General features: G+C 41.4%; 2 protein-coding genes and 1 pseudogene across 2 annotated transcripts; 1 reads left to right on the top strand and 2 right to left on the bottom strand.

The window, feature by feature from the left end:
- Positions 1-4,408: 4,408 nt before the first annotated feature.
- NUDT9 (nudix hydrolase 9) lies at positions 4,409-40,625 on the bottom strand. Its single transcript, XM_059067515.2, has 8 exons — positions 37,388-40,625; positions 26,929-27,168; positions 23,626-23,721; positions 20,119-20,205; positions 13,295-13,406; positions 11,520-11,666; positions 9,540-9,624; positions 4,409-4,922 (listed from the first exon to the last, which is right to left on the bottom strand). The coding sequence occupies exons 1-8, from the start codon at positions 37,492-37,494 to the stop codon at positions 4,744-4,746; spliced, it is 1,053 nt and encodes a 350-aa protein (XP_058923498.1). The 5' UTR covers positions 37,495-40,625; the 3' UTR covers positions 4,409-4,743.
- An 8,737-nt stretch (positions 40,626-49,362) lies between these two features.
- LOC131758902 (tripartite motif-containing protein 75-like) lies at positions 49,363-81,102 on the top strand (annotated as a pseudogene).
- On the bottom strand, positions 77,477-83,228 carry APELA (apelin receptor early endogenous ligand). Its single transcript, XM_059067521.2, has 3 exons — positions 83,093-83,228; positions 81,825-81,914; positions 77,477-77,567 (listed from the first exon to the last, which is right to left on the bottom strand). The coding sequence occupies exons 1-2, from the start codon at positions 83,166-83,168 to the stop codon at positions 81,826-81,828; spliced, it is 165 nt and encodes a 54-aa protein (XP_058923504.1). The 5' UTR covers positions 83,169-83,228; the 3' UTR covers positions 77,477-77,567; position 81,825.
- Positions 83,229-125,413: the final 42,185 nt, after the last annotated feature.

The following is a 125,413-nucleotide window of genomic DNA, read 5'->3' as shown; positions in this document are numbered from 1 at the left end:
CCTTGGTCAGGGCAATTGTTCTTGCCTAAGAACAAGCAGGACAGTGTTTAGCTTACATATTCTTGCATACATGCTGGGATGGACAGCTCTACAAATACAGGGATTCACCTTTTTGACATAGTGGTCAATTCCCTGAGCAAGTTGCCAGTCTCTTAAAACAGGACCACATGAAAGCTATAAAACACTACTTAACCAGTGAAACTGCTTGTGTAAGCAAACCCTCGAAGCGAAGTCATAGCTGTCCTAAAATTTGGGTTCAAGTATCATTCACAGAGGGAATTCACATAATTTAAGAAATATAGCACTTGTATGGAAGTGTTTACAGTGAGTTTCTCAACCATTCACATCAATTTTCTATATATCAGATATAGTGAATACCATTACAAGGCAGTTACAAGAAAATATTTCTGTGAATTAAGGGAATTTAAATTAAATATTGCATATTCATTTAAAAATCTTACCTCATGTAAATAAAACACAAAGCAGTAAAAATGGAATTAATTTTTCAATAAAAACAAAGATTTTCATATAGAAAGTATTTTAGCTTATATATGTGCTAAGTTAAAAATAAGCTAAAAGGTAAACCCATTGATATCACTGATCATTGATTTTTCTTCTTTCACAGTTAATCATTTCTGTTTTGAACCAACTTGGGGTAAGTCCACAATTTTTAAGCTATTATAAACTACAAATCTACCTAATGGACTGAAGATAGTATCTTATTAATTTTTTTAATATTTAGGGCTTCTTTGGGGTAAAACTTTTTTGCTATGGTTATATTGATAAAAGCAAGTGATACTTAATCTCAGAAAAGGTAAGAATAATTCTTCTGAACCATAAAACCATATGGCAGAATGGAACCCAAGTGATTTACCCAAATTAAAGCTCATGAGTTATAAACTCGATTTCCTCCAAAATCTTTTTTTTTTTTTTCTGGCTTCGCTGTGCAGCATGTGGGATCTTAGTTCCCTGACCAGGGATCAAAACTGCGCCCCCTGCATTAAAAGCATGGAGTCTTAACCACTGGACCACCAGGGAAGTCCCTCCTCCAAAATCTATAGATCAGAATTTCTGCAGGTCTAAAAATGTATTCTTTTCATAATGCCCGTAGCATTTGACAAAATTCCAGTTTACAGAAATTAGGTTAAGAAATTTCAAACAGTAAATTTTACCTCAAGCTTATTTTTGTCTTACGGACAATTCATAGCAAACAGTGAGAAAAGCCTGCTGTGAAAGTACCAAATCTAGAAATGCTCTAATCTCAAGGCAAGGCAACAAGTCTCCTTAACACAAAAGCATCAGCTCTCTTGATGGAAAGGCTACAAACCTTGAGACTTCTGCTTTGATTCTCACCCAAGTTTGCTTTCATCTAAAATATATACAAAAGAGAGAGAGAGAAAACAAAAAGGTATATTCCTTTTTAAAATATCTGAATTAATGTCAATTAAAATTATATACAGTATGTATTTATTTTAACCTACCTTGAGAGAAGCTGATGAATCAAAATATTTTCAATCTTAATTTTGAGAAAGAAATTGGATTTCATGCAAGTTTTCTTTCTGAAAAGTTTCGTTGACATAAAGTGCTTATTCTGTGTTTCTTACCAGTTCAAATGCTATTACCAGCCCATCAAGGGTGAAGTGGGAGAAATTAAGCTCTATGTTGCAGAAAAGACAGTTAATGGTTCAATTTCTCAGCATTTAGGTGTAACAGAACCACATTATTTGCTAACTCCCAACATTACATGATTGTACCCATACTAATCCATCAATATTAAATAAACATAATATGGGAGACATGGGTGGAGGCAAAGAAAAAATATGGCAAAGATACCTTCATATAGTAACTATAATCTGTATTGTTTATTTTGGCAGAAATAATTCTCTTACTACTATGTCAGAAGTTATATACGGTTAGTAAAATCTCCAAGTATCTTTTGAGCATTATTATACATTTAAAAATACTTCTACCCTAAGAGTTTAACAGCTTCAGATTGTGCCCATATTGGTAAGTTAATAATATGATTAAAGAGGTGTAAATAAGACCAAATTAATTACAAGTGCTTTCTTCAAATTATATGTTTTGAAATCAATTTATTTATCAAAACTTCACAAATATTTTAGAAAATAACAGCAACCATCCTAAGTCCTTATACTGTAAGACAGAGCAGCATTTAGCCTCTAAAAGTGGTTAGAAATTTTAGGTGCCCTCTTTAGCATGTTTAGTATCTTGCTTCTATTTGAGTCTGAAATGCTTTCCTATCTCAAGAACACCTGCAGGCAAGACACACTGATTGCAGCTGCTCATCCTTAGGTTAAGATATTATCAATAAATTGTCTCTGGGCCAAAATTATGTGAACAAGTTTCACAAGGCTAGCCAAATCAGATGTGGCCTTAAATTTCAAGTCACAAACCATAAACATATTACTATGGATAACATGAGTATTGCCTAAGTAATATAGACTCTTCCAAACTACAAACTTAAAGTAAGAAATCATAAAAGCTTCATAAACTTAGTAGGGAATACAACAGACGGAGAATTGGCTCTGGAACCCTGCAGACCAGGATTCAAACTCCAGCTCTGTTGCTTACTGAATAAACCCTGGGGCAACCTTTCTAAATATCATTTTCATCTGTGAAATAGGAATAATACCACCTAACTTCACAGGATTGTTGTGAGGATTAAGTGATACAATGCAGATAGTCAATAAATGGTATCTATCACTGTTTTAACTGTCTCTAAAAAAAACACAAAAATATTCCTTATATCTGAAATATAAGAAAAGTAAATATGAAGGCAATATCACCTAGTGATACAGGAGCAGATATTCCTCCAGAAATGTCTTAAACTGAAATTTTAATCTGTTTTTTTTCTATTATAGATGGTGCTCGATACTTACAGTTAGAAGATTATCTACTTCTACCCTATCTATAGGGTATAGTAGTTTTATCATTTTGCATACTTTGTAAATGTTCCAATGAAAACTACAAAATGCCACAAAAAAATGGATTATCTGTGGATCACGTGCTTTAGTCATTCTTTAAATAAAATTTTCATATAACCTAATATCTTTACTAATGTCAGGTTAGATGTGTCAAAACTATTAAAACATAAGTAAATGTCATTCTTCAGGCAATTGCTCAAACTTTCTCAAGGGCTTTTGTAAGTAGTTTCAATTTTAGAGAATTCTATTCCATCCATGCCAGGAAGAAGCAATTTCTTCCTACCAAACAGTAAACATAGAACCAGACTCTTTCATGCTGGGAACAAGTTTATCCTACCCTTCACCCAATGAGCAGATCATTCTTGTCAAGTACAAGTCCCTTGTTATGTACCCAAGGACCAGGGTTTTATGGATTTTAGAAAATTAATACTGCCCATAAACCTTATAACTCTTCCAGAGAGGTCTGAGGCAGCATCCTGAAATCAAATATTCTAATGTTTCTCGGCAAAACTTATAGTCACACTAAGGGGAAAAAAGCCTCCTGTCTGTTCAGTTCAAATTTACCCCAAAGGAGTTTTGACACTAACTCGGGGTTGGGGAGAGAGAAAAAAAAAAAAAAAAAAAAAACACCTTTTCGATTGCTTTACCTTAGCCCCAGTTCTGTCCTCTAGCTACGGTATCTGAAGGAGACAGCCATGTCTCTATCCCCTAACCCTCCTTTTCTTCAGATGCCCCACCTGTAGTCCAACTGGAATGAAGATGGAATTATGACCGTCCCTGCCTCAGGCCGACAGGAATTAGTATCACGAGACTTTCCCAATGGATATCTTGGATATCCATTGGATATCAGAATGTGATACACATGCAACAAAGCAGTGTTATTTTGCTTCCAAAACCACGTGGAACACCAACTCTTTCCTTTCCTCTGGGAATTACAATGTTAATAGTGAGTCTCTCAAAAACCTATGTCAGTCTTTAACAATCTCTTCCTAACAAAAAACACCAAAACTCCCAAAGACCTCCTCTGTCTCTGATTTCAGTTCCTTTCTGAACACCTATTTTTAATTCATTTATGACACATACAGTTACAGTAGAGTGAAATGCATATAGCAATTTAAATTACTAATTTCCTGCACACATTTTTTAAATTCAGAGTTCTTGGAAATGAGAACATGAGCTCTTGTTCGCCGATCTTGACATTTACCAACTAAGGGTGACTGAAATTTCCTCATAAAACTTACAACTCTAAAGGCAAGAATACAACAGGCTTCCACTTTTGAAAGCAGCTTCAACAAGATCATGTAAAGCAAAATGCAAAGCAAATAATTTAAAGATAAATCAGATTAAACAATGGTGATCGGTGCTCTTCTGAAAGAAGCTTGATGTGACAGGAACATCCTTCAGACCTCAGAAGATCGATGGGGGAAAAAAATGACAAACAAGAACTACATGGAAAGCAGAAGTTATGGCTGAACAGAAATTTACCTTTATTTAGATTCTGATTCTTCAAAGAGCATCACTTGTTAAATTTGGTTTAAGCCATGCTTAAATAAAATGCATACAAAATATGATTATTTATGGCTCTTTTGACTGGAAAGCAGAACATTCTGTGTTCTGTTTCACCATATTTGCTAATTTTATTCTGATGCAAAACCTTCTAAATGCAAATCATTTTGAAAGTGAATAAAATAATTTCCAAGTGATCTACCCTGCCCTTTTTATATATGAATTCTGTGATGCCGCCTTCTTTTCGCTATGTGTTCCTTTGTTGCCATCTGGCTTACGTGCAGGTCGCGAGCTATAACCCATGGCAGTCAGTTTCAGAGTCCTCACCCCAGTGGGCATCTCGTTTCTCTGCCACAAGTTTGATGAACTGAGAGTGACTAGCATAAAGCTTGAGTTTATCACTGATGTCCACCCATTTCACTTTTCCAGCATCATCTCCAGCTTCTAAGGTAAGGTTATCCATTATCTCACCTGGTTACCAAAGAAAAAACATCATCAAGAAAAAGTAATTTATTCATTTCATTTTCAGCATAATTCTGTATCTTCAAGTATTGTTACTATAATAATCTTAAATCATCATTATATTAAGTGGCCAAGTGAATTAAAAACTAGAATATTCCAAATTTCCCAAATGCCCAAATTTTAACTAAGTTCCTAAATTTTAAGTGACGGTACCAGTAAGAAAGCTTTTCTCTTTAAAAAGTAAAAATATTACCCTTAAAAAAAAAAAAAAAAGAGTTCACATTAAATAAACATGAACACTCACATCAAAATTCCAGAAGGATTACAGATTTAAATGTTAAAAAAATGAAAGAAAACAATTACTGATGACTCACTTTAGATTCTTAAGGTAAGTGGACTCTTCCAAGTATAACACCAAACCAGAAACCATAAAATAAAATATTTAGTGGGGGTGGGTGGGGTGGGATGAACTGGGAGATTGGGATTGACATGTATACACTAATATGGATAAAATAGATAACTAATAAGAACCTGCTGTATAAAAAAAATAAATAAAATAAAATTCAAAATAATATTTAGAGTTATATTTATAAATACATATAAATATATTTATTAAAATATTTATGATTATGAAAAATTAAAAATAAATGCTTTCAATCACTGTTGGCAATCTAAACGGTACATTTCTGTAGGACAATTCGGCAATGTTTATCGAGCTTTTAAAAAGCAGGTGCTCTTTGATGCGCATTCATTCAAAAAACATCAGGTGCCTCTTACACACCAGACTCTGTACTAGGCACTGGGGATACAATAAACAACCCAGCGATTCCACTTCAAAGGATTTATCCCAAGGAAATAAAAAGACAAGGCTACTGAAGTATTCAAGGCAACATTATTTATAACCAAAAAGAGAAAAAGGGACATAACCGAACTTTCCATCTAGAGGGCACAGATTATTAAATAAATGATAAGACAGCTACACAATGCACTCCCATTGAAAGTGAAGCCATTCTATAAATACTGATATGGAAATATGTCCATAATATATTTTTAAGTGAAAATTCAAGTAACAAAACAGAATGTACAGTGTAAGCCCATTTTTATTTTAAAAGCAGCTATATAAAATCTGGAAAAAGATAAATCAAAATGCTAACAGTGGTATCTTTGGGAAATGAAATAACTGGTGCTTTAAAATTTTTTTCCGCTTTATGTCACCTATTTTCTAAATAACTCATTATAAACACTATATCCTTTATCTTTACAATGATTACCTTTAAATTAATAAAATAATAAAGCTGCTTCTTAAAAGAATCAGTTGAATATTTCAGCATAACAGCTTTCTAAATCCCAGTGCTAAAATGACAGCTCTCTGTGTATCTCACAGCAACTACAACATCCAATATTCAATGGAGAACCAGAATTAAGAAGTAAACCTGAATCTAAAAGTTAAATTAAAATATCTGATTATCTTAATAACAATGTCCTCTAACATGCTCTTTATCAGATCTAATAATGTCTGAAAAGCATCCTCCCCTTCTGGTCACTTAATAAATTATACAAAACAGAATTCTAAAAAGTTTAAAGTTTATAGTCTGACATGTGAAGAGCTTGGAAGTCATCACTCCTATCTTCACACACAAAAAAAATCTGAACAAACTGAAAATCAACAACTCTTTTTGGATCCATCAGAGAATTGAGGTCACAGAGCACAATGCCACCCTGAAAACTGGAGAGACAGGCAAATACAGAGAATCACAACTTACAGGAACAGAATCCCACCTCTGGAGCTAGCAAGTGGTAGAAACACTTAAAAGGTAACTGACAGGCCTGGGCTTCCCTGGTGGCGCAGTGGTTGAGAGTCCGCCTGCCGATGCAGGGGACGCGGGTTCGTGTCCCGGTCCGGGAGGATCCCACGTGCCGCGGAGCGGCTGGGCCCGTGAGCCGTGGCCGCTGGGCCTGCGCGTCCGGAGCCTGTGCTCCGCAACGGGAGAGGCCACAGCGGTGAGAGGCCCGCGTACCAAAAAAAAAAAAATTCTTGGGCTTCCCTCATGGCGCAGTGGTTGAGAATCCGCCTGCCAATGCAGGGGACACGGGTTCGTGCCCCGGTCCGGGAAGATCATCCCACGTGCCGCAGAGCGGCGGGGACCGTGGGCCACGGCCGCTGAGCCTGCGCGTCCGGAGCCTGTGCCCCGCAACGGGAGAGGCCACAACAGTGAGAGGCCCGCGTACTGGGGGAAAAAAAAAAAAAAAAAAAAAAAAAAAAGGTAACTAATTTTTGGAAACTAATCTGTGAACTGGAGGCACAGTCTTGGGGTGGGAGGGTCACATTTTCATGAGTTTTTACCTCCAGGAACGCCACCAGGTTCTCAGGGTAAAGACAAGAAAAATCCCCACTTGCTTGCAGCAGGGAGAGGGGAAAAGTAACCATTCTGAAACAAGACAGAGCATTCTGCCCTTAAGGAAAACTATTTCACCAGTCCTGACCAACCTGGGGGAAGGGAAATACCCAACTCTAGCCTTCCTATGTCGCCTAAGTAGTGTTGAGGGTGGAAGGAAGAAGCTGAGAAGCCGCAGTGAAGGTCACAGCCCAGGGGCCCAGGCTCACTGAAAAACTAAGACCTAATCATTGGGGTCTCCTATGATTCTCCTCCAAAACCTCACAACCCCCCTCCAAATCCCACAGCAATAGGGATTCCATAAAATAACAGGGAGTGTAACTAAAGAATTGCGTGGCTCAGACCTTATTTAAGTAGTCTCTAGAGAAACCCAAAGACAACAGAAGAGACAAAAACAAAAACACCCCTACAATTACAGCAAATAGTAAGTACAACAGCCTAACTCCTAGTCAACTAAACATAAGACCTCACACTAAAGATCTATTTACCTCAAGTCTCTTTTACTGGATACATCATGTTCACCTTTCAAAAAAACTAGAAGGCATGCTACAAGGCAAAAATCACAGTCTGAAGAGACAAAACATCAGAATCAGACTTAGATATAGCAGAGATTTGTAACCATCAGACCACAAATTTTTTTTTAAGTTCAGAGAGAAAACAGTGATTTGAACAATTCAAAACACTATAAAATCAACCTTTAGAGGGTCAGTCATTGTTTTTTAACTCCAAAAATAAATAGCTAACAAATTTATCAGTACTTAAGTTGTAGAGACCTGCTTGTAAATTATATTTGCATACTTCTCCTTCTGAAATATTTCTTGTACGTTCTCAATACCAGGATGAATTATCCTAATACTTTGGTTAGAGTTGTTGTTTGGAAGTAATGAAATTGGTGCTGGGAGTTTTCCGAAGTTCAACAAGAATGTAAAAGTGACAGATGTAAAAGTTCCAGCCCATTTTGTAAGGAAAAAACTGAGTCCAAGAGAACATGTGATTTGCACAAGGTTACGCTGAGACAGGAAGGGGGCAGGGCAAAACCTTTAAAGAATGGCAAAGCCACTGCAGACAGTACATAAACTGGTTAGAACCAACCAGGTCCAAGATGGCGGATGATTCCACTTCCACTAGACCTTGACCCTCAGCATACGCTCACTGTAATACATCAGCACGCTAAATGACACACCCTCAGGTGCCGTAACGGTTCCGAGGCCGACAATAAAAGGAAAAGAGTGCCTGTTGACCCAATTCCTGGAAATCCCCACCCTTTCCCCAAAATAGCTGGAATAATTCCCCCACTCATTAGCCTATGAAATTACCCAGCCCATAAAAACTAAAATGTCCCACATTTTGAGGCCTCTTGCCTTCTGAGATGGCCCACACTCTGTCTATGGAGTGTGTATCTCCCTGAATAAATCGGCTTGCACCTGGCTTGCTCTTGTATTCCTTCCCGCAGGAAGCCAGGGACCCTCACTTGGGAGCCCGTCCCAGGGACTCGCCTGAGGCCTGGGATATGATCACCCACTCGGGCCCTATTTTTCCTGCAACAATACAACTTAGAAAGGAGCCATGAGTGGAACATTCAGTTCTCTGACATGGTACCCTCATTTCATTATGCTACAGACGAAAACAAAATATTTAAAATGTCATCCAATTCAGCAATAAAATGTTTCAAAAGAAGCCAGCCATTCAATATATGTTAAAATCATAATTAATTTTTAAGATAGCAGATTCCCACCCACCCTCTAAAATTTTTAAATACATTGACCAGAAAAATACATTCATTTACAATTTTTTCAGTACTTGGAATTTTTTTGGTATTTCTTGTATTTTAATAATGTATGCTCTTATAAAATTATTTCAAACACTAAGACAGATATAAATCCCAGTTCCTTTACCACAGCCACACTTCCTACCCAAATCTCCAGTTGCTTTTGTTTTTATTTTACACAAATGCAGTCATATAAACAACTTTAAGGCACACAATTTTAGTCTATAAATTTAACCTTAATTTTATATGCTACCAATGGATTAAAGGATATTAGTTACTGGTAACACTTTTAAAGCTTTCTTCTATATATTCTTTTAATATAAACAATCTGCTTTCATACAAATATAATCCTATCTGACTTAGAATGCTAAAATAGTCCAGATTTAACTGTGCCCCAGCAGTCAGCTTCACTTAAATTGGATCCTCTAATTCAGTTAGCTTAATAAACATAAGTAAAATTACCTGTTTCATCATGGTAATTCACAGCTTCTGTCTCCATCCATGCATTGTCCGTGTTTCGAGGATCATCAACATAACCTTTATATATCTATTTTTAAAAGGAGACAGACGGAAAAAAAAGTGTAGGGTGAACAGGAATGGGTAGAGAAGAGCATGCTACCTCCATTAGAATCAGAAATATCCTGTTGCAAACAATGCACATTTAATTAACATGAGTGAACTGCACACTTAAAAATGGTTAAGATGGCAAATTATATGTTATGTGCTTTTTATCACAAAAAAAAAGAAATGTAAATATTACAGGACCTTTAATGTAGCATTCCATATGCTTGTTTTACATTTCCCAGGGAGGGAATTCCCTGATGGTCCAGTGGTTAGGACTCAATGCTTTCACTGCCAGAGCTCAGGTTCAATCCCTGGTCGGGGAACTAAGATCCCACAAGCCACACAGCTCGGCCAAAAATAAGTCGATGTGAAAATGAAATTAAGAAAACAGGGACTTCCCTGGTGGCGCAGTGGTTAAGACTCCACACTTCCAATGCAGGGGGCCCGGGTTCAATCCCTGGTCAGGGAACTAGATCCCACATGCATGCTGCAACTAAGAGTTCACATGCCACAACTAAGGAGCCTGTGAGCCACAACTAAGACCCAGCGCAAACAAATAAATAAATATTTTTTTAAAAAAAGAAATTAAGAATTCCATTTACAATAGCATCAAAAGAATAAAATATTTTTAAATAAATAAATAAATTTCCCAGGGAACAATATTCTCAAGAACATTTTGAGGCAGCTTTAAAATTCATAAAACCCTCAACACCTCAGACTCTAATTTCAGAATTTGAGAATAGTCATATTTGGGCCATATGATTTTTTTTAAGACCCTATAAGTATTTTTCTGTTTTAATAACTTCTGTGATTATAGTTTTAGACATAAAAAGATAGATTCTTCTAGTTAGAAATCTATAAATAAGGTTAGTAAAGACTAATATTTAAGCTATTAATACATGAAAAGATTTGGATCTAGCCATCTAACACAAATGTGACCTGAAACCCAAACAGCATATTGATAGATAAATAATTAAGAAATCCTAATTCTAGAAAGAAAACAAAGCAATTCAAAGAAAAACCAATAAAAAAGAAAAGAAAATCTACCCTTTTCCTTATTAGTGCACATATACCTTATAAAGTGATTTTTTTAAATCACAAAGGGTATGTAGACAAAACAGCCATGAGACTTAAATGGTTATGAACAAGAAAAACTCTGAATAACATAATTTAAAATGTAAATGTCCTTTCAAAAAAGCTGAATTCATGCAATTTTTTTTAAAAGAAGATATTGGGGGTAGGAGTTTATTAATTTTATTTATCATTTATTTTTGCTGTGTTGGGTCTTCGTTTCTGTGCGAGGGCTTTCTCTAGTTGCGGCAAGTGGGGACCACTCTTCATCGCGGTACGCGGGCCTCTCTCTATCGCGGCCTCTCTTGTTGCGGAGCACAGGCCCCGGACGCGCAGGCTCAGTAGTTGTGGCTCACGGGCCTAGTTACTCCATGGCATGTGGGATCCTCCCAGACCAGGGCTCGAACCCATGTCCCCTGCATCGGCAGGCGGATTTTCAACCACTGCGCCACCAGGGAAGCCCCCATGCAAATTTTTTTTAAAAGAAAAGATTTTCTGTTAGATGGGTGAACTCAGTGTCACATTAGCTCACACCTAAAGAAAAATTAAGAGGAAAAAAAAATTAAGAGGGGAAAAAATGTATTATAGTAAATGATGTAACTGGCCTAAAGTTGGACTATAAAAATTTAAGTAGAAATCTATTTACAGTGAAGAGCTATAATTTAATTTGCTTTTATGAACGTGTATTTCAAATATACAAGTATTTCACTTTATTCAGAAAATGATCTACCAAATTTCCAGGTGAACTTTAAGTAATTTTCATTAATCCCCAGGACTAAATCCTTCCTGGAAATCTTCATGTCTTACCACTAGATGTTCCTGGCTGAAGAGCTTGTGCAATTTTTCCTCTAATTCTCTCTTTTCAGCACCAGATTTCTGTAAGGAGTTGAGAGCTTCCTCACCAAATTCTCTTTTCAGTGTGGCACTAATCTTCTCTCCTGGATCCACCATCCCCTAAGAGTCACATTTTTGTTTAAAAAAAGTAATAAGCTTTAATTCAATCAATAGATATTTACTGTGATGCAGTGGACATATATTGCCCTATCTGCCCATAATCTTCTGTGATATGCTCTTCTCTAAATCATTTGTTTCTAGGAGAAGCAGCTTAGCAGCGTATCCCATACTCAACCATAGTAATGAGTACAAGGTTAGCCTACGGTCAACTTAGCCAGTCAGATTCCTTTCCTGGTATCTTCCAAACTCAAGCTATGGAAGGAAGGGTTGGAGGCAAGAAAGAATACAGCAAATTAATACTTTCCCCATTGGTTATTCCATTCCAGCCAAACTGACCTCCTCAATATTCCTACGATGTGCCAGACATATCCCAACCTTAAGGCCTTTGCACCTGCTATGACTTCTGCCCAAGATGCTTTCCCCAGATATCCACATGGTTCACTCGTTCACCTCCTTCAGATCTTCACTCAAAGGTCACCTTCTCAGGAGACCTTCTCTAACCACCCTATCGAAAATTGCAAACTCTCAAACACTTCCTAATCCCCTTCCTTGCTTTAGTTTTTTTCTTAATATTGATATTTATCACCTTCTAACATTACAGTAACTTGTTTATGTTATATTATCTGTCTCCCTCACTGGAGTGTGAGCACCAAGAAGACAGGATGTTTGTTTATGCCGCTCTGCTGTGTCCTCAATGTCTAAAATATTAGCTGACAAAGGGCAGATGCTCAAAATATACTGCGTAGATCAACAACCCTCAAAAGTATATTAACGACAACAGTTCCCTGACTGATCAGAATTTCAAGTTGACAATAAAAACATAAGATCCTGTGATGATATCATTGTACTTTGCATTCAGCACTGAGTGAAGTTTGACTATTTGGCTCTTATAATTAGGCTAAGCTTTTGTCACAGTCAGCTACAACCTTCATTTTCATTCCATTTTACCCTACAAAGAAAAAAAAGCCATTCCTGCAGATAGCAGAATGTGTATATAAAGAGGCATCCTCTCATCAAACTATCTCCATTTCATAATACGGCATCAACTATAAAACCCACTACTGAACACATACACATGTTAAAAGCCCCTTGCAATACACTACCGACATGAACCCGACAGAAGCATACTCTTCCTGATGATATTATGAAAACTAAAAAGCTACAAGGAACAGTAATAGTGTTATCTTTTTAAAAATACTAAAAATCTTACCTTGGGCTTGGAGCAGGTGATGAGTTCTGAGATGAAACCCAACATTAGTGAGTATCTACTATACCAGGTGCTTTATATGCTATCTCTAATAATCCTGTGAAATATATATGATTATTTTTAAAACAAAGGTCTGAACTCCATATCACTCAGCTCAAAGTGGAAAGGTCAAAACACAAGCCCAGGTCTAACTCCAAAGTCCATGTTCTTTCCCAAGGGTTTTAGAATTAGACTCAGATTCTAACAGCTTTGTTGTATTATCCTACATTTATCATTGACAATGATACTTCATTGCAAAAGAATTACTGGGGAGGAATGGAGAATAAATGAAGTGGAAGAGATCCATACACAATAACCTTGTAGTAAATAAAGCAACTAAAAAGAACTTAAAACACTGATTTGACTTAATTTTAATGCTTACCCCTGGGATTGCCCATTCTCCACAGTCTTTCCTTTTTATTGCAACAAACTGTAAGATGTTTCTCCCAGAAATGGGATGGGTAATTTTATTTCCACTTCTGTCCCTTTTCCACCTATAACAGTAATGTAAGGTCATAACTGATTCAGAACAAAGACCAAGGTTCTATTTCAAGCTTAAGACAAAGCTATAAAGATATATTTTTCTTTATAACAGAGCATATATAAATTCACCTCAAATCAGCTAGTTTTGTAAAGAAATATTGTTTTGTATTAAACATATTCTTTATTTAGCACTGTTACAAACCAAGACAAATATCTACTTTCCATAAAGGATATTATAGTCTCCATAATAAAAATTCAAGATATAAATAGTTTTTACTACTTAAAGTAAAATTTATCAAAAAAATTAAAAGCAGAACAGAATTTAAAAGAAGGGTCATAAAAGTTTTTTTTTTTTTTTTAATTATTAGTGGTATACTTTATTTATTTTTTGGCTGTGTTGGGTCTTCGTTTCTGTGCGAGGACTTTCTCTAGTTGTGGCAAGCGGGGGCCACTCTTCATTGCAGTGCGCGGGCCTCTCACTATAGCGGCCTCTCTTGTTGCGGACCACAGGCTCCAGACACGCAGGCTCGGTAGTTGTGGCTCACGGTCCTAGTTGCTCCGTGGCATGTGGGATCTTCCCAGACCAGGGCTCGAACCCGTGTCCCCTGCATTGGCAGGCAGATTCTCAAGCACTGCGCCACCAGGAAAGCCCAAAGTTTTTTTTTTCTTAATCCCAGGATCCTTTTTAAGAATTTTAAGTACTGAAAAAGATCTGTAATATTTGCTTTTAACAGTTCGGCCTATGTTTTCAGAAAAGCAGATTATATGATACATGTTCAGCTGGTCTCAAAAAAAGTGCTTCTCAATCTTTATCCCCGCTTTTGATAAAAGAAGTCTCACACTATCCTTTAATTTAATTTTATATTTCAAACTGAATTGCATTTTTTAAAACATTGAGGCAACGTTAATTTCAGAATGTGCTTTTTCTAACCACAGCCTCCTTCACAAAGATGTTGATAAATCTCCCCTTCTCCTTCCCTACACCCACCACATCTACCTCCTCCTGCCGAATTTTAAGAATAGTTTTAATAGTCCCTTAGGCAAAGATAAGGATTTTGAACTTCCAGTGCTAAGCCAAAAAAGAAAGCCTATGATCTAATCATCACTCCGCATGAGACTTAATAAAATATACTAGTTTAGAGGACCTAAATAGACATTTCTTCAAAGAAGATATACAGATTGCCAACAAACACATGAAAGGACGTTCAACATCACTAATCATTAGAGAAATGCAAATCAAAACTACAATGAGGTATCACCTCACACTGGTCAGAATGTCCATCATCAAAAAATCTAGGGCTTCCCTGGTGGCGCAGTGGTTGAGAATCCGCCTGCCGATGCAGGAGACACGGGTTCGTGCCCTGGTCCGGGAAGATCCCACATGCCGTGGAGCAACTAAGCCCGTGAGCCATGGCCACTAGGCCTGCGCGTCCGGAGCCTGTGCTCCGCAATGGGAGAGGCCACAGCAGTGAGAGGCCCGCATACCGCAAAAAAAAAAAAAAAAAAAAAAAAAAAAAAATCTACAAACAGTAAATGCTGGAGAGGGTGTGGAGAAAAGGGAACCCTCTTGCACTGTTGGTGGGAATGTAAATTGATACAGCCACTATGGAGAACAGTATGGAGGGTCCTTAAAAAACTACAAATAGAACTACCATATGACCCAGCAATCCCACTACCGGGCATATACCCTGAGAAAACCATAATTCACAAAGAGTCATGTAGCACAATGTTCATTGCAGCTCTATTTACAATAGCCAGGACATGGAAGCAACCTGTGTCCATCAACAGATGAATGGATAAAGAAGATGTGGCACGTATATACAATGGAATATTACTTAGCCATAAAAAGAATGAAATCGAGTTATTTGTAGTGAGGTCGATGGACCTAGAGACTGTCATACAGAGTGAAGTAAGTCAGAAAGAGAAAAACAAATACCGTATGCTAACACATATGTATGGAATCTAAAAAAAAAAATGGTTCTGACAAACCTAGGGGCAGGACAGGAATAAAGACGCAGATGTAGAGAATGGACTTGAGGACACGGGGAGGGGGAAGGGTCAGTTAGCTGGGACGAAGTGAGAGAGTGGCATGGACATATATACACTACCAAATGTAAAATAGACAGCTAGTGGGAAGCAGCCGCATAGCACAGGGAGATCAGCTCGGTGCTTTGTGACCACCTAGAGGGGTGGGGTAGGGAGGGTGGGAGGGAGAGGCAAGAGGGAGGGGATATGGGGATATATGTATATGTATAGCTGACTCACTTTGTTGTACAGCGGAAACTAACACACCATTGTAAAGCAATGATACTCCAATAAAGATGTTAAAAAAATTTTTAAAATATAGTAGTTTAGGTATGAGTGCCCAAATTTCTTTGTATTGTGGCTGAATACCATATCTAACCCATAATTCCCCCCCCCGAAGAGTTCACAGTCTAGCAGTGGAGCTTGACATGTATGAGAATAAACTACAAGAGAGACAGCTTGATGAGTACAGTAAATAGAAATGAAAGAATAATTGGTATAAGAAGACAACGTCTGTTTTAAGGATGACAGAGAGAGGAAACACAGTTATGAAATAAAATAATGTATTCAAGAAACGGCAAGTATATGCGGCAACATAAGCATCAGTGAGGGAAAGATAGACGGTGAGGCTGGAGAAGTATGCAGAGAATTCATCAGATTCGTCTGCTTAGAGAGCCAGAGAACATTTTTTAAGCAGGGAAAAAGCCATTAGCAATTTGTATTTTAGAAAGCTCACTCACGTCGACAGAAGTTTGTGAGTTGGTTTGGAGGGAAGCGAGACTGGAGGCAAGCAAACCAGCCGGACGACCGTTACCGTGGTCCGGGTACAAGACAGTGAGGACAGGACGGAAGGCAGAGGCAGTGAACGTGGAGAAAAGACAGACTTCACCTTTACTCTTTTCTTCTTTAGCCTTTACTTTTTAAAAGTCATTTATGCAGCACTTATTATGGACCTGATACTGTTGTGCTTTAATGTATTTGCCCACTGAAGCCTCAAAACCAGCCTGTAAAGTAGCTGTATTATTGTTTCTATTTTACAGATGTGGAAAATGAGGCGCAGAGAAGTAGATAACTTGCCTGAGGTTGCAGGGGAAAAAAGTTGTGTAAACCAAGATTTGAACCCAGGCAATCTGGTTCCAGAATCTGCACTCTTAATCACTATATTATTTTACTTAAATTAAACAAACAGAATTTACGCTAATTAGGTAAGAGGAGGGATAAGGGGGCAAATGATGGTTCTGTCCGCTCACAAACGTTTACTAGCACCTAATAACACCTCACATGCAAGGAGCTGGGAAAACAAAGACTAACACAGAGCCTACGCTGCTCAGCCAGCCAGCCAGCTGGCCAGTCACGGCCCGGCCACTGGGAAGAGAAGCTGAATAGAGAGAGGTGCTGCCGGGCAAAAAGGCAGGACCACACAGGTGATGAAAAGCTTGCGTATCACATCTACATTCTCAGGTTTTATCCTCAATGGACTCATTGAAGGACTTTTTAAACAGAGTAGTTTCTTGTTATGTTTTTGTGAGTATCAAATACACTGTCACTAAATTTAAAAAAAACTTCTTGATACAACAGAAATAATATATCATTTCAACTAGTGAACCTCATTAACATTTATTAAATGCTAATGATATTCCTATGTACGACTGACATTCCCTCCCTACTTCTGAAGGTCCACACCTTCCTGTTTCTAACCAAACAGGAAAGAAAATCATACCGCCATTAACTTTTGACCCGAGTTTATTCACAATAATATATTAACACTTCCCCTCTCATTTCGACTTTAAAAGATATACAGGAACTTCTGATAACTTCCCATTATATGTGGGAAATCTCTGGGAGAGGTATCTGGGAATCTAAAAATTTAACACTTTCCCCGGGGATTCTGAACAAGAAAGTTTGTGAAATTTTGCACAATTCAATGCTATTTTGCATCGTGAAGTACTTGGAAGAAAAGGGGATAGAATCTTTGCTTTAAAAGTGCCTGTGTGGGGCTTCCCTGGTGGCGCAGCGGTTGAGAGTCCGCCTGCCGATGCAGGGGACACGGGTTCGTGCCCCGGTCCGGGAAGATCCCACGTGCCGCGGAGCGGCTGGGCCCGTGAGCCGTGGCCGCTGCGCCTGCGCGTCCGGAGCCTGTGCTCCGCAACCGGAGAGGCCACAACGGTGAGAGGCCCACGTACCGCAAAATAAATAAATAAAAGTGCCTGTGTGATTCTTATGATCACTCATTAGTGAAATACTGGCATAAAAGAGAAAGCACAATATTTAGAGCCAAATACCCCCGTTTCAAATTTCAGATCTAAATGATTTAGGCAAGTCACTTAACCTCAGTAAGTCTCCACTCTCAGAACTATAAAATAGGTATGTTAATACCTACCTTGAGGAGTTCCTGTGAGAAACAAATGTAAAAACTAATAATAGCACCTAGCAGAGTGCCTGGAGTAAAGCAATATTTTTAACAGTTCATTTAACCTTGTTGATTCTTTCCTCAACATCCTTCATTCTTCTCTCCCTTCCATTTCTACTGGAGGGACTCATCAGTTAATAATATATGTATTACTGAGATAGCAAAGAAATCAACTTAAGATTACTGTTGAAAGCTCGTTTCTGCCATTTGTGGGCTCTTTTATAGCCTTGGACCATCTCTAAGCCTTCAGCTTTCTCATCTGTATAACAATAAAGTTCAAAAAGTCTACCATTTCAAAACGATTTGACACACAATCACCATGTTTACTGTCGGTTGCCGTTTGGTTCACCACAGATAAAGATAAGCTAATTAGAGACGAACTTAACTTTCAAGACCCTGGCTCCCCTTTTCTGCTTCTTGCCCCGTTGCTAGCATTCTTGCTTCAAATATGTCACACCTTCCTGTCTTTAGACAGCTTCACCAAAATCAAAACAAACTGATACTACCATTAATATTTACTTATATTAACTACATTCATTTACGAGAATATATTAACTCTTCTCATCTCACTTAAACCATAAAGTTTCTGAAGGAATTCTAGACGGACAGAAGTAGGTCAGTACATAGGTAGATAGGCAGGCAGGTAGGTGGGTAGATGGATGAATGAATAGATGGAAAATAAAACTGCAGTTGGGTGTGGGGTAAAGATACCTTTTGTTAGAGGAAATTGGACGGGCAAGTACGAGAATAAGATGGGGAGAGAATTGGTGCCTCCCCCAGAAACTTGAAAATAAGCTTCCTTAAACTGTGAAATCATTATTATATCCCAGATCACAGAGAACAAAGTCTCCTGTAAGAAAGGAAAGCCCTCAAAATATCAAAACTAAAAAAGCAAGAATACTGGGGGTATCTGCATTATTTAAAGAAGGAAAATGACAATCATGTGAGGAGAGAAGTTGTCAGTGAAGAAATCCTAAAAATAAAAAATAAATAGAAGAATGACAGAGATGATGGAACATTCCACATGTGTTGGGAAAAGGACCCCAGTGGAGATGGCTAAGTCCATCTAAACACTCCATTCCGCTCCCTCCTTTACTGTGATCCACGCTGACCAAGAAACCCTCTGACTATGATTTGTCTTACCAGATAGATCTGCCTCAGGAAGAGAATGCCTTCCCCCTGTTCTGGAACCCTCAATGGCTCCATTTCATACCCCTTAACTTTGGCATTTTATATTCTCCACAATAGAATGGCATAAAAGTAAATTTCAAGTCTAAGTTATCATCCACTATTCTCTTACAAGAATCTTCTGTTTCAACCAAACTGGTCTTTTCACTGTCCCTCAATACGCAAAGAGGTATTACTAAAAGCCTTGTTCCTAGCCGTCCTCGCGCCCCCCTATCTAAGCTTCTAGTTCAGCTCCAGTCTACCTCTTCATAATACCTTTCTTGGGTGCTCTGGTTTACCGTCATTATGTCCCACACATCTGATTCTCTACTTTTCTGACGCATCCTGCGTCACCCATACTGCTTGGACATGTTTCCCTATCTAATATTTTCTGTCTTGCAAATGAGAACATAGCTCCTCAATGAGAGGAAGCAGAAACTTAGGACTGTTATACCTTTTCATATGCACCAAAGCACTTACTCAATTCTGAGAACAAACAGATGCTCAATAAATGTGTGGTGAACTAACTTTGTTTAAATAATGCCTAACCAGTCAGCCCTCGACACAAGGGTTTGAAAAAATTTTTTTAAAAACACCAAAAATTAAAAAAATTTAAAATAAATAAATAAATAAATAAATAAATAAATAATGCCTAACCTACTCACACAACATAAAACTACAGCTTTACACTTAAATCACATCACTATAGTTTTACATAAAGTCCCTTTAAAATATAGATTTCACGTGTGTGCATATGAATGTATCTATATGTGGTGTGCGCGCACACACATATGTATACACGTATATGCAGTCAGCTCTCTGTGCACTCATGTGGAACCCATGGATAAGAAGGGCCGGCTGTACTACCCCATTTTATGTAAGGGACTTAAGCATCCGCAGATTTTGGTATCTACTTGAGGCACAGGGGGTGGTCCCGGAACCAATCCCCCAGGATACCAACGGATGACTCTATACAAAAACACATACGTATACATACATACATCCGTGTGTGTGCGTGTGTGTGTATAATGGACATGTAAAAACATGGTTACAGTCTGTAACCATGTTTATCCAATTTATCCAATTGCTCTTTGCTACTGAAATGTGTTTTTAGTTCTTACCTGGTTATGATGGGATCTGCAGCATGATTGGGGCCCCATCGCCCCAAAAGCCCCCGGCCAACCAGTCCTGTCCGTCCTGCAGGATTTCTGGAAAAAGAAAACCATAAAATCAATTGAATGTGCTCATCTTTTTTAACACAACATGAATTGGCCCCAAACAAGGTAGTAACAGAAATAAGAAGGAAATAATATCTCTACACAAATCCAGGAGCACTATTACATATCTGACACTCAAAGTAGATTTCCTTATAGTGTTATTTAACTTTTCTTTCATGCTTGTCTTAAGCTTTGGGCTTGATCCAGGAGGATCCACTGTTGTTCTACAATATAAGAATTTGTTTCAGTTTTCACCTATACTTCAAAATTCAAACTCGACCCTTACTGGACTCAAATCTAGAAGAATGAAATGCTCCACACCTAATCATCGTCTATCTCTGTGACAGCAATGCTTTATCACTGAGGATACCCACACTTCACTTTCTCAACATCCTCTTTTCCTACTCCACTCTCCTACAACCTGGCTCACTCAAATAGTTCTGGTTTCATTTTAAAGACCATATTTTCACAGTGGGTTCTAGATTTTTATTATCAGTAATAGATATTTTGTAGCATATAATGAGGTAGAAGTATTTAATATATCAAGATTTCAAATACACCAAATTCAATTTTTTAAAACAATTTTATAAAAATGCCAACTACTATTTAACCTAATGCCACACCCAATGTTAAAAAGTCTGTCAGATAAACATAGCAACACTCATGCCTGAGTAATTTTCTTCCAGTTTCTTCCAATATTCCTTAACTGTTCAACTTTCATTATGTAAAATGAAATGCCCTAACCTGCAGTCCTACCTACTTAATATCTTTGATCCTCCCAGTATGTGAAAGTAAATAAACCACCTGTCAAATTGTCCTCTCCAGCCATCTCTTTGTATTCTGGTCTTCCCTGTGACTTTTATTAAAGTTGAGTGAATCTTTATATTGTTTTATACTAGACTCAGAAATATTTCAGCAAGACTTGCAAATAAAAACAGAAAGACAAGACACCCGGCCAGGCGACGATAATTCTACTTTTCAAATTCAGGAGGAGGGGCAGGGTGGCCAGCAGCTATGTTTTATTCCATGTAACCAGACACCCCTGTATACAAATGATCAAAGCCAATATTAAGAGAGAGAATGTTAGTTTTGTTGGGTTTTTTTTAGAAGATGCTGTTGGGGCTAGGAGTTTATTTATTTATTTATTTATTTATGGCTGTGTTGGGTCTTTGTTTCTGTGCGAGGACTTTCTCAAGTTGTGGCAAGCGGGGACCACTCTTCATCGCGGTGCACGGGCCTCTCACTGTCGCGGCCTCTCTTGTTGCGGAGCACAGGCTCCAGACACGCAGGCTCAGTAGTTGTGGCGCACTGGCCTAGTTACTCCGCGGCATGTGGGATCCTCCCAGACCAGGGCTTGAACCCGTCCCCTGCATTAGCAGGCAGGTTCTCAACCACTGTGCCACCAGGGAAGCCCGAGAATGTTAGTTTTTATAGATGACCAAGTCTGTTACTTATAAATTAGAAGCTGTAGAAAAGACACATAGATTATCCTATAGCCTGAGCAGCAGAGAAACTTGTTTGCAGAAAAAGAAAACTAAAGGCAACATATAAAGAAAAGCAGACATAAAGCAGAGAGACAGTTCTAATGGATTTCCAACTCACCCCTTCCTAAAGTTAGCTGCATTTCTGCTCTGGGCTTGAGATGATCCTACCCTGTGGTAAAGTTCACTTTTTCACTCAGGCAAGCTAGAGTTGGTTTCCATTAGTCAGAGAGTCTTGACTAAAACAATAGGCTACCTTGCCTTTGCTGACTATCCTTTTATATATGTACATAGATAAGAATCTGAGGAATAAGTCAAATGCAAGGAGAGTTTGACTTGAAAAGGCTTAATAACATAGAAAGGCGAATAAGTAATGAACAAAGAAAGAATTTAGCAAAACTGAAAGACCAGGCTGGGGTGAGAGGAACTCTACTATCTCCAAGTCTTAGAAGAACTAAAAATATTTTTAGTTTTTGCAACATTTTTACGAGATAATAAGCATGATTACCAAATCTGTGATCCTTCTTTTGTTTTATATGAGGCATGCTAATTTTTACATTTCTTCCTAATTTGTATAATGTCTTCTTAAGGAAAATGGAAAATTTTGGAGTTGTGTAGAAAAATCATTTTTAGAAGTACAAAAAGACAGACTTCCCTGGAGGTCCAGTGGTTAAGACTCTGTGCTTCCACTGCAGGGGCACAGGTTCGATCCCTGGTCAGGGAACTAACATCCCACATTCCACTCACATACTGTGCAGCACGGCCAAAAAAAAATTTTAAACTAAAAGAAGTAAAGTACAAAAAGATACTTGATGCTAAATTGTTGGGTTATTTTTATTTTTACTCATATATTTGGACAAATTCTTACTTTAAGGTATTATCTTATTTTATAAATAACTACTGAAATACAGTTTTTAATCCTTTCCTTCTCTGTTAGTTTATTCAATTACAGTTGACCCTTGATCAGCGCTCCCGTATAAACTTATAGTCGGCCCTCTGTATACGCGGTTCCCCTGTATCAGTGGTTCCACATCCAGGGATTCAACCAAACTCAGATGGTGTAATTCTGTAATAGTTACCATTGAAAAAAAATCCATGTATAAGCGGGTCTGTGTAGTTCAACCCCTGTTTTGTTCAAGAGTCAACTGTACTTATTTCCACTTCAAGGTCAGGTTACAAGAAGATGCATTCAAACCCTGTCTCTACCACTTACTCACCGTGTGCAAAGAACTTACATTCTCTCTCCGTATCTGTAAATGGAACTAAAAATATCCACGCACAGGGTTACTGTGGTGATTTAATTAGATCACATACATGAATTCTTTCATACAATGTCTGGCATATACAAGCACTCAATAAACATTAGTTATATTGATAAAATAAAACGTATATTTTAAGGCAGGACAAGAACATGTAAACATAAATTTTTCTGTGTCCGTCTGGGCCTCCACCCCCCTCCCTTAACGCGCAGTGTGCACCCGCACTGCACACTCACCAGACCTCCTCACAGGTGGGAGTGCCTGCCTGACCATAAAAATCCACTTTTTTCCCCTCTCTTCTGACACTAGCAATGTAACTTCTTAAAAGCATGGCATTCCTTCCCAGCTCTGAAAGATGTCATGGTGACTTGCTGCTTGCTTTGTGTGTGCCCACCTGGACCACGTATCTTCGGTGAACTTTATGTAAAGTATCGGTGTGTCATTTTAATGTACAATCCTTCATCTCGAAAATGTAGATGGCTGCACCTTCGAACAGGTGGGACAGTTCTCAGAGCTTTCTGGGAGCCTGCCTTCCGGGTTACAATCCTCAGTTGGCCTGAATAAAATTCCCTTTATTCTTCTTACCTGGATTGTTAATTGAGTTTTCGTTGACAGTGTTTTCTACCTTTTAGAGACCCATTATTGTAAGACGCCCCGTCCCCAGTACCTACCTAGGTCTTCCATTTTCAATCTCATACAGGCCGTTCTGGCTCTTTCTCTCAACATGCCCGTCCTTTTCATTAAACTTGGGCGAAAAGCTGCTTTCACTGTAACGAGAATAGCAATGCAAAATAAGAAAGAATGACCCAATACTACCAACAGCTTAATAATGCCAGTCAGTTATTTATAAAAGCAGTATCCTTGAAACTAAATTTTTAGTTACAACTTTAATTAGTTTTCATTTACAAATTCATCAACTCCTTCAAAACAGTTTCTGGAAAAAAAAAAATTTGTTTAACCAAAACACCTTGTAAGACAAGGATACGTGTTGTAACCCCTCTGGGAAGGACTAATGACAGACAAACTGGAGCTCCTCCCACAAACTACAAGAAAGTCTATGTTACTATTAGCAAAGTGGGAATTGTCCGTGGGCACAGTACGGCAATTAATGGTTCCTATAGTTCTAAAAATAAGATTCTTTCTGATATTTTCTCGTTTCTACTGTTTCAAAGTAATTTTAATTTCTTCAAATGTACACTGATTAATACTTTTATCAAAGTAAACCCACAAAACATGAATTCACCCACAAACTTCATAATAACCATGATGTGGATTAAAATAGATACAATATGCTGGAAATGTTCCAGATTTGATCTGGATATAGCTCTGGATTACAGAGTTATACAAATATAAAATCTTACTGAGCTATACCTGCATACCTAAGAAATGTATACTTTACTGCATGTATGTCATACTCAAAAAAAAAAAGGTTTTAAAGCTATGAATAAACTACTTTCCTCCCCATTATGAAATCGCTGACATAACTGCACTGACAGTGAATATTTATATAGCACTGGACAGTTCATGGGCAGTTCTGACATAAGTTTCACTTTTTTTCTTGTTTTAATTCCAATAAGCAAGAGAATAGATATAGTTGTGCTCTGTTTTGGAAATAATTTCCAACTTGAATGATCCAGACATTTTCTCAAGACTTCTAACCATTCTTCCATTGAACACACATGTAAAAATAATTAAATGGTAAAAATCATGAAATTATAAAACCAGAGTTACAATGCTCTTGGGACTCTATAGAAATTCACCATTATATGTGGAATCTAAAAAAATGGTACAAATGAACTTATTTACAAAACAGAAATAGAGTCACAGATGTAGAAAACAAACTTACGGTTACCAGGTGGGAAAGGAGGAGGGGGGGATAAATTGGGAGATTGGGATTGACATATACACACCACTATGTATAAAATAGATAACTAATAAGGACCTACTGTATAACACAGGGAACTCTACTCAATACTCTGTAATGACCTATATGGGAAAAGAATCTAAAAACGAGTGGATATATGTATATGTATAACTCATTCACTTTCCTGTACACCTGAAATTAACACATTGTAAATAACTGTACTTCAATAAAAATTTTTTAAATAAAAGAAAGGAAACTAAATAAATATTGAATACTAGTTAATGAAATACTTGTTGAAGTATATAGGGGGAGATGTACTGATACATCAAAAAAACAAGATGGAAGGAGGAGAGATAGATGGATATATAATGTGATAAAATACGTATAATAAAATGTTGATAAAAGAATCAAAGTGGTGGATTTATGAGTGTTCCCCATAAAGTTCTTCCAATATTTCTATAAGTTAGAAATGTGTCATAATAAAATTTTAGATAAATAAAGGAAGCCATCTTCTGGGGAAAAAGAAAAAAGCATGACTCTAGTTATAACTGAAGCATTAATGTTAGTAATAAAGCTTGATTTAGATAGTGATACAAATTTAACTTTTAAAACACAAATTGAATGAAAAATAAGAAGATGTATTGTCTTCCTCTGTTTACACTGTATAGTACCCCTGGCAACATCATTAATTTTAATTGTACATAATGTATATGTATAATATATGTGTAAACATGTATATCCTCTAAAATGAGGGAAATGGAACTCATTTACAGCTAATAATTTCTCCACAAGTTAGCTTCATGATTAATTAATAAACCAAGTACTATCACAAACACACCTTTGGATTAAATAAGGAAACTGTGGGTCGAATTCAAGTCACAGCAGTAAGTGACCTGGTGAAGTTTAACAACCTAATGAACTATTACTGGATCAATCCAACTAGCAAAAATTCTAATTTAACTGACTAAACAAGGCCTTGAGAGGACTATCATTTATAATAAATGTACCCATTATATCAAACTCATAAAATGTTCCAAAACTAGGGCAGCAGTTTAGCTGAGTAGTTAAGGGCATGAAATCTGACATCAGACTGAGTTCAAGTCCAAGCTATACCATCTACTAGCTACATGACTGACCATATGCAAAGGACAAACTTTCTGTGCTTCCATTTTTTGTGTGTGTTTATTTTCTATAAGGTAGAAATAACAACCCTGTCTGCCTTCCAGAATAGTTATAAGAATAAAATCAAATAATGGTTATAAAACATTTAGTACAGTGCCTAGCTCATAGTTAGCACATTTCACAACTCTATCATTATATTTATCAAAAGAAACATAAATATAAAACGTGAATCAACACAGCACTTCTCTGAATTTAGTCAAAACATTTTTGCTTGACTTTCTTTTTTTCCTTTTTCTCTCCCCTTTTTCTTTCCCTTTTCTATCTTCTCACACTGGTCTAATTTTATCATCATCCTGTTCTTAGTAATCTGGAGAAAGTTTCTGAAAAATTTTTTCACTATTCAAATACAAGTCTAGTATGTTGGAAAATAACCACAAAAGGTGTTACCGATAACCCAAACAAAAGAAATGAAAACAGAGACCACCACTTGTCATTTCATAAAATAAAAAACTCCACAACACAAAAGATTTACCTATTTGGAAAGATCATCATAAAACCCCCAAAAGAATAAACAAAAATGAACTGAATAGCTCTGGCAAGAATTCAAGCAAATGTGAGGGACTTCCCTGGCGGTCCAGTGGGTAAGACTCCGTGCTCCCAATGAAGGCGGCCTGGGTTCAATCCCTGGTCAGGGAATTAGATCCCACATGCATGCTGCAGCTAAGAAGCCCGCCTGCCACAACTAAGAGCCCGTACGCCACAACTAAGAGCCCATGTGCCGCAACTAAGACCTGGCACAGCCAGAATAAATAAATAAATAAATACTAAAAAAAAGAGAAAAGTATTCAAGCAAATGTGGAAACTGAGTTATAATAAAGTCAAGCACTAGATAAAAACTATTTTTCAACTATCAAATGATAATTTACAAATACAACCATTACCTTCTCCAAAAGTCTTACACCCGGCTAACACCAACTAATTTACTCACCTGATCTGAGGATCTGCCCATCGAGGTCCAGCCAAGACAGAGACTGCCGTGTATTCCACAGGATTATAGTCTTGCCACTCAACAAGCCAGCCTACCTTTTCATTAGGAACCTGGCTGCGCTGAACTTTTGAACCTGGGTAAGGAGATGTCCGAGCCTTGTTGTGGGAATTTTCTTTGGTACCATTAGAACCAGACATCATGTTGGAGTTAAGATGAAATCCACAGGATGAAAATGAGTTACTGGGAGGAAAAAGAAAAATGTTTTATATAAGTACAAAATTAATTAATTAAAGAAACTAATTCACAGACCCCAAAACAGAACTTTTCAATTTCAAAGATTTAAAAATCAGAAAATTCTAATTTGATGCATATTAGTGTAAAGATCCAACATCTGTGAGAGATTATTTTCAAATATAAAAATATTGCTAGGGACTTTCCTGGTGGTCCAGTGGCCAAGACAGTACTCTCAATGCACCGGGTGCGAGTTCAATCCCTGGTCGGGGAACTAGATCCCACATGCATGCTGCAGCTAAGAAGCCTGCATGCCACAACTAAGAAGCCTGCGTGCCTCAACAAAAGATCCCGCATGCCACAACTAAGATCCCACACACGGCAACGAAGATCCCGCGTGCCACAACTAAGTCCCAGTGCAGCCACAATAAATAAATAAGTATTTTTTTAAAATATTGCTAAATCTTATTAATTGAAACCTACTCACTGAAATTATTTTCGTTGAGAAAAAGGGACAGAAGTTTACTTTTGTTAGCACAAATGTTGGGGAAGAGAAGTTTTGTTATAAAAATTCAACCACAAAAACAAACGTAAAGGAAGACCCTTAGGTCTACATGAAGGAATCAATTTTAAAAAATAGTTTATGGTCTAACATACATGTGTAAAAAATGTGTGGCAAAATAGCACAAAAGAATAACAGGAAATGGACATATACTGTTGTAGGATTCTTACATTATACACAAAGTAATGTAATATTACTTGAAGTCAGACTGTGATAAATGTACAAATTATAAACTTTAGAGTAAAATAAGAGATGTAGAACTGAAATAACTAGACAGCATATACAAAAAAAAAAAAAGGAAAACAAAAAAACTGAACCTTAACCTTTACTTCACAGCCTACACAAAAATTTTTCATTTCTCCTCCTGACTAAAAACTTAAATGCCTACACAAAAATTTTTCATTTCTCCTCCTGACTAAAAACTTAAATGCCTTCTCATTATTCTTAAAGATTAAAATTCCTAATGACCCTAAATTAGGATATTTAATATGATAAAGGGGATTCTGAGAACATGGTAAACTGATGACAGCTCCCTTCCCTTGCTCTCACAATACTGTAACAATTTGCCCTTCCTGAGACAAATGGTGGATGGGACAAACACCAACTTTACGGGGTGGTGAAGTAAGTCAAATTCATGTGCCTCTTGATATCATAGAGTGAGAAGCACAGAGCAACCATTTCTGAGGTATTCCTTACAAAAATATATGACCTGAGTTTAGACATGAGGAAATACAGGACACACCCACATCAAAGGATAACTTACAGAATGAAGGCCCAGACTCTAAATCACTAAGGTCATGAAGGATAAAGTTAGAAGAACTCTTCCAGATCGAGACATGAAAACTAAGTGCAATCAATGATTAATATACTTATATCCTTCAACTCAGTAATTTCATTCCTGGTAATCTACCCCATAAAAACGAAATAACCAGTTATATGTACAAAAGATGTTTATTTCAGCAATGTTTAATGGGAATTAAAGGAAATGCCCAATAATGTGGGGATGGCTTAATAAATATTGGAACAGCGACACCACGGAATGAATATTAAGTAGCTATTAAAACTAATGACATCAAGTTACTTGTCAATATTTTCGTAAAGTATTGTTGAAAATGAAAAGCAAGATGCAGAAAAGTGTATATGATCCCATTTTACAAAGTAAGGATGGAAAAAATAAATAAGTACATATATTCAAGAATGTGTACATAATGTATTCACTTTCTACTGCTGCCATAACAAATTTCCAGACGTTCAGCAGCTTAAAACAGTATGAACTTATTATCTTAGGAGTTCTCTAGGTCAGCAGTCACACACAGGTCTCACTGGGCTACAGTCAACATGCAGACAAGGCTGTACCCCCTTCTAGAGGCTCTAAAGAATTCATTCCCTTGCTTTTGCCGCGGCCACCCCCGTGCTGTGGTTCACGGGCCCCTCCTGCAGCTTCGAAGCCAGCGACACCTACTCTTTCTCTGCCCCTGCTTCGGTAGTTAGGTAGCCCTTTCTGACCACAGCTGGGGACATTCCTCCATGTCTAAAGGCTTGTGATTAAACTGGGCCCACACAGACAGCCCAGGCCACCTTCCTCATCTCAGAGTCCTTAACCGTAACCACACCTGTGAACTCTCTTCGGTCACGTAAGGCGGCATATGCACAGGCTTCAGGGATTAGGGTGGGTACAACGTTGGTGGCCATTACTCTGTCGACTACAGATGTTTATACTATCATCTGGCCATGACTCTGTCGACTACAGATGTTTATACTATCATCTGGCCATTACTCTGTCGACTACAGATGTTTATACTCTCTCTTACATGAGCATAGGAAAAACACAGAAGGGTCCACATCACCAGGTTCTTAAGACGGGTTAGAGAGTATGGTGTGGGCGTGGGTGGAAGGAGGAGAAGGGAAGGGAAAAGAGGAGGGAGGGAGAAGGAAAAGGAGAAGAGAGAGAAGGAAGAAGAGGGAGGAAAAAGGGAGAAAGAGGAAGACGGGAGTGGAGAAGGGGAAGCAAGAGGTGAGGGGAAAGAAAAGAGAAAGGGAGAAGGAGAGGGGGTTGGAGGAAGCCGCTACTCCCGCCACCCAGGTTACAGGGCCTTTACACATGCTGTTCTTTCTGCCTGCAACAGCTTTCCTTCCTCCTCCAAGTAGCTAAGTTGCGTTTATCCCTCAGATCAATTCAAAATTCACTTTGCTGTACAGCAGAAACTAACACAACACTGTAAGTCAACTACACTCCAATAAAAACTAATCTAAAAAGAAACCCCAAAAACGTTCACTTCCTCAGGGAACTCTTCCTCCCAACTCCCTAGGAGAATTAAGGTTCCACCTGTCGTATGCTATGCTATCAGAGCTCGACTGTACTGCGAATTACCACAATTGTGATTTTACATTCATTAGGCTGAAATCTGACAGTAGCAAATGGAGAACAGGTAACACATCTGTTTTATTTCAACACTTATATCCTGTGTCTGGCATAATGCCTGGCAAACCATATATACAGGAGATCCTTTGTCATGTCTGACAGTAACAGAAAAAGGCCACATAAATCGTGGAGACCAACATTTCACTGTAATTACTGAAAAGGAGTTTGATTGGGGCTTCATCTTTAAAATGATGAAAACAGGGGTGTGGCCAAGATGACAGAGTAGGGGGGCCCCGAGCCCCCCCCCTCGCATGGGCACCAAAATTACAGCTGCCTCCAGAGCAACTAGTGGTGCGAAAGACTGGAAGAGCAGCAGAAATCGATCCTCTACTAAAGGTGTAAAGAAGGAACCACAACGAGACGGTAAGAGGCACAGAGACACGGCATGGTGAAGACCCAGACCCCTAGGTGGGCGACCCACAAACAGGAGGAGAATGACAACTGAAGAGGTTCTCCCCAAAGATCAAGGGGCCCGAGACCCACATCGGGCTCCCCAGCTGGGGGGTGCTGCACCGAGAGGATGAGCCCCCACAATGCCTGGCTGTCGAGGCCAGCGGGGCTTACCCTCTGCAGAGCTACAGAGTGGAAAGAGACGCCACTCTCATGCTCTGGCGCCCAGGGCAGGAGCAGTCATTTGAAAGGAGCCTGGCTCAGACCCTCTTGCTCATCCCGGGGAGCCTCCCGGAGAGGCAGAAGCAACCAGGACTCCCCCTGCGGGCACAGACACTGCAGCAGTCATTTGTGGAGCTCCGTCTACCACAGGGGCTCGGGCGCCGGGAAGCACCACTCTGGAATCCTCGGTGCGGCCTATTAGACCCTGGGCCGGACCCACCCACAAGCCGGTCGGCAACGGTACTGGGACATCACAGACCAAGCAGCTAGCTAGGTGGGGACACACCGCTCCATCCACCAGCAGGTCAGCAGCCTTACGCTGCCCTGAGCACACAGCCACCTGGGGGACGGACACGGTCCACCAGAGGGCCCAAGACCTGGCCTGCACACCAGTGGGTGGGCACCAGCCCTGGGATCCCCTGGGTCCCAGCCTCGCCCACCAGGAGGCCAGCACTAGATCCGGGACCCCGGCCCCACTACCACCCAACCCAGAACCTGGCTCTGCCCACAGGTGAGCCAACAGCAGAGTCCTCCGGGGCTCTGCAGCCAGCTGCCTCCGGACGCAGCCCTGCCCTCCACTGGCAGGCAGCTTCTGCAGGAGGCGCAGCCTGGCAGCCGACGGACGTGGGCCGGCCACATGTACCAGAGTGCCCACAGCAGTGAGCCTGCCATAAAAGAAGGGCCCACACAGCCCACGTGCGGGGCACCCTCAGAGCTCCGGTGACCAGAGAGTAGTGCACTACTGGGGCTCATGGGACGTCTCCTGTAAAAGGCCACTTGTCCAAGGTCAGGAAATGTAACCAACCCGCCAAATACATAAAAATAAAAGCAGCAAGTTAGGCAAAAGGAGGCGACAGAGGATATGTTCCAAATGAAAGAACAAGATAAAACCCCAGAAGAAGAACAAAGTGACGTGGACATAGGCAATATCTAATAAAGAGTTCAAGGTAATGATCATAAAGATGATCAAAGAACTTGTTAGAAAACTGGATGAACAGAGTGAGAAGTTAGAAGTTTTTAACAAAGAGTTAGGGACTTCCCTGGTGGCACAGTAGTTATGAATTCACTTGCCAGTGCAGGAGACATGGGTTTGATCCCTGGTCTGGGAAGATCCCACATGCCACAGAGCAACTAGGCCCGCGCACTCTACTACTGAGCCTGCGCTCTAGAGCTCACGTGCCGCGACTACTGAAGCCCACATGCTCTAGGGCTCACGGGCCACAACTACTGAGCCCACGTGCCGCAACTACTGAAGCCTGCGCACCTAGAGCCCATGCTCCGCAACAAGAGAAGCTACCGCGATGAGAAGTCTGCACACCACAACGAAGAGTAGCCCCCGCTCGCCGCAACCGGAGAAGCCCACGCGCAGCAACGAAGACCCAATGATGCCAAAAAAATAATTTAAAAAAAGAGTTAGAAAATATAAAGAAGAACTAACCAGAGACAAAGAATACAATAACTGAAATGAAAAAATACACTAGAAGGAATCAGCAGTAGACTATATGATACAGAGGAATGGATAATCAAGCTAGAAGACAGAGTAGTGGAAGTCACTGGAGCAGAACAGAAAAAAAGGAAAAAGAATAAAAAGAAATGAGAACAGTTTAAGAGACATCAAGTGAACTAATATTTGCATCACAGGAGTCCTAGAAGGTGAAGAGACAGAAGGTGGCAGAGAACATACTTGAAGACATAACAGTTGAAAACTTCCCTGACCTGGGAAAGGAAACACACAACCAGGTCCAGGAAGCACAGAGAGTCCCAAACAGGATCAACCCAAGGAGGACCACACTGAGGACCAAATCAACATCATAATTAAAGTGGCAAAAATATTCAAAAGAATATTAAAAGCAGGAAGGGAAAAGCAACAAGTTACATACAAAGGAACTCTCATAAGGTTATCTGCTCATTTTTCAGCAGAAACTCTGCAGGCCAAAAGGGAGTGGCATGATATTTTTTAAATGATGAAAGGGAAAAACCTAAAACCAAGAATACTGTACCCAGAGACTTCCTGGTGGTCCAGTGGTTAAGACTGCGTACTTCCTCTGCAGGGGGCACAGGTTCAATCCCTGCTCAGGGAACTAAGATCCCACATGCCACACAGTATGGACAAAAAAATAAAAAATAAAGCTGGTGTAAATATGGGGAAATGTAAACTTATATACACTAGTAGTGTGCAAATAGATACAATTTTTTTTTTAAAAAAAGAATACTGACAAGGCTTTCATTCAGATTTGATGGAGAGATCAGAAGTTTTACAAACAAGCAAAAGCCAAGAGTTCAGCACCACCACTCCTGCTGTAAATTTACTTTTCACTTCTGTTTCATTATTTCCTAATACAGTTCATTTTCTAAACAATTTTATTTTCAATCAAATTCAGAAAAATGAAGGGACCTGCAGTTCTAAGAGGGAAGTTCATAGTGATAACAAGCCTACCTCGGGAAACAAGAAAAATCTCAAATAAATAACCTAACCTTACACCTAAAGGAACTAGAAAATTAAGGACGAACAAATCCTAAAGCTAGTAGGAGGAAAGAAATCATAAAGACCAGACAGAAATAAATAAAATAGAGACTAAAAAAACAACAGATAAATGGAACAGAAAAGAAAGCCCAGAAACGACCCCACCCCTATATGGGCAATTAATCTACAACAGCGCAGGCAACAATATACAATGGAGAATGGCACCCTCTTCGACAAATGTGAAAGAAATAAACTTGACCACTCTCTCACACCATGCACAAAAATAATTTCCAAATGAGTTAAAGACTTAAATGTGAGACCTGAAACCATAAAACTTCTAGAAGAAAACATAATCAGTACACTCTTTGACATTGGTCTTAGCAAGATTCTTTGGATGTGTCTCCTCTGGCAAGGGAAAAAAGCAAAAATAAACAAATGGGACTGCATCAAACTAAAAAGCTTTTGCAAAGGAAACTATCAACAAAACAAAAAGGCTGCTGACTGAACAGGAGAAGATATTTGCAAACAATATATCTGATAGGTTGTTAATATCCCAAATATACAAAAAACCCATACAACACAACTTCAAAAACAAACAACCCAATTTAAAAAAGGGGTGGAGGATCCAAATAGATATTTTTCCAAAGAAGACACAGAAATGGCCAACAGGCACATGAAAATATGCTCAACATTGCTAATCATCATGGAAATGCAAATCAAAACCACAATGAGATATCAGCTCATACCTGTCAGAATGGCTATTATCAAAAAGACAACAAATAACAAGTGTTGGTGAGGATGCGGAGAAAAGGGAACACTTGTACGCTGCTAATGGGAAGGTAAATTGGTGTAGCCACTACAGAAAACAATATGGAGATTCCTCAAAAAAATTAAAAATAGAACTACCATGTGATCCAGCAATTCCACTCCTGGGTATTTATCTGAAGAAACCAAAAACACTAATTAGAAAAGATACACGCACCCCCATGTTTACAGCAGCATTATTTATAATAGCCAAGATATGGAAGCAGCCTAAGTGCCCATCAAAAGATGAATGGATAAAGATCTCTCTGTCTCTCTCTCTGTCTCTCTCTCTCTGTCTCTCTCTCTCTGTCTCTCTCTCTCTCTCTGTCTCTCTCTCTCTCTCTCTCTCACACACACACACACACACACACACACACACACACACACACACACTGGAATATTACTCAGCTATAAAAAAGGAGTGAAATCTTTCCATTTGTGACAACATGGTTGGACTCAGGGAGTATTATGCTAAGTGAAGTGTCACACAGAGAAAAAAGAAAGACAAATACTGTCTTTCCACTTACATGTGGAATCTAAAACACAAAACAAACATAACAAAACAGAAACAGAGTCATAGATACATAGAGCAAACAGGTGGTAGGGGGAGGAAAGAAGTAGAAAAGGAAGAAGATAAATTGAGGTACAAACTTCCAGGTACAAAATAAATGAGTCACGAGTATGAAATGTAAGATGTGGGGAGTAACTATGTTATCTTTGTATGGTGACATAAGGTAACTAGACTTACCCTGGTTATCAAGTTAAAATGGAAATATCAAATCATTATGTTGTGTAACAGGAACTAACATAGTGTGGTAGGTCAATTATACTTCAAAAACAAACTCATAGAAAAAGCGATCAGATTTGTGGTCACGAGGCGGGGGTGGGGGCTAGAGGGGAAACTGGATGAAGGTGGTCAAAAGGTACAACACACAAACTTCCAGTCATAAGACAAATAAGTACTAGGGATATAATGTACACGATAAATATAATTAACACTGCTGTATGTTATATAAATATATGAGAGTGTTTAACAGAGTAAATCCTAAAGTTCTCACCACAAGGAAAAATTTTTTTTCTATTTCTTTAATTTTGTATCTATCCGTGATGATGGATGTTCACTAAACATGTTGTGACAATCATTTCATGATGAATTTCAAATATTTATGCTGTACACATTGATCTTATACAGTGCTGTATATCCATTTTATCTCAATAAACCTGGAGGGAAGAATTATGAAAATAAATTTTATATTATAGGTATATAAGTATATAGATTTGGTTATAACCTAAGTCTTCAAACAAGGAATTAATCAAATTTGTTTTTATTATATTACTATTACATTTTATTTATAACTACATTATTCAGCAAACTTCACTTTTATACCTTCACAGTCAAATCAGAGGGGATAATTTTAGCAAAAGTATTAGAAGCCTTCATCAAAATTTCCCCAAGATCTCCCTTACTCCTTTGATATTCAAACCATTCTTGCTTGAAACACTATCTTTTCATTGGTTTTGTCAACTTTTTTTTTTTAACAAGAGCATTATGTCTTTTATTTTCTATGTACCTGTCCCTGTGTGAATCGAGGAAAGGATACTACCTGCCTTTTTTTTTTTTTCATAGACTTTATTTTTTAAAGCAGTTTCAGGTTCACAGCAAAACTGTGCGCAGAAAACACAAAGCTCCCATATACCCCGCAGTCTCCCCGCCACACACACATAAAGTGCCCCCCATACCAACATGCCCTACGAGAGTTTCACTGGAAATAAGTGGGCCCAAATGTCCTAAGTGAGCAGTGGGTCAGTAACCATGGAAATCAGTCCTCCTCCCTCCCTACCCTACAAACAAAAAGTCGGTATTAGTTGTTTGCCCCCAGGATAAAACCAAAATTTAAAGAAAATGAAGGACTAGAACCTCTACTGTGAATTAGGTATTAGAGAACACAGCAGAAATTCAGGCTTAATATCTCTGTAATTCACACAGAGGAAATAAAATTAGGGCAGGTATGTTCAGCCGGGAAGCTGCTACACAAGTGTAAAGTCTGGAACGGGAAGGGGGAGGTTTCCAGCCTGCCCACCTACCGCCACCCTGCTCACACACCCTCAGCTGAAACGTCCGGTCTAGGTGCACTGGTACCTGGAGGCAATATTCAATCAGTGCTCCTGCTTAGAGAAAACAGTGCCTATTATCTACATTAATCAAAATATCAATAACTAGCATCCGCCAGATGTTTGAGAAAAAAAATAAGGAAAAGGGACCAAAAAGGAACAGAACCACTGACCCAGAAGGGTCAGACAATTCAGGAAACAGAAGATAATTTTTATTCTAATTATCATTTTTACAGATTCAAAAGACCTTTATAGCCATAAAATAAGCAAAGGCTATTAAAGAAGGCAATTAGGGGGAAAAAGTTCTTGTCAAAATTTACAATTCAATAGAAGAGATGACAGAATGCACAGGACAGCAGTCTGAACTAGTAATCTAGAAGATAAATTTGAGGAAAATCTCTAAGAACTTCATACAAAAAGACAAACCAATGGAAAATTAAAGAAAAAGAGAAATAGAAGCACTACCCAGAAAGTCCAGAAGCTATCACTGGAGTTAAGGGGGGCGGGGGGGGGGGATGGACAGAAGAAAAGATGAGGGAAAAAACAAATAGAAGAAAATTTCCTCGTGCCGAAAGTAAACATGACATGACAAGCAAAAAAATAAATAAACAAAAAAAACTCCTAGAGGCAGCCTCATAAAACTTGTTTATTACTCCGCGCCTAGCATGGGCATGGTACCTAGGACATCGTGTTTAGAAACCAGGGGAGAGGAATAAAAGGAGGAGGCAGTGGGAGCTACCATAAATGCCTGAATTTATCCAAGGCAAATTTTTTTTAAAAGGTAACCGATAAATATATTATCTACACTGAAATGGAGAAGTGGAGGAGAGCAATGACGATTTATATTTTTCCTTTTACAGCATTTATACCGTTCGCATCTTTAAACTAGGCGCATGTGCTCATTTTAACAATAATGTTTTAAGTATTAACCAAAAAAACACACAAAAAAAACCAAAACAAATGGCACGGAACAACACCACACCCAAACATGTGCTATTTAAACTCTCTGGTGCAAGAATGTTAGTGACTCATGGAGGATGGCAAAGTTCGAATATCATAAGAAAGGTCACTACCGCTTGTTTTTCTCAAAAGGCAGGTAAAACATTTTAGAGCCTTTTAAAAAACGTGTATATGGCCGTAAAGAGCTGGGACCCAAGCAAAGCCTACTGAAGCCGCCCGACCAGAAGCTGCTTCCCCCTCGCAACCCAAGGACTCGGGACAAGGAGCCAGCACTAGAAGAGGGAATACCTACCTGCACGCCGCGATGCTGCAACGGCCCAAGGACTTGAGAGTCACAGAGGCCAAGGCCACAGAGAGAGACACGGTGGCTAAAGTCTTCCCCAGGAAGCGTCCGGCCATCAGTGGCCCGCGGGGAGATGTGCGGAGCGGGGTCGCTGTTAGCTTGGGCCGCAGCCTCCGGCCTCCCCACACCTCTGGGCCCCGGGTATTCAGCGGACACTAGGACCGGGCGGCCCTCGGGTTCCGGAGCGGGAGCAGCCAGTTTTATCTCCTGGGCGGCCCTCGGGTTCTCGAGCGGGAGCAGCCAATTTTATCTCATCAACACACAGGCGACCAAACGCCCTCCCCACAACAGCCCAGCTCGACACGCCCCCCAGGGGACGCCCAAGCGGCCAGCGCCAGCAGTCGGAAAAAGAGCCAACTGGGCCGTGACGTCCCCGGTGCGCGACGGCACTTTACGGCAGCGCCGCAAAGAGAGGACGGCGCAGGCTTCGTAGCGCCGGCCTCGCTCAGTTTCGTGTTCTTGCTGAGCTGGGTTTGGGACCAGGTTAGGGAGGCGGCCGGGGAAGCGCCGGGGAAGCGCCGGGGAAGCGCCGAGAAAGCGGAAGAGAAAGGCGGAAAGTGAAAGGAGCCGAAGAATTGGAAAGGGAAAGAAAGAAAGGGGGTTGAGAGAAGAGTGTCGTCCTGGCTGTTCCGGCAGGAAGGGGTTACAGGCGGCTGATGTAGTGAGCCGCGCGTGTCCCAGCCATATATGAGTTATGAGTGGTTGCAGGGAAAGGAGGGAGGTGAGAGGCTTGCAATCCCCGCATCCGAGGCTTTTCTCTTCCTTTTCTACCAAGTTGTTCACAGCAATGGGTAAAAGTCCCAACCCGCGGAGGAGTAAACCAGTTGTGAGATAGACACAGAGCCTGGAAGAGAAACCGAGGGTCAAGACGCGAGATACCTGCAGAGGCAAAACTTGGCCACACGGGAAATTGGTAATCAAGATTGTTCAGAAGTTTGTAATGTGGTTTTCATGTTTGATATTCGTTGTCTTATTAATGTGTGGAAATATTTAACTTGCAAGTGCATAATCCACTGGTGGTGTGGTGTGGACACAGACCGTATAAAACTTTTGACCATCTCAAAAACCAGATTTTTCAAACCTTAACAACTGTTCTGAAGGCTGTAGAGCTCTCGGCATATGAAGGCTCCCTCTGAACCTCTGCACTGAGACTTGTGCAAACTCTTGCTGACGAAAATTCAATTAACTGTCAAGAAGAAAAAAAAGGGAATTTTATTTGAGCCAAACTGATGGTGATAACACAGGAAGCAGTCTCAGAAAGCTCTGAGGACCATTCTGACTGTTAGAAGTCGAAGGCACAGTCATATACATTTTTGAAACAAAGGACCATACATCAAAATGATCGACTAATATTTTACATAAACTTCACCAAAGATATGTAGTCCAGGTAAGCACATGCCAAGCAAGCATCTATTCGCTATCCACCCCACGCCCCCTCACCTAAAGAGCTGGGAAAGAACACTATTCTTTTAAGAAGTTACATTGCTAAGGTCAGAATAAAGGAAAAACAATGATGGTTATGGTTGAGCGGGCACTCCCATCTTTGAGAAGTTCTGGTTAACTGTAATAAAGATGCACACTGCACTTTAAGGAGGGAGGAGGCCCAAACAGAGAATTTTATGTGTAATTTTTTCTTGTCCTGCCTTAAAATATAAATTTTACTTCATCACTTTATTATGGCTTCTAGCAGCTTCAGGTCTTGCCCCTAGGGTGATCGTAGCGCCCCACCCCTTTAAAATACCTGCCTGGGAAAGCTCAACACTGCCCGAAGAATTTGTGACTTGTTCCAGGCAAAACCTGGATAGGCAGACAGACCCCAGAGCCCTCTCTTGGAGCAGCTACTTTAGAAAGCTTGCAATTTAAATTCTTTTCTCTGACCTTTGTGATATAAATTTACCACCCGGCACTGTTTCCTTAAGGACTTGTGAGCCCCTCTCTTTAAGATACAGATATTCAAGGAGATAACTGTGCTAGCTCCCAGTGCTTGTGGGAGGATAAGGACCTACCTTTCTTCAACTTGCACTACTGCTTCCTCTCGTAAAGATAGAAGCTTCTTTCTCCCCTGACAAATGCCAGTTAACAAACCCAGATGGCCTAGTCACATGGATCACCCACCCACCCCTTTACCACCCCTTAGTGACTTTCCCTAAGCACACTCCAGCCTTTGAAAAGTTTTCAGCCTTCTGATTCAGGGAAGTGGAGTTCAGTTCATACTGTAGTACTACTGAACAAAATATGTCCTTAGCACTTTCGTGTCCAGCTTTGTTTATGTCTAACAATCCATCCAGGTAGCAAAGTTCTATTATTAAAATATGCTTGCCTTTTAAAAAATAAATATTGGGACTTGGCTTCCTGTAGTCAGATGAACTTTGCTGTAGTGTTGTTGACCGCCATTAACCTCTGCTTAAGCTGGTATTAAAAAACAAAATTCAACTGAGTGAATTTGAAGACCTAATTGGCTTTATTAAATGATTCATGAATCAGGCATCATCCCAATCTAACAAATAGAAAGGAGCTCCAAGGAGCTGTACAATGGAAGGTTTTTTAAAAGCAGGAAGGAGGGGACAAGGAAGTCAAAAAGAAAAGAAAGGATTATTTCAGGCAAGGTCACCTTCTTTGGGGAGAAGGGTAGGGGTTTATCATGCAGATCACCTCACTAGTGTTGATCAGGAAATTCCAAACTGATTGGTTTAAAATTACATTTCTTTGGGTATATACTTAGTACGCATATATACAATGGAATATTACTCAACCATTAAAAGGAATGAAATTGGGTCATTTGTGGAGATGTGGATGGACCTAGAGAGTGTCATATGGGGTGAAGTAAGTCAGAAAGAGAAAAACAAATATTGTATATTAATGCATATATGTGGAACCTAGAAAAATGGTATAGATGATCTTATCTGCAAAGCAGAAATAGAGACACAGAGGTAGAGAACAAATGTATGGATACCAAGGGGGAAAGGACGGGGTGGGAGGAATTGGGAGATTGGGATTGACACGTATACACATTGATACTATGTATAAAATAGATAACTAATAATATACTGTATAGCACAGGGAACTCTACTCAATGCTCTGTGGTGACCTAAATGGGAAGGAAATCCAAAAAAGTGGGGATATATGTATATGTATAGCTGATTCATTTTGCTGTACAGTAGAAACTAACAACATTGTAAGGCAACTATACTCCAATAAAAATTAATTTAAAAAATAAAAAATAAAATTACATTTCTCAGGGACTTCCCTGGTGGTCCAGTGGTTAAGACCGTGCACTCCCAATGCAGAGGGTGCAGGTTCGATCCCTGCTCAAGGAACTAAGATCCCACATACTGTACGATGCGGCCAAAAATTAAAAAAAACCCAAAATTACATTTCTGAGCGAGGCGGAAACTGCAGTTAGGTGTTGAGTTTTAGTTTGCTTCTGCGGGGCTTAGCATAAGTGACTCCACTTTGGACCTACCGTTCCTTTTTTAACACTGGAAATGTATTAGGCAGGCTCTTAAAAAGGCTCAGCTCATCCAAATTAATTCAGCTGACGAATTACTCATTAGGGAGAAGAGGAGCAAGGCAGTGTGATTCACAAAACCTCTGATCAAAGAACGGGAGAAACAGGAGTTCTCATAGGACGTTCCTCAAGCCCTAGTCTTCTAACGCTGCATTCCTTAAGGGAAGGTTGGAGTGGACTTAGTTTAAAGAGCGACACAACAATGGAAACAAAACCACTCCCTGACACCGGGCCTGCGCCACAATTGGCTCAGACAGCCAGGTCTCCTAGGCTCCTCCCTTCAGGGACACGTACTCCCAGGTCTGCAAGAGCATAGTGTGTGTGCTGCAACCCACTCTTGGGCAGAACAGAAATGCCATCTTGAATATTTACTGTTTTATATTACTCTTTATCTACCCACATTAAGAATCAGGAGTTCGGGCTTCCCTGGTGGCGCAGTGGTTGAGAATCCGCCTGCCGATGCAGGGGACACGGGTTCGTGCCCTGGTCCGGGAAGATCCCACATGCCGCGGAGCGGTTGGGTCGCTGAGCCTGCGTGTCCAGAGCTTGCTCCGCAATGGGAGAGGCCACAACAGTGAGAGGCCCGAGTACCAGATTAAAAAAAAAAAAAAAAAAAAAAAAGAATCAGGAGTTCTCTGACATACTTCACTTAGTATCATAATCTCTGTGTCCATCATGCTGCTATAAATGCCATTATTTCATTCTTTTTTATGACTGGGTAATATTTCACTGTGTGTGTGTGTGTGTGTGTGTGTGTGTGTGTGTGTATATATGTATGTATATATACACACCACATCTTCTTTATCCATTCATCTGTTGATGGATGGTCCCATCCAGTCTTAACTGGCTCAGATCGAACTAGACACTGCTAACTCCCAAGTCCCTGGAGAATCACCGGGGCCAACATCGTACTGTTTGTGGAGGACACGCCAGTCTTAAAACGACCTGGATCAGTGAAAGCAGGTGAAATGGATTAAAGCCACGGTTTCAGAAAGACACCTCTTCTTTCCTGGCAAGGACTTGATCAGTGAGAAACACTGAACTCTTTGCTACAGCCCTCCCAATGTCCTTTCTGTCTATAAAAGAGCTCTCCTCTCCATCTGTGCTGGGGACTTGCACGTGGCTTGCCATGGTGGCAGATCCCAAATGGCAATTCTGAGAACCAACCCCTCTTTTCTGGAGAAACATCTGGCTATCTATTGCTTTCAGGTTGGCAAGAGGGAGCTTTAAAATGGCACATTGAGACTTAAAAGCCAACACCAGTAGGGGACCCACATTTTCTGTTATTCTATTCTCTGAAACAAGTTGCAAAGCCCCACTCATCTCAAGGGGGCTGTAAAGGTATATGTAACAAGAGGTAAAAAAAATAATGTTAACCACAATTCTTGAGTCCAATTAGACACTCATGAAATTTACATTAATACTGAGGGCTAGAAATACAACTTTCCAAATACAAGTAAATACATAAACGTAGAAACTGTTAATAATTTTGGCTCAATTTGATAGCAGTTGTTCAATAAGTTCATAGAAGATATTTCTTTTAAGTAAAATAAGCCTTTAAACAGTTTTCATTAGGAGAATTATAAAGCATTATTATTATGAAATTTTGGTGATTCGTCAGAAAAAAAATCACAGAGTGTGATGTCGAAACACACGGAATGAAAGAAGAAAAACCTCTTAACTGAGCAAGGATTCTGTGGATGAGGATCTAGGAGCTACATGAAGGGCTGGAGGGACGCGCTGAAGACCAGAGGTGGATGGAGGCGCGTCCCGACCAGAAACACACAGTCACGCGCGCACACAGACACGTTTTGTGCTTTGCGTGGTTCTGATACGCACAAAATTCTGCCACTCTGGTTAGTTAAAGAACACATCCCCCAGTGGATCAAATGTCGTCAATCGTTAACCAGGGTATATTAACCATATTTCCATAAAGTACAAACTATCTGGACCCAGAGGGTGGGGTCCCCAGCCAGAGAGGATTACTCCCGGGCCTTGAGAGCTCATGAACTTGGTTCTGCTGGATTTCAAATTGGCCCTAGCAGAGTGGTGCCGCCACACCCTGGTCCTCTCTCCAGCACACGTTGTCTAACAGCGACTCTCCTAATTTTAGCTATTTTCGCAATCTGGATAGGCTGAGGATCTCCAAAATCATCAAATCCTGCTTTTATTTTATTTTATTTGCTTATTTATTTTCTGGCTGGTCCCCTTAATCGATCTCCCTCCTCTCACATTTTTCTGTAAGCAGCAAGAAGGAACCAGGCCACACCCTCAACACACTGCTTGGAAATCTCAGCCAAATATCCAGGTGATTCCCTCTCAAGTGCTGCTTTCCACACAGCTGGAGGACACAACTCAGCTGTCTTTTTCTCCCACGATATACCGAGAATCACCTTCCGTCCAGTTTCAAGTCACACGTTCCTCATTTCCATCTGAGTTCTCAGCAAAGCACCTTGAAAATTCACGTCTCTGCCAACATTCTCCCTAGGACAGTACGTGTATTCTCAGAGGCTAAAATTATTTGTCATGAGCTCCCTGTTGGGCTGGTTAATGACATTGTCCTACCATATGGGTTAGAATACAGAGGACGAACAATACTAGTAGGGAGAACCAGAATCCTGATGAAATGCCTTAGAGGGACAATCGTTCCATACACTTGAATCTCCTAGGATAGGTGATTTCGAGAGTCGATGTCTGTCTCCTCTTCACACTTGGACTCAGAACAATCGGACATCAGAGCTTAGCACTCAGTGGACACTGTTTTCAGAAATTTCATAAGTGATCTGGAAGTCAAGTCACTTGACTTCAGTTCTTTTTTACTTTTCTTTGCTTATTGACTCTTCTTGGCCACGAGATTGACAAGAATCGACTGGGATTTTATACCAGTTCTCTGCCAGGAGTCACATGAACAAGAACTTTTCCCATTAGAATTCTGTGGCCTTAAAAGTGGGGGGTTACGGAGGAGGGGCCAGAGCAGGGGCCCTAGGACAGCGGTGTGGGATGCAGTGACATAGTTTCAATCTAATGCCCACAGGACTTGCAGCTGGACTGATTGGTTGGGATTAAGGAATGAGAATTCAAAGATTCTTCCAAGGATTTCTGCATTTGCACTTGGGCAAATGATAGTTCCATTACTGAGCTGCGGAGAGTAGGAAATGAGTAGTTTTCTGCATTGCAGAGAAGGTTGGTGGAAAATAAGATATATTTTACCTATTAGAGGGAAAAATCATTTCAAAGATGCTGAGACAAGACAGTTTGGGGAATTGCTGTTGTTCATTACTGTATTCTCATCTCCTATGATGGTGCCTAGTTATTAATTAATAAGCGCTCAATAAATATCTGGTACTCATTAACTAGCTAATTAATTCTAGAATATGCAAATCTTATACGTCAAAACCATGGTCCAGTGCACACCTTATTAATTGATTTTGTCTGCTTGGTGCACTTGTAAGGCCAACACTCTCTCGCCTTTCCTGTAAGGTGTGACTAAGCCCTTAGCTCTCATCACAACAAATAAAAAGTAAAATAATCATTTCTTTTCCAATCACTGCCACTTCCACTCTCCAGTGCAGACTTTATTTATGCAAAGGAGAATATTACTGATGTGCGAAAAAACATGCTGGTCTTGGACAGGGCTGTGAGCTGCCGAAAGATGGGGTAGGGCTGAGGACCGGAAAGGGCGAGGTCATTCTAATCTCTGCTGCACCGAAGCCATGGGGTACAAGCAGGAAGCAGAGTCAGCAGACGCTCAGAGGACTCTGTACTGCATGCACTGCTGCCCCCTGGCCCTGGGGTTCCTGCCTCATCCTACACCATCCTGGAAGCTCTTTTCTTCCCCAGGGGTCCTTCCCAGCAGCGCCTTCATTTCTTGGAGAAAATCAGGCTGGAAACCTGAACCATCATCAGTACACCTGCCTCCTGGGCTGGGACATTGCAGTTTTTCTTCTGTGTGTCAGGCAGGTCCAGAGCTGGTCCGTGTACACTGCCCACTCTGGGATGAGGGGCCCTCCAACCCTGGACTAGGGAGTCCCTTGATCTGTGGGTGCAGGATGGACTCAACCAGACCCCTAACCTGAGGGGTGCAGGCCCCTCCACATGCTAGGGTGCCAGAGATTGTGCCGGGGAAGAGCAGGGGAGCCCGAGGGTCTGGCATCTCACCTCCCCAGGGAAGAAGCGGACAGCCTCACAGAGCCTTTCGGATTTCAGCTCCTTATCAGTAAAGATGGGGTTGAGTGGCCTTGAGAGGATCATGAGAAGATCACAGAGGTGCCACGGAGACCTTGTTATCACCGGGGCCAACCGTGCCTGACCTAATCAGAGTAGATCCTCCCCTCCTTTCCCCTCCCCTCCCCTCTGCTCCCTTCTGGGCAGCAGGTCTGAACACCCTCTTCCCGCACAGGACCCCATTCCCCGGGGGGGGGGGAGCCACGGTCTTTAGGGTGGGACCCCAGTAGCTCCATCCTCCTCCTGGGGGCGTATACAAGCCCAGGTCACATCCTGGGCCACACCATCTGGTGGGAGAGCAGCCCGAGGAGCCGGCCCTGTGACCCAGGCAAGAACCGCAGTCCCAGATAAGTGGGGATCCAGGAGGGGGGCACCACTGGGGGCTTCCTGGTCCCCTGCGCGGGGCCCAGCCTGGGGACCCACCTCCAAGGGAATGCAGACTTGGGTTTGGCTTACGTAGGAACGTGTCCTTTATTAGGTTTTCCCAGGCCGTCAGCGGGCCCCGTCCTAGGTCACCTCAATGTTGCTGAGCGCGCAGATGTCCAGTTCCCACCCTGTCCAGGGCCCGAGGATGGAGAGACTGATATCTTTTGTGACAAAAGCAGCTCGTCTGAAGCCACTGTGGGATCCCCCTCTGTCAGAGGCAGTTTGTGGTGTCAAAGTTTCAGAAACCCAGACCTGATTGAACCAGAGCTGTTTATTTGGGGGTTGTTAGAACTGCAGCCCTGGAGACCCAGACAAGATGCACTTGAATTGTCATCCCCGGGCTACAAAATGGGGACGGCTCATGATGGCAGAACACTTTCAAGATTACGTAAACTGGCCATCGAGGATTAGGATTGGAGCTGGCAAGAAGTAAAGGTGCTTGTTAAGCGAGGAAGGGTTGGCTGGGGTCCAGAGGATTCCATAGCTGGGGGGGTGGCTGTGCTAGTGAAACCGCAAGGTTGCCACGAGAGCTGTTAGCGGACACTCTTGAAAACGGCTGGTGGGGTCCCTGAGTTTGGACCATTTCAGAAAACTCAGGTCCTCAGTGATGAGGGGAGGTATTTGAAACCACAACGACGATGGCCACCTGGGTCCACTTTGATTTTTAAATGACTTTAAATCCATCCTCAGTGTGCAGGTGGGGAGGAGAGGGAGGAGAGCTGTGGGGGCCAGTATGGCCTTGATCTTCCTCAACGTCACCACCGCCTGCTTGCAGACACAGAGAGTACAGGTAAGTGGCCCCAAGCCACTCAGCTCCTAAGGGCGAGAGACCAGAAACCTGGCCAGGGTTTTAGTCATTCGACAGCTTAGCCGGGGACCGAGGTGATATGTGGAGATGCCTTCATGGCGGGTTCACGTGGACTTGATAGTCACGTGTGGGAGGCAGATCTCCAAAACCTGTGTAAATTTACAACCGCCAGAGTGGAAAGAGTTCCTGACCCTGTCCGTACAGCTCTGGCACATTCTGTTGGGGGGGGGGGGGTGACTCCTCATGGACTCGGGAAGCTGGATCGGGAGGGAGGGACGAGTGAGCTCTGGGCTGGGCAGCACGGGAGACAAGGGAGGGCTCTGCTTGTACAAAGGTGCTGGGGCCAGAGGTGGGTGGCTGAACCTGCAGGAAGAGGACACGAGGCTGAGCGCTGCAGGGGGCTTGGTGGCGGGAGAAGCTGGAGCTGAGGGAAGGACGCAGCTCCTGTGCAGGGAACAGCAGTCCTGCAGGAGCGGGTGTGATTAGATCCTGGCGTGGGTGGGAGGAGACTGGAGGGGCCCAGCGGGGGAGGGGGGGAGCTGGGTGGTCAGAGGCGGGTGCAGGCACCCAGGGGAACAGGTAGGGGCTTGGGCCAGGTTGTCAGTGGGGACAACACAAGGTGTGCTCTTTGACCACAGCATCCTGAGCATGGCAAGTCTGGGGTTTTGTTAGTTGAGTACCATGTGCCAGGCCTGCTGCTACGCACATTTCCCTCTCCTCTGTAAACCCTTTCTGACCTGTCAGAGGTCACAGGGCCATAGATGGAAGAGCCAGGATTGCAGCCCAGGCAGCCGGGCTCAGAGTCTCTGCTCGCTCCACCCCACCAGGCTTCCTCTCCTTCTGGCTCCACTACCCTGTCTGTGGTCTTTTACAAATCTTTGCCAACCAGACAAGGCACAAAGAACAATTTCTCTTGTTTTTCACACTGATGTCTCTGGATTATTAAAAATGATCTGCTTTGACTTCATAATTGGCCATCTGTTAATCTTATTTACCCATTTTTGTATCCCGATGGTTCATTATGTTTGCTTGAATTGCTGATAAAAGCTAATTAAATGCTTGAAGCAATCATGTAGTTTTCTGATTTTCAAAAATTTGCCTCCTCGGCCAAACAGATTGAGCATATTTCTCTATAATTTATTTCTATAGTCTGTGGTTTTATGGTCACTTTTGCTTTTATTAGAGAAGCACATAGAAAACTGCTTAAGCCTGTCCTACACCACCACCCAGATGAAGAAATAGATTGTTACCAGCACCCCTAGAGCCTTCTCACCTTCCTCCGAATCACTAGCCCATCCCTCTTCCCCCAATGTGAGCACTAATGCGGAGGTCCAGCACCATGACGTCATTTTTCCCGCACACACGGTGTGTATTCTTTAGTGCCTGGCTTTTCGTCACACCGTGTTACATCTTTGAGATTCATTTCAGGTTTGGGGTGAAGAGTACCTAGTGCCCACCCAACGCTGATTAACGTCCCACTGTATGAATAGACTGTAATTCATTTAAGCATTCTAATGTTGTGGAACTTTGGGGTTATTTCCACTTTGGACTTGTGGAAAGTGTTGTATTGATCCTTCGTAAATGTAGTTTTGTGCACACAGTCTGTAGCCCTTCCAGTTTATACTCTGGATGATTACACAGCCTGAGTGACACAACTGAGTGTATGTTCTAAGATAGTTAATAATGCAAAATAGTTGTCAAAAGTGGTTACGCCCACTTACCTCTCACCAGCTGTGTATGAACGATCCAGTGACACCACGTATCTCCAAGACACTGTATCTTAACACTCGGAAATTCATCCTGGGGTCTCTGGACTCAGAGATTGTCTTAAACCTATCAGGGCTGGAGACGATCTAATCAATAGACGCCCCTCCCACCTCCGCCCATGGACGCTCACTCCCAGCTTTGGGATCACTTCGCTGATCCCAGTGGAAAGTCTGGAGTGTCCACCAGGACACATCCTCTGTGGGTGCCCTGAACTCCAAGTTCTCGTCCCTGAGAGTCGGCCTCTCAGCCTCCTGGAGAATCAGCGGCTGCTCCTAAGGGGAAGCGCCACACCTTCTCCTCAGGATCTTGACCTCACAAATCCTCACTGGTTGGCAGCTCACCACTGTGGTCAGGGAGTACGTTTGTATGTGTGTGTGTTTCCCCACTTCAACTCAAATTGAAATCCTGATCTCGATCTCATTCGGCCCTTGATGTGAAAAGTCAGTTCTGGGAGGGGGCCCAGAGCAAATTTCATCTAGCCCAAATCCCATCCGCTTACGCACACAATTTGATACATCCTGTAGTTGAGAAGCTTAAGTGAGAAGTAAATTTTGATGTATTATGAGTTCAGTGCTGTCAGAAATATCTGTGGTTTAAGCCAAGAAATACCACTCTTTTATTAGATTTTTGAGAAGATTGAAGTGATTGAAGCTGGAATTTTTATCCTTTAACCAGATTCTCTTAGAATTGGGATGTTATGCATCTCTCCCCAGGTCCCCAGATAGCAGGTGACTGAGTGGGGACTCTCACCCAGGGCCTGGCTCTTGTCGCCAAGCCCACACACTTTCCACAGTCCCAGGACCTGGTCCCATCACCCTGTGGTCGGGGTGGGTGTAGGTGGCTTCTAGTGGAGGGGAGGACCAGAGGATGCCTCACGGTGGCAGTGAGAGTCCCTCAAGACACAGGGCACTTCCTTTTCACGGGAAGGATTATTTTCTTATCCCCAGGAAGGAAAAGGAACTTTGGAGTTGTGTCTGCTTTCTGAGCCAGAGAGTTGCTGAGCTTGGCTTCACAACCTCCAGCTGCTGAGGGCAACGAGTCGCCCAGATGCTCCGCGATCAGCTGCAGGAGTGAAGGAAGCCCCTCTGGGCACCTGGCCGCACACCAAGCCCTAAAAGGCCTGTAAAATTTCAGCGTCAAGGACGGCAAGTAGGGAAACCCGAGGGTGCACCTGCTGCTCAGCACAGAGACCCTGCAGCCCGGCCTCCTAAAAAACCCACCTCAGTGCTGCCCCAATGGCTGTGGCCGCAGCCCTGGATGGAGTCCGGGAGGAAGCCAGACGCCCGGTCTGTCTGGAGGGCCTGAGAGACCCGTCACCACTGAGTGTGGTGACAACTCCTGCCGCTCCTGCATCCAGCGGTCCTGGGCTCACCTGGAGGGCAGGTTCCCCTGCCCCGTGTGCCACCACCCGTGCCAGGAGCGGCAGGTGAGGGGCAACACCCAGCTGGACCCAGGGTCCCGATCCAGGTGGGCAGACTGCTCAAGAGCGGCCAGAGCCACAGGAGGAGAGAGGAGCCGCGCTGTGCGAGCCGCACCGCCAGGTCCTGAGCCTCTTCTGCGAGGAACACCTGGAGGTGCTGCGACTGTCCTCTGTGCGCACGGACCCCTGAGCACCAGGGCCACTTGGTGAGGCCGGTGGCCGAGGCCGCGGCTGACCACCGGCAGAGGCTCGGCGCTCACGTGGAGCCTTTGGAGAGGCGGGTGGCAGATGCCCGCAGCCTGGTGGCCGCGCAGGACAGAGAGCTGCTGGAGCTGCGGGAGCTGGTGCAGCGCCAGCGGCTGGAGCTGGCCTCGGAATTCCGGCAGATGAGCCGGGCTGTGGACGGCGAGCAGGAGGCCGTCCTGGCTTGGCGGGTCCAGGAACAGCAGCACATCCGTGAGCGGCTGGGCGCCAACATCACCGCCTTCTCAGACCACATCTGCGAGCTGCGGGGCCTCCTGCACGAGGTGACGGAGAGAAGCGTGCTGCCTGGAGCCAGGCTGCTGAGCGGCATCGTGGGCGTCCTGGGCAGGGGCGAGCGTCTGGGGTGCCCCGACGTCTGCTCCTTGCAGCAGGCGGGAAAACTGCTGCCCCGCCGCACTCGGCTCTGCAGAAAATCATTCAGACGGTCCGGGAGGACGTGACACCCTGGATCCCCGAGACGACGCATCCCAACCTGCTCGTGTCCGAGGACAGAAAATCTGTGACGTTTGCAAGGAGCAGGCAGTTCTTCCCCCAAGCGCGCACATTCTGCCCGGAGCCTGCGGCGCGGGTTTCAGAGGTCCTCGCCAGAGGCCGGCGGTACTGGGAGGGGCGGGTGGGCGGTGCTGCGTGGGCCTTGGGCGTCTGCGCAGACTCCGCCCCCGGGAGCGTGGGCCGTGGGCGTCTGCGCAGACTCAGACCCCAGGTGCGTGGGCCGTGGGCGTCTGCGCAGACTCCGCCCCCGGGAGCGTGGGCCGTGGGCGTCTGCGCAGACTCCGACCCCGGGAGCGTGGGCCGTGGGCGTCTGCGCAGACTCCGCCCCCGGGAGCGTGGGCCGTGGGCGTCTGCGCAGACTCCGCCCCCGGGAGCGTGGGCCGTGGGCGTCTGCGCAGACTCCGCCCCCGGGAGCGTGGGCCGTGGGCGTCTGCGCAGACTCCGCCCCGGACCGGCGCGGGACCCGCGGAGAGGCAGAGCCGCTTCCGGAGTGCGGGGCAAAGCTGAGGGAATTGTGAGGTCCGCGGGCCGGGAGCGCCGTTTCGCTGGAGCTGAAGGAGGCTGGCGGGATTGGTGTGTATCTTGACTGTGAGTTGGGCGCTATTTCCTTCTGCAGTTGGAAGGACGGGTCCCGCACATCCACTCTTTCACCGATAAATTTTCTGAGGTACTAAAGCTCTTTTTCTGTATCAGATGCGAAGAATGATCGGTGATTTTGCTTCCTTTTCTTCCTGAAATTTATGGACACTAGGTAAAATATTTACACCTGTCCGTACATCTAGCACCACCGAGACATTATTTTTTAATGCTTATTTTCTTTAAAGCCATGAAGAAACTTTCTCATTTTGTTTTCTATTTTCGTGGTGGTGGTGTCGTTTCCATAGCAGTAGAGATGTTGTCGGAACTAACGGGGACGCGGAGATTAACTGTAAAGTGTTTCTGGAATTCTAACGTTGGAGCCTGTAAAACTATAATTTCACAGCTTCAAGAAATGTGTGAACATTTGCATATTTCCTATAACCACACATTTACCTGTTTGTAAACACATTACAAGTTCCAGGTTGGGAGAGAAGACACAGCTGTGCGGAGACAGTTCTGAGAGGGCCTCTTGCTTTTCTGCCTGTGCTGGGATCGAAAAACTGCCTGATCCAGACTGCTTCCCAGGATGTTTTTATTATGGGAAACAGCCTTGAAAGATAGAGGTGGTGTCTCCATCCAGACTTTGGGACTCGCTTTTCTCTCTTCCTTTCCCGCACACCTGGGAAAGATGATGGGAACGCCTGAGAGCGCCTCCTTTGGTGCAGGGGGCAATGTCAAAACAAGCGAGACCCCAGTAGTGCCAGAAACCTGACACCAGCCCCCCACAGTAACCACCAAAACAAACAAACAAAAATCCAAGCTCGTCTTCTTTCTCTCTCAAGTTACCTTGGATCTACTCGGGTAACCACTGTTCTCTCCCCATAAACCTTATTATATGAATAGTAAACATTTTCATATTCCTCTGCTATGTGTGGCATCGTTGGATGCCTGACACTGAACCCAATTTTGAGTGGGGATCCACCGTGGCAGTGCAACCTGGTCCTGACATTTGGCGTTCTGAGCAGGCTTTTGGGGATGTTCACCATCATCCATTTTCAGGATGCTTCTCCTCTGTTTTCTGTTTGTTTGTTGTTGGCTTCCGACTGACTCTGATGCCCCAAACAAGCGTGCACTTTGAGCATTTTTAATTGCGAATCAGCTCACCCTTAAGGGGGTCCTTTAAAAAGGCGGGGGAGACAAGAGAGAGAAAGAAAAGAAAGAAACCTGGGGACGATACAAAACTAGAACAGAGATTCCCAATTTGACCTAATTGGAAATCCACAGTTTACTGAAAGAATCGATAGAACAAAAAAGGTAAAAGGGGGAGATTCTCTTTTGTGCCCCGCTAAGCTAGATGCTGATTTGATAGGATCCCACTAAATTTAAACAGTACCTCCGATAATGTTAGTCTGTTACTGAAGATGAAATGGACATCGGAGAGGTATGTCTCATCTTAACCATTGGAACTGTGGTTTTGCCTAAATCCCCCATGGTCATAGCCCATGTCGTCATAAATGTCCAAGAGAAGGCATAGATAATCTGACCCACTGAGAAATAAATTGAAATCAAATCGAGCCATTGGCACTTACACATTGGGTTCACGAAATAGGACGTTATAGGTGTCTCCACCTCCAGTTACAATAGATAGTAAGACTAAACGTTAATTAAAACAAGGCATTCAAGATTTAAAATCCATTATGCTTGCTGTATTTAGTGGAAAGACTCATTATTCCCACAGCTTCTCTGTTTTACTTAAACTTCACCTCTTCTTTAACTTGAAACAAACAGATTGCGTCTCACAGTGAGTTATTACGGCCCAAATGCCGTGTCCCCATCCAATGTTGTCTAATTACTGATCCATCCAAGCAGCGACTGGTAAATATCTGGCCGTTACAGATTTGGCCAGTATGTCTGGTTCAGGGCGTATTTCAACAGCTTCCCCGCTAGAATTTTCCTTCACCTCCAAAGGGAAACCAGGCGATCCCAGGTACGTCAACAGCCTTGCCCTGGCAGGCAGTGTGTGAGGGCAAGATTTTTATTTCATCCAACTTACTCCAGGAGAACTATTATGGTTTACATTGATGACATCCTTTTTCAGAGATTGATGTGAACACTCAACCTTGCTTCATTTCCTGAAAGTTATTGGTTAACTGAGAGCATCTCTATCCCCAACACTGTCAAGAAATAGCTGTTTGACCCTCTCAAAACCCACAACCTGAAAACAAAGCCAACATCTTCTAGGCCTTTGGGGATTCTGGAAGCAACACATTCCTTAAATTTCACTTAAGGCCGTTTTTTTCTGTTACTTGCAAATCAGCCTACCTTTAATGATGCCCCTTCCAACAAAGCTGATTAGAAACTAAGTTGGAATTATTTGGGTACTCCTATTAGTGTCCGCAGAAATATCTTCTCTTTAGCAATTTCCTTCTGCTTCCTGGAGACTCTGGACCACCATGACCACCATAGGTTTCCCCTGGGCTCCTGTGCTGACCTGCTTAGATTTGTGTCATTGCCAGTCGCATGCTGGAATTAATTGGACATAGACGCTCTCACAGGGGCAGAGACGGTAACCCTCCCTACCCAGCTCCCCACAGTACCTTGAATTATGGGCCGAGAACCCCACCAGGTCACCACAGCTACCTAGACCTCCTTGCTACCAGATGGAAGCAAACTCTAGCCCTCTGGTCTTCACTGTTCTCAACCTTGCAGATGCCGTGGTGCAAAGGAGGTACATATAAGTGCATCATGTATTTGTTTATCTTTTTCAACTCTCACGAGATAGTTTTTGTCCGTCTTTTTATATAATCACCTATGTATTAGTCTGCTTGCGCTGCCATAGCAATATCATAAACTGGGGGGCTGAAACAATAAAATTTTATTTTATCATAGTTCTGGAAGCTAAAAGATCCCAGATCGAGGTCCAACAGTGTCAGTTTTGGGAGATAGCTCTCTTCCTGGCTTGTAGGCGGCTGCCTGTCTTCTCACTGTGTCCTCACATGCTAGAGAGGAAGAGAGAGCTACCTGGTGTCTCTTCTAAGGGCACTAATCCTATCAGTTTAGGGCACATTTTTAATATTACCTGTAATCTTAGTTACCTCCTAAAGGGTTTATCCAAATATAGTAATACTGAGGTTTAGGGCCTCAGTATATGAATTTGGGGTGGAGTGACATAATTCTGTCCCTAGCAACCTATGACATTTTCTCATTCCCCATTTCTCGTGGGTATTTATTAGAAATCTTGTGCAATTCTAGATAAAACCCTTTGTAAGAAATAAAAGAATACATTACTGGTTCTTCAAAATATACCACAAATGTAATCTGTCACATTGGCTTTATGTTGAAGAAGCAGTAAATACTTAAAAAATATAGATAATGTAATCTCTGTAGGTGAATATGAAAAAAAACATCTAGATATATTTAAGTATAAAAAGCCATGTACTGAACGCTACACATAGCATGCTCATACTATAAAAATAAAAAAACAAAAAAGAATGTCTATTCTTGCGTATGTGTACATGAAAAGAATGTTTCTGAAAAAAACCAGAAGAAACTTAATAATGGTTATGCTGGAAAGGTGCTAGGAGGCCTGGGGGTCTGAGGTGAGAGAACAATTTGCTTTTTGCTGTACCCTACTTCCACGTGAATTTTTGCTACATTTATCTATATTTTTCCCTTCAAAAATTCACAACAAATAAATCTGATATTCACTGGAAAATTGCTAGAATCCAAGTTTTGGTTTTGCCTGCTTAGAGAAAGCCCTTTATCGTATTCCTCGAACGGACGGCCCTCCCCGTGGAGGAGCTCCGCAAACCGTACAGTATCTCTGTTCTTTGGGCCGTCCGCGCGCCGGCGGAGACTCTGCGAGGAGTCTGAGCATCCAGGCTTCGGGCTCAGCGCCTCTCATCACGGTGAGATTTTATGTCAGCGCTGCTGGATGAATAATTAAATGAGACGTCTTGCTGGGATTGCTGAGCCTGGGATTGCTGAGCCATCAGCCTCAGTGTGAATAAAGTTACCAGGAGCCATGGTGGAGCATATCAGAGTTCTCAGTCCATCTCAACCGAGAGGTTCTGCCGTCGAGCACACAGGGAAACCTGGATCTGCTCCCAGCCCCGTGCTGCCCCCTTGAACGGCATGCAGTGTGACGGAGGGTGTAACTGTCGGGTGGGCCCTCTTCCTCCCGGGAAACGTGGGCTGAAGATCCAGAGATGTCAGCTGAGGAGAGAGCCAGGAGAGAGACCTGGGAATCACACACATCTGAGAGGGCCGAGAGGGAAAGGTAACCTGTTAAACAGACCGAGAAAGTGCAGTCTGAGCCCAAGGTGCAGGAAACAACATGTATACTCAAAAATCAGTTGTATTTCTATATTCTGGCAATCAACAACCCTAAAAAGTAATTACGATAGTTCCAGTTATAGTAGCCTTGAAAAGAAAAAAGTACTTAGGAATAAATTTAGCCATGGTGGTTTTAAGATTTATACATTGAAAACTATAAACCATTGCTTGAATGAAATGATAGAAGACCTGAATAAATGGAAAGATGTCTCATGTTCATGGATTGGAAGCCTTCATATGAAGGTAGTAATGCTACCCAAAGCAATATACAGATTCAGTGCAATCCTTATCAAAACGCCAGTGGTCTTTTTTTTTTTTTTCCAGAAGTGGAAAAGCTGATCTTAGAATTTGTAAGCTATTGCAAGAGATGCCTAATAGCCGAAACAGTGTGGAAAAAGAAGAACAAAATAGGAAGCAAGCACAGAGTAAAGATGTTATTGGTTAAATTTGAGTAGGCTCTGATGCTGTAACAGGTGAACACTGACATCTCAATGGCTCGGCCCACAAAATTTATGTTTTGCCCTTTCGATATCCAGTGCTGGAGCTGTGACTGCACTGAGTGAGTCTGAGATCCATATTCTCTGACCTTGTGACACCACCATCACAGAGCTGTTGCAGCAGAACTCAGGAGAGTAGCAGGTCTGGTTTCCACAGTGTACAGTGACTTGCTCTCTGTATTCCAGCATGGAAAGTAACTGCACAGTGGAGAAGCATGCAAACACTGCCTTAGTCAGGAGGTCATCAGGGAGACATCATGTTGGTAGCAGGTACCCTTGACGTGTGATAAAAACAGCACTTCACCTCTGTGGTCTTCTTCTCAAAACTCATAGCCCTAATCTTACCGTAAGAACACAGAACAAACTGAAATTGAGGGTCATTCTACAAAAACCTGACCAGTATTCCTCTAAACTGTCGGGACATCTGAGGACCTGTCACAGACCAGAGGAGCCCAAGGTTATATGATGCTCAAATGAAATGTGATATCATAGATGGGATCCTAGAACAGGAAAAAAAAGGACATTAAGGAAAAACAAATGAAATCTGCATGAAGTACGGAGTTCAGTTACTAATGTATCAATGGTTGTGAAAAATATACTACAGTAACATAGGGAAAATGGGTATATGGAGGACTCAGCCCTCTGTATCTATGGGATTTGCTTCCACAGATTCAACCAGCTGTGGATCAAAAGTATTTTTTAAAAATTCCAGATAGTTCCAAAAAGCAAAGCTTGAATTTGCCATCCCCGTAATGATTTACATAGCATTTACATTGTATGAAGTATTGTAAGTAATCTGGGGGTGATTTAAAGTATACAGGAGGATGTGTATAGGTTACAGTATGCCATTTTATATAAAGGACTTGAGATCTGTGGATTTTTGTATCCTCAAGGGTGTTGGAGCCAATCTCCCTGCAGATGCCAAGGAACGTCCGTATCTATGAGAGCTCTCTCTAGTATGCATGCAACTTTGCTGTAAATCTAAAACTATGGTAAAACAACAAAGTTATTTAAATACTATATGAAAGAGCGACACCGTGATGGTCTGCGGCTCTTACGTGCCAGGCAGGAAACAACACACGTCATGTCTACACTCATTTTATCGGCTAGTTCTGGTGACATGACACCACTTACTTGCAGTGTGGCTGGGATCATTGGGAGCCACCTTGCAGGCAGGCTACTATATCCTTGAAAGAAAAGGAGAAAGGAAGAAAAGAAGGCAGCCTGTGGGGGGTCCCAGGCCTGGAGGACCCGAGGCCTTTTGGCCATAAGTGGCGTCAGCCTGCCATGCATGTGAGTGAACCCCGCTGGAAGTGAATCCTTCGGTCCCAGGCAGCCTTCAGGGGACGGCAGCCCCAGCCAACATCTGCACTGAAACCTCAGGAGAGACCCAGAGCCAGAAACAACTAGGCAAGCCACACTCCCAACCTCCTGACCCCTCACATGGCGACTGGCTTCCTCCGCCCCCCCGAGACTAGTCAACAGGAAGCAAGAGGGAAGCTGAAGACCTGTCCTGCCAGGTTTTCCCAGAGCGCAGGCCTCACTTCTGCTCTCCGCCCCGAACTCCTTTCAGGGGGTGTTGAAAGTCAGCAGCTGCAGCAGCACAGGGTTTAATCCTTGTAGAAGGAGATGGCAAGTGCCAATGGAAAATGCCAATTTGTAGTTGACAGCTGGCCCCTGGGGGCAGCAGGGAGGTGCAGGAAGTAGACTAGGTGAAAAACGGCCTTCGTCAGGCTCAGGTGGTGGGCAGGAAACGCTGCTGTAATACCTTTCAGTCAAAAAATGAGGATCTGGGTCTTCATCAAGTGCAAAGGAAATCCTGTGAGGCATTGCAACATGATATAATAATATTTGAACTTTGAAAGCCTGACAATTCAGGAAGCAGGTCTTTTGATGTCTTCAAGACATCCAAGAAGTCGTGCGTGGTGAGCAGTTACATACAGGTGCGAGTTAGAGACTCCTCAACAGATTTTGTTAAAGTTGTGGTTTCTAAACCTTTTTTTTTTTTGGTTTTTTAACATCTTTATTGGAGTGTGATTGCTTTACAATGGTGTGTTAGTTTCTGCTATACAACAAAGTGAATCAGCTATACAGGTACATATATCCCCATATCTCCTCCCTCTTGCGTCTCCCTCCCACCCTCCCTATCTGACCCCTCCAGGTGGTCACAAAGCACCGAGCTGATCTCCCTGTGCTATGCGGCTGCTTCCCACTAGCGAACTGTTTTACATTTGGTAGTGTATATATGTCCATGCCACTCTCTCACTTTGTCCCAGCTTTGAGTCCCCTCTCCTTGTGCACCCTGAAACAGTGGTCTCTTTTCTCTTCGGCAGGTCCAGACATTTTCCCGGACTCCCTCCCCGCAACCTGTGGTGCACTAGCCCCTTCAGGCTGTGTTCACGCCGCCAACCCCAGTCCTTTCCCTGGGATCCGACCTCCGAAGCCCGAGCCTCAGCTCCCAGCCCCGCCCGCCCTGGCAGGTGAGCAGACGAGCCTCTCGGCCTGGTGAGTGCTGGGCGGCACCGATCCTCTGTGCGGGAATCTCTCTGCTTTGCTCTCTGCACCCCTGTTGCTGCGCTCTCCTCCGCGGCTCCGAAGCTTCCGCCTCTGTCACCCGCAGTGTCCGCCCGCGAAGGGGCTCCTAGTGTGTGGGAGTCTTTCCTCCTTCACGGCTCCCTCCCACTGGTGCAGGTCCCGTCCCTACTCTTTTGTCTCTGTTTTTCCTTTTTTCTTTTGCCCTCCCCAGGTACGTGGGGAGTTTCTTGCCTTTTGGGAGGTCTGAGGTCTTCTGCCAGCATTCAGTGGGTGTTCTGTAGGAGCCGTTTCACATGTAGATGTATTTCTGATGTATCTGTGGGGAGGAAGGTGATCTCCACATCTTACTCCTACACCATCTTGAAGGTCTTCTGTAAACCTTTTGAATTGCTGGTGGCATCAGCTTCCCCTTTTTGTTTGTTCTTTTACTATGGGATGAGTATTTGGTTGTAGCTTAAATACTCTAAGAATATGACTCATTCCCTATCACAGTTCATGTCACACAGATTCCTTAAGACAGGAACCCTGTCAGTAAGGTACTGAATCCTGAAAGGCGGGCCCTGCTTTGTAAGGTACAGTGTAATTCAACAGGATGGGCCCAGCCTACCTGCCAGATGCTAACTAACCTAAGGAGCTCATTGCTATGCGTTGAATCTTCCTCTGGACCCCTTGCTTTTTTACGAATTACCATCGTCTTCCCTACAAGACTACTTCAGAAGTTACCTGGCTTTTACCCTTACACCTCCTGTGCAAAAACTGAAACTGTCCTAAATTTATCAGTGATCTAGTTTCTCAGTCAAGGAATATTTTTTATGTATGTTGCTCTCTGAGACACTTTACAGTCTTGAGCTCTGGTTTCTCCAACTTGTTTTAGCAAGCTGCTCTTCCTCTCCTTCCTCTCCCCGCATATGCCTGCAAACGCACCCAACAAACTGTTAATATGTGGTGGGAAACGTATATGGAGGTGTGTATGTATGGGCACACACAGGCATGTCTATGTGCATTTATAGATATGCACACCTACATTATCTATAAATTAATCTAAAAATGCCTATATCTGTTTCCTGCAGAAGTGAGATTTAGGGGGAGCAGGTCTAAGTGTGCCGTTTTGTTTTGTAAACCATTTTTTTAAAAAAACAGAACAACGCTAAAATGTATTATCTTTGCCATTTGACAACAACTTTTGAAAGAGAAAAAGCCAGGTTATGTTTGTGGCAGGAGAACGGGCTGAGAGAGGATGGCCGTGTCCCAGGCCTCAGGCGAGTCCCCGGGACGGGCTGCCAAGTGAGGGTCCCTGGCTTCCTGCGGGACATACTTCAAGAGCAAAAGCCATGTTAAGTGAAAGCGGGTTTATTAGAGAGATACACACTCCATAGGTAGAACGCAGTCCATCTCAGAAGGCAAGAACAGCCCTGGGAGATAAACAATTCAAAGAGAGAATGCAGTCTGTCTCAGACGGTGTGAGCAGCCCCGAAATAATACACGGTGCTTAGTTTTTCTGGGCTGGATAATTTCATACCTAATGAGTAGGAAGATTATTCCAACTATTTGGGGGAAGAGGGCATTTCCAGGAACTGGGACACCATCCACTTTTTGACCTTTCATGGTTGGCCTCTGAACTGTCATGGCACCTGTGGGTGTGTCAGTTTGAAACCATGCAACTCAGGTTGGGACTTGGACCCACAGGTCAGGACTTGAGCCCCCTGTCTTTTAATTGAGATCACACACCTGGTCTCAGGACTTCATGAAGCTTAGGTTCTCGGTGTCTTGTTGCAAAAAGGATTCAGTGAGAGACCAAGCGAAGGTAAGAAGTGGATTTATTTAGAGTGATACACATTCCATAGGCAGAATGTGGTCTGTCTCAAAAGGCAGGAACAACACGAGGAGAAACACACTCCACAGACGGCGTGTGGGCCGTCTCAGAAGGTGAGAGGCCCCAGGGTGTGGGCTGGTCAGTTTTTATAAGGCTGGGTAATTTCATAGGTCAATGAGTGGGGGGAGTATGCCAGCTGTTGTGGAGAAGGGGGTGGAGGGTTCCAGGAACTGGGCCACTGCCACTCTTTGAGCTTTTATGGTCGGCCTCGGAACCGTCATGGCACCTGTGGGTGTGTCATTTAACATCCGCTAATGTATCACAGTGAGCATATAACGAGGCCCAAGGTCCACTGGAAGTTAAGTCTTCCACCATCTTGATGCCGAAAACTCAGCTTCTCTGTATATCGGTGCTGAATCCAATCTCAGGGACAGAGTTTTGGGTGAAGTAGAAAAGGAGAGCTTTATTACTTTGTGAGGCAAAGGGGGACACAGCAGGCTCCTGCCTCGAAAAACTATGTGTCCCCACTTGGAGGGGTTAGTGAGAAGTTTCGTAGTACTGGTCCAAAGAGCATGTGATCAGCTCGTGGACGTTCTTCTGATTGGTTGGTGGTGAGGTCAGTGGGAGTCAGCGTCATCCACCTTCAGGTTCCAGCTGGTCTGGGGTCTGCGTGCTTGTGGGCAGCACACCATCGTTAATTGTTAACTTTTCCCACCTGGAGGGGGTTTCAGTATCTGCTAAACAGCTCAAAGATATTGTTGTGTGTATCCATTGATGGGAAACCAGACCTTGCACCAAGGCTGCACTACTGTTTCTCTTGACTGTTTCTCCCTGGTCTGGCATCCCCTCCCTTCTTTCATTAACAATTGTTTGAATCTGCCGGTTGGAACTCAGGGAAGGTCATGGAGGCAGGTCATGGAGGCCCTGCTCAGTATCAGTCTTGGACCTAGTTGGTTCTAACCAGTTTTTGTCATGTCCTCAACAGCTGTGTCATTCTTTTAAAGGTTGTACTCTATCCCATTCACTCCTCTTTCAATTTAGCATATGCTAATGTATCACAATGAGCATATAATGAGGCTCAAAGTCTACTGGAAGTCGAATCTTCAGCCATCTTGGGCCCAGTAGGTTCTAACCAGTTTTTGTTGTATGCTCAATGGCTATGTCATTCTGGTAAAGGTTGTGCCCTGCCCCCTTCCCTCCTGTCTCATTTTGATACAGTTATTTTTAAAATAGTTAAAAATATTCTGCTTAAATATAACAGTAAACAAAAGAAAGAGTTTTATTTTATGCAGATACTTTTTTCTCTTTGAAAGATAAGTAAACTGAACAATTTTTAAAAGTCCTTGAAAGGAGAGGAAAGAAAATTGGGAGGGAATGAAGCCAAACTTTGTTGAACTAAGTATGAGTTATACAAACAGAGAAATATGCAGGTCTCTGGTTAAGTAAGCTGAAGTGGTGACCAGTACGCTGATCTGCCTCGGTGCAAAAAGTGAGGCCAGACAAAACAGAACGGAGCTTGGAGCAGAGAAAGGTTTATTGCAGGGCTAAGCAAGGAGAATGGGTGGCTTGTGCTCGAACAACACAAACTCCCTGATGGTTTTCCAGGAGAAGTTTTTATAGGCAAAATTTGGGGTGAGGGCTGCAGGGTGTGTGACTTTCTTCTGTTTGCTTGGCGGTGAGGTAACAGAGCAGTGCTTCAGGAATCTAGTGCCCAGCCTGAAGTCACCATCCTCCCCTTGGGTTGAGGCCTTAGTTCCTACAGAAGAGCTCAAAGATACAGTTATGTGTATTCCTTCAGGAGGAACCAGGACTGTGCACCCATGGCTGTATTATTGTTTGTTTGTTTGTTTTTTAAATTATTTATTTATTTATTTTTGGCTGTGTTGGGTCTTCGTTGCTGCACATGGGCTTTCTCTAGTTGCGGCGAGCGGGGGCTACTTTTCATTGCCGTGCGTGGGCTTCTCATTGCAATGGCTTCTCTTGTTGTGGAGCATGGTCTCTAGGCATGTGGGCTTCAGCAGTTGTGGCTCGTGGGCTCAGTAGTTGTGGTTCACGGGCTGTAGAGTGCGCAGGCTTCAGTAGTTGTGGCTCACGGGCTTAGTTGCTCCACGGTACATGGGATCTTCCTAGACCAGGGCTCGAACCCATGTCTCCTGCATTGTCAGGCAGATTCTTAACCACTGCACCACCAGGGAAGTCCCTGCACTACTGTTTCTTGACTGCTCCTCCTTTGTTTTAGCATTCTCTCACTTCCCTGATTAGCAGCTATTTGAATCTGCCCTTTGGTACTCAGGGAAAGTCTAGGATGCTGAAGCCTTTTTTCCTACAAACCAGAAGCAGGGGATACAGAAAGGATTTGTACCCAGGGAGATCCCACAGGGTCCTGCTTGATTTCAAAGGCATAAACCCATGAACCAGAAATTTTTCTTCATTTTTCAGTTGCAGGTCAGGAAACTATTTTAAATTTCATGTTATATAATTTGTGGCTTTAATAACTGGTTTAAAACTTTTCTTATATCCTAGTGCTTAAGAGCATATTTTGAAAGGTGCTTGGGTTTGTATTCCAACTACTACTATTAATTTACTAGCTGTATGTAGCTAATGTTACTCTTATTTTCTTAGTTCCTGTTTCCTCATCTAAAAACAGGCAAAATGATACTTAATCCCATAAGGTTTTGGGGAAATCACTTTGCAGAGGCAGAACCCCTTCTTTTCTCCCTTCTTTTGTCCCATCCTTACTAACAAGTGCACTTTAAATTAAACCTAGATAATTTTAAAAAAAAGAAAGAGAGCTCAAACACTCTAAAAACAGAACGCCAAAAATTACAGTATGAATAACAGTCATCTGAAGTCTTATCACAGGAAAGAGTGTTTAACAGAAAACAATTTTTTTTTTTTTTTTTTTTTTTTTTGCGGTATGCGGGCCTCTCACTGTTGTGGCCTCTCCCGTTGCAGAGCACAGGCTCCGGATGCGCAGGCCCAGCGGCCATGGCCCACGGGCTTAGTTGCTCCGCAGCATGTGGGATCTTCCCGGACCAGGGCACGAACCCGTGTCTCCTGCATCGGCAGGCGGATTCTCAACCACTGCACCACCAGGGAAGCCCAACAGAAAACAATTTTTAAAAATCAGATTATTATTGTTTCTTCCTTTCCAATTTAGAATCCTTTTATATCTTTTTCTTGTCTGAGTGCTGTGGCTAGGACCTCTAGTAGCAAGAGTGGGCAGCCTTGTCTTGTTCCTGATCTGGGAGGAAATACTTTCAGCTTTTCACTGTTGAGGATGATATTGGCTCTAGTTTTGTCATTATATGACCTTTATTATGTTTAAGTATGGTTTCCCCACTTTTTTGAGACTTTTTATCAAAAATAGATGTTGCATTATGTCAAAAGCTATTGAAAAGATCGTATGACTTTTATTCAATATGTTAATGTGGTTCTATCGTATTGACTGATTTGTGGATATGGAACCATCCCTGTGATAAATCCCACTTGACCATGGTGAATGATCCTTTTAATAGATTGTTGAATTCGGTTTGCTAATACTATGTTGAGAATTTTTGCATCTATATTCATCAGTGATATTGGTCTGTAATTACCTTATTTTGCATTGTCTTTTTCTGGTTTTGGTATCAGGGTGATCCTGGCTTCATAGAACGAGTCTGAGTATCCCTCTTTCTTAAATTTTTTACATTCCTTTAAGGAAAAAGGTGTTAACTCTTCTTTAACTGTTTGGTAGAATTCACCTGTGAAGCACTCTGGTCCTAGACTTTTGTTTGTTGGGAGTTTTTTGATTACTGATAAATTTTATTACTGGTAATAAGTCTGTTCATATTTTCTCTTTTTTTCTGATATAATCTTGGGAGATTGTACATTTCTAGGTATTTATCCATTTCTTCCAGGTTGTCCGTTTTATTGGAGTATAATTGTTCATAGTAGTTTCTTATGATTCTTTGTATTCCTGTGGTGTTAGTTGCAAGTTCTCCTCTTTCATTTCTAATTTTACTTATTTGGGCCCTTTTTTTTCTTGATGAGTATGGCTGAAGGCTTATCAATTTTCTTTATCTTTTCAATGAATTATCTCTTAGTTTCATTGATCTTTTTCATTTTTAATTTTTTTGTTATTATTTCATTTATTTCGGCCCCAATCTTTATTATTTCTTTCCTTCAACTAACTTCAGATTTTGTTTTTCTTTTTTCTAATTCCTTTAGGTGTAACGTTAGATTGTTTACTTCAGATTTTTCTTGGTTCCTGAGGTAGGCCTGTCTCACTATAAACTTCCCTCTTTGAACTGCTTTTTGCTGTGTTCCATAAATTTTGGATCATTGTGTTTGCATTTTTCTCTGTTGCAAGGTATTTTTTGATTTGCTCTTTGATTTCTATAGTGACCTACTGGTTGTTTAGTAGCAAATTGTTTAGCCTACATGTGTTTGTGGTTTCTTGCAGTTTTTCTTGTAGTTGATTTCTATACTCATACCATTGTGGCTGGAAAAATTACTTGATGATTTCGGTCTTCTTAAATTATTGATGTTTGTTTTGGGACTTAATATGTGATCTATCCTGGAGAATATACCATGTTCAGTTAAAAAGAATATGTATCCTGCTGCCTTTGGCTGGAATACACACACACACACACACACACACACACACACACACACACACACACACACACACATATAAAGTTTATATAGTTAGTAAATATATTTAAGTCCGTCTGGTCTAATGTGTCCTGTAAGGCCAGAGGATTTTAAAATCCCCTAATATTATTGTGTTACTGTCAATTTCTCCCTTCATGTTTATTAATATTTGCTTTATGTACTCAGGTGGATATATATATTTACAATCTTTATATCATTTGTTGGATTGATCACTTTCATCATGTAATGTCCTCTGTTTCTTTTTACAGTTTTTGTTTTGACATCTATTTTGTCTGATATAAGTATTGCTACCCCAGCTTTCTTTTTGTTTCCATTTGCAAGGAATACCTTTTTCTATCCTTTAACTTTGTCTGTGTTTTTAGATCTGATGTGACTCTTTTGTAGGCAGCACATATATATTGGTCTTATTTTTTTAATCGACTCATCCACTCTTTTTCTTGGAGAATTTAGTCAATTTACATTAAAGTTATTTATTGATATGCACTTATTGCCATTTTTTTAATTGTTTTCTGGTTGTTTTGAGGTTCTCTTTTCCTTTTTTCTTCTTTTGCTCTCTTTTCTTGTGATTTTATTGACATATCTTTAGTCAATCAAATCTTTGGACCCCTTTCCCTTTTTTTGTGCGTGTATATACTTTAGATTTTTGGTTTGTGGTTACTATGAGGTTCATATATAACAACCTATTTGTAAACGTGATTTTTTTTAAGTTGATGATCCCTTAAGTTCCAACACATTCTAACAAATCTGCACTTTTACTCCCCACTCCCGCAACATTTTTGACCTCACATTTTACATGTTTTTGTTTTGTGTATCCCTTCACTCCTTATGGGTATAGATGATCTTACTACCTTTGTCTTTTATTTAACCCTACCGCTAGCTTTTTAAGTGGTTGATCTACTTACCTTTACTGCATGTTTGCCTTTACCAATGAGACTTTTCCTTTTGTAATTTGCATATTTCTAGCTGTGGTCTTTTCCACTTAGGGAAGTTCCTTTAACATTCTTATAAAGCCAGTTTAGTAGTCAGGAATTCTTAGCTTTTGCTTTTCTATAAAACTTTTTATCTCTCCTTCAAATCTGAATGATAGTATATTCTTGGCTGTAAGTTTTCCCTCTCATCACTGTCAGCATATCATGCCACTCTCTTTTGGCTGGCAAAATTTCTGCTCCAAAGTCAGCTCATAGACTTAGGGGGTTCCCTTGTATGTAATTAGTTTATTTTATCTTGCTGCTTTTAAGGTCATGTCTTTATCTTTAATTTTTCCCATTTTATTTGCAGTGTGTCTTGGTGTGGACTTCTTTGGGTTCACCTTGTTTGGGACTCTAAGTGATTCCTGGATTTGGAAGTCTGTTTTCTCCCCCAGGTTAGGGAAGTTTTCAGCTATTATTTTTCAAATAAGTTCTCTGCCCCTTTCTCTCTTCTCTTTCTAGGACCCCTACAATGTGAATGTTAGTATGCTTGATGTTGTCTCAGACGTCTCTTAAACTATCTTCATTAAAAATGAGGTATCACCTCACACCAGTCAGAATGGCCATCATCAAAAACTCTACAAACAATAAATGCTGGAGAGGGTGTGGAGAAAAGGGAACCCTCTTGCACTGCTGGTGGGAATGTAAACTGATATAGCCACTATGGAGAACAGTATGGAGGTTCTTTAAAAAACTAAAAATAGAACTACCATATGACCCAGCAATCTCACTACTGGACATAAACCCAGAGAAAACCATTATTCAAAAGCCATAATTCATGCACCCCAATGTTCATTTGCAGCACTATTTACAATAGCCAAGACATGGAAGCAACCTAAATGACCATCAACAGAGGAAAGGATAAAGAAGATTTGGTACATATATACAATGGAATATTATTCAGCCAGAAAAAGGAATGAAACTGAGTCATTTGTAGAGATGTGGATGGACCCAGAGACTGTCATACAGAGTGAAGTAAGTCAGAAGGACAAAAACAAATAACATATATTAATGTATATATGTGGAATTTAGAAAAATGGTATAGATGATCTTATTTACAAAGCAGAAATAGAGACACAGACATAGAGATCAAACGTATGGATACCAAGGGGGAAGGGGAAGGTGGGATGAATTGGGAGATTGGGATTGACATATATACACTACTGGTACTGTGTATAAAATAGATAACTAATGAGAACCTGCTGTATAGCACAGGGAACTCTACTCAGTGCTCTGTGGTGACCTAAATGGGAAGGAAATTCGAAAAAGTGGGGATATATGTATACATATAGCTGATTCACTTTGCTGTACAATAGAAACTAACACAACATTGTAAAGCAACTATACTCCAATTTAAAAATTTTTTTAAGTTTTTTTTTTCTCTTCAGCTTGGGTGATATTCACTGCTCTCTCATCCTGTTCCTTGATCCGTTCCTCTGTATTATCTCCTCTACTCTTGATTTCTTCTTGTGTATTTTTTACTTCAGTTATTGTATATTTCAGCTCTCTTTGGTTCTTTATATTTTCCAGATCTCTGTTACACTTCTCACTGTGTTTATTTTCTCCCAAGAATGTTGAGCAACTTCATCATCATTGCTTTGAACTCTTTATTGCTTAGATTTTTTAAATCTCTACTGCACTTAATTCTTCTTCTGGATTTTTATCTTGTTCCTTTGTTTGGAACAGATTCCTCTGTTGCCTCATTTTGCCTAATTCTCTGTATTTATTTCTAGGTCTTAGGTAGGTCAGTTAATTTCCCAATCTTGGGATAAGTGGCCTTATGTAGAAGACATCCTATGGGGCCCAGCAGCACACTCCTCTCTGGTCATCAGTTATATGCGCTAGGGGTGTCCCTTGCTTGTGTGAGTCCTTCAGTTGTGGCAGGGCTGAGTCCTTTGGGCATGTTGGTAGGTGGGGCTGACCCCCTGCTCAGTTGGCTGTCACACTCTGCTTCATGTGGTGGCTGCCAGTCCACTGGTGGACAGGGCCAGGTCATGGTGATGCTGGCTGTGTGGCCCATGCATCCCAGGGCTTGTACTAGCCAGTTGGTTTGTAGGACTGGATACCAGCATGGCTGGCTGTGCATCCAGGGGATTCCTGGGGCTTGTCCTAGGCAGTTTGTTTTGACCACTTCCCAAAGACATGAAAACAGTCTCTTGCTTCATTGCTAGAAGCTTCTTTCTCCTTCACTTTCCTGATAGTCATGTTGGAGTGTCAACTGTAATTTAGCAGTAAGAATATGCAGGTATGCCTCTTCTAGGAATCATCTCTCAACTCAGACTGTCTACATTTTGAACATAAAAAAGAGATGAGTTTTTTTGCTTATGAGCAAAAACTAAAAGTATTGAGTGTTGGCGAGAGTATGGGGAATACACATTCTCGTGACTTGTTATTGGAAATGCAAAGTGGTGAAGCAATTTGCCACTAAGTACCAATGTTTAAAATATGCATAATTTGCAGAATACTTAAAGTGAAGGTATAAGGAACTCTGTGGTCCTTCTTCCCTGTGAATCAGCTATAGCTGGTGAAATTTTTTTTTTTCCAAAGTATTTAAAGTTTACAGAAATTGTCTTAAGGGAGTAGAGCAAACAGAGAAACATTTATTCAGGTGCTATAGGATGAAGTTTTCCCCCAAAACTCATATGTTGGAAGCTAACCCCAGTGGATGGTATTTGGAGGTGTGGCTTTTGGGAGGTGTTTAGGTCATGAGGGTGGAGCCCTCATGATTGGAATTAGTGCCCTTATAATGTAGAAACCAGAGAACTCCCTACCACCGTGTGAAGACACAACAAGAAGATGACCATCTATGAACCAAGAATAGGCTCACACTAGACACTGAGTCTGCTGGTGCCTTGTTCTTGGACTTCCCAGCCTCAAGAACTGTGAGAAATAAATCTCTGTTGCTTATAAACCACCCTGTCTATGGTACTTTGTTAAAACAGCTTGACAGACTAACATATCAGAAAAATCTAATGACAAGAACCAGAAATGATAAATAAGAAGGCTGATATAACAACTCGATAAATATATACTTCCTTTCCTTTCTTCCTTCAGCTTTAAAGGACCTAAAATTGTATAAAGTGAAAATTATGACAAAGTTGGATGTGTTATATATATACATGTCTGTGTGTATGCAATATGTATAACTATGATAGAATTAAAAGGGAAGAGACAATAGCACTATATATGTATTTCTGTATCTTACTAGACTTAAAATAGTATAATCTGAAGTAGATTCAGATAAGTTTAGATGTGTATTGTTTAAGCCCTAGAGCAACCACTAAGAAAATAACGTAGTGAAAAAAAGTGAAAAGAATTAAAATATTACACTAGAAAATATTCACTTAATGCAAAAAAAAAAAAAAAGTAAAGGAGGAATGGAGGAACAGAGGGGAAAAAACTACGTGAGACATAGAAAACAAAAAGTAAAATATCAGGTATGTGCCCAGCCATATCAATAATTACACTAGGGCTTCTCTGGTGGTGCAGTGGTTGAGAGTCCACCTGCCGATGCAGAGGACATGGGTTCGTGTCCCAGTCCGGGAAGATCCCACATGCTGCGGAGCGGCTAGGCCCCTGAGCCGTGGCTGCTGAGCCTGCGCGTCCAGAGCCTGTGCTCCGCAACGGGAGAGGCCACAACAGTGAGAGGCCCGCGTACCGGGAAAAATAATAATAATAATAATAATTACACTAAATGTGAATCTACTAAACAAACCATTCAAAAGGTAGATATTATCAGACAGTAAAAGAAAAATGATCCAACTATATGGTCTACAAGAGACACACTCTTTAGTCAGTGTCACAAAACAGATTGAAGGTAAAAGGATAGAAAAAGATAATATGCAAACAGCAACCATAAGAGAGCTGAAGTGGATATACTAATGTCAGATAAAATAAACTCTAAGACAAAAATTATTATTACAAAGACAAAAGGGTCAATTGAGAAAGATAAAATAATTATGAAGATATATACACCTAAAAACAGAGCCTCAAAGTACATGAAGCAAAAACTGACACAATTGAAATGAGAAATAGATGATTTAACATCAGGATGAAATTAGGAATCAATAGCAAATAAATCTGGGAAATTCACAAATTGGAAATTAACAACACACTTCTAAACAACCATTAGATCAAAGAAGAAATCACAAGGGAGATAAACTATTTTGAGATGAATATGAAAATGTATGGGATGCAGCTAAAGTTGTGCTTAGCTGAAAATTTATAACTCTAAACATCCATATTAAAAAAGAAGATCAATAAAAATAAATAAAAGAAGAAATATGTCAATCAATAGGCTAACATTCCACCTTAAAACACTAGGAAAAAAAGCAAATGAAATCTAAAGCAAACAGAAGGAAGAAAATAGTAAGGAGTAGAACAGAAATGAATGAAATAGAGAATGGGAAAAGTGTAGAGAAAATGAACAAAACCAAAATTTGGTCCTGTGAAAAGGTCAACAACATTGACTACCCTTATCTCGACTGACCAAGAATAAAAAGGAAAAGACTCAAATTTTCTAAACTTAGGAATGAAAGAGAAAACATCACCACAGACCTTATAGAAATACAGAACAAATTATAAATATTCTGTATTGTATGCCAGAAAGTTAGATAACTTAGATGATATGAACAAATTCCTGGAATGACCCAAACTACCAAAAGTGACTCAAGAAGAAATAGTGAAATCTGAATATACCTTTAACAAATAAAAACATTGAATTAGCAATTTAAAATCTTTGACAAAGAAAAGCCCTAGGCAAATGGCTTTACTTGTGAATTCTACCAAACATTTAAATAACTAGTATTAATCCTTCACAAACAGTTCCAAAATATAGAAGAGGTAGAAACACTTCCCAACTCATTCTATGAGATCAATGTAAGTAACCCTGATCCAAAACCAGAAAAGGACATCACAAGAAAAGAAAACTACTACAGACCAATGTGAATGTATTGATGCAAAAATATATTGAAATACTAGCATACTGAATCCAGCAATATATAAAAATCATATCTAGTGGGATTTAACCCAGGTATGCAAGATTGGTTTAATATCCAAAAATCATTTACTGTAATACATGATTTCAATAGAATAAAGGATGAAAGTGCACAGTAGTAATAGATAAAGAGAAAACAGTTGACACAACCCAACACTTTTGTTTCACGATAAAAATATTCAACAAACTAGGAACAGAAGGGGTCTTCTTCAACCTGATAAAGGACATCTACAGATTTCCACAGCTAACATCATACTTAATGGTGAAAGACTGAATACTTTCCATCTAAGCTCAGGAATAAGACAAGGATGTCTGTTCTCACCACTTCTATTCAACATTGTACCAGACTAGTTAGGGCAGTTAGACAAGGAAAAGAAATAAAAGGCATCCAGATTAGAAGTGAAGAAGTAAAACTACATCTATTTGCAGATGACATGAGCTCATACATAGCAAATCCTAAGGAACCTACTAAAATCTATGAGAATTAATAATTTTATTAAGGTTTTAGGATATAAGGTCGATAAGCAAAAATCAATTACAGTTCTATATATTAGCAATGAATAATTCAAAAATATAAATTAAGAAAATTCCATTTAAAATAGCACCAAAAGAATAAAATATCAGGAGTAAGCTAAACAAAAGAGGTATAAAAATTGTATTCTAAAAAATTATAAAATGTTGAGATAAACGAAGTTAGATCTGATTACAGTTGACCCTTGAACAGCATGGCGATTAGGGGCACCGACCCTTCACACAGTTGAAAATCTGCGTATAACCTTAGAGTTGGCCCTCTGTATCTGCGGTTCTCCATCCGCAGATGCAGTCAACCGTGGACTGTGTAGGACCGTGGCACTTAGTGAAAAAGATCCACGTAAGTGGACCTACACCATGCAAACCCATGTTGCTCAAGGGTCCATGTTCATGTATTGAAAAACATAATTGTGAAGATGGCAATACTTGCCACATTGATCTGCAGATTAAAGATAATGCTATCCAAATCACAGCTGGCTCTTTGCAGAAACTGACAAGCTGATATTAAAATTCATGTGGAAATTCAAGGAACCAGAATAACCAAAACAAGCTTGAAGAGCTACAAAATTGGAGAACTCACACATCCTGATTTAAAAACTTGCTAAAGTAATGCAGTAATCAATAGAAGTATTATAGGATTAGTTCAAGGATTGACATTACATCAATGAAATGGAACTGAGAGTCTAGAAATAAACCGTTACATTAGTGATCAACAGAGTTTTGACAGTAGTGCCAAGGTAATTCAATGGGGGAAAGAATAGTAATTTCAACAAATTGTGCTAGAACTATTGGATATCCATATGCAAAGAAGTTGGACTCCTTCCTCACAGCATACACAAAATTTAACTCAAAACGGACCATAGACATAAATGTAAGATACAAAACTATAAAACTTTTAGAAGAAAATATAAATGTAAATATATGTGACCTTGGATTAGTCAATGGTGTTTTAACATATAAAGCACAAGCAACGAAAGAAAAAATAGACACACTGGACTTTAACAAAACTAAAAACTTTTGTTCTCAAAGGACAACACCAAGAAAGTGAAAGGACAGTCAATAGAATGGAAGAAACTAATTTGCAAATCATATATCTGATGAGGGACATGTATTCAAAATATATAAAGAATTTTTACAACTTGACAATAAAACAAGTCAATTGAAGAACATGGGCAGTGGATTTGGAGAGCTGATTCTCCATAGAAGATAGACAGACGGCCAGTGGATACATGAAAAGATGCTCTACATTGTTAGTCATTAGGGAAATGTAAATCAAAATCATGAGATGCCGCTTCACATGCACTAACGTGGCTGTAATAACAGGTACTGGTGAGAATGTAGAGAAATTGGAACACTTACATATTGTTGTTAGGAATGTAAATGGCTGTAACCACTGTAGAAAATAGTTTGGCAGTTCCTCAATAAGTTAAACACAGAGTAACCATACAATGCAGCAGTTTCACTCTTGGGTATACACCCAAGAGAACTGAAAACATATGTTCAAACAAAAACTTGTACGTGAACGTTCAAAACAGAATTATTCTTTTTTTTGTGTGGTACGCGGGCCTCTCACTGTTGTGGCCTGTCCCGCTGCGGAGCACAGGCTCCGGACGCGCAGGCGCAGCGGCCACGGCCCACGGGCCCAGCCGCTCCGCGGCACGTGGGATCCTCCCGGACCCGGGCACGAACCCGTGTCTCCCGCATCGGCAGGCGGACCCTCAACCACTGCGCCACCAGGGAAGCCCCAGAATTATTCTTAATAGCCAAATAGTCATAGTGGGTTACTCCCTTGCCATAGCAAGCTCTGAATAAATAGGCTTTGCTTGTTCTCATTGAGATGGTCTTCCTTTCTTCCCGCAGAGTATCACCACTCCGCGTGAGGAGGTAATTGAGGCCAAAGGAATGGCTGAAACGGAGCAGGAGAGAGAAGAGAAACTCCACCATGCAAGTCTTTCCAGGTAAGATAACAGCTGCCTAGGAGCCAGAGAGTCAGCTGAGAATTTAGCAGAAAAGTATAAGTATTGGTATCCTGGAATTTAAGGGAAGGGATTTTTGCAGATTGAGTGTAGTCAGTTGCTAAATTCTGCTGAGAAATCAGAGGGAAAAGTAAGCAAATGAAGATGACTGACGTTGTTTTAAAGAAGGTGTCAGATTAGAGTAGGTTAAACTGTGAATGGAAAATAATGAATTGGAGATGACGAGCACAGAAGACTCATTTGAGAGCCTTGAGTAAGGAGTGTGTGCGTGTGTTGTTTCACTCTGTAGTCTTACCAGCGTTTAAACCTCGGTGTTGACGTGACGATCCAGAGGGCAAAGAGAATGAAGACAGTGTGAACGTGGCAGTTGGAGATTCCTGAGGAAGTGGGGAGGGGTCCACACGCAGAGAGAGCAAGGGTCATACCTTCCATGAAACCCAGAGGAAGAGGAGGGTCAGGGTGGGCAGAGTAGGAGGCGGATTAGGTGGGAGTCTTGTTTTATACCTGGAGGCTGAGGGACGTACCATGTGATGACTTCTCTCTCCTCTGTGGTGTGAGAGGCAAGGCCACCTGCCCTAAGATTAGGGCCTAAAATTTGAGGTGAAAAGAAGAAGTTAGAAACAGTTATTGTGGAGCGCAAGGCAGCAAGCTGACCACAGAAATGTAGGTGTGCTGTACAGTTTGGGATTCGATGAAGAATTTGAAGCATTTCCAATCTGACTTCTTATGCGTTCTCCAGCAGCAGTAATAACATGCCTGTTTGAAGACTTCAGGATTCTTCCAGAACAATGAGATGAAGACAGAGCAGCAGGAAAACGTGTAATACTGGCAGCAGTTATGGAACTAATGAATTATACAGTCTTAGCAGGAGAAAGGGACCAGTCAAGGGTCAGTGCTCTGGAAGGCCTGATGGGGTTAGAATGGTGGCGGTGGCTGACCCAGGCTCTAGGCATGAGCACAGGTGTGCAGGGCTGAGACCAGAGAAGGAGGCCTTGGGAAAGCCTGTCCGTCCTGCCTGCTCTTCTTCTCTAGTAGAATTTGAACAAAGCAAAGCAGAAGACGTGTGGTTTGCATTATTATTGTATTTATAAATATTCTGAGTGGTAACAGGTAAACTGTCAAGGATTTTAATTATGAATTGGCAGTAGTCTGACGAATTGTAGATACACTGACAAGATTTTGAATGTTTCTGGTGAAAATTGCTAATAATTTTGTTAAGATCAGGAAAGTAGAATTCGTCTAACATTTTGATATTATTGGTAGTGTGGAGAGAATTGTGGCATTCAATATCCCACATCACTGTTAAAAAAAAATACATCCCAAAGTGGAATGTATTGAAGAAGTTAATGACAAGTGATTTTGTTTTTCTCAAGTCACTTAAAAAATATTCTCTTGCTATTGTTTAAGAATGACATATTTTTCAAATACATTACTGCTATGCAATAATAAAGTTTACCTGATATCACTAGGTCACTAATTGAATACATAATTGAGAACAAACAAAAAATTTATGCTACAAAGAGACTTCAGATTCCTAAACATGTTATTAGACAACAGCTACCTTAACTAAATATCTGCAAAAAGAATTATTACACACTTTGTAATGAGAAATCAGCTTCCAACGTGAAGAAAACTCTGAAATTTGGCTTTAGTCCATCCTATGCATATTTTGCATAGGGGAATGTGCATTTATTGTAATAATATATATGTAAAACATAGCTGTGTATTTAAATATTCAGTATGTTCTATTGTATATATTATCATAAAGGCATCAGGGTCTTTTAAAAAAGGTTTTATTTATTTATGGGTAAATTAGGATCCCGAGGGATTTTCTCTGACGTGGTCTTTGGACACTAGACTATGATTAACTGAGAAAACAGTAATTTTCTATATTTTATTTAGTCTTGGGCAAGACGTGCTACAGATACTATAGTCCGTGCCAGACTCCCCTATACCTCGAGCTGCTCTCCGCTCTTCATACTCTATAAAGGTTTATAGTCTAAACTTTAGGGACCAAGTCTTATCTTCGAGGAGCTCACATTCCAGTACTGGTAAAATTTGATGAAATAAAGTAGAACGTGATAAATGACTTTAAAAACCTACCGATAAAAATGCAGTGATTGTTGAGAGTGGAAAATTATTTTAAGCTATTTGGAGGAGGGCGGGCCTCACACAGGAAGTGGAGTTGGCAGAGAGCCCTGGGGGAGAGGCAGGGTTTGAACCGGGTGAGATGCGGGAGGGAGAGTTCGGTCTGGCAGTTAGCATCAGGGAATAGAGCCGAGAATGTGTGTCGGGGCCTGGCAGTTGTACCTCTTAAATTACTAAGACAATAGATATTGAAAAAAGTTTCACCTCATCGCTTTGAGCAAAATTTTCCAAGTGTCTGCTGTATTCCAGGCACTTTTTTCGGCTGAAGATAGGAAGATAAATCAATACAACCCAGTGATGGGAGTCCAGCTAAGCTACCCCGCCGTGTTGCTGCCAGGCATGCATTTTGCGTGGGGCTTTCAGCTGACACCAGCGCCTCCCGCAAACGAAGCCCCTGCCCCGGAGGGCAGTGCCAGGTCACAGGCAAATGGAAGTTCCCGACGTGACTACCCCAGCAGCCCTTGTGATCAGCGGTCTCCCTGTCTCCCAGGGCCTGGTTACCTTATGTGCCCCTTAGATAAGACCCCCTGGGGCTTGCCAAAACCATGCTCTTTTGGTCTGAATTGACTTATCAGGCCCTTGCCCAGAAATCCAAAGGACTCCACCACAGACCCCACTAAAGGCACGTGTGTCCCCCAGCTCCCCTCTCTCCGTCTGCACTCTGCCTTGGCCTCCCCATGTGGCCCCTTGAGGCATGCCGGGTGCTTCCTCCAGGACTGTCATAAACTTCTCTATTTCAGCATATCGATGGTCAGCTGTTGCAATAAGGCTCACTATTCTGTACTCTGTGCTCCACTTAACAAATGTTAAGTTAACAAAGTCAGAACACCCACCCTCTGCCTTCAGAGAATTCCTAGCGTGTGGAGGGAGGTAAGGAGGAGTCCAGTCAGTTAACGCATTATTACAGGGCCGTGAGTCGGGTATTTTGACAGAAGTATGCAAGCGGGGCTGACAGCAAAAAGTGGGCATCGAATAACATTTGTAGGAGTATCAAAACCAGGGAAGGTGTCTTGAAGGACGACTTGATAGTGAGGAAAAGAGTAAGTAGGCAGAAGGGTAGCTTGAGGAAGGGCAAGAGGTGAAGAATGGACTGACTTTAAAGCCATGTTAATAATTCTAGCTACTATCTGCTTAGCACTTACTATGTGCTAGGCACACTTACGATAAGGTACATACCATCACCAGCTCCATTTTACAGGTCTGGAAGTGAAAGGAGGCTTAGAAAGAGATAAGTGAGTTACCAGAGATCACCAGTGGGTGAGCTGTGTGGCCAGAGCTAGAACCTAGGCTGTCCCGTCTTAACTCTTACCCACTCTGGGAAAGGGCAGGGGAGAAGAGGTGACGCCACAGAGGTCCCCTTTGTAATGTGTTGTTTGTTAAATTATGGGAGTTCTCACTGTCCAGAAGGCTCCAGAGAGAGTTAAGGATTTTAATCAAGGTGTGACATGATTGGATTTTCAGTTTAAAAAGATCAGTTGATAAAACAGAAAATGGATTTTCCAGAAGAGACCTGGAGGCTGGAGTGCTCAGTTAAGGTGTGGCCGTCACGTTGGAGAGATGACATGACAGGCACTGAAATAGTAATAAAGAGATGAAGCGGAGGAAGCGGGTTGTCAGGGAGAAACGAGAGGCTGAGCAGCCAAACAGAACTGGACGCTAGGGCACCCGGCTCAGAAGTTTAGGTTGGGACAGCACAGTGCCTAATACACAGTAACTCTGCGAACACGGGGGAGATATGTGAGTGGGAGGAATTAGCTATTCATTCAGTCGCTCATCAAATATTTCTGAAGAGCTGATGACCAGAGCGGAGTTCCTGTTCTCATGAAACTGACGTTCTAATGACGAGAGGAAGGTGCCAAACAAACAGCAGAGTAAATGTACGTTCCGTCACATGGCGTTCGGTATCATGGAGAAAACCAGTCCAGGCAAAGGAAAGTGGGAGATATCTGGGGCAGGGTGAAGGATTGTTTTCACACTTTATTTCGGTGCTGCTCTTTTACAGAAAGGCTCACCGGGGAAGTCCTTCCTGATGACATGCACGGCATTGGACCAGAGAGCTGAGTTACAGGAGCAGCTGTGCAGAAGCCGTGGTGGAGGTCTGCATGTGCACTGTGGCCATGGGCTTCAGGTGTCTGCAGGGCAGCTGAGCTGGTTCCGGGTGGGCAGTTGGACACTCTGTACAGGTCCTGAAAGGAATAGTGATTTATTCCAGAGATGGTCAGAAGGGAGCAGGGTATCTTTGAAACCAAGGAATATTCATTCTACAACTTGACCCGTGGAGACAGCTGATGGGTTCACTGAATTAGAGAAGAAGGGAGTCACTAGGGACCTTTCCCAGAATGCAGTGGGAACGGTGCATGGAAAATACATGGGAGGAAAGGAAGCAGCCGCTGTTCAAGAAGTGTGGCTGTGCAGAGAGGAACCTGGGCTGGCCACCAGAGAGCTCTATGGGGCCAAGGGTGCACCTTCTTTCTCTTTCTCTTTCTCTTTTTGAGACGAGATCGATCCGTTTGGGCATACTGAACATGCTAGGGAAGAAAGGGAGTAATTGTTGGATCGAGGTTCCTGAGGTGTGGAGAGATGAACCGTAACCAAGAAAGGGATCTCCTAATGAAAGACCAGGAGGGGAGAGCAGAAGACGCTGCAGATGTAGATGTTGGTAGTTTGAGGGCAGGGTCTGGTTTTGAGGCTTGCTTCCCTCCATTTTCGCTGGGAAGAGGAATCATCTCTTGCTGTGAGTTGGTTAAGGAGGTTAAAAAGTTTAAGGAAACTGGAGGTCATGAAAGGCTTGAAATATAACTGAATGGGAATCAGAGGTGCTTAAAAGTAAGAAGAGTTATTTTCAGAGGGCGCCACTAAAGTTGGAGGTGGAGTGCTCCACTAAAGCGGGGGCTGTGTGCTGAAGGCGGAGCTGGCTTTCGGATAAGACAAAGAGGCAGAGTGGAGTGGAGGGGCCAGGACAACAGGACAGCTGCATGGAGCAGGGGTTTGGTCAGGGGTGGGGGGTCATGACTTTAAGGGCGGGGCTGGTTTTCTGGGTGTGGAGAAAGCACACCAAGACCCAGCGTAGGAGTGGAATGAAATAACACAACTGAATCTATGTACCGAACAGACCCACAGGCATAGAAGACAAACTTACTGTTACCACAGGGGCGAGTGAGGAGTGACAGATTAACGGGGTCAGCAGATACAACTACTGTGCACATAGCACAGGTACGCAACAGGGACCTACCGTGTGGCACAAGGAACTACCTACAATAGCTTGTAACAACCTACGGTGGGGAAAACCTGAAAAAAATGTGTAACTGAATCACTCGGCTGTACACCTAAAACTAACACAATATTGTAAATCAACTACCACAAAAAAAATTTTTTTTAAGGCAGAAAATAGAAGCATTTACATTTGAATGGTAATCAAGGGTCTCAATTTTAAAAGGTAACTTTACCAAAAATAGTTTCATAGCCATTACCTCTGGGAAAGGAAAATGGGCAGCAGAGGAGGCTGGAAGGCTTTTACTTTTGACTTCACATTCTTCCAGACTGTTAGAAAAACTGTTATACCGTGAACATGTACTCTAACTGTTATGAAAAGGCTAGAAAGAGTATGTGTTAACGGAGTGTGTCGTTACCTAGAGCACATATTTAACGACACAGTCAGGGCTGTGGTGAGATGGTACTGTTGGAAGGGGACCTCGTTAGAGCCCCCACCTCATTCCCACAGCAACCTGTAAGCTCAGATTTCCTGACGCCCTTCTTTTGCTTTCCTTCACTCTAATTCACTTAGGCCTGAAGGTCATGCCACACTATTTGTGAGAAAAAAAAGTATCAGAAAATAAATTTTGTATGACAAGATTTTCTACTTAATTACCTCAAAGGTTAGGAAATCTCACTGAGGATCTTCGAGGAGGACTCTGTGAGAAGGAAAAATTGACGGAGTAAAGGTAATCGGGCTTTCCCATCAAGTGAGCTGAAAGTCTAAACCACTCTGAAAGGTTAATCTGTAAAACTTCAAAGTCGAATGTTTACCTTACCTATCCCTTTACAGTCTTCCTTGACCCTAACTGAATGAAGTCAAGACATGTGATTTTATCTAAAGCATGTAGAAAACAGAGGGGGGGACAAATGAAGAGAGATTCAGCCTCAGAGTTCCACTACTTATGTCTATAGTGCCTTTATCTAGTAGTCAAAGTACCTTTGTTGCAAGACATATAAAAAAGATGCAGGTATTTAGGGCACTGAGAGCCATGCTATCAAACTTGAAGATAGCACTTAGAGCACTGGCTGAGCAAGATCTTGGGAAATTGTCTTTTTTTTAATTTTTAAGAAAATTTTATTGAAGTATAGTTGCTTTATAATGTTTTAATTTCTGCTGTACAGCAAAGTGATTCAGTTATACATATATATATTTTTCATGTTCTTTTCTATATGGTTTATCACTGGATATTAAATATAGTTCCCTGTGGGGAAATTAACGTTTTTCTTTCAATGGCTCTTATACTATTGCTGGATTCCAAAATGTGACTTTTACACATTCTTCAAAGAACTGTAGCTGGAATGTAGGACTAGTCTAAACACTGAGAAAATGGATGCTGTAACCTGAGCAGTTCTTTAAAAGGATTACCCAACTTTCGTAAAGGATTGCTATTATTAAATAGTTTATATGGCTTCGACTTACGTTTCCCTTTGGTTTACAAATTTGGTTTATAGGTCAAAATTTTCCTTAACTTTTGGACAATTCAAATTTCACTACTCTATCTTGTTTACTTACAGCCCTAGTTTTTATGGCAGGTGTTTTGTGGAGAAAGCCAGTATAACCTGTGGCTGACTAAGGGCTTTTGTTTGCATTTGTGAGGCATCCTTTCCTGCATATGCAGGAATTCCCTTGCTACCGTGAAATGCCTCTTTGTTGTCTGTGGAGGAGTGCTGGAAAAATCTTGAACTTCTCCACTCCTCCTAAGCACAGATTTTACCGTTATTTATATGAGAGACTGAAATTCATTATCGACATACACCAAAGGATTTTTTAACATATGAAACACTTTTAGTGTGTTTTAAAACTAAAAATTGAAGCATGTTTTAGTCCCTATTAATTGGCTTCTCAAGAACTTCCTCTTGTATCTTTCTGAATTTCTCCACCAAATTTCTTTTTCATATTTTGATAGCAAAGAGTAATTTGTTAGAGATGCAGGCGTAGAGAACTTGGGTTTTTGTCTCAGTCCTCTTGGTAAATGCTTATCACTGAGCTGCTCTTCCTTTAGTTAATATCCTACTACAGGGTCTTCACCGGTTTGAAAAGCATGTATTAAACACCAGGCACAGCGATCATTCTTTTCCCTGGTTGAGACTTTGAGCTCACTTGATGGGAAAGCCCGATTACCTTTACTCCGTCACTTTTTCCTTCTCACAGAGTCCTCCTCAAAGATCCTCAGTGAGATTGCCTAACTGTCCCTACCTCAAAGCCCCCACCTCATTCCCACATCAACCTGTAAGCTCGTATTTCCTGACGCCCTTCTTTTGCTTTCCTTCACTCTAATTCACTTAGGGCTGAAGGTCCTGCCACAATATTTGTGAGGAAAATTTATAGTGCCATAAATGCTCCAGTCCACAGGCCAAATGAATAGGCTAATTTAGCAACTGCCTGTGTTATGTTAACCAGCTGAGGGATATTTCTGTGAAGGAAGCTATATTTCATGTGAATTAAAGAGCTTAAAATAATTACAATGGAATGTCAAGTTTCTTATTTTTCAGCGTGAAGTAACACACTTGGGCAGTGTTTGGTGTTAACTGATTCAAGCAGTGTTACTGGTGATGGTGGTAGTGTAAAACCAGGAACAAAATTCTATTCAGAATTTATCCGTAAAGATGCAATAACCATCAAGACCAGTTCTATTCGTGAAGCTGGAAAGCTGCCATGTCATTAATATTAAGTTGATTTTATATATGAAAAGAAATATTTTCAGGAAAAATAAATTACAGAGTCTCGAGGCCAATACGTCATCCGTTTGGTGGTGCTGGGTAAACGTGTCCGAACGCTTTCGAGCACAGAGCGGTGTTAATGGGAAACGTGCTTGCTCGGGGTAACGTAGGGAGCTCGTCAGAGATTTTCAAAACACGTGTTTAAAGATACCTTTGTAATTAATTACATTCTCCTCGTGCCTGATTTTTTTAATTATGCAAATTTTCACGCAGACACAATAGTATTAATCCCCATATAACTATCACTCAGCTTCAACAATTATCAAGATTTTCCTACATTTTCCTCCTGCATCCCATTAAATGGTTAAAGCCATTCCCAAGCATCATGTCATTTCACTGTTGGTATGCAAGCCGTTAGTGTGCATATTCCTTAAACTGACATCGCTCTGAAGCCATGTACGCGTTCTCAGGTGTCTCTAATCCGGCACGTTGCCTAAATGTGGCAAAACCCTCTCCGTCAGAAATACCTCAGGGGAAGGGCACTCGGGAATGGAGAGGCATCCATCTCCTCTGCAGGCAGTGGCGCCTGTGCAGCTTTCTTCTCATTGCCGCGTCAGCTGGAAAACAGAGGGGGGCATCAGGGGCTTTTACAGAAAATTAGCTGTGGTTTCACCTGAACACTGTGAGGGGATACTTTCGATCCAAATTATACTGTGATTATTTGCTATCTGTTCAGATGTGATTGTGATATAAAAAATTAATGGGATGCAAATTCAGGACGGGTATTCCTAACAGTTCATTGTTGACGGTGGGAATTCATAGTAAAATTCTTCTCCTACATGACTTCTTTCTGAACGTTTCTAGACTTCTTAGTTTACATAGTGAATTAATCACAACTATTTTACAAGACTGTTGTCCAAGTTGCTCTGTATTTTGAGAGGAGAAACAGTTTGAATAGCAATTGCTATCAACATTAAGAAGGGATCAGCTGCTTTCTGAATTGCTAATTTGAAACTTTTTTCTTATTTATGTAAAGAGGTCAGACCAGGAAACGTCATTTGAAATAGTCTCAGTGATCAAACTTCTAACTAAAAGGCAGAGACTGAGTGTTTAACCACTTATGCACCATTTTCTGTTGTAAGTGGAGAAGTATATTATCAAGTGAATACTCTAACATATTTAGATATAAACGCTGTCACCTTTCTATTTAAAATTTGCGTTGGCTTTTTCCTTAGAAAACTCTTAATTTTGTTTTCTTTTTTACTTGGCAGCACTTTGAAATCTTAGATATTTGGTTCTGAAGTAAAAGCACTTTAACTTTGTTTACTAAATCCCTGTTAGTTAAGAACAACATGACTGATATAATCCTTGAAAAATGTGTCAAGTAAATTAATATTATTTATCTTGACCATACATATTTTTTACTTTTTTTGGCTCTGTAAGCACAATAATACTAAAATGGCACTTTTAAAAGTCACACATCTAACTATATGTCTAGAAACAACAGCTCTTTTTACTTATAAGGACACCATATCTATGTAAGCTTTGGGGTCAGTTTTCTTCGAATTTAGAAAAATAGTGGTCAACTATTTATCATCATTCTAAAATCCAGCTATTTTTTTAAATATCCAAATAACAGACCTAACGGGATAGATAACATACTTCTGAAATCCTACACACTCACCCCCAAGCACACCTACGCGATTTTCGACAGAGACACAGACACGCTCAGAGGCCCATTCACACAAACAGGCACGAAAACAAGTCACTCGGTACAAATCCGTCCAAGACCTACCTGGTCTCTGTCCTTGGATAAGTAGAAGACTCATCATAAAAACAAGAAACAGAAAAAAGAATTGTTGCAATCTCATTTTTCTGCCACGCCACGGTGGAGCAAAAGCTCGCAAGGTAAACCCAGCAGTCTTTGAACAGTCTCTGCGGTATCTGTGTGGCTCTCCTCACATTCTGAGGACAAACCTCAGAGCACAGCCAGCTGCCTTTTCCAGAAAGGTTAATGATCCCTGCAGATAAGGTTACTGGTGCTGTTTTGCGGTCGGAGCCCCCCTCGGCCCCAGACCCCTCCTCCCGCCCCGGCCACGCCCCTTGATTTCCATAAGTCAATATTGGTGAAATAAACCAGTCAAGCGTCCTGTGACTTGGGTGGAAATGTCCGCCTACGGCTCCTAGGAGAGGCGGACCGCGCCCCCCGAGCGGGGTGTGGAGAGTGTGTAGAACCACGCACCGGCCTGGCTCCCTCCCTCACCGTTTACATCTGTTTACACTTTGCAGTGCGCACAGCGGTGTCACGTGCAGAAACCCCGAGGAATGACAGGAAGTCTCTTGTCCCTTTCAGAAGGAAATCTGAAGCTCGCCACCAGGGAAGCCCCTATCCAGGATTTTTTAAAAGTAAGTTAAGGCAAGCCACAAATTCATGAAATCTGGGTTCTGTTAAAAGATTTATATATGGTGGCTGATATATTTCAGACGCAAATTAGGAATGAGCTCAGAAGACAAAAGCAGTCTCGTGTCATCTTTTACACACATGCTCCAAGATCGCTTGTGGTTTTAAGTGTTTCCTTGCCTGTCATATGTAGCTGTTACAAATGAAAATGACTGTACTTAACTATAAAGTAAATGGAAATGACAGTGTAGACACACTCAAATTCAGGTAGATCCCAAGTACCAAATCTAAAGCATCTGCAACTTGTGAATTGCCAGGAATTTTCTTGTATTTCACTTTTCTAGATTGAGGTGGTTGGTATACAACCTTGGGCTTCCTCAGGTTTGAAATTAATCCATGATTTGCTTATCTTAGACATCAGTCAGTAAGAATCCCTGCCTGCCTGCTTATCCATGAACTTTATAACAGGCAGGAGCATACAGCAATTCTTAAAATCATTTTCTTAAAGGCCTGAGAATATTTGCCCATCTGGTGGTCGAAGGGCACTACGCCGCCCTGCTGCATTTATACATCATTCCGTAACATCGGTTGAATACAAGAGTGTGGACTCATGATATAACAGTGCCTCACGAACAGCAAAGGTAATGTTCAGATTTTACTCCCCCTGTAAGCGTCTCAGTACAGCACCCTGGAACACCAGCCGCAGGCTGACAAAACTGAGTGTTAAATCGAGCAAACCAATAGGAGACCAATACAGATTTTGACAATATAACTTCAGTCCAAGTCTTAAGTCTATTCAAAGGTATTACTATGGTCAGCCTTCTTGATGGATAAGATAGTGACTACCACAAACCGCGGAACTGATTCAGACTTGTGTATTTCATTACCGGGTGGCCCGCAGTGCCCTCCTAGAACGCGGCTCATGTAAGCAAGTACTGCGGAAGGCGTTCCCACCAGTCGGGGTACCGCGAAGTGTTATGCTTAAGTCACGTAAATAAGCTACCTGGTTTCCCACCTGAAAGCGTTATAAAGCAAGATAATGTATTACAAATACATTACAAATTTATGAAAGTTAAGGCATTATTTATTTACATATATTTTAAATTGTTCTTTCCAAAAATAACTTAAGAAGAAGTTGACGATGATGATTAAGCAGTTGGTTTTCGGAGTCCAATAATATAGTGCTTAAAGCTGATGGGCGGGCTTCCCTGGTGGCGCGGTGGTTGAGAGTCTGCCTGCCGATGCGGGGGACGCGGGTTCGTGCCCCGGTCCGGGAGGATCCCACGTGCCGCGGGGCGGCTGGGCCCGTGAGCCATGGCCGCTGAGCCCGCGCGTCCGGAGCCTGCGCTCCGCGACGGGAGAGGCCACGGCAGTGAGAGGCCCGCGTACCGCAAAAAAAAAAAAAAAAAAAAAAAAAAAAGCTGATGGGCAAAGCTAGACATTGGACAGTGGCCAGTGACCTGGCGTTTCTACGAGACATGAATCAAGAGTGGTGGTAAGTCACTTGAGTTAGCATTGGACAAGCTGGCCTGGGGAAATCTTAGTGGCAGAGTGCTAGGTCGTAAAGATGAGGGTGGGTCTCCGCGCAGTGCTTCCAGCCCGCGTGTGGATGAATGGTGAGTCACGTTCACGTGAGCAGAAACCTTGCCCTCGCCCTGTGCCCCCACCGCCGGCCGTCTGCAGCACAGGTTGGCCTCCGTAGAGTGAGCTGAGCACCGTCCCTCTGGGCGAGTGCCGTGCTGAGTGCGTCACACGCATTACTTCCCTTAGTCCTCCCCAGACACTCTGAAGTTCCGGCCCCTGTGGATCAGATGAGAAGACTAGCCACTGAAGAGGGCGGAGCCTCCAAGGCTACACTTGTGGGAAGAGGAATAGATGGAATTCAGATGTCCTGACCTGGGACCTCCACCATTTTGTCCCCCTCCCCTCTAAGGCTCAAATCCTAGTTCTTACAATAATAGCCTGTCAAAGCTATTATAAAAATAAGAATACGTTAGGAATATACTTCTTATGCTGGGTTGAAATTCATGCCAACCTGGAACCTCAGAATGCGACCTTATTTGGAAATGCGGTCTCTGCAGATGTCATTAGTTCAGATGAGGTCATAGAGGGCTAGATGGGGCCTAAATCCAACGTGACTGTCGTCGCTATGAGAAGGGAGACGCACAGAGACACAACAAGGAGGACGCCACGTGACCACAGAGGCGGAGGTCGCAGTTAGGCGACCACAAGCATGGGAACGCCAAGGATTGCCAGCAGCCCCCGGAAGTTAGAGAGCGGCGTCTGAGCCTCCAAGAAAAATCAGCTCTGCCAGCACCTTGAGTTCGTACTTCTGGCGCCTGGAATGATGAGAGAACACATTTCTGTTGCTCTGCTCCAGCAGTTCGTGGTCCTTTGTGACAGCAGCCCTAGAAAACCAGTGTATTGGGTTGGCCAAAAAGTTCGTTTGGGTTTTTCCATATGATGTTCCGTACTTTTTGGCCAACCCAATACTGCTATATATTCGTATCTTCTCTAAGTAAACATGTTCTCTATGTAATTCTATAAAAACATTTTTATGGTGGTATACTGTACATGTCAGGTATTTAACAAAAGTTGTCTTATTTAGACATGATAGTATGATGTAAGTTTCATCTCCATTTTACACATGAGAGAACACACTGAGAAGTAAGTGACTCGCCCCCAAAGTAAATAGTTAATGGCAAAGCCAAGATGAGGCCTGTGTCCACCCAGCCCAGTGCTTCTTACTCCTGTGATTTTGGTCCTGAGGTCCTCCCCCGCCTGTCCTGCCTTCCTCCCCACCTGGGCCTCACTCTTTGTTCCTCCAGCCCTCTCCCTGCAGTAGTGCTGTGTCTCCAACCCGAAACTTCTCTCCTGGGCCCCTTCTTAGTAGCCTCCTTCAGCCAGACATCTGAATTGAGTCTGCCTGGCTGTCCTACCCCTTCCGCCATTTTCCTTGATATGGGGCACATGCTTTCACCACGATGCTGAAACCAGCGTGTCTCATATAAAATCATTAAACTTTCAAATAGGCCTCTTCTGTAAACACTTGAAACCATCCAAATTAGGCTACCCCCCGCTCACATTTTTCCCTTTTCTTATTTTTGCTCATGTCCTGTCTTTCTTTTCTTCGAAAAGACCTGCTCTGTTTGCCCCAGTTTTACTTAATTGAAGCCCTACTAGTTGTCCAGGATTTAATCCAATCATTCAAGGTCAGTTCAACCGATATTTGTTGTGTACTTAAATTATTACCACATTCCAGGCTCCGGTTCTAGGTACTAGGGATAAAATGAGGAATCAGACACAGTCCCTACTCTTGATTTTAATGTTTACTCATTAAATTTTATCTAATTTAATTTAGTTTTCTTATAAATTCATTAGATTTCCTCTATAAGCATTTCCTGATGGCTGCCAACTGAAAGCGATTTCCGTTCTGTTCTGGGAATCTGGAAACCGTGCTCTGTTATCATAGCCTTTTTACCACCACAGTACATAATGCCTCCCGTGTGGGCCATCATACATTCATCCTGGTCTGACAGCTTCTTGCGGACATATGGACTCCTGCAGAAATAAAATCTCCTTGAGTGGAGAGACTTGCCCTTTCTCCTTTTGATGTCTTCTCTGGAGCCTAGAAATATTGAATTCATATTGACTTGAATTGGATATGGGAATCATGAGATATTAAAAAAACGAATGAGAACTTAAAACCAGAATGGCTCCAGAAGTGGATATAGGAACAAAGAGAAGGAATATGTGAAAAAAAATCCCTTAGAAGAAGTGAATAAGAAAAAAAAAAAAAAAAAAGAGAGACAAGTTCAGGAATGAATTAGGGCAAATGCTAGGATAGCTGTTAATGGAAGTGGACCTAGATAAGGGTAGAAATTAGGTTACCTTTCAAGTCCGAAAAGTTGTGTTCTGTAACTGCTCCATAACCTGTATTTACCTACCTCTATAAAATGTCAACTTCATGAGGGTAGGAAATCATACCCGTTTTCTGCATTACTATGTCTTTGTTACCGGACTTACTGTTGAATAAAATTCCACTCTAAGGCTCCTAGTAAAGTAGATCTTAATATTGTCAGGATCTGCTCTTCATTCGTTAACCCCCTGTCTGTCTCTGTGGTGGGCTTAGCTCCTGCCCATAGATGGAAACATTTAAAACTAATCCTGGTGGAGGCAGACTTTGGCTTTAGGGTCTCCCTTCCCAAGAGTGTTTCCTCTTTGGTTCTTGATTGCTTGGGTGGGTGGTGTGTTAACCTCCCCTTCCCAACCTTGCTCTGACTGCAGTTTTCCGCCTGAGACCTCATTTCCCCCGGCTTCCCATTTCTTCCCCGTCTCTGCTTTCCCGCGCTCTAGATTTCACGCCGGGACATTGACCGACCTCTGGCTTGCTCTGCGTCTTTCCTGTGATCCTTGGTTCCATGGTGACCACCTCTGGGTCTAGACCAGTCCCATGCTTTTCAGTTTTCATTCCCTGCATTAGTTCTCCTGGGCCTCCCTTTTTTATCTACTGCTGTTCTTGGGTCCCAAATTAACACTGAAGAAGAAACTAACAGCAGAAGTTATAGAAAACAGAATCTTAGCAAATTAAAAAAACTATTGGTTTTGAAAACAGGTGTGACCAGAATTGGCATTCGCCCCGCTTGGAGGAAACGGTGAATTAGACACGTTAGAGACAGCAAATGTGTACAGTTAGAACACGGGGTATGCTAAAGCATTTATTCAGTACAATGCTCACTCAAAAATTTTCCCAGGCGCTCCCCTGGTGGCGCAGTGGTTGGGAGTCCGCCTGCCGATGCGGGGGACGCGGGTTCGTGCCCCGGTCCGGGAAGATCCCACGTGCCGCGGACCGGCTGGGCCTGTGAGCCGTGGCCGCTGCGCCTGCGCGTCCGGAGCCTGCGCTCCGCAACGGGAGAGGCCACGGCAGTGAGAGGCCCGCGTACCGCAAAAAAAAAAAAAAAAAAAACCGGAAGCAGACTCACCAATAAGGGAACAAACCAAAAAAAAATGTTCCCAGGATCTTCTTGGGCACATGTGCTAGTTGAAAAAACATTACTGATCATAAATGCTGCATCAAGCTAGTATCTGAGCCAAAACATATATTTTCACAAGAAACCATAACTCCAGAAAAGGCACACACGATTGAGAGTATGGATAGCTTTCTAGCCCTCATATGCCTGGCAAACCTGAAAAAGAAAAAATTAACACAGTCATGGGTTTAGTAGACTCTCAATTATATCAAGTACAAAAATAATAGAAGTCGCAACACGTGCGGAACATTCAGACAGCCCCACATTGTGGTGATTCTTCCCGAGGCCACTGGGTTAAAGTGATGGAGCAAATGGCGTCAGGAAAACTTTGGTCATCGCGGTAGGTTAAAAAGGGATATTCGTAATCTTGACATATTTTTGTAAGGAAGAGTGAATTAGGTAAAAGTCGTTCAACTGACATAGGAGAAATCCCAATTAGTAATATTTCTCTCTTTAAAAAAAAAAGAAGTGAGATGTTTTGGATTTATCTTCTCTACCCCATTTTTTTTTTTTTTTTTTTTTTTTTTTTTTTTTTTTTTTTTTGCGGTACGCGGGCCTCTCACTGTTGTGGCCTCTCCCCCCGTTGCGGAGCACAGGCTCTGGACGCGCGGGCTCAGCGGCCACGGCTCACGGGCCCAGCCGCTCCGCGGCATGTGGGATCCTCCCGGACCGGGGCACGAACCCGCGTCCCCCGCATCGGCAGGCGGACTCTCAACCGCTGCGCCACCAGGGAAGCCCTCTACCCCATTTTTAACCTTGTTTATATGCTTATTTTTTGTCAAAAACAGTCTCAAGAATTTTCATAATAAATCCAGATGATTCCAAGACAACAATTATTGTTCACTGGATGAATTACTGGGTTGGCCAAAAAGTTTGTTTGGGTTTTTCCATAATGGGAAAACCCAAGCAAACTTTTTGGCCAGCGTAAGATATATATGCTGTAAAGCTGCTAGTAAACCTTGTGTTGGAATTCTTTGAGGGTATATTTAAGACTTTGAGAGTCATGGAATTTTGAATCTCCTCTGAACCACAGAGCTTGAATGGTCAAGAGTTTAACTGACAGAACAGAAACTTGCTATTTGAATCTTGGCTTGTGAAGATTTTGTTCATCTCCGAAAGTGAAGGCAGTTTGATGTAATGGGATTAGCGTGACCTTAGAGTCAGGCAACTTGAATTTTTAGTCCTGGCTTCTGTCGCTAAGTCATATGGCTTTGGTCAAGTTGTTTTATCATATCCTTCATTTAAAATGTGAGGTATTTAGTCTTTAAATTTATACATTCTGAAGTTCTCCGAAACCCGGTTTGTCTCTACTTCAGTTTCCTCTGGCTGAAAATTTAAGAGGGATCACTAATTGATGGCATAAAGATGAAGTGAACAGTTGGTATATGCAGGGATTTTGTTGCATTTTATAAGAAAGAAAAATGTAAGCCCAAAGCATCCATGTCTCACATTAAGCTCTCTGTGGTAACATGCCAGCTGGTGGGTGGTTGACAAAGTGCAGAAGACCGTGCTGATCAATTTCTAAGCACTTCACCCTTTCAGTCTTGACCTTTGTTTCACTCCCTGGTGACATCCTGTAAAATGTCATTTCCCTTTCCCAGAGACTCCAGTCCAACTAATGTTACCCCTGGGTGCCCCGGTGAGGTGTCTAGTGTTGCTACGCTTTGCCTGACTTTCTTCCCAATAGTCAGTCAGGAAGAATGGTCAACTCTTTCTTTTACACAGTGAGTGCGCTCACGCGCTGTGTGACAGGGGTGTTGGGTACACTTCTCTGTCACATCTCTTGACCTGGCTGGAAGGAGAATTTTATTATTATCTATTATCGTGGTTCTGCCTCTGCCTTCCCCAGACTTGGCACCTGAACTAGCAATGTTTGCGATCAATTACTACTCAGATACCGTGACTGATTGAGATTTGTTGGACCCATATCACACACAACAATATCTAAACTAGTTCATGTGCTATTGAAGTCCAAGAAATGTCCAAGAAATGTACACATTATACGTGTATTTTATATATATACAGAATGTTAGAAATGAAGTCCTATCTCTTCCTTCATACAAACAAGAAAACTGGCATTAACTGGCTTGCAGAGGCCAAAGCAAGGTGATAGAATAAGCATGCACCATAATAGTTCTTGTTAGAGACGACAAGTTCAATGTGAAAGATCTTCTGTTTGTCACCTCCTATATACCAACCATTATTGTAAGAACTTTACTTGAATTAACGAGTTTAATTAACAACCCTATGTCTGTTTTACAAATTAGGCAACTTGGGTGTAGAGAAACAGAGAGTTTTCCAAGGTTACGTAGCTAGAATCCAGACTGGATTCTCTCTCTGGGAAAGAGAAATGATATTTTGCAGGATGTTACCAGGGAGTAAGATAAAGTTCAGGATTGAAAGGGTGAAATATTTGAACCCAGACAGTGACACCCTGGAGTTCCTCTTCTGAGTTGCTAGCTACCTCTCCACAGCTGCAGAAATAAAACAGTCTTTTTTATGAGTTAAACTCCGTGGAGTCTTCCTTAATATTTATAGTGAAAGTGATTTGCATTTTTAATAAAGCTTTATTTGAATTTAAGTTTTATTCATGCTCTTGTCTTCAAATGAATTAATCATATTAGATCTCTGACTGATGAACTCCCAGTCAAATGTTATTTTTCAGAAATCTAATGATTATGGAGTTATAGAGTACATGTATGCATGCATTATGTGCTTAGAGACATTTAATAATTTAGGTTAGGCTACTGCTTTCATGCGGACAGCTTTAAGACACCCACTTCCCCTGTAACACAAGCCTGAGTCTCTGTAGAAGATGTGATACTCACTTGCCAAGAAATAAACTAGGTGGATCATTGTAGGTGTGTTTTTTTGCTTCTGCCCCTTTTCTTACTGAAATCAGAGCCCCACGCTGAAGTTAATTTCATTGAAATATTCTACACGCCAGCACATATGGATCCAATTACTTAATTGTCTGCAGGGCTATAAGGGCAGTTACTTCTACCAATTTCAGCAATTTTTCCAGATTTCCACTGCAGACTGAAGGATGGCTCCTCTAACTGACCCTTTGTCCTTTTTGGCGGAAGCCAATCAGTAGCAGACACTGTTGGGTGAGTGGTGCCTGGTGTGCGTGTGTGTGTGTGTGTGTGCGTGTGTGCGCGTGCCTGTGGTGGGGGGAGGAAAAATGTTTATGGTAAGCTAGTCATTTGAAAGGGAAAGGAATAAAGTGCCAAGCAAGAGGGAAAAAATGGGAGAGAAAGAGAAAGAAGGGGTTGGAGGGAGACAAAGGGAGAGAGCTTGCATGTTAAGGAATTTCAATGGAGTCTTTATTTGTTTACTTTTAGGAAAAGCTGTTTCACAAATGTAATCACCACACAGCATGAGTGCTCCTAGTAAAATGTAACACTAAGGCCATATCATGTTAAATGAACTTAAGGAAGCTGTAGAGCTGGAATTACAATCTTACGGGAACAACGTTAAATTTTGAAAATACTTTGCTAGGCATCTAATCACACCTCAGCGTGAGAGGTAAAGAGGCTGGTCTCCTGATTACAGCACAGGACAACACAGTGTCATTTGCCATAAAATCTCGTCTTAAAACTAAAACTGGCGAAGGTGATCAACCTCTTCACTTTGTTTTCTGCTGAATCTCTGTTTCTCTGATTCCTTTTTAGTCTCATTCTTTTTAAAAGTCGAATGCAGGAAGATTGATGTCAGCGAAATAGGGTGGAAGGAGAATTGCAAGGCAGAATTACTAAGGAGATGGCTTTCCCCTTCACCCTTTTGGAGAACATATTCCTTTACTTTTAATGATTTTTTCAGTGAGAAATGACGCACACACAGGTAGTTGCTAGGTGGAGCCCACATAAACTCTCCCTCAGGTGCTCGTGGGGGTCTGGGTTAGCAACGCTCCTCCTGCCCACATAGCCTCACTGTTGTTTATTAATGACAGGTAGTATGTTTCTTATTCCCACACTACTGGCTTTTCCTTCCCTTACCTGGGAGAGCTGATCATATACTAGCCGGCCCCTCTTGAACACAGACCAAGACCACATATTTTCAGCATAAATACAGTATTACCAAGTGGTGCTATTCTATATCCTAAGCCGCATAGTACATAGGATACACTGATTAATAAATAAGACGCCAACGTGGCACGTTGAAACCGAGCCCCCCTAAAACCGAGTTCCCTTACCAAGTTTATGATTAATCTCTCCATCCAAAACGTCATTCCGTTTCTTGTCCCCTCTGACCTCAGTCCTTTGCTAACTGAACACTCATCAGCCAGAATCAGATGACTTAAATTGCTGCTGTCAATAACAGAGTTAATGCACTAAAACTGCTATTGTGGATATATCATCATTAACATATAAACCCAGGCTGCTTCTCCAGGGCAAGATGAGCTCCCAGACGCTGAGCCGTGGACCACTTGGCCAGAGAATCTAAACCAGAGACGTTCTGACTCCTGAGCTAGACTAAGAAGTGGCACAAGACGGTGATTCATCCAGCCTCTTTGTTTTGAAACACGCCCGACCCAAAGACCACGTGGGAGAGGATCTGAGGCTTGTCTCCCACTCCCTGGCTTGGTGTCCCGCTCACCTTGGGGCACACTGCTGCACTGCGGGCACATGAGCTCTTGACTTGGTTCTATCTAGTCTAACTTCAGCGGAGGACTTAACAAGCAAGAGTGCTTTCCGTTACATTATCATAAGACGTGACTTGCCACAGGTGCTGTGTACAGCTTTGGGGGAAGCTAAATCACTATCCTTGATATATTATCATTTGGCATAAAAGTTCGGTTCACCAATAACCAGTGTTTTAATAATAAATATAGCAACCATTTACTGAGCTCATGACATATGGCAAGGGCTCTGAGTACATACATTATTCTACATTATCCATAACAGCACTAGGAGGCAGAAACGATTGTTTCTCCATTTTATGAGCAGTGAAATTGAGCCACAGAGAGGCTAATAACTTGCCTGTCTTCAGAGGGTTAGGAGGCAGAGGCGGGATTCGAATCCCGAGCTCACGTTTCTAACCACTGTGCTAACCTTCAGCTTCCATCCATGTAGATAGTTTACCAACATGGAAATTATTCCCAAGCAACATGGTTCAGCTATGCTGGACATGTACAAAGATGAATAAACAGGAGGAATGTCAAAATAAACATGTCCTGAGCTGGGGTAAAATGGAAACTTCCATGGGAAGGGTGAGAAGAGAGTAAAAGAAATAGCTTAAAGGTCGCCGAGCTTCCAAAATAGCACATACAACATGGACTCATCTTGACAACAAAAACGAGAAACAAACAAAAACCCTACCCTATGGATGTATATGAAAAAATAAAGATGTAGTATTATACTGTAGTTATCAGTGGTTTTCTCTATGTAGAGGAATTGTACGTGTTTTTTCTTCTTTGTGGTTTCTTTTTTGTATTATTTGCAGAAAGCACGTATTGCTTGTGCAATTAAAAATTAGTTGATCATTGTTGAAAAATGGAGTCTGTTATACTATTCTTCTTTTGTTTATGTTTAAAATTTTCACACTAAAGAGCTTAGAAACAGAGTTAGAAAATAATCACGTAAAACACAGACTAAACCCTCGTGTGACTGGGAATTGTTGGGGTAAGAGTGGCGTCAGCGAAGAGTCAACGAACAATCTATGGTAGGAATAGAACAGAGATTTATTCGAGTCGGACTGAGGACTGTAGCCCAGAAGACGGCCTCTCAGGAACTCGGAGGAACTGCTGCAGGGAAGCTTGGTTTTCAGTACGGTTTTATGTCTTCTCAGAACAAAGAAGATCAAACGAGTCAGGGATATATACCTTCAAGGTTTCACAAAAAGCCAGATCAGCACATACACGCTGAGTGACTGTGACCTTGGTACCTGGGAAGGGAGTCTTACTGTAGAAGAACAAGCACTGGCATCCCAGGAAGGGAGACATTTAACCTTTACTTGCAACACGGACATTCTTTACTTCGGCTCAATGGGCCCTTTTCTTTACTAATTAAGGCAGACGTACAATGATGTCTGTGTGATAGGCCACAAACAAGCTGTTCTAGTTAGGATAAAATTCAAGTTAACTCGTGTGTAAACCAGAATGACTTCTCCGTTCCACAATATGGGAAAATTTCTTTTATCCGTGGCCAGAGGAACAGCCTAGAATATGCTTATAAAAAAGAGGCTCCTCTTGAACAAAGATCCCTTTGAGTCTCAGAAGCAAAGTCATAAATGGTGAGAGGCATTTGGTATAGATTTCCCTCAGAAGAAACTCTAACGTGGCACCAGCTCCTTGCACATCCCGTGTCGTGCGGCCCATCCTTGCTTCCTGCTCCTCCTCTCCCCTCGCTGTGTTCCATGGCTTACGAAACCCACACACTTTCCTGTTGCAGGGTCTTTGCACCTGTTCCCCCCTTCTTGGAATTCCCTTCCTCAGATCTTCACACGGAGAGTGATGGGGTTCTGGACACAGGACCTCAAACTACGGCACCTGGCGTGTCGAATATCTTAAGCTGAAGGAATTTGAGAAAATGGCAGCAGGAAGGTCACTGTGACTTTCCCTCTTTCCATCTCCCATGAAGCAGGTTATAAAGGCCTCATCTGAGAGGCGCCCTCCCTATATCTGGAGAAAAGAAGCATCCTTATCTCCTAAGACAAAGGGACATCAAGAAGGATGTTGACAAACAGACCTTGCCATTTCCCCCAGTTTACGACCCTGAGCCCACACTTTGTAACCTACTCTCCTCCTCCGCCACTGCCCGTTCCTCACCAAACCCAGCACGAGCTACCCTGAACTGCTCTGTTTCTTCACATCTCTGTTTCCCTCAGCAGGCTCCCATGTCACGTAAAACTTACATGAAATAAATGTGTATGCTTTTCTCCTGTGACTCTGTCAGCTTCATTTGCAGACCCCGCCACAGATCCTAAGAGGGTGGAGGTTTCCTCCCGACAGTGGCTTTTCCTTCTGGTCTTGGCTACTCCCTCTAGTTACTCGCTCTCGCACTGTGCTATTTTCTTATCTTTGGAATTTTCAAATGTGGTCTTAAGTGTTTAAAATATATTTGTTTAGTGAGTCTCCACTAGAATATAAACTCTCTGAAAGTGGGGATCTTGTCTCTTTTGACTCACAGACCTTGGGACAGTGCATGGTACATAGTAACCACTCAGTAAATACTTGATGAATAACTGAATGCGTGCAAAGAGGCTCTGCTTGAGCTCTGCCAACTGCTGCTCCGTATTCGCCCTGTCAGTCAGACGTGAACACCCACGCTTCCCCACAAGAACACCAGGGTGCATTACGGGTTTGGAGAAGGAGGATGTAAAGGTTTTGTTGTCACTGCAGGAAACTGCTTGACTTTTGCTATAATACGGCATGATAATACCTTCCTCGGTGTTCATAAATACTAACCTTCATAAGTTCAAAAACCTAACTCGAAGTAACAAAATACAAATAAATAAATAAAAATTATATATACACATAAGGGAACTAATTTCTTTTTAATAATCATAAGGCAAAGAAAGGTTAAAGGACAAAGAACAAGCAGAATATAGTTTAACATTTCTGCAACATTTCATAATAATTTAACATTTCTGAGGGCTTTTACCAGACTGGGAAATGATATTTTCCAGAATAAATTTCATCTTCCTTGTAGATGCTTTTATATTCTGACCACCCAGGCTACAAACCATTTTTGTGACTCAACGACTTTAAGTTCAGGGGAAGATGTTTATATTGTAATGTAGTTGGGAAGTGATTTTTCTTAACTTTGTGAAAGCATCTAATTTGCGCGGCCTGCAAACAAACGTGAGGGTGAAATCCCACAAGAGTGCTCTGTCAGTGTCTGCACAGAACAGAGAACACAGCCCAGGGCTGACTCATTGTGTGCTGAAGAACTGTCTGGAGGATTACGAAATGCCAGACCCAGGGAACCATTCAAACATGCCATCTCTTCCCTTTATGTCCAGAGAGTCAGAAAACAACCGCCAAGTGACAGAAGTCACCTCTGGATTAATGACTGGTAGGTTTCATTTATGCAAATGTACAAAGCTTCAATCTCTGTGCTTTACAAATTAGATTAAGCAGTACCCATCTCAGGGATTTTTGCAAGCCCTGAGAAACTAAAACACTTGGGTCTGAAGGAATCAATTACTTTGGTTTAAAAACTGTGTCCAGGTTTTCAGATAATGAACTACAGAAGGGATGTTGGAAAGGCCTTTACATTTTATTTGTACTTTCTCTGAATTCTTAGAGTTTAAACACAAGCAAGTATTTTAATTCAATTATTATTTTATCATGTTGGCAAAACCGCCTGTCTTATTCTCCATGGAAGCTGCCTGCACCAACAGAAATGTCAAATACAGGATGTTTGAGAGCAACTTACCTTATGACTCCCAACGAAAAACATCTGAGCCTCTTCCTTTCTGATTTTGGAATTTTGAATCATGGCTCTTTCTGTACCCACCCTAAATTTAATAAAGCTGAGTGTAGAAAAAATATGAGAAAGAAGAAATTCATAATTCTACATTTGGAGGCAGTCGCTATTAAAATTTTGAAGTATTCCTTCCTTTGTTTAAAAGTATTTTCCCCTATTCTTATTCTCACGTTGTCCCACATTCTAATGAATATGTCACTCTACATTTGATGACTGACTTGTTCTATCGTTTTGTACTTTAGAGCATGTCAGACACGAGAGCGCTGGTCTCACTAACTTCTTTCCTTTCATAAATAGCCTTAAAAAAATTGTGCCTGGCTTTTGGATGTTTTTTTTTTTTTTAATGATAGTTCAGAATAATTTATAAAATAAATATTCTGCTATGAAATTGCATTCCTCCAAATTAGGATAATATGCCCTATGCATTTTTAGAGAGAGAAACAAAAGCTTAGGAATGGAAAGGAACAAACTTAAAAAAGAGTCCCCGTAATTAATGGAATTCCTTTGGGAAAGAATCCAGGTTTTGAGTAGAATATATAGTCAAAGAATTAGGAAAGAACAGTTAATGGTTTCCAGCTAATTAAAGTGGGTGCTTGGACTACTCACTAGTTTTCATTTGTGTATAAAAAATAAAGTTGTGAACTAATCCTTAATTCATTGAACAAGAATCTACCAGAATGGCTTAACTCCATATACATGGTTCAGTTGCTGTTTTTGTTTCTCTTTGTCCTAGCATATTGTAAGATAAATGTAAGCGCCTTTTAGTATAGTTGGTGTTAGTTTCTTCTCCACTAAAAGAAAAAGATTTATCCTGATCTTATCAAAATGTGTGGATTATAGTGAAATGGACAAGTCAGGCATGCCTCGGCAGTGTGTGTGTGTGTGTGTGTGTGTGTGTGTGTGTGTGTGTGTGTGTGTGTGTGTGTGTGTGTGTTGGGGGGGCGGACAAATTCAGACTTAACTGAATTGCCTGCCTCCTCTTTGACCATCACTCTTCTCAGACATTTCCTTCTATGGAATTTACATGTGAAAATTAATTTGTAACTTAGAGAAAATTAGAAGTATAGGGTGCTCGTCACTTTTTAGGACTAGCGTGAATTTCTAGAGATGCAAGAAGAAAAAGAGCCAATACTATTTCTGTTATTTGAAGGGAAGGGGAGGAGGTATAGTCGAGACTTTTATGCAGTCGGAAAGGTGGTTGTTTTTTTTTTAATCTCCCCAGGTAGCTCCTCACCCTGGGGAGTGTTAACGTTACATATCAGACCAAGATCTACCTTGTTTGCAAGGTGTTTTCATATTGACGTCCTTTGTACTCTTTCAGTGTTTTCATGGGTTGTACTTAAGCATATAGATCTATAATTTCTCTTTTAAAAGGGTCTTCCAGTTAAGTATATAGAGTAAAGCATTTTGAAATAGTTGTGGCTATTGTCACAAAATAGTGAACAAACATTCACTCTAAAAAACAACAGATTTGGACTTCCCCGGTGGCGCAGTGGTTGGGAGTCCGCCTGCCGATGCAGGAGACACGGGTTCGTGCCCCGGTCCGGGAAGATCCCACGTGCCGCGGAGCGGCTGGGCCCGTGAGCCGTGGCCGCTGCGCCTGCGTGTCCGGAGCCTGTGCTCCGCAACGGGAGAGGCCACAGCAGTGAGAGGCCCGTGTACCGGTAAAAAATAAATAAATAAAAATTAAAAATAAAAACAAACAACAGATAACTTTATAGCTCTCTTATTAAGGCTGCCTGCAGTATTTTGGCATCAGGTACTTTGAAGAAGGTCGTTTTAAAGACATTAGCATTTCACGATTTAGAATAATGCAAACAAATTGAGCCATTTGTCTATGTTTTTCTTTCCAAACGTTTCCATCTGATTCAATGGGCTATAACTATCAGTCTAGAAGTACCCAGTAACCCAATAGCAGTGGTCAAACTAGGGAATAGAAACAGATAATCTTTGCTTTTTTCAGGCAGTTATTCCTTCTCATATGCTCTCTGACTTCAAATCGTCCTTGTCAGGGAAGACTTACCCATAAATACTCTTTGAAAAGCATCACTTCTCAGCTTTGGAATGTGGATAGTAACATATATTATAATGTCCCCCAAGAGACGGATGCTTGTACCTTTCGTTCCTTCTTTGTGTTACTGATTTTGATGCTTGCTACTAAATCAAGAAGCAGTAGGACATTGAAACTTGCAGCAGGAAGGGCAGATACCCACTTTCCAGTGGAAATCGAGTCAGGGGAGGGCACTGAGGAGTCATCACCTCCTCCAGACCAGCTGGGCTGGGTCAGCAGACCCAGCTGGATACGGCATTCACCCAACTGCTGGCCGTACATGCATGTAGTGTAGAAAATGTTTTATTGGTGTCATTTACAGTGACATTTTGTGTTTGTGGCAGGAAACATCATCTGCATATTTCACATGGGAATGGAATTTGCCTTTACAAGAGAATGCAGATAACATCCCCTCATGCACTTATGCATTTCTTTCTTTTCTATTCCTCTCTTTTCAATTATTTTAATTTTTAGATATGCCAACTTATTTCAATAAAGACAGTGTAATACAGTAAAGAGCTCTATAATCTGGCCTCAGGAAGATTGGGTGCAAAACTTTGCTCTACCACCCATTAACTGTGTGCTCTTAAGTTTCTTCTCAGTAAGCAGAGGTCAAGTCTAACAGGAAAGGAGTGAGGCATAAATGAGAATGCAGAGCAGGCATGCAGTGCAGGGCCCGGTGAGCGAAATGCTAGCTTTCACCACTGATTACATTTTAAATGACCGTCAAGTTGAGACAACAGTGGCTCATAGTTAGTGTGAGTGGGACCTGCAGGACATACAGTCCCTTTATTCCTGAGGACATGACCCACTAAGCTCAGTGCCGCTGCCCGTGTCCCCTGCCGTGGTGTGCAGTTGTGAGGAGGACCAGAAGATTGACAGCCAGAGGTAGGAGCAAATCAGAGGCATTTTTTTATCTGGTGGCAGGACCTCGGGGGACATAGCATCACACACTGAACTGGGTAACGTGCAGCTTTTCATGATTGCAGGGCTCTTAACAATCTTAATACTATGAATGACCATCTTTCCAGAGCTCTGCCTCAGTCCTCTACCAGAAATGCAGCGTCATCTCCTTGAAACTCAGCAGCGCAGCTTCCATATTTCCTCCGCCCTCTTCTCCCCTGAGCACCCCCGGTGTTCTTGCCTCCTCCCGGGGCCAGGGACGTCGAGTCTGCCTTCTCCATCGGGCGGGGATTTGACTCTCGACCACAGCAAATAACCTCTCAGTTCCTACATTTCCTCCAGCCCTTCTCTTCCAGATTGCCTTCCCTGGGGGTGGATGGCGCCCAGGGGGAGGAATACCCAGAGCCTTGCCACCTACGCAGAGTAAGAAGTAACATGAGCCAAACCTAAAAAGCATATGGCAGCACAAGCACCAGATTAACAGAGAATTTCGGTGACAGTCTCAATCCTGCCACCCACAGGATGAGACCTAGGATCCTTCTCCTGTATGACCTTGAGAGAGTCATGAAATTGCTTTAAGCCCCACTTGCATTACCCGTTAAATGGGTTTATTACTTATCCACAGTCTCTTAAAGGATCACTGTGAAATACTGAAAAATGAGAAGCTAGATTAACAACTCGGCTGCGTGTTTATTACGTCATGCAGTAAGACATTCTACGCAATGGGAGCCCATAAACTCAAAAAAAAATAAATAAATATTAGCTAGTACTTTTATTATTTGTGCATTTTTTTATGAGTCAGTAAGATTGTGGAAAAGTAGCATCTGTATGTTGGAATAGAATTTGAACTTTAAATGTCAGGAAGGAGCGGGGCTGGGTACAGAAGGAAACCCACCGACACCTCCCACTGTAGTTTGGGTGCTGGGCTGGCTGGATCGGGCCCTCGTGGGTGCCTGCTTGCATGCAGGGTGACTGGACGCCTGCTTCCCTCTCTGCTGATTCGGCCAAAGTTCCTGGTTCCAAGGAGTTGCTGATGATAGATAGATTCCAGGGCACCAAAAGCCCACACTTTTCATAATGGGTTTCAGGCCCATTACTGGTTATAATTTAAAATTGTTTGAATTCATGGCAGAAGAGAGATACTTCTGCTTTTCGTTAAGTATCACTGAGCAGGTGCTGAGTTCTGCAGGCTTTAATGACTGCCAGCCTCTAAGTCATAGTTAAAAGTAAAATATTTGAATTCCTCCCAAACTTCAATAGTCACATTAGTGAGAGACTTCAAACGAGCACACATTTTATCATCTCTATTTTGCACTCTTAGGTTTAGATTTCAATGCCAACATTTTCCTCTTCTGGTCGAATTATTGAGTAGGCATAAATGGTTGGGAAAAAAACACAGATTTGTCTTTATTACATATGTGGTTGCAAAAAAACTCTGGGAACGCCAGCCGCCTTTTTTTTTTTTTACTGCACCGCGACGTGTTGAAAGGAGGGCTGCTCTGTGGGTGAATGTTTGACACAGACACCTTTGTGCCCGGGAGACCAGGTAATCGGAAGACAAATGACTCGCATGTCCGGCTGATTCAAGGAGGGTTCAACTAAATATTCCAACAGACTGTTATTCAGTCTGTTTACTCACGTTTATATGAGGCTAACAAGTGCCCCCGCCGCCTTTCAGGCCCTCATTCCCAGGTGTCTTTTGTTGAGCTGTTGGGCCCATTTGAATTACTTTATGAGGAATATTTAGAAAAGAGAGAGAGGGGTGATCAAGGGTGACTCGGGCTTCCCACAGCCTGGGGAGAATTCTCTGTTCTCCTGCAGCTGTGGTGCAAAAGAAAGTAAGGTCTTGTGGTTTTTACTTGCGATATCTATAATGTCTTCTAGGCTTGCTAGAAATTTTACAGGAATGAAGAACCGAGTCACTGAAAGTTCTCCTTCGATTTTGAAGACTAACAGCCTTATTTATTTACTGATTTTTAGAATTTTAATGAGACAACTAAAAGCTTCTCTAAACTAGGTGTACGTGAAGTTTGAAGTAATGATGATGTTGGTGTAGATACATGAGAACGTCTCAATTCTTAGGAGGGATCTGCTAAAGCATGTAGATGTGGAGCGGTATGCTGTCTGCAACGTATTTTGAAATGTTTTAGCAAAAATGTAAAACGATAGATAAAGCAAATGTGGCACATTGTTAAGATACTGTTGAACCTGATTGGTAAATGTTCATATATTGTTCTTCCGAGGTTTCTGTGTGTTTGTAAATTTTCACAACAAAAAGTTGAAAAAAATCCTTCTATTGATAATCGCAAAGTGCTAAGTTAAGACTCAACTGACCAACTGGGGAACTATTTGTTAAATATATGTCATTTATAGGATTATTATCCTTAAATTAGAAATCACTGATGAATCAATGAGAACAAATATGAACAGTCCAGTAAAAAACAGGCAAAGGAAATGAAGTCAAGTCACAAAAGGAAAAACAAAAATGTGCACTAGATACAGAAAACTATTTCTATAATTGCATATCGATCTCACTATCAAGAAAAGTATAATTTAAAGCAGATAAGAAGACTTACAATAGCTGTCAGGCAGTTACTCTGAGTTGGGCGTTATTCAGGTATTTTCCCTCTCTTTTCACATTTAACTCTGGCAAAAGTCCTATGATAGAGAAACTATTATTATTTCTATTTTGCTGAAGAGGACACTGACCCTGCAGAAGTTAAATTCCTTGCCCAACACTACAGTGGGGAAATATTAGTAAGTATTAGATTAAGATTCACTCTAAGACCATCCCTGTCTAGACCCTGCTCTATTTGTAAACGCTGCACGAGATCTGATACCCCTAAGGGTGGACATTCGCAGCTGGCGTGTTCATAGAAACCGCGTTAATCCCCTTTCTGGGGGACAGTCTGACAATATGTGTGCATCAGTTGCCTTAACATTTGACTCAGTGATTCCTATCTAGGAATTCATCTAATGAAACAGGACAAGTGTGTAAGGATGTTTATACAAAAATATTGATCCAGCACTGGATGTGTATTAAAAAATCAAAACTAAATGCCCAATAAGTAAAGGACTGGTTAAATAAGTTATGGCTCAGCAATACAATGGTATGTTAGGCTGCCATTAACAGGTCTATATTTATTTTTTTTTATGTTTATAAAACATTGCAAATCGAAACAAGCCAGTTACTGTAGAGTATAACCCATGTTGATGGAAAAAAGAAGTACATCCAAGGCATACGGTATATATATACTTGGTATATATATATATATATGGTATATATAAATTTTAACAACATTTGATCTTTAAATGGTAACAGTAGATTTTCCTCCTTGTTTTTATATGTACTTTAGAACTTTTCCTACAAAAACATATTTTTAGTTATGTAATAAAATTTTAATGCAGTATGTGCAGTAAAGTGCAGTGAATATTTGCCATGATGAGTTAAGAATTTTTATTGTGTTAAGCACACTTCACATGCAATCTACCCTCTTAAGTGGTGTTTAAGTGTACAGCACAGCATTGCTGGGTATGGCCGTAATGTTGTGTAGCATCTCTAGCGTTTATTCACCTTGTATAAGTAAAACTTTGTACCTGCTAAGTAGCAAATCCCTATTTTCCCCTCCTCCCAGCACTTGGCAACCACGATTCTAGTCTTTGCTCCCTTGAGCAGACTTCGCGGCTATTTTGGGTACGTCAGATAGGTGGAATCATACAGTTGTTTGTCCTGCTGTGACCGACTCATGTCACTTTAGCATATGGTGTCCTCAGAGTTCATCCATACTGTCGCGGATGGCAGAATTTCCTTCTCTTTTAAGGCTGAAAATATTTCACTTTATGTGTATGCCACAGTTTCTTTACTTATTCACCATCAATGACGATTTCGGTCGTTTCCGCATATTGGCTACTATGAATAGCGCTGCAGTGATCATGGGAGTGCAGATATTAATTCATGACTAATTTTTTTTAGGAAAGCATCTCAAAGTATAATCTTGGAGGCTAAAGACTGTGCGGTCCACAGGTTATTTACTGCAGCGTGAACGATCATACTTGATGTCGCATTCTTTCCTCAACTCAGCCATTCAAGGCTGTTTGCTCACTAATGAAGCAGAAATGCTAACCGCAAAAGCAAAAACACCAGCTAGGTGTACCACGGCTGCGCACCCTCTCTCTGTGGCTCTCTTCAGTTTTTCTCCGCTGGCTTCCTTCTTAAGGGTATAAACATGCTCAAGTCCCTTTCACTCTTAATTAAAATAAAGCAAAAATCTTCTCTGAGTTCCCTTGCTTCCCTAAACAAATCTTTCACTTTCGCTTCTTGAAATAATTGTCTTATTGACTTTATGTATTCCTCTTCGTTTGCTCCTCAGCCTGCTGAGATACAGTTTCTGCTTGAAACCTACCTGGCAAAGCTCTTTATTCACAAATCTAGTGCCTTTGTCTCAGTATTTTCCCACGTACGTCTCTATTGAACTCAGTCAATGGACACAGTTGACTAAGACATCCTTGAGTTTCCTCTTTCCTTGCGTTTACCATTTTTTAAATTCTTTTTTATTACCCCCTCCATTTTAGTTTCCTTTGTGGCCAGTTATAGTGGACTGAATAATGGCCCCCAAATATATTCGTGTCCTCATCTCCAGAACCTGTGAATGTTACCTTATATGAAAAAAAAAAGAGTTTGTAGATGTGATTAGCTGGGTCTTGAGATAGGAGATTTTACTGGATTAACCCACAGGCCAGATATTGTCCCGGTGGTCCTCTTCAGAAGGATTTGGCAGCAGTCAGAGTTAGAGTGGGGGAAGGCAATGTGATGGAGAGAGCAGAAATTGGAGTGATGGAGGAAGGGGCTGAAAGCTCAGGAGTACAAGAAGCTGAGGAGGCAGGGGAACGGCCTCCCTTCAGAGCCTCCGAAAAAAACGCCCTCATCTCAACTCTAGCCCAGTAACCCAGTAAAGCCGATTTTGGACTTCTGACCCACAGAACTGTAAGGAATAAATGTGTGTCATTTTAAGCCAGTAAATTTGTGGTAATTTGTTACAGCAGCAATAGAAAACTAATATACTGTGTCTTTATCAATTCTTTCCTAAACCCTTGGATTACAACAGAGCTCCACCCATGGCCCCGTTTTCTCCTTACTCTATATGTTCTCACTTGGACATTTCACCTTCTATCCAGGTTTCAACCATGACCAATCACTCCCAAGACCATCTCTCTCAGTATACAGACTCATCGTTTCAGCTCTCCACACAGCATTACCTTGCAGGCAACTAAAACTCATGAACTTCTGTGCTGTGCAAAGGAGGATTTACCAGGAAGCTAATGAAGCTGACGCTTCACATTTCTTCACTTGCATGAGTCTCTTCTGAGATCGTGGGAGGGTCCTAGAAATTTGTATTTGAATTTTATATTATTTTTCATAATAAAATTGCTCATGGTCGTAAAGGCAGTGTCATAGTGGTTTGAGCTGCTGTAACAGAAATTCCACAGACTGGGTGGCTTAAACAACAACCACCATTTATTTCTCACAGTTGTGGAGGCTGAGAAGTCCAAGATCACTGCTCTGGCGGATTCCAAGTCTGGAGAGCACTCACTTCCTGTTTCATAGACAGCCGTCTTCTCGTCGGGTTCTCATGCGGTGGAAGGGGTGAGGGAGCTTTCAGTGTTCTTTTTCATAAGGGAACTAATCCCATTTGTGAGGGCTCCACCCTCATGACCTAATCACTTCCCACAGGCCCCACCTCAGATACCTTCACATTGTGAATTGGGTTTCAACACATGAATTCTGGGGACACAAGCATTCAGTCTACAGCAGGCAGTAAGGTACACTTTCCTTCATAGTTGCATGAATAAACCCAGTATTTGTGTACCCCCAAGTTTGTACAGCTGCTCATGTTTATGAAGCACGTAACCTGACGTGCAGCAGGTGGCCAACAGGTCATAACAGCATGGTCCTTAGATGCTTTATTTTGGTTATTGGTATCACAGTCCTGCCCTACAAGAGTCAGAGACCTCAGAATTACCCTGACACTCACATACTCGATTCCTGTATCCAAACTGGAAAGTCCTATTGGCTTTGACTTTCTAATGAAGCCTTGGCCTTGATTCTGCCTCAGAGTATCTAATCACCACAATCTCTGACTTTTTCCAAACCTGCATTACCTATCTCTTGCTTCCTAATAATCGTTTCCTAATTTGTTTCCAGGCTAAACCTACTCCAGTGCGATCTCTTTGCTGCTGACAAGTATATCTTCCTAAAGCCAAAATGGAATCACATCTCTATAGCTTAGTGCTTTGGGGACGTGGCTTCAACATAATTGACTGTTGAGCCTCATGACAGTAGGGGACCAAGAAGCAGGACAGCCACTGACTGTTAGTGTTCCTGTACCAGGTATTGTGTTTCATCCAAAATGAGTTTTTTAGTTTCAATTTCATTCCTTCAGACAAGTCTTCCTGGTGCCGCCAGCCAACACAGTCATGTCACCTATGTTGTATACTTCATAATTCACATCTCAATCAATAATCATCTTGACTATTGGTCTGTTGTTAGTTTACTTATTTATTATCGTCTTGCCACAAGAAGGTAGCTCTGTGAGGAGAGGGAGATTTTTTTTTTTAACTTTTGTTCACTGGTGTATCTCCAGTGCTTACCACTGCACCTGACAAAAAAGCAGAATCTCACTGTTATGGACTGAATATCTGTGTCCCCCTAAATTCATATGTTGAATCCTTAATCGCCAATGTGATGGTATTAGGAGTTGGGGCCTTTGGGAGGTAACTAGTTCATGAGGGTGGCATCCCCATAAATAGGATTAGTGTCCTTATAAGGAGAGACACAAGACACATGATCTCTTGCTCTCTCTGACATGTGAGGACATAGCAGGAAGGCAGCTGTCTGCAAACCAGAGAAGGTCCTCACCAGAACCCCAACTATGCTGACATCGTGATCTTGGACGTAGAGTCTCCAGAACTGTGAGAAATAAATATTTGTTTGTTGTTTAAGTCACTCTGTCTATGGCATTTTTGTTACAGCAGCCTGAGTTGACTAGAACACTCACTGAATATTTGCTGAAGCAAAGAGCTAAGCTAGGCTATTAAGAACAAACAAAGCCATAACCCCAGCACTATCACACTCATTTAATAAAATAAATGATATTATAATGCCACAAAGTTAAGAAGATCATGATTGCAGAATAAAGGACATGTAAGAACTGAGTCAGAGTTGCGTTACAAACAGTCCCTACATTTTTCTTGTGGGAGAACTTCCCTTGGATGGTAAAACCTTCTCATGCCTAGTCGCTGGCTGACAGCAGGACAAGCTTTTGGGAGTGTAGGAAAAATAGGACCTTTGCTCTTCTCTGAAGGGGTGATACCCTAAAACTGGTGAGTGGCTGGTATAGAGAGCATAGTAAGCTCACAGTACCGTTCACCGTCACGGTGACTTCACATGTGACTTTGTGCTAAGTACAAGTTTGCCCAAGTGTTTGAGGACCTCCCATTTCTCTCCTCCAGACCCTTCTTGAAGTTTATTTTTTAGCTCAAACGTCAGTTGCTTTACTAGGACTTCCTGTGTACCTTAGGTAACTTGGTCTATGACACTTGTCCTAATAACTCTGGTTAAAGTCACCACTCTTGCCCACTCTCTCCCGGGAATCTACATGTCATTGGAACCAGAGCACAACCTCATGGCAGGACCTCACTACATTTCCCCAGCCCAGAGGTGGTCAAGCATTAACCTGCATCAGAATCACCTGTGTTTTACACCGATTGCTGGGCCCCACCTTGAGTTTCTGATTCGGTAGATATATTAGCTACTTATAGCAAATTACCTCAAAACTTAATGCCTTACAAGAAACCAACAGACTTTTTTTTTTTTTTTCAATCTCACACCATTTCTTCAGGTCAGGAATCTGAGAGAAACTTGGCTTGGTTCTGGATTAGAATCTTTGGTGAAGTTGCAGTCAAGTTATTGGCTTGGGCTGCAGTCCTCTGAAGGGCTGGGGGGGTTGTTCCCAAGCTCAGACAGGTGGCTATTGACATGTAGTCTTCCCCATGGCAGCTGGTTTCTTACAGAGCAAGTTATTGGAGAGAGAAAGAGAGAGATGGTGGGGGGGAGGGGAGAGAGAGACAGAGGCTGCAGTCTTTTAATCCTCTGTCTTATTCTATTGGTCACCTAGACCAGTGTGAAGAATTGTACCCTGGTACAGTGTGGGACTAAACAAAGGTATTAATATCAGTATACAGGGATAGTTAGGATCATCTTGGAGGCTGGCTACCACAACAGTCTAAGGTGGTGGCTGAGAATTTGCATATTTAGCAAGTTTCCAGGTGATGCTGCTTCTGCTGGTCCAGGAATCACACTTTGAGGTCTACCGTCCAGGTCAGCAGTCTATTCACTCTGCAAAACAGTGGTTTCAAACGTCAGTCCATTAGGACTTGGAAGCTCATGTATGGAAACACAGAAGACCCCAAAAGCCAAAATGATCTTGAGAAAGAAGAACAGAGCTGGAGGAATCATGTTCCCTGACTTCAGACCATACTACAAAGCTACAGTAATCATAACAGTATGGTACTGACACAAAAACAGACACATAGATCAATGGAACATAATAGAGGGTCCAGAAATGAACCCACACACCTATAGTCAATTAATCTACAACAAAGGAGGCAAGAATACACAATGGAGAAAAGCCAGTCTCTTCAATGAATGGTGCTGGGAAAAGTGGGCAGCACCATGTAAAAGAATGAAATTAGAACATTTCACACCATTGAAAAATAAATAAAACCTCAAAATGGATTAAAGACCTAAATCTAAGGCCAGAAACCATAAAACTCCTAGAAGAAAACATAGGCAGAACACTCTTTGACATAAATTGTAGCAATATTTTTTTTTAGAACTGTCTCATAAAGCAAAGGGAAAAAAAGCAAAAATAATCAAATGGGACCTAATTAAACTTAAAAGCTTTTGCACAACAAAGGAAACCACTGACAAAATGAAAAAACAACTTACAGGATGGGAGAAAGTATTTGCAAATGATATGACTGACAAGAGGTTAATATCCAAAATATATAAACAGTTCATACTACTCAATATTAAAAAAAAAAAAAGAAAAAAACACAACCCCATTAAAAAATGGACAGAAGAGCTGAATAGACATTTTTCCAAAGAAGACATGCAGATGGCCGACAAGCACATGAAAAGATGTTCAACACTGCTAATCATCAGGGAAATTCAAATCAAAACCACTATGAGGTATCACCTCACACCTGTCAGAAGTAACAAATGTTGGTGAGGATGTGGAGAAAAGAGAATCATCTTACACTGTTGGTGGGAATGTAAATGGATGCAGCAACTGTGGAAGACAGTATGACAGTTCCTCAAAAATCTAAAAATAGAACTGCCATATAACCCAGCAATTCCACTCCTGGGTATATATCCAAAAAATAAAAATAAATAATAAATAAAAACATTAACTTGAAAAAATACATGCACTCCAATGTTCATAGCCCCATTATTTACAGTTGCCAAGATATGGAAGCAAACTAAGTGCTTATCAACAGATGAATGGATAAAGAAGATGTGGTATATAAACAATGGAATACTACTCAGCCATGAAAAAGAATGAAATAATGCCATTTGCGGCAACATGGAAGGACTTGGAGGGCATTATGCTAAGTGAAATACGTCAGACAAAGGAGAACAAATACTGTATAACATCACTTATATGTGGAATCTGAAAAATAAAGCAAATCAATAAATATAACAATAAGGAACCAAGACTCACAGATACAGAGAACTAGTGGTTACCAGTGGGAGAGGGATGGAGTGGGGGGCAAAAGAGGGATGGGGGATAAAGAGATACAAACTACTCTTTATAAAATAAATAAGCTACAAGGGTATAGCATCCAGCACAGGGAATATAGCCAATATTTTATAATAACTATAACTGGAATATAACCTTAAAAATTGCAAATCACTATGTTGTACACCTGAAAGTTACATAATATTGTACATCAACTATACCTCAAAAAAAAAAAAAAAGACTTGGAAGCTCAAGTAATTCTAAAGGAATCAATTTCCATATCCAAAATTTCCATATATATATTTCCTAAAATTCATGTGTTTCAGAATGCTCCTGTGCAGGAGGAATGAGAGTTTCTTTTCTCTGTTCTTTTTTCAGAATTATCTTTCTTCTACTTACAAAATAAAAGCATCTCTTTTTCCTTTTCAGAATCTTACTTTAATGTATTACCCCAAAAAGAACAATAAAAATTGTGGTGTCGGAGAAGATCCTTTAATGCATTAAGAGATGCATTTCCAATAAAATTTACATTTTACTTTTTTTTTTTTTTTTGCGGTATGCGGGCCTCTCACTGCTGTGGCCTCTCCCGTTGCGGAGCACAGGCTCCGGACGCGCAGGCTCAGCGGCCATGGCTCACGGGCTTAGTTGCTCCGCGGCATGTGGGATCTTCCCGGACCAGGGCACGAACCCGTGACCCCTGCATCGGCAGGCGGATTCTCAACCACTGCGCCACCAGGGAAGCCCCTACATTTTACTTTTAATAATTTTAATTAAACTTATATTTATTTTGTGTGATATTGTGACTTATAAGAAATACATATTTGGTTATTCAGATGACCAAAATATATTTCTCATATACATTTAGTCCTTGTCTACTGTTCTTGTCTCAGCTTCTAAAACCCTTGGAATTTCCTGAGCTATAAGAGCAACAGGAGATTAATACATGGTCTTTTGTCCTCAGTTCCTGACATCACTTCAGAGCCATAAAGGTGAAATGGGTATCTTGTTATTTATAACAAGCCCCTTTCCACTACTACTAGATTTATGTAATGAGGTGACTTTGGGAAAACACCTAAAGATGGTCGCTGGTTGCCAGGGAAACCAACATGAATTGAGGGTTGGAACTTTCAGTTCCACTGCCTGATTTCTGGGGAGGGGAGGGGGACTGGAGGTTAAATCAATAATCAATGGTCAATAATGTAATCAATCACACCTATGTAATGAAGCCTCCATAAGAACCCAAAAGGAGAGCTTCTGGGTTGGTGAGCTTATGGAGATTTGGGGAGAATGGGACACCCAGAGAGCAAGGAAGCTCCGTGTCCTTTCTTCATATGCATCTCTTCCTTCTTCCTGAGTTATAATCTTTTATAAAAAACTGGTGATCTAGTAAATAAAATGTTTCTCTGAGTTCTATGAGCTACTCTAGCAAATTAATCAAACCTGAGGAGGGGAGGAGGTCTCTGGAAACTCCAGTTTATATCCTGCCAGTCAGAAGCACAGGCGACAACCTGGACTTAACACTGTGTCTGACGGCGAGCGGAGGGGAGAAGTGCCAGGCTTTAGGACTGAACCCTTAACCTGTGGGATCTGATGCTATCTCCAGGCAGAGAGCATCCAAGAATTGCTTAATGTGGGGAAAACTCCTTCATGTGTTGTAACTGTTGATAAGAATCCTTGGTTTTATTGTGTATTAGGAATAATGATTAACAAACTCAATACAGAATAATATTTTTTAAACATTTACGAGCCTTGTGACAAGGAAACATTTTGATTTAAATACTAGTTGTTGCAGAGAATGATAGTGATTAATAAAAGACAGTCAAACAAAAATACGTTCAATTAGAATAAATTCTATGGGGAAGGTAACTAGAAATACTATTTCAAGGAGAAAAAAAAAAAATAATGTAAATTATTCTGTTCAAGAAGAAGCTTGTATTATACTCACAGACAAAGAAAACAAACTTATGGTTACCAAAGAGGAAAGCTGGGGAAGTGGGCAGGGATAAATTAGGGGTTTGGGATTAACAGATACACACCACTATATATAAAATAGACAACAAGGACCTACTGTATAGCGCAAGGAACTATATTCGATATCTTGTAATAACCTATAATGGAAAGGATCTGTACACCTGAAACTAATACAACATTGTAAATCAACTATACTTCTATTTTAAGAAAAGAAGAGTCTTGTAATATATTTTTTTTTAATGAATGATTCTGTGTATCAGATTTTTATGCTTTTTCGATTTGTTAAGAAATAAATATCCAAAGCCTGCAGGCTAAAGGTTGATCACATGGCTTTTCAATGTTGTATTGAAGCATTGTCTAATGTGCTGACACATGAATCACTGATTTTTCTAAAGCTATGTACCTTTTTTGATTTACTGTTTACTGTTGATCACAATATTTTATAATTCTTTAAGTGTATATGCTACATTGTAGAAAACTAATAGCAATGCAAACATTCTTGTCCAATAGAATTGCAGATGAATTTTGTCCAGTAGAGGTATGAATGATTTCTATTGAAGAGATAAGTCAAAGGTTATATTTTTATTGCCCTGTAGAATGTTAACAAGTTTTATAATTAATGTGGCAATCTTATTTCACCATACTTCCTTTCAGAGACTATGAACACTCTTTTTCTCCTATAATCCTTTGAACCTGCTTTAACATCCTCCTGCTTTCCTCATTAATGAGACACATAAATCTTTGACACATGCTCACTTTATATTTGTATAAGTCATGGGTTTTTTGCTGTTGTTATGATTTTTTAAGAAATTTCAATTTTTTATAAAATTTTTAAAGGTTACTTTCCATTTACAGTTATTACAAAATATTGGTTGTGTCCCCTGGGTTGTACAATATATTCTTGAAACTATCTTACACCCAGTAGTTTGTACCTCCCCTTTCCCCACCCTTCCCACTGGTAACCACAAGTTTGCTCTCTATATCTGTGAGTCTGCTTCATTTTTGTTATATCCACTAGTTTGCTGTATTTTTTAGATTCCACATGTAAGTGATATCATACAGTATTCGTCTTTCACTGTCTGACATATTTTACTTAGTGTAATGTCCCTCCAAGTGCATATATATTGCTGCAGGTGGCAAAATTTTGTTATTTTTTTTATGGCTGAATAGTATTCCATTGTATCTGTATACCACACCTTCTTTAGCGTTTCACCTGTTGATGGACGCTTAGGTTGCTTCCATATCTTGGCAATTGTAAACAACGGTGTTATGAACATTGGGGTGCATGTAACTTTTTGAATTAGTGGTTTTTTTTTTTTCAGATATATTCCCAGGAGTGGAATTGCTGGGTCATATGGTAGTTCTATTTTTTGTTTTTTTGAGAAATCTCCATACTGTTTTCCACAGTGGCTGCAACAATTTACATTCCCACCAACAGTGTAGAAGAGTTCCCTCTTCTCCACATCCTTGTCAGCATTTGTTATTTATGTTCTTTTTGATGATGGCCATTCTGACAGGTGTGAGGCGATATCTCATTGTGGTGAGTCATGTTTTTAATTTTTGTAAATTACACTGACAAATTCCAATGTCTACCCTTTAAAAAAGTAATATAAAAGTTTTATTTAAAATATTTATTTTTACAATGTACAAGACATTACATCCTTAGCAACTTTTTAAACTCACAATGAAGAATTATAAATGCTAACTTAAAAATGTGTGAGGACACAGTTTAAAAGAATTATCTTACAGGTGATTATTGCATTACTTGTTTTCCCTCAAACTTTCAACACCTTTCCTCCTTTCTCTTAATCACTCTCAGTTTTTATCTTGCTTATTTACTATTTCATGATTTAACGTAGGAGCAATGAGACTAAGACACTAAGCTGGCCAGAGGGTAGCAATGATGCTGTGGGGTCAGGGAAGCCGAGTGTGCAAGGACTGCCAATGGTGAGTGGACAGAGAGCGGAAATCACCTTACCATTGGCAATCCTTGTACCCCCAGCTTCCCTGAACCCCCAGCATCATTGCTACCCTCTGGCCAGCTTAGTCTCTTAATATTTATTGTTATGTTTACATGATAACGATAGTCTTCATAATCTAGAGCCAACCCCTTCTGTTTTTGTCCATTATACCTTTTTACAATACCTGGCATCCTCATTTATGTAATAATCTTCACTTATTGATAAGCATATTGATATTTTTCAGAGGTGACAAATGAAAAGAGGTCATGAATTGGAAAAACCGTGGATGTGTGTTTTTGTGTCTGTGTGAAAAAGAGACTGTGTCAGGGAGAGAACAAATGATAGCAAATAATATTGATTCATTTCTAAAGACAGGGATCAGAGACAGAATCAGAGCTGTATTTCTGATTTCACTCTTTCTACTAAGTGTTTATTGAACTTATAAAAGGAAATCGAAGGCAAAATTGGCATCGGTAAATAAGTTTTATTGATTTACCACGAACCCCATTCTGTCTTTAGGTCCACCGGGATGTGAAACTTCCTAGACTGCTGTGTGGTCTTATTTCAGTGCCTGACACACTGTTATTCAAAAAATTTTTGCTAGATGAATAGATTAACTTATTTTAATTGCCTTTTATATATTATTTTATGAATAGATAATTTATATTTTTCGAATGTATTCAACACATTTATTAAGTCCTTACTATGTTTTAGGTACTTGTCTAGATCCTGGAGTTAGCAAATGGTGAACAAAGGCAAAGATGGTTTTAAAATGTTCTATCTATTCAGGGCTTATAAATTCCAAGAGTATGGTCTAGGTTAAATATTTTATGCTGTGACTCAATAGACTTAGTAAATCTCATAGCTGGCAAGAAGTTTAGGTATAATCTAGTCTAATGGCATTACAGATGAAGTAACTAGAGTCAATGAAATTTAAGGGATTTGCCCCAAATTACAGCTGTTAGCTCATGTCATAGCTGTGAACTCCAACCCAGAGCTTTGTCCATTATCACCAACCTTGCTGCCAAGCAGATACATCAATATAATTAAAGAGAAGCATTTGAATGTGTAGACAAGTTTTCTGGGTTTTTGTTTTTTCAATAAATGAATTCTTGTGAACTGTGAATTGTTTGTATGGCTGAATTTAATACTACCTTCAGCTTTCAGGTATAAGTGGTCATCTGCTCTTTACAGTTTGTCATTTATAGAATATTTATGATAATATCTTCATTTGGGGAATAGAAGACTGTTTATCATTAGAGTCCTTCAGAAATGCTGATTCATTTCAAAAAGAAATGATTAATCTGTTATAGCAAAGGTAGGCGCACTGCAGACCATGGGCCAGATCTGGCTTGATGCCTATTTTTGTACACTCTATGAGCAAAGAATGATTTTCACATTTTTAAATAAATGGAAAAAATTACAAGAGTAGTATTTCGTGACATGAAAATAATATGAAATCCAAATGTTACTTGTTCATTAATACAGTTTTATCAGAACACAGCCATGCTCATCCAAGTGATGTCTGTGGCTGCTTGCTCAATACAACATCAGAACTGAATGATTGCAACAGAGACCATGTGGCCTGCAAAGCTTAAAATATTTACTCTCTGGCCCTTAACGGATAGAGTTTACTCACCCCTGCATTACAGCAACAAGTATCCTATAGTACTTTCCTATTGCTCCCAACACTTGTGGGGCATTTAGGTAGCTATTTAATAGAAGCCAGTGATTTCAGTGACTTTGAGGACATGGAAATCTTTATCCCTAAATTGCACATAACCCAAATTAGGTCCAGATTTTTCCTTACTTTCTCTTCTTGCTTAATACTGTGTTGATGTCTGTATAGTCTTCTCCTCAAAAAAATTAAAGCTTACGAGCGGTGTTTACGTTTGGCAGAAATAAAAGCTCTCTACAGGCAGCAGCAGCAGGTCTGCACTGAGATCATTTGTAATGGTACAGCGGGACCAGTCTCCCGGGAATCTGACTACGTTGTCTGCAAGGGAGGATGTGGTTTTTTTAATAGTTACTGGGTTTCAGACTCCTTATGCTCTATGTCTAGATGGTTAAAATTAAACATTTTACATGGATTTAAAAGCTTAATGGTCATTGAGAAGGAAGTTCTGTGCTGATAATACAAATAGTCAAGAAAGTTTCTTGTTTTACTTAAAGAGATTTCTTGAGCTATTAAAACACATTGTACAACTTCACCTTTGACTCCATAAAGTTTACTAACAACTCAGTGAAAAGGAAATACACAAAACAAATACCCATACAGAAATGTTTACCTTCATTAGAAGTTAAATAAATCCAACTTTAAATAAATGAAGCCAACTTAAAACAGTGATAAAATACCATTTTTCGTACATTAAATTACAAAGAAAAAGATGACACTTTCTAATATTCACCATTGGGTAATGACCTAATAAACGTTGATACTCTTTTGTGAGACAAACTTTATTTTTTGACACTTAAAGGCTTTCCAAAAATAAATTTCTTCCAAAAAAATTCACTTGAACGTTGCAGGTTTGGGTGCACTCTAAGAAAGCCAAGTATTGAACCGCAAGGGGTCAACTCACATGGTACACAAAATCCCATCTTGGATGCATGGTTGTTATCTAAAGCTCGAATTTAACATGCCACTCCTGTCTAAAACCCTTTGAAGATTCCCTGTAATCTGCCGAGTAAAATCCAGTCTCTTTCTAGAGGCATTAAGGTCTTTGTCATCTTGGCCTGGACCTTTCCCCCTCTTGTTTCCTGCCATTCTACTGCATAATAAATCCTCTCCCTCCCTCACCCACTGAAACTCTTCCCTCCAGAAACCAGCCCCCAATCTCTTCTGTTACATTGATTTCTTTCCCTCTTTCCTGGATCATTTGCAAATGCTTTACTTTCTCCCATCTCAAAAATTCTCTCTGGATCTCAGATACCCTCCAGCTACCATCCTATTTCTCTCCTTTTCTTTTTTTTTTTTTTTTTTTTTTTTTAATTTCTTTCTTTATTTATGGCTGTGTTGGGTCTTCGTCTCTGTGCAAGGGCTTTTCTCTAGTTGTGCCAAGCGGGGGCCACTCTTCGTCGCGGTGCGCGGGCCTCTCACTATCGTGGCCTCTCTTGTTGTGGAGCACAGGCTCCAGACGCGCAGGCTCAGTAGTTGTGGCTCACGGGCCCAGTTGCTCCGCGGCATGTGGGATCTTCCCAGACCAGGGCTCCAACCCATGTCTGCTGCATTGGCAGGCAGATTCTCAACCATTGTGCCACCAGGGAAGCCCTCTCCTTTTCTTTAAAACAAAAATTTTTTGAAAGAGTTGCCTAGGGAATTCCCTGGTGGTCCATACTTTCACTGCCATGGGCCTGGGCTCAATCCCTGGTCAGGGGACTAAGCAGTGTGGCATGACCAAAAAAAAACCCCAAAAAACAAAAAGAAAACCAAAAAAAACCACCAAGAGTTGCCTATACTTTATTGATGATTTGTTTCCAATTTCTCTCTTTTTAAAATTTGTTTGACTCTTCATTATGGAAAATTTAAAAACAAACAGAATTGTGAAATGAACACCTGTATACCCATCATCCAGCTTCTACCAGGTTATTTCAAAGCCAATAGCAGTAACAGGTATATGAGCATATTCTAAGCAGCCTTTCAGACTCACCTTCCCACCAACTGCTCTTTTCAAAGTCAACAATGACCTTCACCTTAGTTACTTTGTGCAGTAAAATACAAACATATATTGTTCTGAAAACAAAGCAATAGCTTGGATTGAAAAATATACATATTTATTAAAAATGGAAAACACAGGAAAAAAGTATCAACAGAAATTCTACCACTTAGAGGTAATCGCCACTGACAGTTTAGTGAATTTAATCCCAGATTTTATGTTCTGCAAATTAATATTTATTTTAAGAAATAAGATTATACTTTTAAACAACCTTTTAATTTTAATGAATTATGATGTACCTTTTGTGTTCAATAAATTATAGGTCTAGATAATTTTTTAAGCTCTATAGCAGTCTGTCATTGTTAACGTATGTTTGTTTTTTGGCCACACCGCATGGCATGTGGGATCTTAGTTCCCCGACCAGGGATGGAACCCACACCCCCTGAATTGGAAGCGTAGAGTCCCAACCACTGGACCACCAGGGAAGTCCCCATTTTTACGTTTTATAATTGATTCAAATAACTCTCTGTATTAGTACATTTTATATTCCAATTTTAACTCTCACATACAGTATTTTAATTATCATCCTTATAAAGCATTTTTGTGCACATGTGCTGTATTTCTTCAGGATAAATTCCCAGAAGTGGAATTTTGAGTAGTACATGTTTTTAAAGCTACAAAGCAATGTTTTTTCAAAAGTATAAGCATTTAATCTATAGAGTGCTAGCTGCAAAAGAAGTGTTCTTACTGGTAACAGGAGGTCATAGGAAGGAAGGTCAAAGGAAGTTTGAGAAAATGCAGTGCTTCTCCAAATCTTCTGCCATGTACCAGGAAGACTCTATGGTCAATGGTTGATGGGTCCGAGTTAGAAGTTTCCCCAAATCCCATGTGCCTCTAATAGAGCAGAATAAACTTCATCTATAAGCAGCCTCAGATTTTCCAACTGACAACTTTTCAGGTCATGAAATCTTCCTGGCTCTTTGCTGAGGATGTATACTTGACTAATGGGAATGGAATATCAGAAACAAAACTGAGAATGAGCTCGTTTAGGAAACAGATTTTCAGTTCCATATTTCACTCTCAAATTAATCTAATAAGTCATAATTTGTTTTACTTGTGGGGTCTTAAGAATACAGTCAAGTTTAAAAAATGGTTAAAGAAGATTTGAGAAAATATCAACAGTACCTTCAAAGAAAATCCCTAGACTTTAATACCACAAAAGTAAAATAAAACAAAGACCAAAAGACTGGTCACCAAAAGACATTCTCCAAAGAGCCTTTGAAATATAACCAGTTACCTGTTGAAGCCATCTAAGGAACTTTTCTTTGGGGAAGGAAAATCTAATTTTATTCAGGAAGAGGAAGGTGGATCTCAGTGCCAAGATCTAAGGTGAATGTGTTTTATATTTAAAAATACTAAAAGGAAGACAGCACTTACATTTCTGAGGAAATAAATAGTTGTCACAGAGCCTGTTCTTTCCTCTAACTTAAATTCTCAAATGGCCTTCAAGTCTGAAATTGTGGAAAAGAACCTTAACACTGCATTATGTCTGACCCTCTAAGAAGTAGAGCCTAGTAAGGGAACGTTTGCCCAGGGTTTACACAGATAGTCATTTCCAACTGCTTTCAGAGAAACCTCTTGAAGTGAAGACTGTCAAATTAGCCTGGGCCATTGATTAGTGTAGTTTGAATGATAATAGTAACTTTAAAAAAATCAGTCACCAATAAATTACTGTTTCACTCTCATCACTGTCATTTCCAATACCTAAGTAACATTTTAAAAGTGGAACAGCCTACGTGTTTGTTTTTTTTTTAAATCACATTTTAGTGTAAGAGAGGTAAGAATTGGTGGGACTGGATTCTCTGTCTCCCAGTGTGCTTTGATTTTGAAATAATTCCTTTAATTCAGGATATAATGTGAGTTTCAATTTCTTGGGATAGATGGATTTTGGATTCAGTCTGGGGTTTAGATAAGATGTTCAGTGAATCTTCAGTGCTCAGTTTATACGAGCTGAGGAGTTGGTCTGATCCCCTAAAAAATGCTTTTTGTGGGGAGTGGTGAGGAGTTTCCTAGATTAGATATTATCAGGACCCAGCCAACCTTAGGATTCTCCTAGTCAATATACTGACTTCATGGTTGGGTGGGAAAACGAATGGCTGTGGTGGTAAATGCTGGGTCACAGTGGACTGGTTCTCATATCATTGAAACTTTCTGATGGACCTAATGAGACCCAAGCCATAACTTTTCATAGAATTATAGGGCTGGTAGGTACTTTAGAAGTATTAATCTTCTTTTCACCCAGTGGAAGAATTTATTTCGCAATATCCTAGAGAGATTGTTACCGAACTTGGGTTTGGCTACTTACTGCTCAAAAACCAATACTTGAGAGACAAGTGTTGGTTGGAAAGGAAAACCTGCTTTTTTTCAGGAGGAGAGGAGGAGAAGGTGGAGTCATCTCCAAATACTAACTCTGAAGATTCTGCTTAACCATGAAAGTTTTTAAAGGGAGAATCATGGGGGTGGGGGAGGGGAGGATGAGAGTCTTCATTATTTTTTACTGTGTGCAGACTTTCCCGATTGGTTGGTGGTGAGGTAACAGGGTGCTGCTCCAGAAATCTTGTGCTCAGCCTGATGTTACCATCTTCCATCTAGCTGGGAGTCTTAGTTTCTACAGAAGAACTCAAATATATTGTTATGTATATTCCTTCAGGATGAACCAGGACCCTGCCCACAGGCTGCACTATTGTTTCTTGACTGCTTCTCCCTTGTCTCTGCATCCCCTCCCTTCCCTGATAAGCAACTGCTTGAATCAGCCCTTTGGAACTCAGGGAAGGTCAAGGAGGCTGAATGAAGCCTATTTCTTACAAACAAGAAACAGGGGACATAGAAAGGATTTGTACCTGGGAGGACCCAACAGGGTCCTGCTCCAACTCAAGATGGTTATCCTCAACTCTTCTAATGAGGAACTTATGTATTTATTTCATCATGAAGAATCCCATTGAACAGATTTACATGTTTTAAATGTATTTTTAATTACAAAATTTTCCTAAGATGATAATGAGTTATACCTTTCTGAAATATCTAGCCAGTGTTTCTAGTTTTGAACTTTGTGCTGTTCTAGAGTAAATCTAGTTCCTTAAAATAATTTTTTTAATTAAAAATATCTTTCAATATTTAGAGAAAAACTCTGCCTCTCCCTGAGCCTTTCTGTATTTTCCTCAAGAAACCTTTATATAACATGATCTCCTTATGTTGTCCTTTGCCATTCTGAGGGGCCCTAGTTTTTTATTCCTGTACCTTTTTAATGTAATTTTGATGCTGAAAACTCAGCCTCTGTGCACTAGTACTGAATCAAAACTTGAAGACAGTTTTGGGTGACATAGAAAAGAATAGCTTTATTGCTTTGCCAGGTAAAGGGGGACACAGCAGGCTCAACTCCTCAAAAACTGTGTGTCCCCACCTGGGGGGATTTGGTGAGGAGTTTCATAGCAGTGGTTCAAGGGAAGTGTTGATAAGGATCAGGATGTGTGCAGGGCCTGCATTCCTTTAATCCAGCCTCAGGTGATCTCCTGATAAGCGTGTGTGGTTCTAGAGGTTATCAAACTATGACCTTTTCTCTGGAATGAAGACTGCTTCATCAAGTAGTTCATCTTCCATTTGTTGGGGGGGGTCTTAGTTGTGCAGAAGAGCTCGAAGATATTGTTATGTGTATCCCTTGGGGTGGAACCCAGGACCCTGCCCCAAGTCTGCACTCTTGTTTACTGACCGCTTCTCCCTTGTTTCTGCATTCCCTCCCTTCCCTGATTATCAGCTGTTTGAATCTGCCTTTTGGAACTCAGGGAATGTCATGGAGGTTGAAGGCTATTCCCCACAAACAAGAAATGGGGGACATAGAAAGGCTTCCATACACAGGAGCCCCACAGATCCTGCTCGGTTTCAAGGTCAAAACAAGAAAACAAGACTTTTACAGTAGCTAGGAACTCATTCAGGAGCATATCGTTAAATAACAGAATTCATCTAAGTAAATTTTAAAGATGTTATTGGTTTTATTCTGTGATTCATGAATTGGGCATCTTTCAAGCTAGCTGAGAGAAAGGTGTTCCGAGGAGCTGTATAAGGTAAGAGAATTTATAGGGAATGGCAAGGGTCTCTCAAGCAGACTACCTACTACTCTGATCATGGGATTCCTGATGAACTGGTTTAAGATTCCATTTCTGTGAGAGCTAAAACTATAATTAAGTTTCAGTTTGGTGATGTGGGGCTTAGTATAAGTGACTTCATGTTGGGCCTGTTGTACTGCCTTTAATAATATTAAATATTTGTTGCTGTCATATATGTGTGTCTGGGTATGCTACAGATATATTTATTAGTAGTTGATCTAATAGAGCCAAGTACTGATTTTTATCCTGCTAATTTCACTAAGTTGTAGGGGCACTGAATCTGCCATCCTAAAACATGTCTCTTTGGCATATTAATTATTTTAAGCTGGTTATTGTCTGAGAGAAGGCAGACATGGGGAGGACTCTGAGAACAAAGTAGGAGTTGCCCTTTTGTAGGAAACATTTACATTTGTAAAGGAAATCTCCATTTGTAAGGGTGCCTCCCTCTCTAAACCAGGAAGAGGAGAAGGATCAAATCTCTGGAAACTCTTAAGAAAAGAGAAGGCAATGACTTAAATCTGCATCACAATCATGCTTGTTTACTGTGACTTTTCTGGTAACTTCCCATAACTGACTTTCTTTACTGGACATCCCCTTTTGTCTTTAGCTGAGGATGGTATTACTGAAAGTGAGGGCTTTGGCCATTTTGGTGAGTTACTCAATTTTCCTGGGTATTTACCATGTATACATGTTATTAAGCTTTTGTTTGATTTTTCTCCTGTTCAGTTTGTCTCATATCAGTTTAATTCTTAGACCAGTCAGAAGAACCTAGAAAGGTAGAGGAAAATTTCTTCCTTCCCAGCAAAGTATATGTCTCTGCTTTTCCTGTCTGGCATTGTAAGCAGATAAGTTAGGGGGTACCAGGAGAAAGAGAACCAGGAATGGCTTTCTTGACATAAGAGAAGCCATTTTGGCCTAAAGCATTTTGTGAGCTAAGCCTGGCTGCAATGCTTGTCCTTGAACAGGTATCAGTAATGAATGATCTTAAGGGAACAAAGGAATGCAGGGATGGAGAAAAGGCCGTCAAGTAATAGTGCAGTGATAAAGCAGAGTCCTAGTTTCCCCTTAAGGGATTTATGTAATGATATAACTTGGAGTTCTGTAGGAACTAAGCCTCCCACCCAAGTGAGAATGGAATGATGGTATTGACCCTCCTGACTTCAATCAACTAAAACTTGGACTCTGTTGACCTTTGGCCCAGTTCTGTGCAGAATTCTCCTCTGCTGAAGCCCCTGCATGAATGTGCATGGACCCTTAGCTTAAAACTCCCCCAATTTTGCAGTCCAGGGAGACACTGCTTTGGGAAAGTTCCCCGATGTTCTCCTTACCTGCTGCAAGGAATAATGCACCCTTTCTTCTCTCGGCCTTTGGCTTGGTTGTGTCTATTGGCCCAACACCCACCAAGAGGTGAACCCAGTTTGGGGGTAACAGCAACCGGCAAAGATGCAGTTGATTTTTAAAAGTTCACTTTTTCTGATTAAATAAATCACACATGTGGTGAATATTCAAGTATTACAGAAATGTTGATTTAGAATGTGAACTTGTCTGTAATCTCTCTCCTCCACATAACCGTGTAAACAGCCGGTAAATAGAACATTACAGATGTGTTCTCCCATGTATTTATGTTTAGTAGCACATGTAGGAAGAGGACTCATCACGGGCTTGGGCTTTGAAGTCTGGTGGCCTTAAATTCTGACCCTGCCATTCACTACCTAATGCTCCGTTCCCTCATTTCTAAAGGGGTGATAATGATATACGCACCTCTTCAAGGTGTTGGGAATAGTCAACGAAATGACGCATAAGACGCTCTGCACACATGGCTTCCATTAAGTTTTCATTTAAAGTTAGCCACTCTTTATGCTTATGTAATATGCATTGTGTATTGTCCATGAATATTCAATTAACAATCAAGTTAAGAAGAACAGAAAAAGAGAATTTTATTGGAGCCGAGCTCAGGATAATAACCTGGGAGACAGACTCTCAGAAGCTCTGAGGACTGTTCCATTGGTCAAGAGTTAGAAATGCAGTTTTATACGTTTTTGAGACAAAGAATTATGTGTCAAATTGACAGGTTAACATTATACATAAAGTTCATCAGAGATGTTTTGTTCAGGTATGCACGTATAGAGCGAGATTTTAGGTCAATGCAACCCCTTGTATAGGATGAGAAGGAAACAATAATCTTAAAATTACAGTGCTGGTGTCAGAATGTTGCAGGAAGGGGGACCCCTTCCAGGGCCTGAGAGTGGGCTCTTCTTGTCTAACACTCAGAAATGAATTGTCCGAGGAGACACACTTGCTGACAAAGCAAAAGACTTTATTGGGAAGGGGTGCCGGGGCAGGGAGCGCCGGGTAAGGGACCCCAGGAGAACTGCTCTGTCATGTGGCTCTCACAGCCTCAGATTTCATGGTACTGGGGTTAGTGTCCAGGTTGTCTCTGGCCCATCCTCCTCCTCGGCCCGTATTTGGTCTGACTCAGGAGCCTCCCTGGTGGCACGCGCATCGCTCAGCCGAGACGGATTCCAGCGTGAGGGCTTCTGGGAGGTTGGCAGGACATATCATCTCCTCCCTCCTCCTTTTGGCCCCTCCCGGATTCTTCTGGGTGAGTTTTACAAGGCTGGCGTGTCCTCCCTCCTTCCAGGCTCTCCCAAATTCTCCCACTTTTCAGAGGCAGCACCGTGTTCCCTACCGGGACCTCTTGTCACGAGACAGCTCAATGCAAGTGGTTGACATCATGCTTGGCCAAGCAGGTAGTTTCGGTCAACAGTTCCCTAAGGAGAAGACAGGGGCCATTTTTCTCAAGGTTGCTTACTCCCTCCTGCCTTGAGGAGGTCTGGTTAATGTACATGCAGGTGCACATGGCACGCTGGGAGAGGCCTACCACAAAGGAGGGCATGTGGAGGCCTGTTGGGTGTGTTCTAATATTGACTTCGATTTTTCTGCCGTAGAGAAATTCGTGATTTTTTCCCTCATCGAGATCAATGTGATAGATATGAGAATTAGAGAGAATTTTCTTTTTTCCTATTTAATCATATCCACCGTGAAGTTCTTTTCATAGTACAGGTATTCCCCACGTTTTGAAAGTTTGCTTTATGTCACTTAGCTTTTATGAAAGACCTACATTAGCAGCTGTTTTGCTAACCAAAAGAAATCTGAAGGGGATTTTTGCTTTTATGAAAAAAGAAGAAAAGTGACAATAGCGGTCGGCATTTGTTCAGCAGTGAGACCTTCCAGGGCGGCAAGCGCCCTGAACAGTGGGAGTGACGCCACCAAGCTCCTCCCCCCGGAAGTGCGCTCCGCGTCTCGGCGTCAGGCTGCCGTAGCTTTGAACTGTGTCTGTGAGCCTCTGTGCTTTAACTTGGTTTATTCTGTGCACCCATTAGCAAGATGTGTCCTAAGGTAACTGCTTCTTCCCTTTACTCCATTTTGGCTTTTGGGAAGTTTCACAGGAATGCTCTACTTTCAGGTAGCAGGGGAAACTATATTATATATCCCAATAATATTCTATATATATATTAATAGTGTAGGCGTTCAGAAGAGAAGTCTCCAAATGTGCCACTTTTGCACGAGGATCATTTTGAGCTAAAGGCACCGAGACCCTGCATGTTCAAGAGAAACTACTGCCCTCCCCTCAACTACCTAGAAGAAATCAAATAGGGGATTTTTCCCAGAAGAAAGTTATTCGGGAGATATATTTTATCTAAGAGGCCCCATGTATATGGCAGGGAAAACATCTAACAACCCAACATCTGCTC

Source organism: Kogia breviceps, chromosome 6 (genome assembly GCF_026419965.1).
Source record: "Kogia breviceps isolate mKogBre1 chromosome 6, mKogBre1 haplotype 1, whole genome shotgun sequence".
Classification (NCBI taxonomy): domain Eukaryota; kingdom Metazoa; phylum Chordata; class Mammalia; order Artiodactyla; family Physeteridae; genus Kogia; species Kogia breviceps.
Note: the sequence above shows the minus strand (reverse complement) of the source record. Positions and strands in the feature narration are given on the sequence as shown.

Bases quoted from the DNA above. Each gene is read 5' to 3' on its own strand.
- APELA (XM_059067521.2), bottom strand. From the start codon at position 83,168: ATGAGATTGCAACAATTCTTTTTTCTGTTTCTTGTTTTTATGATGAGT. The intron at 81,915-83,092 runs GTAGGTCTTGGA...TCTGTTTTCCAG, and splicing joins TATCCAAGGACAGAGACCAG to CTGACGCGGCAATGAGAAGA.
- NUDT9 (XM_059067515.2), bottom strand. From the start codon at position 37,494: ATGGCCGGACGCTTCCTGGGGAAGACTTTAGCCACCGTGTCTCTCTCT. The intron at 20,206-23,625 runs GTAGGTACTGGG...TTCTTTTTCCAG, and splicing joins ATTGAAAATGGAAGACCTAG to AAATCCTGCAGGACGGACAG. The intron at 11,667-13,294 runs GTAAGCATTAAA...TGTGACTCTTAG, and splicing joins GAGAATGGGCAATCCCAGGG to GGGATGGTGGATCCAGGAGA.